Source organism: Agelaius phoeniceus, chromosome 2 (assembly GCF_051311805.1).
Source record: "Agelaius phoeniceus isolate bAgePho1 chromosome 2, bAgePho1.hap1, whole genome shotgun sequence".
In the NCBI taxonomy this organism is placed as follows: domain Eukaryota; kingdom Metazoa; phylum Chordata; class Aves; order Passeriformes; family Icteridae; genus Agelaius; species Agelaius phoeniceus.
The window spans coordinates 30,203,420-30,347,598 of NC_135266.1; the positions used below are offsets into that span (position 1 = coordinate 30,203,420).

The window sequence follows — 144,179 nt, forward strand, 5'->3', positions numbered from 1 at the left end:
TTCTAATATGTAATATAAATTTCCCATGTTCTAATTAGTCACATTTCCTTTTTTTTCTCCCATTTCTGGGCTCATTTGAGAAGAGTCTGGTTCCATCCATTCTCTCTCTGCCTTTTCATTAGATTATTGTGGGTAGAAACAGGGACACTTGTCCTCTCCCTGTATGATCTGTGCTCTTGGTGATCTTCCCCTGGACTTCAATATGTCAGTACCTACTCACTTGTGCTGAGGAGCCCAAGCCTTGACATAGTGCCCTAGAGATGATCCCACAAATGCTGCATTCAGGGGAATAATCGCTTTCCACAACTACATTTTCAATAGTAAGGTGCAGACTGCTGTTGGTCACCTTGGTCACAAGGTCACACTGCTGAATTGTGTTCACTTTAATGTCAACCAGCACATCCAGTCCATTTCTGCAAAGCTAATTTGCAGTAGGTTGACCTCCAGGCTGCGTTGCTGATTGGGTTTGTTCCATCTCAGCACTTTGCACATGCCTTGGGTTGAACTCTGTGGGTTTCCCATCAGTCCATTTCTTCAGCCTCTTGCTGTCTAGAAGAGCAGCCCTGTGCTCCAGTGGGTCAGCTATCCCTCCCCAGTTTGATTTTCTGTCTGAAAATTCATTGGTTGTGCATTCTGTCCCATCATCAAGGTAACCAATAAGGATGCTAAACATTCCTGGTGCTGATATCTCTCTCTGAGGGACACCTCTAGTGATTAGCTGTGAGCTGGTTTGTATGCTGGTCACAACCAGGTCCCACAGGTCCCACTGTTTTTCTGATCACTTTTGTGGATCTGTTTGTCTAGCAGAGATTGTGTCAAGGACCTTGCTCACTACAAGATATACAGTATCCAGTGTCTTCCCAAGGTCTGAAACACATCTGGATATGCATGATTTCTGTCTAAAACAACAGCTGTAGTTTTTCAACCCTTTAAAGAGTAAGGAACATACAGTTGTACATTCAATTTAATATACTATCAATTTTACACATCATCTTCCAAACAGGTTTTGTCCAATGGTCTATTAATATTGCATAACAAACAATGGCTTGCTAAGAAAACTCTTGAAAACTTCTAAAACCTTCCTTTAAGTGGGAAGTCTCTCGGGCTTCACAACCATGTGAGCTGCAGGAACATCAAATTTCAACCCCATTGGATTTCCAGCTGGTCAGAATCTCTGGGTGCCTGTTCACCCACGAGAGGGCAGGATGACTCTGCTCTATTAAGAAGTGAAAGTAAATCTGCTCTCCAGAGTCCCTTGAGGTGCCAAAACCACAGAAGTGCAGGGTAGAAACCAAAGAACATTAAAACTCTTTGTGGACAATATAATTCAGCAACTAAATTGCCTTGGTGCTGTTTAATCTAAGCTTAAGGCATCCAAACTGAATCTTCTATAAGCTTTCTATGTTTATTCCTATGTTATTATTTCTATGTTTATTTATTCCTATGTTGAAAGAATACTTCTTCTTTTTTTTTTTTTTTTTCGGGGGGGAGGGGGTAGAGGGGACAGGGCAGACTGTCATTCTGTTATTCCATGAAGGCAGACTTCTTAGTGTAAAAAAAGCCAATTTTAATCAAAAAACAGTTTTTGAAAATCTAGGTTGTTTTTAAGTTGCATATCATAGAATGATTGAGGATGGAAGACACCTCTGGAAGTTATCTAGTCAACCCCCATGCTTAAGATTGTCCAAAATCAAGTTCTGGAGATTTTTTAGTATCTCCAAGGTTGGAGACTCACAACTTCCCTTGGTAACTTGTACCAGTGCTGGGTCACTCTCACCATAAAAAAAAAAAAAAAAAAAAAAAACAAAAAAAAAAAAACAAAAAAACAAAAAAAAAAAAAAAAAACAAACTTTGCAAACCTTTCTGATGTTCAGAGGGAGCCTCCTGTTTTTAGGTTTTCACCCATTGAAAAGTATTCCACAGTTCTTTTTGTGCTTTCTCTCTAACATTACAAATATGATAACATCTGCAGAATATACCCATTTTAATGCATATCTCATATTTCTTTACTAAACACTAAGGAATAACAAAACAAAACCTGTGACAACTGCAGTATTTTTTAGTCATAATTATGGTCACATACTCATGCCCTGGTACTGTGAATGTTCTTTGCCACACTCTGAATTTGCTCCTTTTCTTCACTGCTGGCAAACCACTATAAGAATTATTTTTCTCTTTTTTTTTTTTTTCTGTGCTGACCGTGAGACTTGAAAAAATGTAGCATCACCACAAGAGCCATGTAGTGAGTTTGTTTTTCACCACCATAACTACCTGCCTGGCTAACAGAAGTCAATGACATGTCAGTATATTTCAGAGTAATTTGGTTCATTTCTCATCCTCTGCAATTCCTCATTGTACTTGCTCCACATCTCTCTCCAGCTTCAAAAGTCATCCTAGACTTTTCACTTCAAAGATGTCTGCTTATCGTCCTTTCTTGTTCATTACAAGCCCAGGACTCAAACTGTATTAAAAACTTATCCCATGATAATCTTGGAAGTGAATATTTTGTCTTGCTAAGTCACTTATGTGTAAAAATCTTCATAGTTTATAGCAACAGGCTTTCCTGTTTTTACATAGCATACCTTAGTGTTGGTATGCTCTCTGTGGGAAGAAATGGTACTGTAGGAACAAACCAAGTCTCACACTGGCATGAATCCATCTTGTGGGGCCTCCATAGAGACAGTAAGGCTTATCCAGAGGTATCTTTAGGAACAGGACCCAGCACTGCACACAGTCCAATGAGGTAATTACGAAATGCAACATTTGATGCTTTATAGTTGCGGTGAAGTGAGCAATGAGTGAATGAACTCTTGAAAATACAACTCATTAGTGAAAAACTGGACTTGGACTTGGTAGCAATGAGTGTTTTGCATCTAATTTTCACTTTTTAAATCTGTTCTGTAGCAAGTTTAAAGCTGAAAACTAAGCCTTCTCTGACAGTAAGAATTTCCTGAGCTTAAAAATAAAAAAAGATTAAAATTTGCAGGGATACCTGTACTAGGATACATCTTGTTCCTGTTCCCCTGAACTAGGAGATTTGGCTCTGACCTTTGCATTTAAGGTTATTTCCTATCAAAAATAAGAAAGTATAACTACACATGAGTATAACTACACTACATCTGATTTCCTATCAGAAATATAAGAATGTATAACTACATGAGGCCAAAGCATGGAAAAAAGTGTGTAATTCTTATTATAAAAAAAAGTCTATTTTTTTTCAGTAGCTTAAAGGAATGCTCTCAGTGTATCAAAAGAACATCCTAAATTTTAACATGTTATTTCTATCTGGAGATAATAATTATAATATCAGCATGATAATTGTACCAGAAAGACTTAAATTTCCCATTTGTGTGAGATTCATTTTAATAGAAATATAAAATATTTTAAAGTGCATATAAAATATGCACTTATATGTATCAGTGCATTCATTTCCCTTACCAATGCATGTAATATATTTATATATAGATATGTGTATATATCAGTGCATTTCTTTCCCTTAACACTGTATTCACATCAGTCTCAAAAGACCCTTTAGTGAGGCATCCATCCTAAGGAAAAATAAAATTTCATCTTGTGAGTATCACTATTGAATCAAAAACGAGTAAGTGTCAGAAAATAAAAGTTAACAAAAGCATAACATTATACTTTCTAATTGCAAAATACACAGTATACTTTGTGATCAAATAATACAGAAGGCATTTATCAACTGCATTAGAAAGATGAAGTAAACCTGGAAGGCATTCAGTTATTCACAATCATAACTTTCTGTTATGTATACAACTATATATAGAAAGAGTATAGGTACATTTGGTTTTCTGTGACATGCAAAATTCTCCACAAAATCTAGAATTATTTATTTTGACCTCTCATGCCTGTAAAATATCCCCTCAGTTTCCTAGACCTCTTCCATCAATTACCCCATCGTCACTCAGTAGAAGGACGGAAAAAAAGTTCAAAAAACACAGCCAGACTTGCAGCCTGTACAGTCATGTACCTTCTGAAAGGAAAAACAGCTGTGGGCTTGTAGCCCATCCTGATGGTACAGCTCTGTTCTCCAAGACTGTTCACCTGGTGCCAGCCAAGTGTGAGGGCCTGCGTGCCAGTGGCATGTGGTACCTCACCTGTTTCCAGAACTTGGAATTGGGTGACTGTGGGTGCACCGTGTGCTCCTCTTTCCATTTGATGGTGCCTTGCTGCTTAATAATAAACCTAAGAGATTCCTGAAGCTTCCCATAAGTCCCAATTGTCTCCATTTCCAGAAGGATCACCTTGGTGTCATTTTGAATGAGGGCATTGTATAGAGCAATGTGTTGATCATAAGCATCTTCTTTAGAATTAACCAGCTGGTGTGTCAGCAGCATGATCAGCCTCCTGCTCTTCTGCATCCTCGTCTCAATTGCACTGGCTGCATCTAGCAATGTACAAGAAAATGATGAGACACCGATATTCCTTTTTTAATTCCTTTGAGATTGGAAACTCCATTTTCATTGCTTTGTAACCAGAAATAATTTCTATCTCACTTCAGTCTGACACAGTTTGTTTATTTATTAGAGAAAGACTTTATTCCCTAAACCACTCAAAAAGACAAAAAAACAACAACCAACTAAAGGCAATTGCACAGGGGGAGAGAAAAGCAAGAAGCCCAAACCAAAAAGTTTTCATTTCAAATGGGTTTTTTAGTTGAAACATTAATATAGTCACTGCTTTTAAGTATTGTTAGGAATTTCTATTCCAGTGATCTAGGATCAAATTCAGTAGATCTGACTGTAACAAAATAGTGTTTGATCAGCAGTCTTCATGTAAGGAATTGTGTTGTACCAAGTTTAATGCCTTAGAGATGATCTTGCAATCCTTGAAAACTGGTCATCAGGGGACTTTTGGGTGACTTTTGTCTAAGAGGCTTATTTCCAGGTGTGGTTAGCCTAAATTACAGTGAATTGTCCTGAGTTATTGTGTGCTAATTTATACACTAATCTGTGCATTTTGTTGGCATTCACCCTCCAGGGGTAAATCCAGACTTTCAGGACATGTGTGTCAGCACAACAGAAGGTATTTGAATTTCCCACTGCCATGTTAGGGAGAGCTGATCAGTGCTACTGTCACTGTGATGCTGGGCCAAAAGAGGAGTGGGAACCCACCTGAGGAAGTTCAACGCACCAATTATTTAACAAACCATCTTTGCAGATGCATCAGCCAGCTCCATATATACCTTCTTTTCCTTTACTGGGGGCTGCCAGACCACTGCAAGTGCTGTAAGTTTTTGCCTTTGACAGTTTTGTGAGCTACTGTAGCTCCTTGTGCTGGATCTGGGAATGGTCTGGGTCAACAACTTTTGCAGCTTTTCTTTACCTTCATTTTTCCCAAGACCAGGCAGCCCTTTCACAACTTTCCAGAAGAGGAGGACATCAAAGATTTCAGCCTTAGCTCAGGGCAGATGAATGACACCTGGCCCAGTGCAGATGATTTCAGAAATGTGAAATAGAAAATGCACCAGCTTAGGCTTCATGCCTGCTCACTGACAGAGAAAGGAGATCCAGTCTACAGAAGAACCAGGGCACAAGATAAACAGAGAAGTCAGCTCTGGTAGAAGAAGCTAGCACCTAGGTCACAGCAATCATATATTGTGGAGGGTGTCTATATGGAAATTAGCACAGATTATTTAACATTATTTCATCCTGAAAGACAAGAAAGCAGAAATAAAGCGTACCAATTCTCTCCTGAACTAATACTGGGCATTGTGTGAAGGGAAAATAGAGCATGTCCGTGAAAAGAAGCTGAACTACTTATGATTCTAACACCCTCATAAAAGGTTGAAAACTCCTGAGGGATAACAGCAAAGGTGTTTCCTTAGCTGAGTTTGTGGGTTTGGCTGAGCTTATGGGTTTCTCCTGTTCCCTGTCTTGTAGTCAGCCAAGCCAGCTCATGCAAGGTTTGGTTGTGGCTTTGCCCAGATAACGCCTGCACAGAGTTAGATTTTCCAAGGAGCAGGAGTATTTTTAAAAGAGTCACACTCAGGGTCATGTTTCCTGTGCATTCCAAGATGATAAGAACTTAAAAGCACAGAGTGCCCTTGTGACACCTGGCCTGAAAGAGCAGACAGATGGCTGCTGAGGAGATGAGCTTCAAGGTCAGGAATGTAGAGTGACCTCCTACACACCTAAAAGGGACTTGAATCACAATTTGCTCAAGCTTGACAAGTACTTCAGTGCATTACCAATCTGAAACTTACCTTCTCCAGGATATATATCTCTCCCATAAATACACAATGTATATCCGCATTTTTTTTCCAGAATTTCTGGCATGATTTGGTAAACAAAATATTCCACAAAATTAGCTTCACTGGTGTGGTTTTTGGGGTAGATAACATATGCATCATATATCTTCCCATCTGTAAGGCAAAACAAGAGGAAGGAGTACTGTGTTAACATCAATTAGAGCTGTCTATTGCAAAAAGTAGAAGAGAAATAAAAATATCAGTCACTGAAATAGATCTAAGAAGCAGTTCCAGCCAATCTGAATAATGTATATCAACTGGTGCATGTTTGGAAATTAAAGGCCATGCATATTTGGTGTTCTCCATGCTCAATTGTTTTGTCCTGTGTGTTTGTAGCTTTGGAGAACCTGGCCCTTGTATTGTGAAAACTGCATTCCAAAGTATATGCAGTAATACTTCAACTGATTGATTCATATTAGCATGATATAGCCATGAAGTATTTGTTTTTTCAGTGATACAATTCGCTACCAATAGGCTTTGTCTCTCAGCACAAGATATTCCATTTAAATTCTTCCATCTTGAGGACTTTATTCATCATTCCCATAACAAATCATAGTCTTGAGTGAAAATCCCATTTCTTAGGAAAGAGTCCTACAATCAGAACCAAATACAAAGTCAAGTATTTATTTCATTCCTTACTTCATTTCTCTAAATTAAGTTTTCCATTATAGCATTTTTATTCTAATCCCAAATATTTCTTTCTTTCTGGTGGAAATTACTGTATCCTTTCTTTTGTTGCTGAGGTTCTTGCTGAAACCATTCTAACAATAGATCCTATGAGAAGCAGCTGAGGGAGCTGGGGTTATTTAGTCTGGAGAAGAGAAGGCTCAGGTTTGACCCTGTTGCTCTCCGTAATGACCCATAAGGAGATTGTAGCCAGGTGTGGGGGTCAGCCTCTTCTCCCTGGCAAGTAGTGACAGGACAAGAAGACACAGTGCTAATCTGGAGCAGGGGAGGCTTAGGTTGGACATTAGGAAGAATTTCTTCATAGAAAAGATAATTAGGCATTAGGAAGGGGCTGTCCAGGCTGGTGTTGGAGTCACCATCCCTGGAGGTGTTTAAGGAAAGGCTGGAAATGGCACTGAGTGCCACGGTCTAGCTGACAATGTGGTGTTTGGTCATGATTGGACTCGATGATCGCAGAGGTCCTCACTGATTCTGTGAATCTGTGATTCTGTTATTCTGTAATAATAATGAAATGTCCATTTCCAGAATCTGATTAATTTCATCATAAAATATACTTCCATGGAAACTGTCCAAAAAAGCATACTTCTTTCCTCTTTAATGAGAACTAGATCAGCTGTAGACATCTACCATGCATACATCTGTGGTAAGAGTCAGCTTCAGATTTAAAATTTGTCCATTTAGCTGGATTTGGTCTCTTAAAAACATGTACTTCATCGTCATTAGGCACTGCCTGCCCTTCAGCTGCCCTCTGCAGAGGGGTTCAGTCTCACTGAAGCCCTAAGGCAGCCCCAACAGCACCAACTGCTCATGGTTAGACAGTGGGATCCAACCACAGATCTCCAGGTTTCATGTCTAAGATGGAAACTTTCATGTGTGCACTTTCATTTCATACATCTAAATGCAGACGTCTGAATCCCGAGCTGAAAGCAGCCAATAAAGTTAGGTGGGGTGTATTCCTCCAGAAATGTCTTCCAGACTATTGGTATCTTTCTTTTTGGCCTACGAAAACTGTGTTGGTCTAACATATGCTTTTATCACATTGGTTATCAGTTGGTTTCATATGCTTTTATCACGTTGGTTTATCACATTGGTAATGCTTTTATCATGTTTGTTCCTTTGCATTAGAGAGCACATTACAAGCACATTACAAGTACAGTTAATAGCACTGTAAATCAGGTTTTCAACATCATTCAGTAATTATGGCAGAAACTTTCAATAAAAACCTACAAAACCAGGACTGAATCTCTCTTTTATGTAATTCAGTCCTACAAAACCCAGGAAAAAAGGGAATGTAAAGCACTTGCAGAGCTATGTATTACTTCTCTTTACTGAAGGTGTAAGAAAGAGAAGAATCAGGCTCAGGTGTCATGGGTTAGCAACTATCAAATAAATTACTTTGTCTATGATTTGCCATTTTCCTTTTTTTAAACTTTCTTTCACAAATCTTACTTACCATCCTTGACTGAGTAGGGCTGGAATATCTCCCGATACAGCAGGACAATATCCACCCGGAAGGACTGGTACAGGATCACTGAGAGTGCTATTGCACCCAGCAGAACTAGAGATCCAATGATCAGGAGGACATTAGGAAGAACCTCTGCAAAGTAGAGGAATATATTGTTAGCCACAGAGAAGGTAACCAGTGTGCTGAAGCTTTAGCCTCATATCCTTACTTCTGTTACAGCTTTCAGGAGCTCAAAACAGAGATGAGAAAGCTTCTTCCTTCCCCAGCTGGCATAGCCAACACATAGACCCCTGAACTAGAAGCATATTATGCAGTATATAATTAATATTCACTTTGTTGAATCCAGACCTACTTATGCTAAAAACCACAGCTGACAATTATGTTTAAGTACTTTGTGACTTTTAAAAACTGGTAATGACACAACCATTTTGTGAGACATCTAAGCCTACGCATGAAAATCCACAAAAGGACAAATGGAAGCTTCTGGAATGATTGCACTAATAGGATACAAAGAGCATGTGCAAGTAATGAAATCTGCAAGATAAGAACTAAGATAGCACTAGACAAGCAGGAAAACAGAACACATCCTGGTCACAGAAATAAAATAAACAATGCTAAGTCAGATGATGTCCTCTCCTGCCTTTTCCTTTCAAGAGGGTCAAGGAGCATGTAATAGCAATGATGAGTAAGAGAAATTGAGATACAAAGGAACTACCCACTTTAGTTCCAATTTCCTTCATGGAAGAGCTCTAGAATCTGTCCATCTTTACCTCAGAGATGAAAACTTATCAAGGATAGATTAAGTCTAGATATATGGAAAACATTTTTTACATTGAAGGCAGTAAAACAGTGGAACAGATTGCCCAGAAAAACTGTGGGTGCCCCATCCCTGGAAGTGTTCCAGAATAACTTGGATGGGGTGCTGAGAGATTTGGTCTAGTGGAGGGTGTGCCTGAGAAATTCTGCTGAAAAGGTATATAAATGAAGAGTTTACATTTTCCCTTTCCTCTGGTAGGTTGTGAGGGAAATTTAACAAGATTTTCACACTCTTTACATTTATTTCTTTGGTGTTTAAAGGGAAAAAGAAATGCTAGGCTTGTGAGGAAGCTTACCTCACCAGAACTAGATCAGGAGGAAACACCTTTCAATAAGATTGGGCAAGAGAACAATCAGTTCCTTCTAAAGTGAAATTCGACCATATTTTTAACAATATCACATGATGCCTATGAAGGAGCTTCATCTTTGTTGACCCCTTCAAATCTTAGTACTTTATCAATTTTCCTGCTCAATACACACAGACAAAGTAAGGAAACCCCTTTCACTACCTGGAGGGGCTGACCCAAGCAGCAGAGTGTGATGTTGTTTCTTACTGATGCATTTGTTGACAGCATGCTCATCATAACATTACAATTACTGGTGCATTGCATTAAGTCTCTAAAATATGGAGAAGAAACAGGTTCCAGCATCAACTTTTGCAATTACAAACCTAAACAATGCTATTTATATTTGCACTGATTAGATCAAGGCTGGAAAAGAAGCGATGTGCCCATGCAGTTTGGAATGTGTCTTCACAGAGGTGTCTTCCTGGAAGAGCAGGTTCAATTCCCAGTAATGCTGGCTTAGCCCCTAATTTCTCTGGAATTAACTAATGAACATTCACTAATTTTATTCACTAGTGAACATTCAGCACAGTGGGGGCAAGTGCCACAAGCCCCTGAACAAGGCTGAATAGATCCTGCTGTTCCTTTTGACTTTACTACATCATTTAGCAGCTGACCTCATGCATAAGCCACGTTCTATTTATATTCAAGAGCAATGGGAATACAGAACTATCAGCTCACAAGGACTAATATTGGAAAGGCCAGAGAAAACATGTCAGAAAACAACTTTTGAAGGAGTTCCAGACAAACTCCAGAAGAGCAGCAGTTTTTTCTATCTTCTCTGGCATCTAAGGTGGATGCGCTTCCAGACAGTGAAAGCAGAGATCTGTGTCTAGAGTTCCTGTCCACATCAGTCTACAAAACATGAGTCAGAAGGTTAGCTTTAACATTAAACATCTTTGAGGAAGAACAGAGATGATGCTTTGGGCTGAACTTTATCTCTGCTTTGAATGACCGTGCAAAAAAAATCATTAACGGGGTAGCAGCTAGCAGACACAAGATGTGCTGTGAGAAACACTAAGGAGCAATCATATATTTGGAATTTTTTCCCTGTTAAATACAAACATACAAACTAAACAGAAAAAAAAAGGAGTGTGCATATCTTTATTACAAGATGAGAGGCACAAGCAAATCCTATAGCATTTTTATTATTCAGAGAAAAAAAAAGACATTGCTTTAATATAAATATTGCTGAGCTGTGAGAGAGCTGAGTGAAGAAAACTAAAGCAGAGCATAGCCACTTCTGCACATAGCATTGCTGACACCAACAGTGCTGAGGAGCAGAGGCAGACACCTTATCAACAGCAGCAGCAAGGACAAGGGCACAGATATCCACACAAAAAAGGTAGCAGTGAAAGCAGGATCACAGCCAAGAGCTTTCATGAACATTAACTGAAGACCTATGAATAAAAAACAAAATAAGATTTGTCTTTAACAGAAATTAGACTCAATGATTCATGGGATGAATACAGAATATGCTATATGTTCTCCTTCATCTAGTCTGTAATATGGGGCCAACAAGAGACTTGTGTGAATAAACTAGTGAGCAGAAACTGTTACTCAGTTTCCTTCCCTCTCATTGCAAGTACACTCCCACACTCAGGTACTTCAGTGCAAAGCTGGTGTACTGCCAGCTTCCTGAGTGATGCTGCACTCAAACTCGCCTATCCAGCCAAAACATTTCCTGCCATCTTCCTGATGGGTGCTATTCTGCTGTTACAATTCACCTACATCTCCTCTAGTCTAGGCTAGCAAGGAAACTTGTCCAGGCTTTGAAGCCATGATCCTGTAGAAAGTCATGAGCAATCAAGGATACAGTGGGACATGGGTCTGTGCACACCCTGTGATCACAGTACACTGCATTTTACTCTTCCCAACACTCTCTTACAGAAAACTGTTAAGGTCTTGACATTTACTTTCAAAATCCTTGAGAAAAGAGAGTAGTTTTAAATTACATATTAGGAAGAAATTCTTTCCTATGAGGGTGGTGAGGCACTGGAACAGGTTGCCCAGAGAAGCTGTGGATGCTCCATCCCTGTGTTCAAGGCCAGGCTGCATGGAGCTCTGAGCAACTTAGTCTAGTGAAAGGTGTCCCTGCAAGGGCAGGGGGTTTGGAACTAAATGATCTTTAAGGTTCCTTCCAACCCAAGCCATTCTATGATGCCATAATTCTTGGTGGTTTAGCATGTCTGAAGGGATGAAAAGGGAAACAATTGATCACAGCTGCTTCTTGAGCCCTCACAGACAAAATAGCATTTTCTGCCATAGGAATCTGATTAAGATGTGTTGGCAACAGTGCTTAGGGATTTGGCTATCCCTATTAAAAAATAAAATTCCCATATGAGCTAAGGATTATCTCTGTCCCCACCATTTACTGCCCTGGATTTCCTTTCTCTTTCAGGTACAACTAGAACCAGGAATTTAAAAACAAAGCCAAGGGATAGCCTTTGAAGTGCTACTCACCCCTCTGTGTGGCACAGAGGGAACACAGTGGCACTCAAAGATAAAGAGTGATTTTGAAGACGTGATTCTCACAACACTCAGTCCAAAAAGGGAACTACAGTGGATGCAGTATAGTAAGGAAGGCAAACTGGCAAACCAGCAGCTGAAACCCTTATATTTAAAGTTTGCCTATTTTCTGCCACACTTTTACACTAGAGACAATAGTTTTATTTGTCACAGTGGAGAAATATCCTAGAAACGGGATATTCTTATCACAGAGCTGATACAGTCACGCTCTGTGTATTTCATCTCTTGCTGACCCTGTTTGAATAATGTCCCCCTCTCTCCCCAATGCCAAGGACAAGGACTCAGCCAAGAGAATTTTGCAACTGGCTGGAACATGCAGGGAAGAAGCAGGCTGGTTTCATTTCTTAGTAACTGAAACTTTTTTACTATCTGAAACAAATAATAAAATAAACTCACCAGCATATGTCAAACTAAGTGCAAATTGTAAAGAATCAAAATGAAAAAATCCTACCCTTAGATTGCACTTTGAGTCGTAATGTCACTGTGACTCTTGTGTTGTACATTGTGTTCAATGCTATACATGTGAAATTTGACTGCAGATCCTCCTTTTTTACTTCAGTAATATTCAAAGTTGTCTCTTCATAGTATACTTGCTCATGATCATTAAAACTAATAGAAAGAGAAAGAGAAAGAGATAGTACCATTGGTTTCAATGGCTAGTCACAGTTTGTGTTGAAGAAAGATTATTCTGTTTTATGTAGACTTACAAATGAGTTTCTTCATGAAATCTTGAAAAAACAAGGCTTTCCACTGGGATGTTATCCACATCCCATCTGACAGCAGCCAGTGGCTGTTTCTTAATCCCAAGGCGGGCCTGACATTTCAGAGACAAAGCAGCACCTAATCAAGATACAGAGATGTAAATATTCCTTGATGAAAAACATGGAAATTCTATTTTCCTCCTAACATCTTTCCCTACAAATCTTCATACAACTTGTGAGTTTTGTCATAACAATTTTGACATATTTTTCTGAACTACTGCTGACAAAATGATACATAGAAGAGACAAAAAGAAATAACACGAATTTTTCAGCAAATGATCTAATAGCCTTCCAAGGATTACAAAAGGAATTATTTATATTTATTATGATGAAGACAATATACCCTTAACTTGTGATGCTTGACACATATAATCAGCTGTATTATATGTGGAGGAACATAGGATAGATATGGTAGTTAACACACAAATGTACACATAAATAATCTAATTAAATTTCAGTATTATTTTGCGACTTGTGTGCAGCCTTATTTTGGATTTTATTCAAGCTGGACAAAAGTAAAGTAAGCCAGTCCAAGCAAAACTAAAACAGGAAATTACTTATTAAATATTCCCCATCAGGAAATATTTATTCCAAAGTAAGGGTCACCATTGCACCAAAAGAAAGTATAAATTAAACATGTTAAATTGTTTCCATGTAAGTCTGCATCTAAGCAGGTCTTAGATAAGAATATTAAATCTTATGGTTAGATCATGAATAGGTAATAGGGAGCATGGGGAAATGCCTTCATTTTTTGCAAACAGGAGACAATAGAACCAGTACAGCAATTGGGTTTCAAATGTAAAGTGAATTTTCTCTGTGTAAGCACTATCAGAGTGACAGGCAGAGCCCACAGAGCACTGGGCACTGACCATCTTACTAGAGAGAGCTTGTCCTCGAGCAGAGACCATCTAATTTCTAAACAACAAAATAGCTGGGAGAAAGAGGAATTAAATTATGGGAATGTGAGTCAACTGACAAGTCTCTGAGCCCCAGCACATGGCACAGAGGGGGCTGTGGACCCCTGCAGTATCTGCTGCCTGAGCAGTCTTGCTGTAGAATAGAAGCAGAGGAGTGGTAGGTACAATTCCTTCTCCCACTGGCCCAGCTTCACCACACTTGCCCTGGCAGACAGGCATCCTAGATTGCCTATTTAGATTTCTGATGGGGTTAGTCTCTTGCTGGAGAGCTCCACCTTTCTCACTGACTGCAGCCAAACCCCAGACAACTCTCACTCCTACCAGGAGCACCTTGTCCTGATGGTGCAAGCTAACCAGGATGAATGTGAATCCCTGAGAACATCAATAGCCCTGATCAGCAGGGAGCCAGGAGCAAGCCCTACATCATGGGCTGTCCAACTGCTCTGCCTAAATCCTCTGCTGGGTCCTGTCCTTCTGCCCTCCCAGTATCTTCCAAGCAGGCTGACCTGATCACTGCTACCCAAAAACTTGGGTATGAGACAGGCAGTGCTCCTCAGCCTCAGAGCCAGCAACCAGCTCCTTGCTCTCCTTCATTCCTCAGCAGAGACACAGGCACTGTCTCCACGTGGGGACTGAAGGTAGCAAGGAGCAGCTCTAGCCACAAGAATAGTCCATCCTTCCCTCTTAGGGCTACCATCAAGAAATTTTGAGGGATTTAACCACAGCCCTCTTTGAAGTGGATGGAAGCTGTCACCTTTCAGCTGAGATGTAATGATTCGCTCTGTGAATAATCCAAGTGTATCCCAGTGAGAGTAGAACAAGTTAGTTAAATCTTCCTAAACTTCACTCAATGCCTAAATAACACATCAGTTATATCTAACTTCACACCTCTGCGCCTGGAGGGAATTAAATATGGTAAATATTATGGTACAAAACTGTGAGGAGAAGTTCCATCATTACGTCTTCTTGAAGATACACGTCTTCTAGACCATTACAAATTGTTAATTTAAAAACAAATTAAAATTTGTACTCACCAAGCTCTGCTTCTATTACATCTTCATTCTTTGGAAATATGATTTGAGGTGGTAGAGGTGAGTATTTTACTTTAGAAATTAAAGAGGAAAAGAAAGTATGCATTAACAAGTTGTGAAAATGCATTTTGTAAGATAAGATTTGTAATCTGTACAATTAATATTTTATGATCACAAAACAGAATTGCAAACTAACAGTGTTTCACATACCTGTTGGGATCATCTGGTTTTATTCCTACAACCAAATATCTCTGGGGAGTATGTACATGTTAGTATCTTCAGTATTTATTCCCCATCTATGTACCTTTGTACATAGAAAATAAGAAAAAAATTAGGTTTTGAAGTACTGTATTAGCTGCTGAGTGGGGGAAAAAAGCAAATGCTGTTATAGGCTTGTATGATTTCTCAGCTGTTTTGGGGTTTCTCAACTGTTTTGGAGTTTTACTAAGAGACATTTGAGAAATTACTCATATCCATTATATGAAATAGCTAATACATAATTTTATGCAGTGTCTGAACTCCAAACATATTGCTTTCTAACCCTTTCTTCATTAAGCTTTTCCAACTCAAGGCACCTCTGTGAAACACGTATTTCCCAAAAAATTCTGTGGGAACACATTTCAGTCCCTGCTTCCCAAACTGACTGGATATGATAAAATAGAAGTCAGGAGAGAGCCAGTAACTTCCCAGCTGTCTGACTATGCTAAGTTCTTAGCTGCCAGCATTCAGAGGCAGAAACTCCTCTGGATCAGCATGGATCTGCAAGGTAACAGGAATGTATATCATAACTCTCTAATATTAACAAAACAGAACAGTTCCACTCATCAGGATACATATTTTAAGGTCTGATAAAAACTCAAAGTTGTCATTAACTACTTTGAGTTTAGAAAAACCTGGAGCAGACATGCCAGACTCAGCCCAGATTTAACATGTTATGTTGTGATCTCTTCTTTCTGCAATGATTTCAAAAGAAAGTTAGATGAACTTCAAGGTCTGTCTGGATGTAACAAAGGCCTTTATAAATTTGAATGTCTTTGGGGCCAAATAAAACCCAGAAATTTTTGTTGCTACCCAGGAAGAACAGTATTCCAGAACAGTTAGAGAAGTTTTGATGGAAGTACATTCAAACAAAAATTGTTAGGCAGAGAAGTGTCATGGAAAGCCTGATTGTGATCTTGTAGAGCAGCAGGTAGAAAAGGAGGAAAAGCACAACATTTCCCAGCTACTGAACTAGGTCTCTGCTCAAGCTGTCTGCTGTCCAGCTCAGAATAGTCAGAATGAACTCTGCTACTGAGATCTGGGCACAGCAGCAAAAGCTGCATCCAAGGCTGCCACGCTCCAGCTCTGCATTCTGCCCACAAGCTGTGTGCCTCCCCAGAGCAAAAAGGCCTGATGCTCAGTCTACAAATGAACATTACCGTTTTATAAAAAAAACCAACTAAACAGCAACAAAATAACTACATGAGTCAAACTAAAGCCCTCCACCACCCCCAAGGAAAGGATTTTCTGACTGTTTTTCTACGGATCTGATTACAGAACTGAAGAAGCATTTTGAAGTTTTGCAAGTTGATGCAATCTGAAACTATAAATTTCTGTGTGCCATTTCCTGAACACCATCCAAATACAAAGCCTTCCTGAGGAGACTGCATGCTAGAGGCAACCCAAAGTCCACACATCTCAGTCATATTGGCTATGTTCAAAATCACAGAGACATAGTAATCACTGAGATCCATCCATTTTCTATTTCTATATATATCTTGTTCATTTTGTCTCATTAAAGACAAATTTAAAAGTTTTTTCAGTTCTACTACCAAATAAATGTTAGATGGTTGAGACAGACCATGAGGCATTAAGCTGTAGGCCATCAACACATGACTGATCTAGTGACCACCAGACAGTCTTCACTAGCCACAGATTCTGCTGCCCTCAATAAATAGAAAGCAGAGCATAGTGGCATTCCACTGAGGAGATCCTTCATTTCAGAAATGTGCTACCAGAGAACTCTATCAACCACAGCATGTAACCAGAGTCATCAGAATCTTTTAAACAAAAATCTGAATGACACCAGGTCTGACTTTACCCCATCTTGCTCTATGTGGGTGACCATCCACAAAATTCATCTAATAAAGCTGATGTAAATCTTAAATAAGATGATAAAACAAATCAAACCAAAATGCTTTCTCTTTATAATGTACAAAAGGAGTTTCCTTTGCTCTAAAATGACATTAGTCTTTTAATCTTAGCAAGCTACAGAATTATTGTCTTACCCCCACTTATGAAAATTCTTGTTGCTGATACATTAAATACATTTCCTTTATGGGTATAAATAAATTGACAAGTATAATAACCATCATCCTCCCTTCTTGGATTCTCAATATAAATATATTTCTCTTTCTTGAAGTATCTCTGTCCCTGAAGAGGTTTGCAGTCCTGGAAAAGAAAAACAGTTTTGGTTGCAAAGAGCTTCTCAGTATTTTGACCTACATTGGCATTATCAGGGTTTTGTTTACCTTATACCACTGGACAATAGTAGCATTCTTATAGTTATCAATGGTAGGACAAACAATTTTTCCTCTCCGAGTGTCATTTGGGTAACGAATCCGACTTGGGAAACATTCTCCTGGCTTGTATGAATGCACTTGCACACTCACGTTGTATGACTTTGTGCGATTACTTGAACTTCAAAAATGGAATAAGGTATGTCAGTGACTTCATTTTTACATGGAATATATCAATGTTTATAACAAATGTGTGTTATTCTATAAACATGTGGATGATTATTGTATTTCAGTCACAGCTTGGTTTTAATGATCTGCCATAAAAATAGCAGTTGCAGGGTGAAAACTTATTAAAAAAGTCATCATGTCCAAAAGCTTAATTAGAATATATTATCAAAACATATATTCTTGCCAGTCTTACACCTTCCACTTTCCATGTGGCACTTACAAATGTGTTACACAAGTGTAGTTTCCAGAATCCTCTCTAGAAGTTGGCAGAAACCAAAGAAATCGTTCTATGGAAAACACTCGTGATCCCTCCTCTTCCGCAGGAATTTTTTTGTGAATATCCGTGCGATACCAGGTGATGTTCACTGATGAAATCCATTTGGGACCTTTTATAACTAAGGCCTCACCTTCCATAGGATCAACTGCAATTGAGCAAAAGATTAAAATCTCAGATAAATTAAACCTTTGTCCGCTGAGACAGAGAACTTGGTTGGCATTCTTGGATCAGTGGGCCAGTCATGTCCCTCTACCCTCCTTGAGCTTTCGGAGATGATACACAGGAAGCTTATTTTCACTAGATGGTTTTTCAACAAAAATTTTGTTTACCTTGAGTTATGGAGCCATTTGTTTTCAAAAACAGTAACTAATGTGGGAGGCACAAATAAACAAACAGATCCCTAGGTTCTAAGTGGAGACGCAGTAAAAAACAAGAGGATTTAACTGAAAAAATAGTGATTTCTTACAATGAGCTTATTATGTAAATCTTTGCCTAAAATATCATTTCTATTCAAAAACTGAATTAAAACAAAGAAAAATATGGCTTTAATGTAGTTATCTTTCCTTACTTCAGTATAATGAATATTTATTTATGCAATGGATGAGTGCTTTTTTGTCCTGCCTTTTTAATACAGAGGAATAGAGTTGATTTTTTTTTTTTTCTGGAAGAAAAAAATCATAGAAGGAAGTCTATAGATTGGATCCTTAGGAAAAATAAAATAAAATAAAATAAAATAAAATAAAATAAAATAACATAAAATAAAATAAAATAAAATAAAATAAAATAAAATAAAATAAAATAAAATAAAACAAAATAAAATATAAAAAAAAAGTGCCCCTCTCTGAAGTTCATGAAAATAGGGTGGGAAAAAATGAAAGCAATGTGATAGGCTGAAAGGAAGAATCTGATGAGAAAGTGGGAAGGTGAAAAGATACAGAAAAAACCGAGACAAACAAGAAGCTTAAAAAAATAAACCACATATGATCACACATAAGAAAATCTGGGAGCAAGACACTAATATTTTGGGGTTTTTTTAGCTGAGTATACTTCTACTTTTGAACACTCAAATTGGTCCAGAGAAACTAGATTCAAGCAATTGTGATAAATACTTAAGTGCTCAGGTACCTGAATAGTGTACTGGCCACTGAAAACAAACAATCTGAAAGTTAAATTGCATTCTAAGAAGCAAAAGATGGGGGTATGAGCAAGGATGGTGACAGAACAAAGATTGAGATTGGCAGAGGGGCTGCAGTGGATAAAGGAGCATGAAAATGAGAGTAGATAACCAAACAGCTAACCAAAATAGACAGTGTCTACCAAAAATGACACTTTGCAGTTGTGGCTTTAGACATGTAGGTGCACAAATCAGGAGGTGAGAGTCTCCACATGATGGACACTTCTGCTCTCGTTCTTTCTAAAGAAGTGGTCCATCTCCATGGATATTGTCATCTCACTTACTAATTTGGGGCTCCTAAATTAGCCCGCTATGAGTATGAGTAACCCCAACCCCATAATTTTAACAGTCTTCCCACCCACAAGCCTTGCAAAGTCACTGGGATATATCAGGGGGGTCAGAAAATGCAACATTGCCCTGCCAAAGGTGGAACACATTGGAAATACAGATTTCTTTGAGGAAAAATAGTGTGGAGAGGGAAGACATTGAAAAAGAAAGGACTCATCTAAACTCAATGACATTCATGAAAATCATTTTGGCAAATTCTTCAGCAGAATCTGACACCTTAATAAATATACTTTGCTTGAATCTTAGCATTCCTATTGTAAAATTGACTATATGGAGAAATATTTAGAGATCATATCTTATAGAACTTCTCAGATAAATGAGCATCTCAGCTCAAGAATAGAAGTACATGAGTACTGTACAACATTGTGTCCTTGGCCAGCATTATATAGCTGAGTCAGTAGAGCTGACCCATCATAAATAGTTTACTGCTCTGGACATTCCCCCTGTGCAGGGAAATATTATTGTTACACTGCATTTTTCAATTAACACCCCCAAATTTAGGACATTAAAGAGCATTTCTGTGGAGAACAGCACCCATTTCCACCCCTGATTCAGCAGGGTGCATATGCTTACATGTTGCTCAGTGCAATTAAAGCATGTTCTTGCAATTTGTGCCCAGCTGGGAACTTGAGCACCAGCTACTCTCAAATTCTTTCAAGACCCTTTTCTTTCTGCTTGCAGAGGTGTCAGGTGGCAGAAGTTGAACCTAGACTTGCTGTCATAGAAATGGACAGTGTTTGGTGCATTTTAATATACTTTAAAAGCTAGATTTTAAGTTGTGATTTCTGGCTTGAGGTGAACTCACTAGGCTTAAAAATAAAACCACCAATTTGGAAACAGCCTACGCATTTGTACAGAACAAACTTTATCAGAAAGTATTTTTAAAATGTGACTTACATGTTTCAGATGTCATGGAAACCAAGAGGAAGGTAGATAGGAGGATCAAATCTATAAGCCCCATCATATTTCTAAACTAGGAAGAAAAAACACTGATATCTTAGAATATACTCTGGCTGTATCAGTAATGCTGTATCGATGTACATCAGAAAATTGAACAGAAAATGATATCATGCACTGATGAACTGCATCATGTGAGCTACTCTGTACAGTGTGTGCAGCAGTTTGGCAGCTTTGAGGTGATGTTATTTCTTCTATCACAATTGAAACTACAGATATGACTTAGTTTAGTGGGAGTCAGTGAATTGCTTTGTCATGGTGCTCCTCAGATAGAAGCCTCTTTTAACTTACTTGCTTTTTTTAAAAGGAAGATAAATGTACATTGCATTTTCTTCACAGTCAAGTGCAGAGAAACTGTACCCCAGCTTAGAAAAGGACAGATCCTGGGTTTGAAAATGTAAACCCTGGTTTTGAATTAAGGTTACATCCAACCAATTTCTTAGGTGCACCATACTTTTTTGTCTTTTTATGAAAGGGGACTTATCTTCAGTGACAGCTTCTCTAGGTAAGTGTTGAGCAGTAGGATCAAAACCAAGTGAGTGTCATGAACAATGCTAAACTGAAGGGGAACTGAGGAAATGGACTGGAAAGGAAGGTAAAGGAGCATAATATTGTACTTAGCTAACAGCAGCAGGGCAGATCCTGTATCTCACTGATGTTTGCATTTGTCTAACTGATACACACCAGCTGGAGTTCATGGTGTGGCTCAAGAACTCTCCAGAAAACCCCTTTATTTATAAAACCTGACCATTTGATCATGGGCATTAAGCTGATCCTAATTCCTGACCTAATCCAGGAATATCTCAGGAGACAGAAGGCATGCAACCCAGCTATACTGGGTAATTATAAGCATTCTACTTACCATGAAAAAGCTTTGAATGCAGTTCTTCACTGCAGATCACAGAGCAGTGGGTTCGACTGTCATGTATGAGTGAGCAGCAGCCACTGGGTCCTACAGACAGTAGACAAGTTATTTTCAAGAGAAATCAAGTCAGAAAGAAAATATAATTTATCTCACAGATAGTGAGCATAAGGGGAGTAGTAAAAAACAGGGAAGAAATGTTAAGTACTGTCGTCACATTTACTGCAAGGAATTTTTATTTCAGTGCCAAAAACCTCCAGACTAAATAAACATGGACAAGACTTATCAAGCCCTATGTTTTTGCCAAGTCTAAAATTCAGAGCAAACTCAGTTTTGAGCTTTCAGAAATATCGTCAGCTTTGACATGGAAAGTTTCTTCTTTTAGAAGGTTTAATAATATCCAGAGGGTTATTCTTAACCTCTGAAAAAACAATAACAAAACTTAGTGTTCAAAGAGAAAAGTGTGAGAATTTCATTGCAGGTATTGTGCAGGGATATTCACAGGGATATTCACAAAGATGAGGTTTAGACCAAAAAGTGCAGCATCTCAGCATTAATGTCACAGCAAAGCTGATGCCATGCCTTTTACAGGAAGTGAGTGACCAGTCAGAAGAATTACTGTGTGTGAGGATCTACTTGCTTTCATTTTTGCTGGAGAAAAGCACCACTACAAGTGCAAATCTACTGACTTCTTTAATTTTAAGGAAACCTTCGGCCCGGTGAACAGATTTTTCGAGGGTACTTTTCAACACTGACATCAAGAGTTTTGCCCTGGAAGGAATGAACAAGGTGGCCCAGAACAGGGCTCAGGAGGGACCTGGGACTGGACAGACCCTTGGGAGAAAAAGACACATCAAAAAATGGCTCAATGAAATCGACAGCATCAGCATAGCAAAGCATTCATCTTTGTTCATCATTCAGAGCATGAGGCTTGTTCCTAGAAGTTGTTTCTAACACTAGCAGGGAGCAAAAATATCCAGAATATTCCTTTTCTACTGGAAGCCTTTTCTAACCAAGTGTTTGGTTTTGTTTCAGCAACTTATTTGCCCCCAACAAGGTATACCAGCAGTTATATTAACTGCCCTTCTATCTTTTAGAGCTGTCTTAAGTGAGTGATACCTCAGCAAGATGACAAAAACTAAACTGGTTGATTTTTAAAAAAAAATTGTTTCATAGACTAAGTTTGGAGTCTTTCTGAAATGAGGGGTTTTGTCTCATTTGATATTTTATTTGTAAGTGTTTATTAGGAATTTAGCCACAAGTAATACCACTGTTGGAGACACTGGCAAGTCCCTTATTGCCAGTGCTATTGCAGCCCTAGAAATGGAAGGCTGGTGATTACCAGAAAGCTGCAAGGAGATGTGCTTTCACCATTTTTAAGATGCAGCTTTGTCTAGGAAGGGAGACAGCCAGTTACTTGCTCTCACCAACTTTTCTACCAAGCGCCAGAATGTTTCAGGAGTAAGAAATTCATCATTTCCTATCTCCATACTTGCCAGCTGTTGCAGTTAGCCTTCTGTTTACTGAAAAAAATATGTCTTTGAGAGACCTTACACATACTGGGCTACCAGCCTGCACCAAAAGAATGCAAAATATTTGAGCTGAGATGCTCCCCACCAAATATGATGATTGCTTTATTGAATTTCCCTCCATTTTTAAGTTGCTGTGTACCAGCAGCAGTTTAAGTAGCTTATGGGGGTTGTATGTTTAAATATGTAAAATATAGAGGGCTCTAATAAAAGAGGAATGTTTCCTCTTTTATTAAATCCAAAGAGCTCATGCAACAGAAAAAGCAGCGTGATTTGCATTCTGTTTGCATTTTCCAAAGCAAGCAGTCAACCCCAAATTACCTCAATATGGACTGAAACAGAGTTTGCAGGTCTAGACAGAAAGCAGCAAGAGAAGGATTGGTTCTGCAGTGCCTTACAGCTCCTTCCTACAGCTTCAGATGACTGTGTGGTGGGAGTGTAAACCTAAGCTCTGCAAACAAAAACTTCAGTGTGGTGCTGGAAAAGCACTAGACCCAAAATTTGGGATAACTGTCTGAGTGGGTCAAAGCCAAGTTCCTAATGAACCATACCAAAGGAAGGGGAGAGAAGGGGGAACCCACTGTGTGTATTGCAGAAGCAGTGGTCTGGGGGGCTTAACTCAGTAGTTTTCTGAAGGCGGCTGTGTTAGTAACATATTTCTGCTTTTCTTTCCAAAATTCTATTTTCCAACAAAATGTTTATAATACTGTTTATAGAAATGACAAAATTAGTACGCTAGCATACTAACAAAACCTGGAAATAGTATCTCAATTTCTACCCAAAAAAAGTAACAAACTTTACAATGTAAAAATACCATGAAAGAACAGTTCTGTGGAATTATTTTACAGATATATACATCCATACACCTTTTGGAAGTGATATTCATTCTTCTATCAAACCAGAAAATCCATTCTGACTGAAAATATCCTATTAAAATCGCAACATTAAAACTGAACTTATTCCAAAACTAGCATTCTCAAGAGTTAACAATTACACTAGTTACAGGTGTAGGTGTAAAATGTAGGAATTTCAGCATTAAAGCATAGAATTTCTAGAATTGATATACACATTATTCTTAAAAAAATATTTTTAAGCACAAAATACATAAATATGCTAAAATCTGAAAAATCATTTGGGGAATAAAGATTTTCTGTGTCTTTGACTAATTAGTAATATAGGCCAGGAAAATGATGGTAAAATCCATTTCTAAATACACTTCACAACAAGGTAAATTTTAGTCCCAACACTAGTTGTCTATCATGGAAGCATACCCACTATTTTAATCTAATTTTATTTCTCGAGATAAAGAAGCACATAAGTGAACTGAAATAAACTTTCTTATCAAATACTTCTATTATTTCTGGTTAAACGACAATATAAAAATTTGACCTACCATTTGGAAAATTCAGAAAGCAGAGAAGTGGCTTGTTCTCTGTGGATGGGTCTTTCGCAAAGATTTCTCTGCTAATCTGGTACCTGATATTACTGTGAGCTCTTTTTATCTGGCTGGGGTAGCTCCTCTCTGCAGCAGCAAGGCACACAGCTCCATTCTGAGACACCTCCCACTGAACAGAGCAGAACATAGAACAGATTACTGTAGCAATTTACTTTAAGTACCTATAAGAGATAGCATCTCATAGTTCCAATTAATCGGATATCTTTAACCACTACCATGGGGGTTTTTTATTACTTTTAGCACAATTATAGTGCAATAAATCTGCTGGCTGGGGAGCACTGGGAGAGAGGGGACAATCAGATGGCAGAAGGCATTTGAAACAGATTTTGCTTGAAAACAAGTAACAGCTTTGCATGGTCTAGTCAAGCAGCAGCTCCCTGAGAACAGCTTGAAAAGTCTCTGGAGAATCAGGAACAGTTTTTCACGAAGTGAAGGAAACTGTTTCACTGAAGCTAAGCTGATCAAAGAAGGTGCTGAAAAAACAATTATCTGCACCAACAGCTAAATCAAGTCTGTGAGGGAAAGATTTTACCCTATGGTCATTCAAACTTTGTTTCCCTTCCCTGGCAGACTTGCGAATTCCTTCTGTTCCTTCCAGCGTTCCTGAGACTCTACTGTCAGCATGTAACAACTCCACATCAATACACAAAGATGTAGCAAAAACCTTACCTATGTCACACCCATGGTCTCCCCAGTTCTTGGTGTAGCATTTCCTTTGAAGTGGTCTGGGGGTTGCACCTCCCATATGACAAAAAAAAAAAAAAAAAAATCTAAAGAACTAAAAAAGAAGCCAACCAACCTGCAACAATGAAATCTCACAATGTTTTGTTCAAGCAGCTCAGATTCCTACCTTCAAAAGCTCACAAATTACTCCCTGCTCAAGTTTGTGAGGTTTCATCAGAATCAAGGTCTTTCTCATTTCCTGGCGTAAGAGACTTTGGTGAAAATTCTGGAGTAACCATCTGCATTCAGTGGTGGGTTCAATATCCTCCAACCACAACATTTCGTTTTCATCTAGGGAAAGGTTAAATATATTCGGGTAAAGCTAACCTCAATTTTCTGGGCATAAAGGTTATTCTAAAGGTTAAAAGGTTATTCTATCACAAATTCCACTGAAACTTGGATCAGAGGTGCTTATATTGCTGCTCATACCTCAGAAGAGCCCTCAACCCTGTAGTCGGTTCCCCATGCCCAGCTTGCTCCCAGATCATGGTGCAGATGGGAAACTGAGCTCCTGGCTAAAGAGGACAGTTGCCAGCTGAGCAAAAGCCATTCTGTAACTTTCACAAGAAACTAAAATCAATGCTGAATGCCTTGTAACTTAGGGCTCATCTTCTAAAAATCCTACTGACAAGTTTATGGAAAAAAGAGCTCACAGAAATACCTTGAGATTTCTTTAAGGGGTAAATTGCTCCCTTGGCAGCCTGTATGCATAGCACTACAGCAAGCAAGGAAATCATCTGCTCTCAAAGCAAAGAGATAAGTAATGGCTTTGAACAGAAACAGGGGATAGTTAAGCACAACTGGAGAAAAATATTTTAAAAGGTAACATAGTGAAGCACTGGAAATTTGTTGGGAACTTAGTGGAGCTGCCACTCAGTGTTAAAGAACAATTTAGTACTGGTATCAAATGAATGTAGCTGGCCCCACAGGTCCTTGACACTAGGAGTCAATGATCCAGAGATTAAAGCATCAGTCATCCAATGACTGTTTTGCCACAGCATGAGTGTATGAACTTAACTCAAATGTGTTGGCAAAATTACTCCTGTGAAAAATATGCAAGCTAAAGCCACACAAGAAACAAAAACTGGAAACCCAGACTGAGTGAAGTTACTGACATCTTAATAGTTAGGAGTTCAAGTATGCAAGAGGAAAAACAATGAGATTGAAAAAGATAAAGTCCTGAGATAAAAAGCAGAGATAGGGAAACAGAAATTCAGCACTATCAGAGTTCACTTTGCTCCAAGAAGCAGTTCTTAGCCTAGCAGCACATTAGCCTTGCTTGCCTAATACCTGACTCTGTTAGCCAGGAACATTTTCTGGGTACAGTTTTTGCACCCTGCTTGCAGACTGTCAGTGGACACAGTAGGGAAACATTCAGGCACAAGTGACCCTATCAGGAAAGGTTTCACTATTTCCATTTATTGAGGCCACCCCAGGGGGCTCTGATGGAATTGGCAAATGGTGGGATGGCAGGGTGTTGGGTTGTGCCCACACCTGTGTCAGGTCTAGTGTTTTTTTGGCTGGTGGGGATCCACCCTGCTGAGGTTTCAGAGTTCTTCCTGTTCATCTGTGTCATGGTGCCCTCCTTGTAGGTAGCAAAGGCATCTCATGTTTTGTGTAAAAGGGAAATTAGAAAGACTTTTCAAGGTTTATAGTATTCTAATAGAGATGGACTGTTTCCAAGGAAAAGGTTTCCCCCAGCCTTTATCATGCAGCCCTAATACCACCCATATTGTGGGTGATGGAGGGGCTGGTCCCCAAATAGCTCTGATGGTTCCTGTCATTGAGAAGTGTGAGACATTTACCCGAACAAGACACTGTTGGTGGATACATTCCTAACCAGGGTGTATTGGGTTTGGCAAAACCTGGGAGGGTACAGAGGTGACTTCTGTGAGGAGACACCCAGAGCTGCCCCCATGCTGAGCAGAGCCAGTTCCAGCCAGCTCCCAAAGAGACCCACGCTGGCCACACCCCAGCTCGTCTGCAGCAGTGGTAAGTACTCCGTGGGAGCACATTTGAGAAAAGGTAAAATCTGCTTCACAGCAACTGTGAGTGAGAGCTGAGACAGCCCTGCAGTGAACAAGGAGGGGGAGGAGGTGCTCCAGGTGCTGGAGCCAAGATTCCCTTTCAGACCATGGGGAAAGTCACGATGACACAGTTTGACCTCCTGCCACCATGGAGGATGCCACACTGGAGCAGGTGCATGTGACCTGAAGGAAGCTGTAGTCCATAGAGAGTCCATGCTGGAGCAGGTTCCTGCCAGGAACACAGGCCACAGGGGAGCCCCTGTAAGACCAGGTTTTCTGGAAGGTGACCCTCACTGGAGGATTCTGTTCCTGAGGGCTGCAGAACATGTAAAGACCCACACCAGAGCTGTTTCTGAAGAACTCTAGCCCATGGGAAGCCCCACACTGGAGAAGTTTGTGAAGTGTCTCCTAAGAGAGGGACACCTCCTTTGCAGTAGGGGAGTAGTGTGAGGAGGGCGTTCAAAATGTTATGAACTGACCACAACCACTGTTCTCCATCCCCCTGTGTTACTTGGGGGAAGGAGGTAAGAGACTTGGAAGTGAAATTGAGCCTGGGGAGAAGGGAGGGGGTGGGAGAGGATGGGATTAGTCTGGGATTTTTCTCACTATCTTACTCTGTTAATAATTGGCAAATTAAAATAATTTTCCCAAGCTGAGTCTGATTTGCCTTTGGTGGTAATTGGTAAGTCATCCACCTGTCCTTTTCTGAACCCATGGACTTTTTGCAGTGTTTCCTTCCCCTGTCCTATTGAGAGGGTAATAGAGCAGCATGGTGGGGCCATGGTGGCCAGGCAAGGCCAACTGGCATTGCAGGCCCCCACACAGCAGTAAGTGAGGGCATGCATGTAGACAGCAAAGGATTTACAAGAATTTAAGTGTTACAAAACCATCAGTAATTTCACCCTACTCATCTCACTCCTTCATCCCACCAAGCCAGAAATATAAAGTATCTTATAAGGTTTTCAAATCCACTGTAGTTGCCAGATAGGGTATTAAAGTTCAGAGGATGTAAAATAGAGGTGACTATCTTGGCGGAAGTAATTGGATAAAGTAACCAGAATCACATCTACTTTTTTGTGTGGATGGCAAGTATTTCCTTTGGCTCACACGTTGATACATTACTTGGTATTCTTTTTGATCACCAGCAGTTTATAAAAGATCTAACAGTGATAGTTATGCTTGTCAGGCCAACCTGACAAGCAAAAACCATAATATCACTAACAAAGCCTTTATCTTAAAATTGGTTTCCTTTTCTAAAGAAATTCTAAATTTCTCTGCTTTGTGCCTTGCCCCAAAACAAAAGCAGCTGCACTGTCATCCCATAGGGTCTGGATACAGACAGCCAGAATGAAAAATAACAGCAGCTGTTCTGAATGTCTGAATGTCACCAGGCCACCAGCAGGATTCCCATGGGAAGACCACAAACCCTACCACAGAAAGGATCTGTGCAGCACATCTGTTGCTCTTATGGAAATTAAAACACTTTGCTGAGGCTCCAGAATCTTCCATTCCCACAGGTGGTCCTGTCCTTAGATGCCAGAGTGCCTTACAGTACAGAGGTGATGATGAGTCTGAACAGGCAATTATCTTTGGGCAAGAAGCCTATCCTAAGTTTATACACAAAAGCCTATCCAAAGTTTATACACAACTCTGAAGTAACTATCACTCTGTGTCCAAATAACTTCAGGGCAGAAACAAGATGTCCATAAGTGAAAGATTCCAAATTTTAAGTTAAAGAGGCCAGTTCTTGGTGCAGCATCATAGACACATTCCAGACCTCCCAGGTCCTTAGAGCCAACGCTCCCCTCAGAGTGCATGGGAAGCTAACTTCCTGCCACGCAGCACCCACTCCATTTTTCTTTGCTGTGGAAACAAATATTTAGCATATCATTGTTGCTCTCATCTGACCTCATCCCTGAGAACAAAGAGGTTTTTTCCATACAATTTCTTAGGAAGACATATCTACAAATACGTGACATTCTGGAAATTGTGACTTGGATTCATAAGACATGATAATTATTGATTTACACAACTAAAATGAATTTCAATTCTCTGGAAAGTAATTGAAGATAATTTCTTGACAAATTATATTGTTTATAAAGACATCTTACTAAATAGTCTTGTTTGCTCCTTAATGTATATGAATTACTGGAAGTTAATGTCTTACTGAGAGAAGAGGGTCATGACGTACTGACAGCATGCAAAAGCAGAGTTTCGGTCGTAAAAAAAAATTTACAATACCACTACTTAGGAAAATATCTTTTTTTTCTCTAGGTTATGGACTGGGTCTTTGGAAGAACTGTTTGTCTCTTTAATATTATCTAATTACGTTGATCAGATGTGGCTGCAACTTGGAGTTTGCATTCCCTGAAAGTTTAAAGTATTTTGGAAAGAAAAACAAGGCTTCTCATAAAAATGAAATATCACCCAAGTAATTTTTTTCTATAATTAAAAAGTCATCGTATTTGTTATTTTTTGTATAGTTGAAACATTAGGCATCCAAACACCAAGGACTTCTCTGCTAGAGTTCAGAAATTCTTGGAGCACTTAATTCCTAGACCTTAGAGCACCTGTGAAAACAAGGAGGGCTGTGAACTTGAAACCTTTCTCTGGGCCTGGCTTTTGGCAGCTATTCACAGGGAAATTAGAATGGACTATGTCAGAAAAGGGGCTGTTAATTGTACTCTATGCTCCCAGTTTGGCCAGCTCTAAGAAATTCTGAGATTATAGACTGTTGCCTACTTCTGTAAACTGTAGAGGTACCAAAGAGTGCCTTTTAGCACCTATTACCCCAGACTTCAGTCTTGTTTCTCCACCATGAAAATAGAAAATCAATATAATCTGTTTTGCATTCCCTCACTAACCAAGAATCCTTTCTTTATCAAAAACCTTCTTACAGTTTTCCACATGATTTCCTGCAAGGTTTCCTGGCAGATGAGCTGTTCCAGGAGCTAATCTTCTTTTCCCATCAATATAAAATGAGCTATTTATTCTTATCCTTAGTGACCATGCCAACTACCACCACATAACATGGTCTTGGTGTATCAATTACTCACTTTCCCATTATCAACCAGGCCAAAATCCTAATTTCTGTAGGATTCCACATAGAAAAGAAGCTATGTGTAACTATGGCCTGTTGCAAACACAGGCAGGTCTTCACCAGGAGTTCTTCACAGCTCTGTGAATCTTTGTTCAAAAATTTGTCCTGCAAGGTGCCAGTAAGAAGCACACATTGCAGTCAAGACACAGTAGAAACTCTACCCCATGTGCTTTCCCCATAGGATGTAGGCATTGCAATTTAAGCAATCCACGGTTCTACAGGAAAACAATGCTGAATGATGGAATCAACATAAGTTAAACATTGTTTAAAGTAATTTATTCTTCATATTTTGGGTCCATGACTTCGTTGGGGCAATTATCTGAGGCAGTGGAGCCCAAGCTCCTGCCTCCTCCCTGGGGAGGTTAACCCACAGCTAATCAATGCCTGCACTAGAAATACGAGTCCTCAGTGTGCGTTCAGCCAGATGTGGAGGTCAGTTCTTGGCTGTTTCCAAAAATGTCAGTTGTAAGCATCTGTGTTCCACCTCATCTCCATAGCCAGCAGCAGAGCTTGCAGGCTGCTTGCAGCTCCTGAGGACCTCAGTGCTTTCAAGGAGCTGAAGGTTCCAAGCACTCCTGCCCAACTGCTCTCAGGGTCTCCATGACCACGGGCCAAACTTCCTGAAGTTATCCTCAGCAGCTGACAGCCTGCAGAAACAGGCTGGTCTGGACCTCCCATGTCAGCAGTGAAGAGTGTGCTCTGCACATGAGCAGGTGCACCTCTCTGTCCTCTTGCACCACCTCTCTGTCCTCCTGCACCACATCTCTGTCCTTCTGCACCACCTCTCTGTCCTCCTGCACCACCTCTCAGCCTCACATGCCAGAACCCAACAGCCATGCTCTCCACCTGCCCCTTCCAAACACACCAGTCCAGGACTGAGGCTTCAGGATGAGGCCCAAACACTGGAATTTTCCTAGATCCTGTGAAACTAACTGAAATGCCAGTCAGTTCTGTAGCAGAATGATTCCTTTGGAACAGTAGATAAATTTCATGGGAAATGCCATAAGATCAGGTGTCCTCCAGCTTTATTTGGTTTCTTTTCAGCTGTTGAAATAAACAAAGTCCTATTCTTAGGGAAATAATCCTACAAACACATACAAAGTGATCATTTTTCACTACATGGAAAGGACATCCTGAGGTAATTTTGGATTTTCTCTGAAAAAAAAACCTGATGTTCAGAAGCTACCAAGAGGGCAAAGAGATTGTGAAGAGTTACTAGCAAAAGAACAGAGAACAAAACAGGAAATGTTATTATACTGATGCAACACATCCTTATCTTGAGCACTGGGTGTGATTCTGGTCTTCACTGACAAAAAAGATATTGTAGCATGAAAATAAGTTATTAAAAAGAGCTGTAAGGGTATCAGAGGCAAAGAGGGCTTTTGCTATAAGAATAAACCAAATTGTCTGGCACTCTTTGGCTGAGAAAGGGGAGGACTTTCAGCACCAGGAAAAATTACACTGGAAACTATTTTTCAGTACCTCTCATGAGAAAGGAAACAAGGAAATTATCAGATATACAGTTAAAGCAGAAAACACCACTCTTTCACATACATAAAACCCAAAATTAATTGCCATGTGAATTTTTTAGTAAATGCACAGTTGGTTTCAAGAGGCCTGACTCAAGGAGAGGCACACTGATTACCATGTAGGATGCTGTTGGAAAAGCTGCTTTAAACTGAGGCTGTCCATCCCCTGTGGTTGACACTGGCAGAGTTTATCATGCTCTTCTTCACCCATTATTGATGGCTTGTGCTTTTGGTTGGCAATAGGATAAAGACCTGGGGGTGGTGGGTGGGGGAGGCTGTGCAAGCTGGTATGAAAATAATTACAGAAACGGGGAAAGAGAAGAAATGCAAAATTCACTCATTTGAATTTATATTCCTTTTTTTGGTTTTTCAGTTATTTAATTTCATCTCACAAGAACTGTGATTAATAATAATTCTGCTATGAGCCAAAAGAGATTTTTTTTTTCCATTTCCATGGATTTTTTCCATTTCCATGGAATTCCTGCACTCTGGAGATCTGTTCCTGTAAGGTCTCAAGTTGTGCTTTTGGGAAAGTTTGCTCATTTCCTCCCCTTTGTTCTTAGTTTGGAGTAGAAAAACCTTCTAGGGAAGAAAAAAAAAGAAAAAAAAAGGCTCACAACAACAAATTTTCATTCTTTGTGGCTCAGAAATACAGAGTAATGCAGATATATGCAAAAAAATGCTTCTCCAAAGAGGGAACAATTAAACAGATGAATTTTGAGCACTGAGAACAAATGTAAAGTAGCAAAACTTTGCATTTCTAAGCAAAGAAACCTAATATTTTATACCAACAGACATTTCCCCATTCCAAATCCCAGTTCTAGTGCTGAGTCAAAGCCCTTTTGGGAAACAGGCTTTCTGGCAGTCTCTTCCTTGGTGTTTCTCACTAGCCACTTCAGTCCCACAGCACCACACAGCTCTGTTGAAAGCTCAGGTCACTCACCTAGGCTGGGCATTAGGGCCTGTGGGCACCCTGCTCAAGCAGCCCTTCTCTGGAGCCATGGTCTTCTCTCACTGCCTCGCTGCTCATGGCTTCACCTTCTGGGCTCTGCTAACTGCTCACTCTGCACCCTGAGAGTGCAAAAGGAAATTAAACCTGCCTTGTGCTCAAATTGCCAGTGAGAGATGAAGGAGCTCTTGTTCCACAGAGGCAAGGTCTAGACTGCAGATACATTCCACAGCTTGGCAGGTCACTGCCTCAACTGCAGGCTCCGTTTGCATTAAAGCGGAGAATTTGGGGAAAAAACGTGCACACAAAAGCAGCAGATTTGGGCACTTCTGGATCCTTCTACTGCTATGGAAACTATTCCTCAGCGTGAAGGAGAAACCATATTTCACCTCCTTTCTATTTTCAAAAGAGCAGCTGAAGCAAGTAAGCGTAAAAGAAGGAAAATTCAAGTACACTTTGTTTTATCACCAAATGTGGACATGTTGGTATCTCTCAGGGTACATCAACATCCCTAATGTAGAAGTAAGTAATAGAAATTATGAAGGAAATGGAAAAAATGCATGAGTTCAGTGAATATTCATCCTGCAAAGACTGACAAATCACAGCAGGTAAGCCCTCACATACTCTTGATTCCAGAGTAAGCGTGCACTGTGTACTGGACTCCCAGGCAAGTGCAGGCGGCCCTGAATGTTTGGTCAGATAACTGCACAAGTGAGGGTCACAGCCTCTGTCCAGAGCACTGACTAGCTCACTGAGGATCTTGAGGCTCTTATATCTTAAAAAATTGCCTGACATCCTCAGGGAACATTACAGAGTTGCACAGCAGGTAACACATGGATCATAGGCCAGGCCAAGCCAAGGATGCTCCATATCGCCTCAGCAGCCTCAGTGCAGACATTCCCACACTGCTGCAGATGTCACAGGACAGGTGGGTGACATGGACTTAGTTGGGTCAGACACTGCACTCCCAGACAGTACCAAGACTTATAAAAGAAAAGTGATTTACAACTCAGACTGAGAACAATCCACAATGCCCAGACAAGGCTTTCAGTCAGAAAATTAACCAGAAACCAGAAGCCCCAACTTCTAAGGTCTGTAAGGGCTTCTACATCTGAGGAAGAGCACTCCATCCTGTATCCTGAAACTGGGATGCTACTTGTTTGGAATTTATAAGTCATGAGGAAAACAGAGAACAGCCAAGAGTGAATTTGGCTCTAGCCATTTAGGGGATGGAAATTAATAAGAAATTTATATTCTGAGGCTCTGACTCCGTTTAAGTGGGTTGAGCTCTCATACATTTGCTTTCAAGAAGCAGTTCTGTACCACCAGGTACAAGTTCAGCCAGGTACCTCAGAAGAAGCAGAAAGTGTCCTAGGAGAAGGTGGGGGAGCACATACTTCTTCAGGGCAAGGGAGGTCACCAGTTTCCTAATGACTGCTCTAACCACAAGGCCAGTATGAGAATGAAAAACTGAGCAGGGGTGCAGCATGCAATCAGATTTTTTGTATCATCAGAGCTGTTTCTGCTCTGTTAACATCTATTCTCAGAAGACAGATGGCCAGCTTATATCATTACTGGGGATGGAATTAAGTATTTCCCATTAATTACCTCTAAATTCAACAATAAGGACTAATCAAGAGTAGCCAAATAAGAAAGTAGAATTCTTCTGGGTTTCTTAGAGGCTCTCAGCTTCTGCCACTAACCAGACTGGATCATCCCTCTCCCTTTGGGAGCTGTGAGTGTGCTCAAACTCTGAATGATAATGCATGTGTGGAGAATCTTTCCACAGACCCTCCTCCTGCTGTTATCACAAAGCTTATCAATACTGGTAAATCAGCAAAATGTTTCTGTCAAGCTGGTTCTCTGCCCCAGCAAAACCTCAGGTGTCAGATCTGACCTTTGGATAGCCATGGTTTGAATTTTAAAAGCTCAGCAGAAAAGGCAGTCTCTCATAAAAATATAACCAGAAAATTGATTTTATCTCTCTATATCACTAGCACTCTTTTTCTATGAATTCATATGCTAAAGCCTGGAAAGCCACAATATAAATTAGTCATAAGTAGAACAGCAACCCCCCGGCTGACAAACAAACGAAGAAAACATATCTATAAATCAATTGCTACATTATATAATCTTACAAAAATAGGTGGGAGATACTGAAGTCTTTGAGTTAGTCTTCTTATTAAAAATATTCTACCTATTTCTTCTGGTTTGATCATTTGAGTTGAGCAATGTCTGGAAAGAAGAAGTTAACTTCTAGTGACTGAAATTCTGGGTAATTAATGACAAGGATGAAGAACCCAGAAATTTAGGTCAAAATGTGAAGTTCAACAGGAAGGAGTATCATTTGCATCAAGACAAAATAAATATTTATGTTCCAAAGACTAAGACAATAGAATAGTGATGACAGAAATAGAACCTGCCCTTGCAAAAGATTTCAAGGTGATTTTCACTAAGTCCCTTCAGATGGTCCATTAAATCTTGAAAAGACAAATAAATTTATGGTAATAAACAATGGAAATACCAGATCTTGAAACAACAAACGTCTAGTTGGAATTACTGAAATCATGTCAAAATATCAAATTTATAGAAGGATAAAAAGCAACTGTGGAGTTTCTTGAGGCAACATAATGGACAATGACAACAAATGTTGTTGATACAAAGAAACAGGCAGTGATAGACAAAAGTAGACAATGCTGAATTTTGATGAGTTTAAAATTCAGACAAAATTTCTCCTTCCAATACTTGCCATTTATAAAATAAGCTATCAATAAATGACACATGAAAAAAAAATAGACAAAAAAGAATGCTTGCCAAGAGTGACAGCAAACTTTGATGGAATAGCTCCATCCTTGTATTGCTTTCATAGTTCAGGTCATAGAAATATGACAGCAGCTGTGCTGCTTCGGACCATCTAACTCAGTACTTCTGAGGTAAGGACTATTAAGAAAAACAAAGAGTAAAATCATATCCAACACATACTGTAACCCTACTTCAGTACTGCCCTAGCCTTCAAGAATGTCCTGAGCCTGCTAATGTTTTGTCTATTTATTCCCATTCAAAGCCTGGTCTCTGCAGGAACCCATGTGGACTTCCTGTGTTTGCAGTGTCCTCTGTCAGTGGAGCTTCAAATGTGAGAGCCAGCCCAGCAGCTTGGGGCAGCTGGTGAGATGCCAGTCTGATTTTCAGGAACTCCTTTCACCATGGCTGGAGGCAGAATGCCTGGCTGGGTTAGCTGGGCCTGACTCTGCAGAGCATTTCTCATGCTTTCCTCCAGTGTTTGTTGTTCCTGGTTTTCCCATCAGCCCTTGGAAGTAAACTGTGTCCCTTGGCTGTGAGACAGCTCTTGGCCAGAGGAATCAGTCAGCTGGAGCTATTGCAGCTGGCACATCTCCCTCCAGCCCGTACATACCCCTAGCTGGAGGAACGTGGGGACTCACAGCACCTGTAACTAAACTTCATTACACAACAAAAGCCTTGGTTTCCTCACTTAGGATTTATGGTCACCTGCAGGTTAGTATACCCTCCACTCCTTATATACGGGTGCATCTCTTCACTGTAGGTCAAAAATAACTCCTACTACAGCTCACCTCAAAAGGCCCACCTCCATACTCACAGCTGGAAAATACTTTGCCTACACCAAACCAGGAGCTTTTAGTAGAAGAAAAAAATCCATTCCCCATCTAAGGCAAGGGAATTTCCGCTACACTGGGGCTTGTAAAGGAACATGGTGATCCAGAAGGTGGCCCCACTCAGGAAATCTAAAGATCATCAGGCTCATTTGAGTTATCTTCAAAGAAAAAAGCCAAGAGCAATGAATATGTCCATATTCAGTACATTTGTGGTTAGAGAGGTGTAGGTACAAAGAAAAAATGGCACTTTCCTACTTCACGTGTCTCACAAGTAGCTCAAAATGCAACATATGATCATAATCGGTAATTATGTACAGTGCTGCTGTCTTCATTCTTCCTCACCTCCTCCCTGCTTTGCCAGGCCAGGTCACAAAGACTTCATAATGCTGCCAAGTCCAGGTCAAATTTTTGCAAAGCATTACAAGAATTTTGGGTTTTTTCCAATTAGCATCTTACTCAGTTGAGATGGTATTTAGCTACCAAAGAAGTCATATGGCTATTTTTTAAAATGACATGTTTTCTTTTGCAAAATGCATACTTTGACTTAACTCCCATTATGATGCAGCCAAGAATTCTCATTTCATTTCCTATGGAAGGCCATCTCATACTGTCCACCTACTCTAGAAATGGAAATAGCCTGTATTATTCACATCCTTGAGAGAAATGTCTCAAGTACTCTAGGCCAAACCCAGCTAGGAGCTGTTGTAATTTACAAGTGCAAATATATGAGTAAAGGGGTTAGTTTTTTGAGAGACACAGCTGTGTGATGCTGAGTATGAGGCCATCTTTTTTGCTGGGTTTCAAGGAAAAGAGATAAAATGAAGAACAGAAACAAATGCACGGCCTGACTTGCAGATTCCTGAAGCCTCACTAAGCGCTTCTCTTCCATAACTCTTAGCCTGTCCAAAGATATCAGCAACTGCTCACAGCCTCCCATAGCTGGGAGAGAAAAATTCAGTCATGGCAGTTCTGCATTTTTGAGGGTGAATGTGCACATTTTTGAGGGTGCATGTGCACACAAGGAGCATGGCTGGGGCTGCTCTGGGTCCCCTCAGTCATCAGGGGACCTTCATGTATGTTAATGCATATACTACTACAAAGCTTTAAGAATGACCATCTGAGTGCTCACTACAAAATCCATTACCACTGAGAGCTATTGAATTATGAACCACACTGCCCCAGCCTCCTTGAGCTAATTGCTTTCATCACTTTCTGTAGTCTCATCTTCACCATTAGTTCTGAAACTCAGAAACATTTTGCCTGAGCCATAGCCATGGCAGGATTTTTTATCTGGCTGCACTTATTATTGATATCAATATTAAAAACAACAATAATAATATTTTAACAGACAAAGGTCCTGGATAGACTTTGAAACCTCCTGATCACTTTCATTTTGCAAATTCTCTTCAATTTACAAACCCTGTGGCTATAAATTATTAACTAGAGGGTAAAAAACAAAAAGCACTACACATCATTCGGAAAAAGAGCTTGCAAGCCCCTTGGGATCTGAGCACACTATCCAAGGTAAGGATTGGGAACTGAGGATTGGTCATTTCAGGCAGCCAGTGCTTTCTGCTCCTGAGAATGCTGTGACATTTCATTTCAAATGATCTTCATGATGCACTGACTGCTCCTCTCTGATGGCAGCCTTGAGTTCTTCATGGACTCCAGGGGCCTACTGTCTGTTTGCTGTCTGGTTTCTTATAAACAATTCAGCACCTAAGACTCCAAGATTTTCTCACCATGTAACTATTGGATCCATTTATTCCCAGCCCAGGGGACTAGATCATTAAATTAGGCACAAATTCCTCATCTATCACTATGTCAAGTAAATTCTAGGACTCACAGTTGCCTGGGCCAGTAATGATCCTCCAGCCATTATGCACAGCAGATCTGCTGAATGCAGATGCCAGATGAAGCAGTTTCCAATCATAGTCTTCTTCTTGGTATAACCAAGGCAAGAGTGCTTGATTAGATCTAATTGACATATGCTGGAGGCCAGTCAAGAAACACAGCTCTACAGAGCTCTACTACTCCCATATCCCAATCAGCTCTGAGGCTCTGGATTGACAGTTGCACAGACTCAAAACTCTCCTTTTCCACTAAATTCCCTGCTAGTTCTTACAAAGGACATAAAAAGCATTAAAATAATTACAGTATAATTCAGAACAGCAGTTGTCAAAGTATCTTCCTTTTTTTGCTCCCTCTTGGGTGTGCTTTTGTTTTTAATGCTGTGGCTTGGCATTTTTAGCAGCAGAAATTCATTATGATCTCATGTAAACAGAGTGGCTTTTATTGGAAGGGGAGAGCTTCAGTTTCAGGCATCACTAGGTGGAGGCACTGCACAGCACAATGCTGGTGTGGCTCACAGCTCCCGGGGTTTCAGCAACCCTACAGCCAGCTTCTATGGCTCACCCTGGAACACTCAATCTTTTCCCATCCTCAGCTGTCTGCTCTCTTGGATGTGATCCTTTCCTTAATAATAAGCCAATTCATCTTCTAATTTAGGTACCCAACAAACTTTATGGTCCAACCCTCCAAAAATGTCAAACATGCCAAAGTTAGCAGCTTTTTAAAAGTGACAGCAGACGGTGCTGGCACATCTTTGGCTCATTTAAATGCATATGTGTATCAAGCCATTCAGATCTAGGATGAGGAAACATATTTTTATGAAAAACTTGGCTTTTCTTTTAAAAGTCAGCATGTGGTCTATTCTCTTCAGTCTCTGAGGAAAATTAAGTTCCATTTACTTTAAAAATACAGGAATCAGAGCCAGATATCAAGCAGAACCAGATGTCACGACCCAGAAGAGAGCATACACAGATGGAAAGGGGACATATGGCACACAAGTTTTTTCCCACTGTGAGTGTCCCTGTCCAGACAGCTCTTTAGCTTTTTCCCTGTTTGTTCCTGGAGGCAATATGTAGGGGAGTTAACTGCCAAGGTTTTTTTCTGTTTTAAAGGGACAGATGAATGTTATTTTTTGTAACTCCCAAATACTCTGCTTATTCACCATTTCAGGATTTAAAAACTTTACCTCTCAGTAGGGTCTTTAAACAGAATCATGGAATATTCTGAGTTGGACGAGACCCCCAAGCATCACCAAGTCCAACTCTAAAGTGAATGGCCCATATGGGGATAAAATATGCAGCCTTGACTTTATTAGCGCCATCCTCTGACCAACTGAGCTGATCTCAGGGTCCTAAAGATGCATTTGTCCTGCCATTTCTGCTATGTTCCATTTGAAATTATGTAGTTGTTTCACACCTCAACTAAAAAGCACAGATCTAGTTGATACAGTCTGAGTGTGCTTCCCTAGGAGCAAGAGGTCAGAAAAGAGTAGATAGCTTGAATTTCTTTCCAAATCCAGTGCTTGTCCAAGTCCCCTAGTTCCACGGCACAGAAGAAATAGTAACATTATGCATATTTGTAAAGGAAAAAAAAACAGAAAACAAACAAATAAACAAACAGTGTGGATATTAGAAACAATGTGTTCAAAGAGAGAAAAAAATGCCTTCTTAAGGACTTTTCTCTTTACATCTTGCAGGGGACATTAGATAAACAGAGAAAGAAAGTGCAAAAGATCAGGTCTCGAGAAGTGATGAAGCAGCACTGGGGTGTGTTACTATAGAAAGTGCAGGAAAAGGAAGCACTCCACTGATGCATATAGCCAGTGAGATAAGGGAAAGAGAGAACATGGATTTTAATAATTGCCAACAGAAATAAACCCATCAGGGAAAGTATTTATTCAAAAAGAAAGAAAAGAAACAATGAGACAGCATTCAAAATTTCCCTCTGACTACAGCCACTTCTATGCTCAAGGAAAAAAAATCAAACTGGGGCAAAGACCAAATAAGAAGCTGACAGCAGAAATGAACCAGAAATATTTACACATCTAAGTCACTTGGTCTGGAGCAGCAATTCAAAATCAACTTTTTGGAGCAAAAAATTCACCTTAATGACTTGGTGACCTTTCTACCTTTCTTCAGGATGAGATAGTAACCCCTGATAGAGCCCTGCTTGGCAGTGTTTAACTCCAGCTGCAATGCCACAGTGTCCAGGTGCTCTCTCAGAGGAGTCACACAAGCTGTACATTTTAACTGTGCCTCTTGATCCCAACAGACATCAAACTCCTTTTTTTCAATCAATTTTAACGTGGGAAGCAACCTTAGAGTGGGCTGAGGAAGCAAATATCTCTACTACTATTTTCTAGCTCCCTTTTAGTGACTAATGTTCAGTTTGTCTCAACAAACACATTGAGTGCTAGTTAATATTATCCTAAATTAAAAGAGAATAAACATGCACATCAAATGGTGTGCTTTGCTTTTACTCTTGAGAATAACGAGTGTAAAGATGAGAGGAGGAAATGCTATTGCTCCTGTGTTCATGAGTTGTAGCATCTCTGACTAAGCCTGAGACCTGGAAATACCCTGAAGGAAAGCTGCTAGCCACTGATTTTATTTACATGTGTTCCAAAGCTCTATAACATAATACTTCCTTGGTACTTCTAGGGAAAAGGTCTCTCCTTAGCACAGATGTCATAAATATTAACTGTATCCTGCCTGCTTCATCTTCAAACTAACTGCAGCTGTGAAAGGAAGCAGAGCCACTGAGCTACCATAGTGTCTGAAAAAAAGGCAGGATGGGCTTACTTCTCAACCAGAAGCTCAAGGCACCAAGATAAAGGGAAAATGTAAGATTGAAAATTGCTCTTGCACTGTTCTACATTCTAGGGTGCAATATAGAGGTAAATTTAAAGGAAAAGGAAAAAAAAAAACAACAATAAACCTCAAAGTCAGTCAGGGCTGTCCTGTCTGAGGCTATTGCATTAAATCTACCAGATCCTAAAATCTTAAAAATTCATTCTGAGCTCAGAGCACATTCCTCCCAGTCACATAAATCTCTATCCATGAATTAATACATCACAGGTGCTGTGCTGGTTTTGTGTGGGAGGGTGGGAGGAGACACAGCTGGGAGAGGTGACCTAAACCAACCAAAGGGGTATTCCAGATCAGATGACATTGTGCTCAGTATATAAAGTAGGGGGAAGAAGGAAGAATAAGGGGATGTTTGGGGTGATGGTGCTTGTCTTCCCAAGTAACCATTGCACATGATGGGGTCAGGCTGTCCTGGAAATGGTTGAAAACCTGCCTGACCATGGGAAGCAATTAATTAATTCCTTGTTTTTCTTTACTCATGTGTGTGGCTTTTGCTTTCCCTATTAAACTGCCTTCATTTCAACCCAGAAGTTTTCTTTTACCCTTCTGAGTGTCTCCCTGATCCCACTGGTGGGGAAGTGAATGTCTGTGTGGGGCTTGGCTGCTAGCTGGGATGTGTACATTGGAACATGAAACAGGCCACATCTCAGTGCTATTTAACATAGACATAAGAAAGCAGGATATGATCACAGAAAAATCATGAAAGAAGTCTCACAGAAAGCACCAGCATCACGATATGGATGGAAAGATGTAATGGAATTAGCAAATTCAGACAAGTTCATCACAAGGGAAGGAAAGGACAATGCAATCCAGAGTACCAAATAAATAGACAGGAGCAAGCCAACAGAATAAATATGTAGCTATGGTTGAAAAGCTAAAAATGGTGCAGAGAATCCTTTCAATGTATCTTACACCACATACCATTTAGACTTTGCTCTCTGTCAGCATAAACAATAAATATATCTACTACAAAGTGATTAACAAATACCCTTCCATTGATTACACTGCATTTGCCTTTTTCTTCTGAATCTGCCAAGTTTTCAGGGGCAAATCTCTTGCCAACTAATCATTTGTGGACTTGTTGGGATTTGAATACTTTTTTTTAATAAAGAGCAACCAGCACATCTGTCTCTATGGGGCTTCTTTTGTTGTACAACAAAAAAAAAAAAAAAAAAACAAAAAAAAAACCCCCCAAAAAAAAAAACTTGCATTTTCTAATGTGACTTGCAAAAAACATTCTCCAAGGAGAGAAAACTCACTTTTATACAAGGACACAAAATAATCATACTAAATATTGTTTGAAAGAAAGTATCAGGTAAATCAATGCTGACTCACAATCGTCCTTCTTCACTTATGAGTCATTAAGAGTCTCATTTAGTAGAGAAATGGGAAAATTATTATCTTGAATAATGTGACAAACCTCCGAAAAGAACTATGAAAAAAAGCAGCCAGATATGATAACAGCACATTCACAGAAGAAAAAAAATACCAGCACAAATTGCAAATCAGTTTACTTCTATATAGTACTCCAAGTCCTAGTCATTAGTTTGTTTGGGTTTTTTTTATTTCAAAGCACATGAAATAAGGAAGCTGAAAAAATCTACCACAGTTTCAACACCATTTCCTTATTATTTTTCTCCTTCTACACGGATAATAAGAAGGTTCCGTTTTTAAACACAAATTTTAAAAAGGAAAGAAGGAAACTAATTTTAAACACTTTTTTGAGCAAGCTAAGGTTAAACACAATGTAAAAATTTGACAATAATGTTTATCTGAGTTATCTAAGACCCTAAATTTATTTTTTAAATGTCCCAGCCTAAATATCATGCATTTCCAAAGAACATGGATTCAACATCTACTAGGACAATAGTGCCTCATCTGATGGATCTACCGTGTTCTTAGTTTTCCTGGTGACACCTTGGAACAAGTCTCTAGTCAGTGAATGCTGTGGAAAATTACACAGTTGTGAACCCCACATCCAGGAGAATGAGACACTGCTCCTAAGGAGTATTTACTACACCTTTACAAAGAAAAAAAGTACCATGAAATGCTATTGGAAATCTTTCCCTTTGATTATATATTTCCACTCCTAGATTTTGCTCTCTCTCCCATCAATACAGCCCAATGAAGAATATATTCTAGATACACATACCTCTGAGAGCCAACTGAAAGGAATTCCATGACAGATGCTATTCTGGCAATAAACACGATGTTAGAACATATATAACTTCAGAAAATAATTTTTAAAAAGCAAGCAAAATTCATATTTGCATTTAGATGATGTTCTTCAAAGCTAGAGCATGAAAAGTCCTTGAAAAGGAAGCAGCATGTCATTTTCTCACAGTGATGCACAACAAAATTGGATTGGGATCCAGAAATACGAAACTACTCTCAAGAAGTTTGATGTAGCCACATGCCTTTAACTTTTTCTTTCACAAGTAGATGAGATACCATTTCTTGCCATTAGAATTTGGTCATGTTTCAGAACTGGCCATTTCCCACTCTCCAGGATACCCAGCCCAAGCATAGCTCTTTGGTAGATTCTCAGAGAATTTCTGTGCATGCAGTTAGCACAGCTGAGACACACCATGAGAACATCTGGTTTCCAGAGTAGCAGCACAGTCTAGAAAGCTTCCCATTCTCAAAAAGTACAAACCATTTTCAGTTTCCCAAGCATTACAAGAGACTAAGTTTCAAAAGTAAACATACACCAGATATTACAGAATTGTTCAGCACTCTAAAAATCCACAGATTTCATTCCCTTCCATTTGCTGAACACATTTAGTACCAACTGTTCAGCAGAAACACATTTAGTGTTGTGATGAGTTTTAATATATGCTATGTCATGTATTTCCCCAACCCTTTCAAGAAGCAAGGGTAAGGTCTGTTGCTCAGGAGACAAAGCTTGCACAGAGCAGATTCTTGCAGCAATAAGGAAATCAGACAATCATGGAGAGGCAACAAGAATTGGAACAGAATGACAAAGAGAATCCTGATGATAGAAATAGACTTTTAATTTTATCAACTGCAGTTTTGATTTTTAAAAAATGGACTTCACAGCTGTTTATTCATACAAATTTATGTGGACCACGGCTACTTAATAACCTATCATCATCATCCTGTTTACTTATAATATTTAATGGAGACTAAGACAATGAATTGTGGCACTATCCAAAACCCAGAAGTAACAAAGTTGCACAGAGTTTTTTCCTTTAGGGTGTAATTTATGGAAGAGATGAGCAGTTTCTACTCCTCAAAGAAAACATCCACTTTGTAGTATAAAGAATATGCAAGAAACATCCCAATTCAGAATTACCTTCTTAGTATTATTTAAATAAGTGCTTCTTAACTTTCCTTTGCTGCAGAACTGTTTGACGTTAGGGGCAAGGAATACACTTCAGAATAAGATCCCTTTTTCCTGGGTGGCATTTGATAACGCACATTTTTCCAGAATCTTGTGTTTGCTGAACAAGATTTCTCTGAGAAGTCCCCTTTCCATTGAATAGCTCCATGTTTTTGCTTAATGTATCTGATTGATTCTGGCATGCTGGTATAGTCCCGTATTTCACCCATTTCTATAAGAATCACTTGGATCCCATCACGGATGAGAGCATTATACATAGCTAGTTGTTGCTCAGAGGTGTCTTCCAACAGGCAGCACCTGGATGTTTCTGATCCCAAAATAATCATCAGTCTTCTGCTTTGCTTAAGAGTTTCATCAGCAACACTGACCACAGCTGTAAGTGATGAAGGAACAATCAAAGCTTGCATAGAAACTTTACAACTGGTGTAAAATAGTTCTTTATTTTAAAATTGCAAACATGTGAAGCTGTGGCTAGCTCAGAGCAGTGATTGCTTTAAGATCTTCACACTGACAGTCATGATTCATGATCCATTGCATGACATAACTTCTAAAAAAATTGTTTTCTTCGTCCCTCAGGAGAATTTATCATTCAAAAAAACTCAACTGTATTATTAATGCTATCAAGTCCTCATTTGTTCATCACTAAGAAAGTGCAGACCCTCATAACATCAGAACAGAATTTTCTGTTATGAAAAAAGTTATGAAAAAAAAAGGAAAAAGAAAAAATTTTAATTGGGCAAATTGTCCATTAAAACTAAATAAATACAGTTTTCTTTTCCAAAAATGCGTGTTTCAATTGCATAGATAAACTTATAACCTGAGAACAATGTTTCAAAAGGCAACCTGTTAACTCTGCTAATTAAAGCATACCTTCTCCTGGTAAATCATCCCTTCCTAATATGAAAAGGTGATATCCACATTGTTTTTCTAAAACATCTGGGAGCATCCTATGAACAAAAGTTTCCAGACAACATATACTTCTGCCTTCACTGCTTTTTGTGTACAGGACATATGCATCGTAGATTTTCCCATCTAAAAGAAACACAAACATTTCTATTAAAAAACTAAAAGTCAGAAAAATGCCTTTATTGCAAAGTTCCATTTTTGGACTGTTTAGAAATAGTAATGTGGGGCTGATTTCACCTTTCTGACAGAATCACCTCACAGAAGTAAAATGATCTATGAATCAAAATAAAGATGACCAGCCAGAGCATCTGACTTCCTTTCCCGTCCTGGGGATGAAAATCACCGAATGAGCTGGGTGCAGGACCTGCAGGAAGGAGCTCCCAGTCCTAGAGGTGCCAGGACATTGAGGAAGTACCCTCTCCTCTACTGAAGGACTTTCTTCACCACCTCTCCTGAAGGAAACTTAACCAGCAGTCATCTCCACTTCTGACTAACCACAAGAGAAGGTGGGAAAATGGCAATTCTTTCTTGTAATAATCCTGAGAGGGCTTTTCTCAGGTAGAAGAAAAGCCCAGAAGGCTTCTGAAGGTTTGCTTAGCAAGCTGGACTGAAAGAACCAAGCCAAAATCAGATCTAGCTCAACAAGTTAAAAACTTTGATCTTTTTTTTTTCTTTTAATTAAAACTCTATTATGATATTATAGTAAAACTGAATTTTTTACCAGGAGTTGAAATTATTTTCCTGTGAAAACATTTAGCACAGCCATGAGTAAACATTAACTACCTTAATGTATGTAATCCCTTCACTTTCAAGCCATGGGGAACTTCAGACAGTCTGATGCTGAGAACTGACATGAAATGTATCTGTGATGTTGTGCTTATTTCAAATTTTTCACACCTGTCCAATATATCTGCCTACAGTGCATTAAACTAAAACACATTAGAAGAATCCCAGAACACAGAACTAGCAGCAAATTTTTTCTTTGATATGTCAACACCATAATTGACAGGATTTAGAAGGAAAGTGAAGGTAACAGACAAATTGGAAAATGGAAAAAAAAAAGACCAATAAAATTAATATCTGACAAATGAGTCTGATTTTCAAAATAAATATTTTAGGCACGTCTTTAAACATCCAGTTTACAGGATGTAGCTCTGCTGACACCTATTGTTCATCATCAGAGTGACCATAAATCTACATGTAAAGAAACTACAGAAAAGCAAAAAACAATATGCTCATTTTGGAAAAACCTACAGTTCTTTTGGCCTATCTCACTATGATTGCCTTCAATATTACACAGTTTTTATTAATTTAAGCAAAATTATATATTTTACCCATATAACTGAAAAAATCCTGCACAAAATGTCTTTGTGCATATCTGAAAATTCCTTATGGAAGTTCTACATATATTGTTCTAAATAATCCCATTATTCCCCAGAAGTAAAGGCAAGAGAAAAAAATCAATAGGCTAATTACACTTACATGCCTGGTCACACTCACATACCTTCCTTACTTGTAAGAGCACAGACAGAAGTACGGTACCAAAGTACCAAATCAATCTTGAAAATCTTGTAGATTATTAAAGTAATAAATGTTAAAATTAACAAAGAGACAAGCCCTCCAGTCAGCCATCGTCGTAGGTCAGGAACTGCACAAAAATATAAGAAATTTGTTTTAAATGTTGAATTTGTTCAAATCTGATCTTCCATATAAATTCAATACAAATTTGAATATTACATTTTTCATTCCTATTCACCTTGTTTTTTAAATAATGATAAATACAATGCTATAGTGATTTCTTCCCTATGCACAGGCACATGCATACTGGAAACTAATACATCTGTTTTCTTTCAAGGAGAATTTGGTATCAAAACACCTTCTGGGGAAGTATAGATAATCACAGGCCTCAAAATAATAGTATTTTTACCTCTGTGTTTTAATATAATATAGGATGCAACTTGCCCAAAGGCATTTGAAGCTTGACAGACAAAAGGCTGTTCATAGTCCTCACTGCTTACTTCTGAAATTATCAGCTTCACAGAATGCATAGGGCGCCCGTCGTTAGAAGTTTCTCCCCTGTCCAAAAAGTGACAAATGGAACCATAAAACCACAGCCCATTCAGGAATGGCTTCATCTCTAACATCTGCAGCACAACAGTGGTTATTTCCTTCTGCAAATGTCAACCACACTTCCCAACAGATGAACAATTACATCATATGAAAGAAACCCAAGCAGTCAGACCTCTCCTGGTACTGACATTAAGCATGTGCATTGGAAAGCATCAAGACATCAAGACATTATCTTATCTGCAGCTGTGTTTCCCCAAAGGAACATAAGGTTTCTATAGTTGGAAGCTCAAAAATATGCCTTACAAATCTAAATAAACTCTTGCTATGGGCTTGCCAATCCCTGTGAGGGTAGATGGACATAGATATTTCACAATGGGATATGACATTCAGGGAATGAATGAATCAACATCACTAATGCAAGTGACCAAAGATAACCATGTAAGTGTTAGGAAGTACAAAAAATAACAATGCTTTTGCAGTATCAATTAAGAGACCATGTGTCACTGCTTTATGGCCCAATTGTTTATGGCACTATAATTCTTTATGACAGTATAATATATTACTTTTGCATAGTGTTTTCTCTTGGTGAGCACTCAAATAAGTCAGCATTTTGTTTCTCCCTTTGTTTTATGATGAAAACTTATTTCTTGCAACTATATTCTTACTTTGCTGACATCATTCTCTTTTTTTCATTGGTTTTTTAGTCCTAGATAGTGCTCCAGAATTTACAAAAATTATCACTTTTTTTTTTTACAGTGCCACCGTAAGAGCTGACAAAAAAACCTGAAATCTTTAGTTCAAAACCTGTAATGTCTAAGAAAATTTCAGATTGCCTCTTGCTCCAATTTGAGTTGGTTTTTCCAGTCAGGTATAATTTCTCTTCTAATTCCATTTGACCTGCTTTTCACCATGACCTTATCTCCCACTTGCCCTTCATATGCTTTACTCAGTCCAAGTCCTCCCAAAACCCAGCTCATCACTGGAATTCTGTCTCCCTTTTCTCCTCTAACCCCTAAGCTTCAGTACAAATGCTCTCAATAAAGTCTTCCATTATCTCTTCAGTTTATCTCAGTTAAATTTCTCTAACTTAATGCCCTTAAACCCAGAAATCTTGATTTTTCCTGTATAGCACAGATTTGTCCTCTTGAAACCTTTCAGGGAGGCAGATGTGGAACACAGAAGAAAGAGACAGTGTGAAGATCATGCACCTGAACATGCCTGATTTGACCAAAAGAGGTCTCTGCCAGGCCAGAGCTTGCTCAAAAGAAACTGTATTACAATTATGGCACTGTCACAAAACACGTTTTCCCAACACTGGAAATTCAGACTGATTTTTTATAATGAGCAAGAAACATACAATCACATGTGAAGTTCATGTGTCTACTGTGTTTAAAGTTTCTATTTCAAAGCAAGAAGTAAATTAGAGAAGGCAAGCATTAGAGTTTTTAAGAAGAATGCTGTTTAAAGCAAGGGAAAAATGTTGCTAAATATTTTAATGTCAAAGGGAGAAAGTTCCACTTTGGTTGCCAACACATATATTTTCTAATCTGAAAATATACTTACTCATAGGGACTTGCAAAAATTCTGCTCATGTGAAATACATCAATATACACACCGTGTCCTGTCCAGTACACCTCATACCCATCAGCACCTGTGGTGTTGCAATCCACAGTAACCTGTGAGCCTATAAAATTAAGTTACAAAGTAAAGAGCTAATTTCCATGACCTAATTAAAGTCTATACAATCCTGTTCTCAGATTCACACACGCACACCAGCTAAGGATGATACCACACCCTTTCAACAAAGTTACTCTAACAGAGGGTCTGTACTCTCAGTGATCTGCAGGTCCAGAAAGAGAATGGTAGGATGGAAGAATCCAGGAAGGAGATGCTCCTCCTTGGGGCATCACTTTGCCTGCAGATTTGAGATAGACCTGTTCTTAGAATCATTTCCAGAGTGATGGAAAGCAACAGATGTGACAGATAATCACTTGAGTTCCTACAATTTTCCTTGCAGGTGAGAAATTTCTTTAGGACTTTGCAAGCAACATGCCTCGTTTATTTCCCTCTCACCCCTCATTCCTCCTTTGGGAGATATACAGAGAGAAACTGACGACTGAAGTAGTTTTTTTCATAAAATAAAAACAAGAAAGCACAGAATAGGACACTCCTTGAGAATGCATTTTAACTAGGATACATATTCATATTTTCTCTAGAGAAAAGTACTTACCAAGTTCCACTTCAATGGAGTTGTTTCTTGGGTAAGTAATTTCTGGAGGCTTTTTTGGTGGGGTCACTATGCAAAAGAAAGAAAGTGCTTTTCAGAAAACCAGGGGCAGTTGCAGTCTGCTTTATGCTCTATAATGCAAGCACAACCTAAAAACACCCCTTGTATTAAAGACAAGGTTGTCGACCATTTTATAACAAAATATCACTCAGTACCAAAAGTACCATATCTCAGGTAGTCATTACTGCACATTTAGGAGAAAAACAGAAGTCCTAAGCATGTCCATCCACAAATTAGGTCTTTCCACTTTAGTTGAGCACAAACACAGTGAAATTATTTACTTACCTTCTACAACCAGACTGATGTCTCGTGAAATATTATATTGTTTCCCATTGTAGGTATATGTTGTTTCACACGTATAGTTCCCTCCATCATGTACAGTTACATTGAAAATTATAAGGTCACTGTTTGAAAGGACAAACCTTTTTCCTTTCAGCAGCTGGCAATCCTAAAAGTGTGTAGAGAACTCTGTTAACTCACATCTCTGTATACTTCTATGGTTTGTCTCTTTATGATACAATCTGAAGTTTCAATGGACCACAGCATAAGGATGGTTATGCAGAGGCTGAGGAAGAGTGAGGGCAGCAGAATATGAAGAAATGCATACTTCACTTCAGCTGAGATTTTAATTTAAAGATACCCCAGTTCATTCCCTTTGGAAAACAACTTTTTATATTAGAGAAATAATAAATTAAAATGTGGGTTGTTAGTATTTGCAAAAGTATTCATCAATGAAGCATCACCCAATAATTAGACTTTATTTTTTAAGGAGCCTCAATGCTACTGGTACCACATGGACTGCATGAGCCAGAGGCAGGAATCTGGCAGAAGGCACTACATTCTTGCAACAGAAAGAGCCTTTAAAAGAGCATGAACAACAAGAACTAGAATAATGGAATAGAACAGTATTGAGCACTTAATGGAAATGCCATAGTAAATCTGTTTCCACCCAAGGCCGTGTTTCCCTGGCAGGTGAACAGATGCCACCTGGTGGGTAGCGGGTCAGCATCACTCCCACACCTCAGCTGAAATTCTGCCCTGATAATCAAGAACACCTTTAAAAGACAGAAAGTCTTAATCTTCTTCCAATTTGTTTTAAAAGTATTTTTCTCCAACTTACAGTAAATCTTTAGTTCTTCTGTTCCAGTTCTCAAAGATCACTGATTTTTATTATAAATAATGGACAGCTATAAGAGAATAAAATACTATATTCTCACCTTATACCAATGAACAGGATGAATATTCTTGTCTTTCCTGAAATAATCCAAGTGGGGACAAACAACTTTTGCAGAAGATGATGTGAATATCACCTCCTCTACAGCAAATTTTTCATTTAAGCATAAACCATCAATCCTCTCAAAAACTGTTACTTTTGTACACATTTTTTTGCAGCTTGTCAAATCCCTGCAATTAATAGAACACAATTAAATTAACCCATTTGACACATTTTGCAGGTCCAAAATGTATGGCATTCTGTTTGGAGAAGAAAAAATGTTTACAGATTCTTTAATAGATTTACTTTTGCTTACAAGGAAAAAAATGCAAAACCAGATTTAATTTCCCCAAACTAAAGTTATTTTTTGTAGATGCATTCCCTCTTCTTCATTACAATTTATCTTACCCACAAAATTTTACTTGCTTTTTAAAAGTTACTCACTTTGTAACTCATTTCTGTAAAAATATAATTTTTTCTAATTTTCACCTTATGACACATTCGTAATCTCCAGAATCTTCTAATGTGGCAGGAAGAAACCAAATTAGATTCTTCTGCTGATGAACTCTAGACAGTTTGTCTCTAGACACAGCTCTCTTGTTACCAACTTTATACCATGTTAAATTGTAGTCTCCACTTTTCAAACTCTTTTCCAGTGAACACTTAATAGCAAGAGGCTGCCCATCAGGCACAAGACTCTGCTTCAACATCACATCATAGGCTTCACATTTCTCTAAAGGAAAGAGATAAGCATTAAAGAAAAACTCAAACACTCTACAAAAATATACTGAACTCATTTCCTGATTATAAATTACAAACCTCATTGGAGTTTTCACCTCCATTCTCAGGTCAACTACTAAAAATATAATTTTAATCCCTTATCTTTACAGCTGAGAGTACTACTCAGTAGTTTACAGATATAGTTATGCCACTAAAATGAAATGCTGTTTTTTGAATGCAATCTTTACACTCAGTAGAAAGCCTTTGTAGCAGAGTTGTCATTTGCATGTTTTATTTCAGATGCAAATTGCTAAAGTACTTGTGTTTCTCCAGTCTGTTCTGTGGGCATGTACACAAACACGTGCACAAATGTCACATTTAATGTCTTTATTTTTTAACTTCACTTAACTGTAGTTAAGACAGACTATGCTTTTGATATTTAAATGTCCTAAGAGGACACAGAAGTTAAAGATTGTGTTGTAAAAATATTAGGTTTGCCATGGGAATTTCAACTGACCCTTCATTTTATGAGCATTTAGAGAGGAGTCATTACAATCACCAATGAGCTCATTTTCTTTACTTCTGACACAGACTCATGCAGAAAAGGAGCAAACCAAGAGTTTTGTTTGGGCTTTTTTTTTTTCTTTTTTGCCATATGACAAAAAAGGCACCAGCTCTGGATACCATGGTCATGTTCCTAAGTCAGTAATACATTTATTGAAACTTCCTCACTTTGTTATTTTATGAGAATTGCCACAGAGAGTCATGCAGGTGTCTGTTTAGCCCAAAATCCTGTCTCTGATAACCACCAGTGGCAAAGGTGCAGACCAGAAGGGGACATAATAAATAAAATACTGCTCTGATTTCAGTCCCTTTACGTTCTGCATGCAAAACCATTCACTGGATTTTATAAATTCTCTGAGTATCATGCATTTCTTGTTAAGAGAAATGGTAAAATTCCTCTCATCTGCCTATTCTATGATATTTACATTTTTATAGACCTTCATCCCATCTTGCTTCTGTCTCTTTACCTCAGAATCCTCCTTCACTTGGAGACTTCTCATATGGAAGCCATCCCATATCAGACAACACTGTCTCTCATCTCTCCACCTCTTCTGATACCATCTTTCTGAGATGTAACGACCAGAACTGCAGAGTTCAACTGGCACACATTCACTGTGGGGTTAAAGTGTAGCATAATGAGGCTTTCTGTTCTCTGCTCTGCTGCTTTCCAAAAATTCTGGTTTTCTGGTCACCACTGATGACAGAGTTAATGATTCCAGAGAGCATCCAGAGATATCAAAGCAGCATTTTCCCAAGTGGCTATTAATTAACTTGATGCTCACATCACATACATACAGCATACTTACTTCTGCTATACATGCACGACCCTTTCATGCCCCTTCACATCCACTAGATTTTACTGACTGACATTCTATCACTAAATTCTTTGATATCCAGGCACCCTCTGCATAGCAAGCCATCAGTGTTAACCACCAAAGAATAATTTTGTGTCATCCACAGTTCTCATCACCTCACCACAGATCTTTTCCAAATTACTTATCCAAACACTGAATTACTCAGGTATCTGAGTTGAATGCCCCATAATAACTGTGGTGATTATGATATGCTGTGGCCACAGGAACTGAAAATGTTTTTCTGCCACTTAATGCTAATATTCTGCATCAGTGTAAGAGACACCAGCACATGCTAAAGACAACTCAGCTGGAAAGCAGATCTGCAGAGAACATTGGGGTCCTGGTAGACCACAAGCTGATCATGAGCCACCAATGCTCCCTCACGGCAAAAGGCTATCAGTGTCCTGGGACACTAGGACACATGGACACATGGACATCAGGACATGCCAGATTTGAATTTACTGGAGAGAGTCCAGCACATAGCTACAAACATGACTAAGGGAGTGGAGCACCTCTCACTTGAGTAGAGGATGAAAGAGCAGGAACTGCTCAGCGTAGAGAAGATCTGAGGAGTGGGTGGGTGGATCTTATCACTGTGTGTAAATACCTGAGGGGAGGGAAGGAAGAACAAAGAGACAGACTTTTGCCAGCCTTGCTCACTGCCACAACAAGAGGTAATGAGCACAAATTGAAACATAAAACATTCCATCTGAACACAAAAAAACCACCCTTTTTTATTGTAAGGGTGATCAAACAGTGGAACAAGATGCCCAATGAAGTTGTGGAGTTTCCATTTGCAGAGGTTTTCAAAATCTTGACCCTGTAAAGTTAGATGTCAAGAGCTCCTTTCCAACCTAAATTATTGTTATAAGATAGAACTTATAACTTATTAAATACCACATATTATGTTTTATAGGTTCCTGCTCTAGGCACAATTTAAAAGAACTAATTGGCATGCATGTAAATTTCACTATTATGGCCACTTCCACAGAAAGTTAGTATTACTTGTGTGAAAAAAAGTTCCACTAAAAGTTCAGAACAAGACTTTCCATAGCCACTAACAGACTTACTTGCAATAATTAAGGACAGAAATGCTGTTGCAATGTTATATGAAAACAGTGTTTTTGCTGTCATGTTTCCCTGCTGAAATGGAAAGAAAACTTTCAGTTAGTGGTTTCCAATATGAACTTCCACAATTTAAAGTAAACATCTGCATTACATAATTAATATAGGAATTACACAGTTTAAAGAAGACACATGAAATACAGGAATTGTCTTTAACTCGTTTTGAGCCTGTTACCTGCTTGTTTTACCTGACAGCTCCTAAAAAAGAGTGAACATCTCCTATTTCAGCTTGTCAAGCACTTGGGTTTTTTTACACCTCTAGCACACACCTCCCCTTAGTGCTTAGGAAAGCAAGAAGTGCTTTCCTAAGCTACAGTCATAGATTCTCTAACTCTCACTTAGATGGAATCTGATTTCATAAGTCTGACTTTTTTGCCACCCACTTCTGTACTGCATCCAGTTATGCTATAGCCTGTCTGAGATGGGGAGGACAGGACATAACTTGCATACAGTCTTCAAAACATAAGTGCACTATGGATTTATGAACATAGACAATTATTGATTTATTTTTCCGGATTTTTTTCCTAATGATTTCTAACCCTATCTTTGTTCTTTGAGTACTACTGAGTATTGATCTGATATTTCCATAGGCCTATAGTAAAATTTCAAGATCTCATCACTGGGTACTAAGAATCAGGCAAACTCAGTCAGCTGTTGAGCACATGATGTTAGGATTTTGGCCATATGTTTTAATTTTAAATTTTTCTTATATTTCTCTACAACAATTTTCTTCTGCTATTATTAACCAGTCATTTACTATTGTGACATCTTTGTGCCATTCTTTGCAATTTACACCTCCATGTTCCAGCCTGAATAGCTTTGTATTGTTGGCAAATTCTGCCACAGAAACAGATTCCCTCTGTCTAGATCATCAAAATACATGCTGAAGAGTTGTTTGGGACTCTAGTAGTGATGTTTCTTCACCTAAAATCTAGGCATTTATCTTTTACATGTTTATTTATATATTTGAGAATGATTGTCAGGACTCTTTAGCAGTCCTCTGATCCCTAACACATTTGGAGAAGGATCTCTTAGCTGCATGCCTCTGGCAAGCTGCTGCTTAACCTGACCTGCTTTACTGTTTTTGTTTCTAAGCAGCCTACCACAGAGCTTCACAGCACAGTGAGAGGACAAATGCAACGATTCCAACTGAAGTATGAGCAGGAGCACCCAATCCTGTCGTGACAAACATTTTTCTCATCATCACTTTCTATAAGAGTCAAAGATGACGCTTCTGGCTGCTGCGTCCCACTTCAGCAGACTGACTCACAAGTGTGCCATCTATTGAGTCATCCACACTGCTTCTTGCACTGCCTGCTTCCCTTCTTCCCTTTCTCTTTCCTCCTCCCTCTTACCAAATCTCCACTCAAATTACCAGGCAGGTCTTTTCTTGCCTAGCTCTAAGATGGGATGAGTCCCTGAAAGAATCCTGACACAAAACATTAAAATCTCAGGAGGCAGGTTATATGAGTTCGTACAAAAGCTACAACTTTTACTATTATTCATGATGCACAGAATCTCTTAAAAATTTATCATTTTTAATTTTAAAGAAGAGGAAAATATTGTAACATATAATTTAAAGATAAAACAGGATTGAATAGACTCCACTTATGAGCAGGTGTTTTCTTTATTTTTCTTTATGACTTCTCTGAATCACTGCTTTTTCACAAACTCTGCTCTCTTACAAAATTACCTTGCTCTTGTTCTAGTGGTCTGTCTCACAAGAGCTCTCTCAAAAAGTTTTTTGCCCCACCAGTAGATTTAGCAGATGCAGAAGTAGTATTTTACCAAATCCTGAAAGAAAGTCTTCCACAATCCTGCTTGTCTATAATTTCAATGTTCTTTCTATTTAAATTTATAATTTGCCCTTTTGTCAACACAGAAGACTTGCAAACATATATACAGCGTTGTGCAAGACCATACACACTACTTTGAGGAGATTCCCTCACCTCTCACTTTCCCCGATAAAAAATTTCCATTTCTATGGAAAGTAGACACGATAGCAAAATTAGGCTCTTCTCTGTGCATGCATTCACATAAATAAGGATGAAAATAAAATACACACAACTGCAGAACCAATTGCAAATGTTTTTCCTACCCCATTCTGCCATGATAAACAGTTAAATTTCTCCCTTTCCCCAGCCATTCTGTCCACATCTTGAGCACTCAATCGACCTGTGGAGCTTTTCATTCACAACAGACTTCAGCCCAGATTTCCCAAAGGGGAAAAAATTTCAGGTATGCAAAGCCATGTCCATAAAGTTTCACTCTGAAAGGAAATATTTTTATCAATTGCAGTTTAAAAAAAGTCATTACAACCACTCCCCCCCCCAAAAAACCCATCAATTGTCTTCAATGATATGTACACCTGAATTACAATCACAGCATAGATGATGGCCTGTAGGCATAATTTTCATTAAAATTTCTCATTAAATTGGCATAACCACCTTTGAATCTGCTTTTTAGTCCTTTCAAAGTTGATCTACTTAATTGAAAAAAGAAGTCTCCCTAAAACTTCAAAGGATCACAGGTTTCAGTGATTCTGGCAAACTTGCGGCAGGTTTATTTGAATCTCATTCAAAAGCACAAACTGATTCAAACATGTCACAGTCCTCAGAACTGAGAGAACCAACCAAAAGTCAGAGTATCACACTATTTCTGGTATATAAACCTAGGAACATTTTAAATCATAAAAAAATAGTATGAACTACCTTAAATGCGCCTATTAACTGCAAGGTACACCATGCCTCTTCTAAAGAGATGAATCAAGTCTCTCACTTTTGATCACGAAAGAAATGATGACAGCAAACACATGCATTTCTTCACTGGACGTACCCAGTCAAAGTGGAAGAGCTGCGTTAGCCCCGTCAGGATGTAGTGACAGCACTGCGACTATGGTGCTTCTGTGAAACGCTGGCATCCCTCAGCGAGTACAGCAGGAAATCATTCTCTAATACGCTTCATTTAAATTGCGACGTGTTTCTGGAAGCTTCACAGCTTGGAAGGGGCTGTGGCTGCTGGGCGGTGCGGGGAGGCCGGCCCGGGCCGAGGGCTGCGGAGAACAGGCGCTCGCTCGCTTTGGGTCAGGATCCGAGCCGCGGTCAGGGCTGACCCTTTAAAGAGGTCTCACCCCTACTCCCAAAGTGTCCCCAGCCCCAGCTTCCCCAGCAGACAATACCTCGCTCCGAGCCACCTCCCAGCCCCAAAAGCGAGGCGTGGGACCAAAGTGCGACCCCGGGCGCAGCAGTTCCATGGATGTGCTGCTCGGATCACCCCGGCCCGGCTGAGGCCGCCCGCCCCGTTACCGGAGCCACGGAGCGCAGCGCTCCCGGCCGCACCTCCCCGGCCTCGCCGCCCGGACCCGCGGCCGCCCCCGGCTCTCGGGGCCGGGCGAGACCCTGGGCCCCGTTACACCGAGGGCTCGCTGGGGCCGGGCCAGGGCCCGGGGAGTCCCCTACCTGGTCCTCGGGAGCGGGGCAGCCCCGCTGCCGCCTCCCAGAGAGCCCCGGCAGCCGAGGGAGCGCGGCGGCGCTGCCCCGGCACGGGCGGCTCCTCCCAGCGACGCCTCACCTTCCCCGCCCGCAAACCTGGCTGTCCCCAAAGCGGTGGGGTGGCCCTGGGACAGGGCAGGGCAGGGCCAGCCCCCGTCCCCTCCCTGCTCCGGGGCAGGTAAGCGGTGCTGGTTAAACGCAAGCTCCGAAAAACAAAGCGTTTGAGCAGCCACCCCAGCCCCTCGCTGCTGCGGGATGGGCTCAGCCTCCGCCGCAGGAAATCCTCCAAGACTGCAAGATCTGAGGTGACTGACTTTTGTTTGTTTGTTTGTTTTCAAAGTACGAACAGGTGCAAATCTCCCTAGTTGAAGAGACCGTGTCACTGGAAGAGGAAGAGCCCTTCAGGACTCCGTGGAGGTTGTTGGCAGGAGCATCTCGGGGACATCGGCTGATTTATTTGCTTATTCAGTAGGCGGTTTTGGCTGCTTGGTCTGACCTGCCCAGACTGACACTGAGATATTTGGAAGTTGAACCTACAGGTTAGTTTCATATAGTCCCTAAGTTTTTATCTACAAACTTAACAGCTACTAAGTAGTCCTGGTATTTTACAGAGATCACTTAACTTCTGGCTGTTCTGGGAACAGTATGTTCTCTAGGTTCTGGCGATTCTTAGTTCTCTGTTTCACAACACAGCTAGAGCCAGAGTTTTTCTAAGCAGAAGTTCCTCAAACTATTTTGTTAATGTGGGCTATTTTAACCCTGCACTGCCACTTACTTGTTGACTAACTACTAAACTAGATATTAAGGTAGGAGAAAGCTCTTTCTTATGTTCTTCACAAAGCAGGCAACAATCATGGACTACAGAGCTATCAAAGTAGATGTTCTCACTGTTGTTAAAAATACATAATAACATTTGCGAAGCAAATTACAAGTATTCTACAAAAACTGTGGAGAATAATCCAGACATGTCCTGTCCCTTCCACCCCTTTTCATCCTGCTTTGGTACTTCTTTCATTTAATGTTCTGGTACTATTTTATTATTTATTATATTTATCAAATGGAAACGTTCAAACATCCTGCCCACTAGCTGCAGATAAGTGAAGGTGAAAGCTTATGCCCTGCCGTGGCTGCATAAACTGTCTCCTATCAATCCAATGTATGTAGTGCGAGCTGGAGGCACATTGTAACACTTCCAAAGCTGTTGGGAGGTATACAGAAAATTAATTCATTCCTGACTCAGCAAACACAGGAGGATTTATACAGTCAGCTTGTTCCTCTTTGGTCACTACTTCTACCCATATTTAATATTGGAAATGTTTCTCATTAATTCTCAAACAGTGCAAGATTATGCAAGATTTTTAGTTTTTGTATTATTTTGCATGACCAGAAAACATCTGTGACCTATCAACAGTACTTGACAGCAGTTAGTCTGAAATTATGTCTTTTCAAGCATGCCTTGTGTGGTCATCAGGTCCTCCACACCAACTGACTTGAACTGCAAAAATCAGGGCAATACTTGCCCCGAGTTTTTTAGGACAAGTGCCAATGACAAACAAATGTAGTTGTTAGGCTTTTTTAAAGCAGTTATAAAATCCAGTAATCTCATGTTTTACCTGCACCTGGTAAATCATCCCTTCTATATGAGAAGAGTCATACCATGTCTCTAAGACAACTACAAGTATATTTAGGGCAAAACTGTGGTTTATAGCAACCATCATATTTTTTTTAGTTTGGCTGACATAGGAATTCATCCTATATCTTTCTGATCTGAAACTGAGCAGGGCAAATAAAAACTTAACAGAGTTTTAAAGTACTTTATGTAATTTTTTATACCATTTATACTTTAAGCTTTGTTGCACAAGGTAACTTTGATGAAGACATAAGGATTACCATTGTATGTACAAATCTTTTAAAGCTACAGGAATAAAAATATCAAGAAATGTAATTGCAGGTAATTATTTACATAAGTTAAAGGTATCTATTTACATAAGTGTACACTTAAATCTGCATAAAACATATGTAATACATGATTTCAGAACAGAAAATCTTCTATTGAGGAAGAAATATTCAAGAACAGTATAATCTGCAGGGTATGCAAATATTTTGATTTAGAGGCATTAAGCTAGGACAGGAAAACTGGAAATTAGAAATATAAAAGTAATGTTGCAATGTTTGGTTGCATCACATTATTCTGTTGTTTTGTTTCAATATTCTTATTGCCTTCATTGTGGTAACCAGTTGTCATGGTGAGCAAAGAAAGTTGAACTTCATTGCAAAGCCAGAGCTGCAGGGCTGACTGGGAAGCCACCTAGCAAAAGATGGCAGCAGATGCTTGAAAAGGGAGAAGCCAAGGTGTGGCAGTAGTTACTGCCGTGGAGGGAACTTGCCAGAGGATTAGCCACGGCCTTCATATCAATGTTTTCATTAGTCCTGGCCATACAAAAAAACAGAAATTTTCCTATGTAATTTACTAATGGCACAGTAGTTAGAAAAGAAGCATGTGACCCTGCAGCTTGGCTCATACTGATTTTTACCTGTTTACTCCTCCTGCACTCAGAAATTACATCACTATTTTATTTTCTTTAATTTTAAACACAAAAATAACCATTTGTCATCCAGAATCACAGATAAAGGAGAATTGTGGTCAAGATTCCTATGATTCACCAGTACATTATATCTTTTAAATAAAATTTTAAAAAAATATACTAAATGCTGCCTTAAATCAGGTGAACTGTTTCCAGTAGAGTTAGAGAAGTAAAGGCACCTGCAATGCACTGATGCAAGTCATTATTATAGAGTCCAGTGAGAAAAGTGCTCAGAATCCCTGAGATATTGGTTAAAATTGGGATTATTGGAGATAATCTGAGAAGGTAAAAGGAGATGATAGCACAGATAATCTCATGTCTCTTCCAATGCTGGGAACCCAGAGCTGTGCAGCCTCAGGCAGAGCTCTCATCAGCACATGCCGCATCATGCAAATCCTATCTGTGAGGACATTTGCCAGCACTGAAGGCTTTAGCGTTTTAAAAGGTGTCCTCAGAAGTAGAAAACTCTATTCATCACCTTCACTGGCACGAAAAAGGACAGTGTATGAAAACAGGCTGTTTCGCTTCAAGTTAAGCTGAGACACAAGGTGGAGCCATCACCAGGTGCAAAGTGCGAGCTGCCTAAAGCTCCCCCACAGAGCTGGCTCCACCTGTACCTGCAGCACGGGATACATCCAGCACAGCCCAGGACCTGCACCCACTTGCATCAGCTCTCATGGATCAGTAACTTCTGCATGCCCACACATCCCTGACCACACTCTTGGGGTACTGGCCCACTTTCAGATGAAATGCTGCGCTCTGTCCCGTTAATACGTTCACAAATCCCAAGAGACTTCACTGAACTGTGGTTATACTAGGGGAAATAAGAAGCTTACATCTCAGGAAAGTTTTAAGTTAATTTGGCTTATCTAGGTTAAATTGAAGACAGATTACAACTTCTGCCTATAAAAAATACATCCAGTATATACCAATGAACAACTCCTTTGCTATAACAAAGCATGGTAACTCACAGAGAGAACAATATAACTGGATACCTGAGATAGGACTGAGCTAGCCAAAGGGCAGGGGCAGCCCCTTCCTATCCTGTGTTTCCTAAGCTCAGGCCTTCCAGGTGCTATATATACACATTGCACAGGTATCTACTACCAATTTTTTGGTCACAGACAAGGAAAAAAAATATATTTATAATCAAATACATGTGACACTCACTGTCATAAAATTGTACCTAGGAGGTTTGAGATTAAGTCCTCTAAAAACTGGAAGGCAGCATTTGGCCTTACAGTTTAAATGATAAAAAGATTACATGGAAATTACCAAACAAAATTCTCCATGAGGTTGCCACCTGCAAGTCTTCACAATGAATTAGCTAAAATGTTCTCAGCAGACCTAGGATTGCACTTTATCTGTACATACTGCACTTTATCTGTGCAATTACACAACCATAACCCCTTTCTGCAGGCAGAGGACAGGGTTTAATGCCATCTTGTAACATTTAAAAATGCTGGTACAAGGAGTCCTACAACCAACTAACAAGAACTTTGAGCTAAATGAGAAACAGGAAAGAAGTTCATAATGAAAGTATTGCATCAATCACCGCAACTTTCAAGAAAATGCAAAACAAAATATAGGTCTCTAACTTCCTAAAAGGGTTTCTTTTAGGCAATTCAGGGCAATTCAGAGACTGTCAAATCTCCCCCTTGCAGTGGGTTCTTTTATTATTTAAAACTAGTCAAGAAATTACTCCAGCATCTTTGTAAGAACTTCACTGTAGATCATTAAAACAAGTTTCTACCAGATGCCAGATTTCTAACAGAAATCTTTTTGCATATTCCCCATCAGACATGTCTCCTCTCTGGCATTTCCCCCTTAAGCTCCACTGTAGTTACCAAGTTTAATTTCAATATGATTTCTTGGAAAAAGAAGTTCATTTTCCTCCTGAAGATGCAAATACAAAATGTTATCTGAGAAAAAAATCACTAGCCTAAAAATATGTACCAAAACAAGTGGGACAGCACTAGCCTAGAAATTTCACTAGCAGATAATAGAGTGACATTGTCTTTTGCTAATGAACAGAAAAAAACAAACAAACAAACAAAAAAAAACAGGTGTGCAGATGAATTCTTATTATTTGTTATTATATTTGTGTCTGGTATAGCTATTTTTAAAATATCATTCCATTTGTTTGGGCTGTTATGTTTGAATATAGCATTAAACCAAAAAATCCCTAGGAGATCTAGCAAAATTATAATGGACAAGGGAAGAAAAGGAGGATGTTGTAACTCCTTTTGTTGTAACTAGAAATACCTGAACAATATTATTTAATATTAAGATACAGCTTTCTTGTGAAATACCTTACCTATGTAGTAGACAAACATTAAAATTATTCATTTAATAAAAAAAGAAAAAAGAAAAGTAGTCTTTTGACTGTACCTCATCTGCTGATTAGTTTATCATCTCAATCCAGCTACCAAGCTTCCATTATTTTCTTTTTAAGCCAGAAACAAACAAGCTCCAACACTATCACCTTTCACTGTTTGAATAATTACCTATTCTAAGGACCAACATGGTACTGATATGGCATCAAGACTTCTGTAACTCCCTGGTGCCTTTTTCAGTTGCATGAAAAAAAAGCCAACTGAAAACATTTCTGTAACATTAGGGAAGATTTTTACAAACAGCTGTTTTCTGTTATTAATTGCTCAGTTTGTAGTCATAGCAGTGGTTGGCTGGAAAAAGTCGGTAACACTGAAACTGTAACAATATTTTTATTTACACTGGTAGTCTAGGCAGAACAGATTGCTCAGGAAAGGAGCAACATTGAGGGTTCCTGAGTGAATCAAGCAAAAGTTGAAAAGAGGGACTGAAAAACAAAGTAGGAGCCTCTGACAGATTGGGTCTTTGTGAAATGGGAATTGAAGGCTGTCAATCTTAATTCTGTGTTAATCAAGGGTTTGCACTGGAAATTCTCATAATATTTCAGCCTCTCAAAGCACTGACCATTTGCATGCTGGGGCTCTGCTACAGAGCATGCTCATGACCACCTTCTGGCTGCAGACTGGGTTTTCTTCCATGAAAAGCCAAAGAGGTGGTTTGAATCCACATGGCATCCCAGTGTGGAGTCAGGATACAGCTGTGCTGGGCAGCTAGGCTGAAGAGCACCGAAGAACTAAAACACTCTGTAATACTGGAGTCACAGACAGCTCTCAAAAGTTTTATTTATGGTTCTGCTCATCCCCAGAAGACTTGGCTGCCTGAACCTGCTTTCCTTCCAGCCCTGAGGCAATGAAGGTGTGATGCAGTGCTAGGAGGGCACCTAAACTGCCCACATTCACAGCCTTATGAACCACCACATACTGCGACCTGCTTGCTACTCACCAGACTTGCCATCCAAGAACTGATAAGTGTTGATTAAGTTCTGGGATGGTGATTTTCACCTCACATTGTCACTTTCCATTCATAAACAACATCATTTGACTAGAAAAGAATAACTGGTGGCAAGAGCACTGTTGGATAATGCAAAGCTCAGTAGTCAGAGGAGCCACAATGTAATCACGGAAACTAAAAGGACGTGTGATTTGTCATGGGCGACAAACATGGACTAAGCTGGAAGCCACAGGATCTCATCCTCCTACCTGATACCCTGGAGTATTTTGTAGAAACCAAGTACACCTCCTATGGAAAAATATTATGTACAATGCAACAACAAAGAATGCAAGGTTTGACTGCAGCCCCACTTGGAGCACTTTGCAAAATAGTGGTTAGTAAGATATGAAACTGGGGTATATTTTATACCTAAGTGGGGGGATGAGAATTTGACACAAAATTGCAGGGACAGGTTTGATGGGTTTGTCCTCCTTGCCCTCCCCAGAAGGGATACTTTCTGGTAAATCTTGTGTCCTCAGCTATGGTGAGTGTTGATCCATGATATTCAGCTTGTGATTGCAATCATATTGTTAGTGCTATGTACAGCTATTCTTCAGCTATTAATGCCTTTATCACTGGCAATCCAAAAGAACCAAAGATGTTGCAGCCAATAAATCCTGTTATTTATTAGTCCAGCTGTCTCTTCTGAATTCAACCAGACCTATAGTCCATAGACTATTTGTGAACTCAGCATCAGGTCCATAGTTACATGTCTGCAAGAAGCACCAGCTAAAGAGCAGCTGAGTAATGTCTGGGTTCCTGGGCTCTGAATTTGAATGTGCTTCTAAACACAAGAGTATTAAAAAAGTGTTAGTAATTCTATTACAACTTTATATTTTAGAAAGGATTACTATAATTGAAGAAAACCATTTTCTTGGGTGTTTCAATTCAATATTCCTCATGAATACAGAGAATCATCACATCAAACTTTTGGATTTAGATAAAGAAATTACAGAAAAAATCCATGGAATTGTATCACGTTTTTACACGAGACTGAAGATTGACTAGTAACTTTTATGTAAATAACATTTTCCCAAGCAACCATATGTGATTTTCATTAAGCAATTCCTTCCACTCATTTTTCAGTCATATCAGTGTGAGATACTGGAAACCTGAACGAGTTAATTTCTCAAACATTTGGCAGAAGGTAAAAGGAATGTTACCATGCCATCTAGATAAGGTGCAGTTAAAAAAAGGTGGGTCTTGTGGAGGCAGAAGAGTGCTTTTCTGGGGTCAACTTGCTTATTTTGGGAAACTATTTCTAAAAACAAGTCTTAGACAGCAGTGCACTTGTATCTGTCAGGGGAAGGGATTTGAAACCATGAGACCCCCCCAGTCTCCTTCCAAAAAGTTCAAGAATAACAAAATGCACATGGGCAAGGACTGGTTTATAAGTAGCAAAACAGAGAGGGGCAAGGTGTGAACCCTGCACTCACCATCCACAGGAACCGGACCAGAGACAGTGCTGGAACTCTGGGTTGTGACCCAGATATTTTCTTCTCTATTTCCCCATCTTTCCTTCTTCTTCTTCCTAAAAGTTTAATTTGTTGTTGCCACTTGTTGCCACCAGAAAAGCTTAATCCACAAGCTGTTCAAAAACCACTGCTGCTACATGTTGTTCAAAAATGGGGAAGTTGCTGCTACAGACCGTCCAGCCTACCATGAAGTTTAAATCATTGTTGCCTGTACATGAGCCTGAAGGCTAATTGATTGCCTTTCTTTCACCACAATCTAGCACAAGGGTATCCCAAGCATCAGCTACCTCAGAGTAGGTGGTCCAGAACTGCCCTCCAGGGACCCACAATTATTCAGAACAAGATCCCCTCAGAAACTATGAAACCCTTTGTCTTCAGGCTGACTATTTTTTAAATGCAACTAAATTTCTAAATGCAACAACAATTAATCATTAAAACATAGACAATAGAAATAACAATTCAAAACCTATAACACTCCTTCAGGAATGCAGAAAGTAATTTTGATGGTAACAATAGCAATTTTCACATTAGCCTTTTCACATTAAAACATCTCTGAAAACTGGGGTTTTTTCCCACTTTGTGTATCATAGTTAACTGCTGGTTTTGCCCACTAGCTGCTGAGAAGCCTGCTACAACCCCTGCAGAGCTGGAGGAGTCTATCAAGACAAGGTGTGTGGGAAAGTTTCTGGGGCTCAGCGATGCTCTTCAGATGCACTGAGCCACCTTTGTTTCTAGAGCCATTCTAGCCAAGACAACTATCACTCTATCACCTACATTTGTGTGTTTATATGGACAAAAAATTAAGGTATCCTTTTTAAATGCAATTTAAAATTTGAAGAAGGGCAGAGAAAATAACCTAGCATATTTAAACAACCAAGAAATACAAATGCTTGATAAAAAAGTCACTCTTACTTAAACAACACCTTTGCTTTTTTACAGTAGGATGCATTTACTATTTAAGTAGAAGCTGAAAAGAAAATTGATATGTGTGCTGCCACAATATAGTTTCACCTTAATCATAATTCATTTAGATGACTAAAAATATTTCAATTATGCTATAAAAAAAGATCATATGACTATTAATTTCCCCTTTTGTCTAAACATAATAAAATAAATCCCATAATTAAAAATTACGTAGAGTCAGTCAGATTAATGTCTTACACCCTGTATCAGTGAATGGGCAGTGTATTCTTTCTCATCTCTGAAACACTACTGATAAGGACACACAATATTCAAGATTGTCAGTCAAAATAATAAATAATATGGTAATAAAAGTCAGCAGTATTTCTAAGTGCTAATACATTTAAACATATTTTGTTACAGCTTTGTCACGTAATGAAGACAAAACCATTACTAAGCATTTTGGTGTGTCACATTTACATTATTTCATCCTTATTTCCTAAATACTATTTCATCATTAACTTCTAGCGAAATCAGTGCACAAGGTTAGGGAAGTGCATTGCATTTAAAATCAAATTCCCTGCTGTCTGATGTACTAACACAAAACAAGCAATCTTCTAAAAAGGAAGATTGCCATTGCCTCCATCCTCCCCTCTTCATTTTTCTGGTTTCATTACTTTTTTTTTCTATCATGTAAGAAACTTCAGACATAAGGGAAAAAAAAAAAAGATTATACCTTGGATAAAAAAAAGATTATCCCAAGTTATACCTTGGGACAAATCACTCATACCTGCTGAAAACCTGAATCCAGCAGTGAAACCACTCTGCAGAAGAGACAGGCGCAGGAGCACAGCATTCCCCTCTTCACTGCCCCATATCTATGCCCTGGAGCCACTGCAATCAGCACGAGCCTGTGTGAGACTCAGGTTGGGAGGCAAGGACAAGTCAGCCAGACTACTCAGACTCACAAAATCATAGAGATGGTTTGGGTTGCAAGGGATCTTGAAGATTGTCTAGTTCCAAAGCCCCTGCCACAGGCAGGGATACCATCAACTACACCAGGTTGCTCAAAGCTCTATCTAAGCTGGCCTTGAACACCTCCAGGGATGGAGCACCCACAGCTTCCCCAGGAAATCTGTTCCAGTCCCTCACCACCCTCATTCCTGATATCTGATCTAAACCTACACTCTTTCACTTTGAAGCCACTCCCCCTCGTCCTGTCAGTACATGTTCTTGTAAAGTCTTGCCCCATCTTTTGTGTAAGTTCCTTTCAGGCCCTGGAAGACTTTTATTTGTCCTCCCCAAAGTTTTCTTTTTTCCAGGCTGAACAATCCCAACTCTCTCAACCTTTCCTTACAGGAGAAGTGCTCCATCTCTCTGACCAACTTGGTGGCCTTCTCTGGACTTGCTCCAGGTCAATGTTGGAGACCCCAGAGGTGGATGCAGCACTCCAGGTCAGGCTGCACCAGAGCAGAGGGGCAGAATCACCTCCCTCACCCTGCTGGCCATGCTGCTTTTGATGCAGCTCAGGACACAATTGGTTTCTGGGCTACCCCAACCCATACAACACAAGGGTCTGGCTTTCTTGAGCAGGTGAGAGAGTAAGCATTTGCCCCAGGGGCAGAGCAGAGAAGGCTGCCTCCCCACTGCTGCTGAGAAGCAATTGATATTTCCCCCATTTGAGGCTTCCTGCATTTCCCCAGCTCCTGAGGAGCTGCGGCAAAAGGCTGCTCAGTGTGGCACTGTTGAGGACCATGCCAGTCCCAGAGAGCAATGCAGCAGCCTTGGGGCTGCTGTAGCTTCACCTTGCTGCAAGGAGAGTACCAGAGAGAGCAGAGCCAAGCTCACAGCCTCTCTTTGCCCAGGCAGGGTGAGGTGGTTTGTGCTAGTGTTGTACCACAGCCAGATTGACTGGTAGCAGCCTGAATGAAGATCTATCATAGCTGTCTTGTTAAGCCACTGAGTCACAGCTGCTGCTTGCCATTGTCCATTCTCAGTCTGCTTTAGTGGAGAAAGAGGGCAAAAGAAACAGCAGTGTGTATGAAAAAAATATGTAGTGCCTTTATTAAATTTTAAAATGAACTCTTCCTCAAAGTGCCTTTACATAACACACATGAAAACTTTAGCATTATTTATATAAATATATCAAAATGAACAAGTAGTTTTTAAAAACCATTATTTTGGCTCAGTAAAATAACCTTCCATTCCTAAAGTTAGGGATAACAAGTAGCAGTTCTCCTTTCAATCTGTTCCAGTCAGCAGAAGTAATTAGGAGGATTGAGGTCGCTGGAACTCTGTTGGCTGGCCTGCATGACTGTGAGCTGTCAAGGTGAAAGCACAAAGTCAGTGTTACACCCTAGTTCTCAGAGTACAAATACCATAACGTCAGTGTCTGGTCCTCACATTTGATACAGGGATCTTCTTAAAGAAGAGTTTTGTGACCAAACCATAGTTTCTGTCCTGTTTGATTCTTCTATCAGTGTGAACCATAACAATTAGACTTGTTCAGATGGTTTTCAGTAACTTCAGGTGGATCTCAAAGCTCTTTTACCCTACAACAGGCTGCCACAGAACACACACCATATATAAAGGCAGACTGCATGAACAGCTAAGTAAATACAGCACTTCATGACTAGGACTGATCATCCCTTGACACTTCTCTTGTGACTAAAACACAGAATGGGAAAAGACTATGAGCATCTGCATATGTCTGTACATACATGACATTCATCAATAAAACACCTCAGTACCATAACAGTGTGAATTAGTCTGACATTTCAAATGCACTTTCCCCCCTTCCTCTAGAAATTAAGAGATTCTTATTCTATTTTGCCAAACACACACAACTCACAAAGCTCAGAAGGCACTGTCTCTCAAAAGCACTGTTTCTAGTTTCCAGCACACACTTAATTTAGTTGGGAAAAGAACTTACTTTCACTGGCTTTGTCACTTATCACCCAGAACAGTTTTGTTTGGTTGAGTATGGAGGCATAAGAAAATTGCTTGAGCCATGAAAGAAGAAAAGCCAACACTGCAGTGTGTAAATTAATAGATGAATTCTGAAGGTTGCAGAACATAATTTTTTTCAGACAAAAAAATGGAGATACCAGAGGGAAAATTTCTGCCTAATACTGTATTAGTAAGAGCCTTCTGTCAGAGCTTGGAAAGTGATGGAGGTTGACACAAAAGCAAGTTGCTTGTTTCAAGATAAAGGAGCTGCAAGAGAAAATATAGGTTGGAGTTTGAATGGGAGGAGAGCAAAAGTGCTGCAAGAAAAAAAGCTAATAGGACACAAAAATTCAGAGTTGCAAGCAGCAGTAACAGTCAGTTCCTGAGGCTTCCCTATACAACAAGATCTCACAACCTAAAAGCGTAACATTCAAGGACAGACTGAAATTACAGGGGGAATTTGGCTCTCATCTCCTGTTTCTATAAAAATAATAGCTATAAACATAGCATTAAAGAGGTCTGATGATTTTTTCTAATAATACAAATTAATTCCCTTCCCAAAAAAAAGAACTGATCATTGCAAACTACCTCACTGCCTCAAGTCAAACATAACTTTAGAGTTAACACTTCGGGCATACAAAATACTATTAAAAATATTTTAATATGAAAGATAAAGGATTCAACATTTTACACAACTTCCTTTCCCTTTTGTTTGGAAAGTCATGATTGCAGCCCTCAGCTCCTTACATATCAGAGCAGAGGGAAAGGAGAAAAGCAAGCAGCTGCAGGGGGTAACACAGGGGCATCTCTCTCTCTCTCTGCCCCTTGACATGGTCCTCAAGATAAGGTGGATGAAGTCAACCATCCTGTACCTCCCATGACAGACTCTGTGTCATTAACCAATTGTTCCACTTGGGTAAATAAATTTATTAAACTATTTAACTGGAAAGAAAAAGTTTTCTGGAGATTAATTTTTTTACTCGATACAGATTACAAAGGTATTTTTACAATATCTGCATGTGCCAAGTGACTCAAAATGGCACTGATCTATGACATGTAAAAGAGATCAAGTAAGAGTATTTAAGCTTTGTCAGGTTCAACAGCACTTTTAGAGGGCTGGAATTCTCTTACCTTTTCTCCTGGATGTGAATTCTGTGAATTCTCCTGGATGACAACACACTGATGCAGTAACATGGGGATTTATCTTTCCACAAACTGAACAAGGCAAATAACAAACTTGTAACAAAGAAAATGTTTGTGTCATTTCATTAAAAAAAAAGAAACAAACATTTACTGGCACCAGCCATGCACCTTATCTAATATCACAACAATAATTAGTGTAATTCCCTTCATATTGAAACTTTAATTGCAGAAAAAAAAAATCAAATTTTCTTCATTGGCTTCAAGTTTTTGACAATTTTTTGTTCATACAAGGGAATTTCACAGGATCATTCTTGGAAAAGTACTTGTGTGCTTCCTACATGTGCTACTGATATTTCTCAGTGTTCTGTTGATCCAGCCAGAAGTAAAAAAGATTCACATCTGTAGATGAAACTGTAGTACCTTCACGCCAGTAAATCTGGATGAGATTGCACAAAACAGATACATGGGACCTTCAGTCAATCCATCACCAACTGTGTGAACTGAATCAGTCATTACATTTCTCATTTGTTATTTAAGGCAAATTCAAGTCTTTTGGTAACAAATGCAGCTGTGATAAAGAGCCACTTTTTCTGGATGGCATCTGGTAGCACACTTTCTTCCAAAACCTGGTTCTTGCTGAGTGGGACCTTTCTGAAAAGTCCCCTTTCCATCGGATAACCCCATGCTTTTGCTTAATATATCTGATGGATTCTGGCATGGTTGCGTAATCTTGTATTTTTTCAAGTTCAATGAGAATTACTTGAATGCCATCTTGGATAAGAGCACTATGCATGGCTAGCTGCTTTTCAGACTCATCTTCCAGAATGCTGTAACAGGAGGGCTCTGGTACTAAAACAATTATCACTCTCCTACTTTGACGGATTTTTTCATCAGCAATGCTGATCACAGCTGTAGAGAAAAAGGTTGTGCAAAATTAAGGTTTTACATTTCTATTTTCTGTTACCAATATTCTGCAGCTGATTCATCAACTGTTTGATATTCAAGCCAACACACTTTACATCAAAACAGGATGTGAACATGCAAGCATTTACCTTGGGTTAGCCTACCATAGAAATCTGGCCGATGCAACACAATCTGACCCCATCAGAGTCTATATGTCTATATCCTTGTTTTGCAGGAACAGAGAAGAGCTACCAACTATCTACTACTTATCTTGCTAATGCCATTTTATTACCATCATAGGTACAAATGCAAAAAAAACCCCAAGTTCCAGAACTGCAGGAGCTTTTTACCTTAAACAGTCTGTTTCTGATGTGCTCAACTGGTTTTGTTCCAGTAAGTGAAAGAGGAAAAAAAGATTCCCCCCATCAATGGCATTCCAGTCAGTTAAGTCACAAACAGTGAAATATGGTAAATACCATACAAAAACCCATGGCTAAACCCTGAGAACAGACTATTGCATTTTTTTCAAGCTGAAAAATTTAAGCAGCACTTTAGATTCTACTTCTCTGGGAACCCTTCCTTCTCAAACCACTACCAAAATCCTTCAACTGTAAAAAAAAAAAAAAAAAAGGTTCATTTGATATTTGATGATGAGAGAGATTTAGATTCCCATCTGACTGCTTGTTTCTCAGGTCAACAAGAAAACTCAAGTCAAATTTGTCTTCAGCTACCTTACCTTCTCCTGGTAAATCATCTCTCCCAAGTATGAAGAGCTTATATCCACACTGCCTTTCTAAGACCTCTGGCAGAATCTTCAGGGCAAAAATATCTGATGAATACAAGCAGCTTTCTCTGTTCTTTGGATACAGAACATAAGCATCATAGATCTTCTCATCTGAAACTAAGGAGTGAACAATAGAACTTCCATAAAAATAAATTCTAAAGATACAAGAGCAAGCAAGCAAACAAGGGAAATCTCTAAACTCTGGGGGGTTTTCCCTTACTTGAATCATTGTTTTAGGTCCTAATCCTCCTATATTAGCTAAGCATGTAGGATTATACAAAGCCTGAAATTTTTGTAGGATCAGGCCTTCTAGAATTCAGGATGCTGAATCTGAATAGGCAAAAGAGACCTGAAAAATTAAGTTGAAACTTTCTCTTTTGAACAAAAAACAAAAAAGTCATCACTGAAATATTTGAAAAACAGTGAACCTAGTGGTACAACTGATACTTAAAATTCTATTTGCCATCATACTCAAGGTGGTGTTGCAACCTGGAGTTTCAACCACAGCGACCACTTAGACATGACAACAAAAACAAATTAAGTGTCAAATTTCAAGATCTTAATTGTTTTGGTTATTTTTGATCAAACTTTTCAGAAAGACATAATTTAAAGGACTTTGAAGAAAATCTAAGAGAATATCAATACCTCCACAAGATACATGGCTAGAGAAACAGAAAGTATCTCCTCTCAGATGGCTGGAAATCACCCATACTTCAGCATACTCTCATAGACAACACCCTTTCAACATTATTTTGAATGCCAGGAAAGCAAAATTTCCAGAAAGTAAAATAATCAGAAGTGCCTTTAAATAGAAAACTACACCAAGTTATATTTTCCCTGTTTCATCTATAGAAAATAAAAAACACATAATACTTCTAATGTGTTATTGCTTTCTGTAACAACAGTAATTAAAAGTGATCTGAAAAACTGCTGTCAGAGCAGTATTCAAACCACTAGGGTGGGTCTTCAGTAAAAGAAATGATAGTTCTGGATTCCTGGGAAGTTGCTCATTTTTTTTCCCAGCTTTCTTCATCTGAATTAATTCTAAACATCCTGAAAACAATATTATCCTTTCAAAAACCCCAAGGAAGACCAATCATGATCCATGAGAGTAACTCACTGCTTTGCAAGTAAAGGTGGGAGCTCAGAACAACACTCAGCACTGTTACATAAACATACCTTTTTTCCCCAGGAAAGGATGGCAGGAGTCCCGATACCAAAGCACAATATCAATTTTGAAGATCTTGTAGATAAAGAGAGTAAAAAACACTAAAAATACCAAGGAAATTCCTCCTCCAATTAAGTACCCCTGAATGTTTCGAGCTGCAGCAGCACAGAATAGGAAAGAAAACAAATAAAGTACAACTATAAGCTAGAACCGGGGAAAGACAAGGATTGTACAAAATTGTTTAATCATTAAAATACTTTTGTTTTAAAAAGAGTGAAAAACAGGACAAGCTGTTTAATTTATGCTTTCTGACATTACTGTTATTTGATAAGCCTACTTTTATCTTTCAGAGAAAAAAATACTTCAACAATATGATAAATGAGGCTCCTCTTCAGCTGAAACACCAAAATAAAATATTGACACATAACCCAGCACAGCAGTAGAATGAGAATTCTTGTACAAAATTCTATCAGTCGGAAATCAAGGAAGTCTGAAAGGTGGGGAGGTGATTTCCTGACCTAATCTCCCCAGACCAACTAGCATTCCATTGTCTCTGCCTTCAATGACCTGTCAGTGAACCTACTCATTTACTGTCATTAAAACACCCCCCACAGACTGCATGTTTTAGTCAATGCATTAAAGAATTTCTGAAGTTAAATCCTACCCTGACAATCTTTATGAAGAAATTATAGTCATGTAAGAAGTTAGAGTTCATATTCACTTTCAGTCCCAAAATACTGAATGAGAGAAGACAAAGCAAATCAAAAGCATTGTTTTCTTTCATTTTGCTAAGAACATGAGAAAAAAAATTCACAAAGAAAGGTACTGAGATGCACTGCCCATTTTACATAAAAGCATATCACACAGCTATAATTCTAATAGGGCATAGTCAAACTAACTGACAAGTAAGTCAATGATCACCATTTTATCAAGAAGAGATCTCTTACCTGGGTATTCTAATTTGATGTAGGCTGTAAATTGTTGAGAACCATATATGAAGTGGCAGAAGAACTTATGAGCATAGTCCTTTACTGTCACTTTTGAAATGTTAAATTTTGTTCCAGATACAGCAAGTCCATGAGGCAACCCCTCTCTGTCATAAGAAAAGGTACAAGGAAAACATCTGTACATAACTGCATATCTATGCTGAATATGAGACAGATTCATCTATCCACAAATACAAAGATATTAATTTTTTTATCCCTATAAACCTAAGAAGCTAGTGAAGCACAATAAATATACCTCTGTAACTAACAATTTCATGAACTAAAAACATACTGGGATTAATTGTTTCAGGTTTTTTTGGGGTTGAGTTTGTTGAGTTTCCCCCCCCCAAGTTGGACAGAGTGCACCATTAGCAGTGTTGCAGGTGACACAAAACTCAGAGGGATGTCTGATACAACAGCCAGCATCCAGAGGTACCTTGACAGGATGGACAAATGAAAAAAAACCTCATGAAGTTCAAAGCAAAATGCAAATCCTTCATATGAGTAGGAATAACCAGATCCCAGGCATCCTGGACTGCATTAGAAAATACGCTGCCAGCAGGGTAAGGGAAATGATCCTTCAGTGATTTTCAGCACTGGTGAGGTCACACCTGGAGTGTAGGGCCAGTTTTGGGCTGCCTAGTACAAGAGATGGATGGATTTGCTGGAGCAAGTCATGTGCAGTGATGTGACAGAGAAGGAATTGGACATCTGTCATACAAGAGAGCAGGGACTGCTCAGCCTGGAGAAGAGAAGGTTTGGGGGCAGGGGGTGGATCTCATCAATGTGAGTTAATGCCTGATGGGGGAAGGCATGGAGAAGGAGGAGCCAGGCTCCTTTCAGTAGTATCCACTGACTGGACATGAGGCTATGAACACAAATTGAATGACTTTCCCATCTGAAATTCCACCTGAACACTTTTTTACTTCAGGTTAGTCAAACATTGGAACCTAAATGTCCTGCAACAAGAGTTTCTGCCTTATGTTCTTGAGGATTAGCAGCTGTGTCTGTACTTTAAAAAGGACCATTTTCACAAATAAAAGTACGTTGGGTGACATTTTATTTTGGAACAATATATCCTTCCCATATTAATGATAGAGGACAGGCTTTAACGTACTATTAAAAAAAAAAAAATCACATAAGGAAAAAATACATAAGTATTACAAAATTGTATTTCACAATAGTATTATAAGAATCTACATGATTGCTTCATTCTATTTGTATCAGACACATTATTTATAATAAAATGTTATTATTTTAAAACCAAGCAATAAGAACATACTTGTGTTTGATACAGACTTCTAATCAGCCTTTCAATGACTAGTGGCAAAGTAGTCTACTTTATAATGAATTCTCTGCACATTACTGCAGACTACTTCACCTACATATGCACTACAAATTCAATGTATAAGGATACTTACTCATAAAACTGTTCCATGTAGGTTTCATCAAAGATATCAACATCCTCATCATTAACTTGCCAGAATGGAATCAAGCCATTTATGCCACTTGATATGTTACACTCCATAACTACATGAGAGCCTACAAAAAAACAAATGTAAACACAGAAACTGAAGGTCCTGTAATAGGAGCAGAATCAAGTGATGAGGGAATAGCTGGGAAAAGGAGTGATATAAAAGCAATCTACTTACTTTATGAAAAGCAAAGTCCTTAAAACTCATCCATTTGTAATTCATATTTGGATGTCTACAATCTGGGTATAAATTCCATCCTAAATATAAGTGTCTAAATGTTCACATCTACATACAAGCTAGGTGTCTAAGCTAGTAACAGCGTTCATCTCTGCTGAAGTCCACTCACATTAAAGTAGATACCTTAACTGAATGACTCTCCAGACTCCACTGAAAGATCTCCAGGGCTTGAATCAGTTGCATGTACACCTATGGTGACATCTGAGATGCTCTCAAGCATCCAAGGTATCCATATGGAGTTGTCAGACAGGACTCCAGATCTTCAAGAAAACCGCACTGCTAGAGTAGCCAGACCACCCAAAACAGCACTCTTTGTGTAGGCACTGAATTGAGCTCCTGCTGATACTGGCCTGAGTTAAGGACCTCAGATCATATGCACATACCCATGCGCAGACAACCTGGGAGCTGAATCCCATTCTTAGTGACCTTGCATATCTTTATACCAAATCAGGATCTTTTGGCCAGCACTGTCCACTGGGTTGGTTTCTGAATATTATCACACTTTACCTCCAGAGCAAGCTCACCTGTCACTCAGCTCCTTTGCCACCAAGAGTCCAGATCTTACAGAACACCTCAGTATTAAGCAAGCCAATTTGCAAAATGTATTTATTGCCAATGTACCTCAGTGAGCTCCATGTACAGGAAGGTAAGCAGCTTTCTTGGATTCCTTTCCTTCTGTATTTTACCCATGGAAGTTAGGATTTGATAGCAGAAGGTGGGCTCTCTCAGCTGGCCTATGTAAAGATCTTAGTCTTTCATTTCCTAGAACCGCATCAGATCTAGATGCTTCCACCAAGGGATGGTCTCTAACAAAAGTATGGAATAAACCTTTAGCTCACATGGAAAGCACTTACTTGAACAAGAGTTCGCACAGAAATCAGAGATGCTCCCCAATCTCTTCTTTCATGTCCTTCTACCACAACAGTTAATTTTTTTTAAGATGTGGTTTAGTGCATTGCACAATTATTCAATAAAACCCCCTCAAGCATTCCATGCCCACACATTCATGAATGCACTGTTAAGTTTCTACACCACCTTCTGCCACTTCTCATTGAAAAAACATATATAGCTGTTTCCATACAAGTGTTCATGCAGCTGCTTAGAGATTCTGCCCCACAGCCAGACATGCAGTAGGAGGTTTTATTTTTTTCCCCCAGTACCCCATTGAAGGTACTGGACAGAGAATATTGAATATTTGAATGGCAACGTCATTTTAAAACAAACAAAACTAAATCTCAAATTCCTTTAAGAAGTGTCCCCCCTACGTGTTCCTGTAATAGGGAATCATTTGTAGATCTCAGTTGTCACAACAAACCCACTTTGTGGCTGGAGTCTCCTTTTAGTCTCACCTGTGGCTATTACTCTAATGTCTGTAAAACAATCAAGGTTTGCTCATCCTAGGTGGTCCAAAGCACCTAACAATACACCAGCACAACTTTTAATTAATGCTGTGTCCAAGCTGTAACAAATATGGACCAAATTCTACAATAAGGAGTCTAAACAAGTTGTCCCATAACACAGTCTTAATGACTCAGGCTGAGAGTCACAGCCAGTCCCTGGACTAATAAATTGCTCAGAAAATACTATCAAGCATTGAAAAAAACCCCTGACACTGCCTTCAGTAAATTTAAAAGCCTGCAGATCAGACTCCTCCTAAGTAGAGGCTGCATCAGTAAGAACTTTTCTGAATTAAATGAGATAACTACCATCCAAAACTGGGGATGAGATTTACATGATACTTTCATGGGTGGGAGATACAGTACAGAGAAGTCCGGCTGTAACATTACTTCATTTCTTCCATAGTTACAGTTACAAACAAAAAGTCAAGTTTTCACACAAAAATTAGGGTTACGTGAGGTAACATAAGGAAAGTCTCCCTGTATTATCGAAAATCTGGTGAACAAATTTCCTTAACAGTGAAAGAACTGAAAGTTTTTCAGGCATGTATTTTTTGTAATGAAGACAGAGAAGATACAATTACCAGAAAAGAATGGGCTGCTGAGTGATTCTAGATTACTTCAACAGAATTAAATAACCATCTGAAGATCACGGGACTGTAAGTTTTTAAAATAATAGTTTTTGTATCAGATCCTAAATATTCTCACTGTTTTAAAAAAAAGCCTTCTGGACTTTGGAAGATCATAATTTCTGTTAAAGCACAATCACAGTTCTGGTCAAAATCTACCAATCCTCACCAAAACCTGGCAACTTCAGAATAAGTCTTTATCTTTCACAAGCCATTGAGGCCAAAAAGAAAAGAACAGAACAAAAAACCACTAAAACCCCAAAACAACCCTAAACACACACACACACACAACCCACTAGTGTTTCAGTGCTGTCCAATTTAACAACATTCATACTGAAAGTTAGAATTGGGACAGACAAAAATGTTTCACATGATACAAAAAGAAACATGAAGCTTTAATAGGAGAAAACAACACTAGCTGCACACAATTTACAAGCTTAATGTCAGAAAAAGCAACAGCAAAAGTAGATGTGTTATGTGAGAGATTCCACGAGGGTGATGCACGTAAATTAATCCACAATGCTCTGGCCTGACCTCCCATGTGGTGTTAAGAGTCCAAATGCAACCTTTGCTCAGAGCTTCTCTAATGATCTAATTCCTCAAAAGATTACAAAACTGTTTCCTGTACTAAGAAATTCTAGTAAATAGCCAATTACGCTTCTCCAAAATCAGTTAATGCCCTTTTAAGTCAAATATTTTGTTTGAAACCACCCCCTTTGATACAAAATGATTTTTAAAAGTGCAGTTTAAGCAGCTCCAATCTCATTCTCCTGGACTTTGTCAGTAGAACACAACTGTCTGATATGTGGTGCACTTTAAACACGTGTAACTTTACTTGGGAAAAGACTGCAACACCATATACTTGGCCCAGAGAATTACAAAACAATTGAGGTTCTCTTCTGAAAGCGAGGTCTTCAATCTAATTTCCTGCTCAAGGTATGGCCTGATTCTGAGGTCAGATGAGGCTGCTCAGAGACTTATTCAGTCAGGTTCTAAAACCTTTAAAGACAGACATCACAACTTTTCTGGGCAGCCTGCTGCACTGCCCAGCTGTCCTCTCTGTGAAGAAGTTATTCTTTATACCCAGAATCTCTTATTTAATAAATTTCCAAGATAAACAGTACCTGGGATATGCATCAACTAGCAGCTCACTGTTTCACAAAACATCAGTATTCAAAATCTGTATTACCCTAAAACAAGGAATAAAATCCAGGTTGTGGAGAGGGAAGGGAGACAGGAAACATACAGGAAGAAAAAGAGCTACTGAACAGGTCAACTGCCAACAATCCTAATGCGCTACATGTACATAAGCCATATTTCCACAGATACTGAGGATACATCAAGACACAAACACTGAGAAATGGTAAAAAGGATAGATGGAAATAACAGAAAATAAATAAATGCATCCTGCACAACATTGCTGGTCAAGAGACTCCAATCTTAGGCAAAGTTACCTCCCCCCAGAAATTATTTGCGGGAATCACATTCTATTATCTATCCTCTGTCTTCCAGATATTCTCAATCCACATTCTTATCCCCCAGTCTTGCTGAACTCTGTGGAACTGTTCACATATCTTTTTAAAAAGACCAGGAGCTTATTTGTTTCATTAAAGTTAATGATCTCTTAAATAGTCACTACTTACCGAGTTCTACTTCAATAGTATTGTTCCTTGGATAAATAAACTCTGGTTGCATCTGCAGTGGTTTTTCTAACCAAAACAAAGAAAAATAAAACCTTCAGGCAGGAAAAGATCCACATCTAAGTTCAACTGACAATAGTTTTGGTTTTACAGTGGGTTTGGTTTTATTGTTTGGTATTATTGTAGTGCCATACTTACTACAAGTTTCAAATTTACAACAGAAATGTCTCATAAGATATTTGCTCTACTCTCTCCAAGTTATTCTATTTTAGCTTCCAAGGTAACAGAAAAAAAAAAAACAACTTTAAAATGCTTTAAAAAAATCTCAAATTTACTGGCAGCAGACATGAAAGTAGCACAAAACCAACAAACAAAGACAAAACCAAAAAATGCAGTTAACTTCTTTGGAGATGGATAAGGAAGAGGAAAAGGGTTGTATCAATGACTTCCTAGATAAGATGAATATTTTTTTAAATAAAAGTTTAAAAAAACACATACTTAAACTGGGCTGGAATCGTATCATTCTGCACGATATACAGATTTGTTGCAAACAACCCACTGTTCTTATATCTCCTATATAAAGTCAGAATTTTGGTTTAACCTAAAAAGATGGACCTGCTTTCTCCAGACAACTATTCTGATAGGACTTTTATCATGTTACTAGTCAGGTCACCAGCAACATTGCCCACGAAGACATAATCACAATGGTAAGTGCAATAAATTACACTACTGGCAGAGTGACAGCAGAAAAGCACAACCAAGTGCCAACAGAAGCCAACCCCTTCCAGAGGAAGATTTATTAACTTTTTTATTATTTATACAGCTTATCACATCTCCTTTCCCATCAATGGAGAAGCAAGTTCACCAACAGGGCTTCAAGCAGGTCATTTGCTGTGATAGTCTCAGGAAAAAAAATCATCTATTTTTAAGTTTATTTACTTTAATGGTGCACTATTTGTTTTGACAAAAGCAATACCTCCACACCAGGAACCACTGCTTTCTTCTAATTCTCATTCCTAACCCTGCATTACTCATTTCCCCATGACAATTCTTCCTCAAAAGGAATGCTCAAGGGTAGCAACATACCACACTGTCTTTCAATTTTATGTTCAGGAATAAATTAAAGACTTACAACTCTAATTTCACAGAGCTGAAAAGTAGCTTGCCAAATATCTTATGCCTGCATACAGATGTTTACAGCAGAACCAAAAAGAGAATAACCTCATGCTCTCACCTTTAACTTCCAGACTTATGGTTCTTGAAACATTAAATTGTCTTCCCATATATTTGTACACCATCTGGCATGTGTAGTTTCCTCTGTCTTGCACAGTTACATTACGAATCAAGACAGCATTTTCACCCTCTGCCAAAAGAAGTCGCTTGTCTTCAAGAAATCCAGGTTTACACTCCTAAACACACCAAAGGTACCTGTGACTTAAAGGGAACTAAAAAAATCTGACAAACCAGTTACTGTACTCTACTGATGATTAAAATATTTGGCAAACACTGAGTTCTTCGAAAGCCATGATGTGGATTCTTTTCCAAGCATTACTACAGTCTAACAAAGTCTGATAACACCTTGCTCATTTGCATTTTAAAAAAAAATCACTGCAGCCAACCCTTTTCAGACGCTGTGCTTTAGTTCACAGCTTGACAGTTTTCTATCTCAGGTGTAGTAGAAGTTATTACACATGTAGCAGAGTTTATGAGAACACATTCCTCCATCCCTACTTCTCTATGATGAAAGAGCTGCTGTAGCAGTGCCTCTTGCTGTTTGGGTGTATCCCAATTTCTGTGGCAATGCAAACTCTGGGAAAAAAAGCTTCCTTCTCCTCCTTGACCTGCAAGCAGTGGAGAATCTCTTCACCTCAAAAGATGTATAGGTGCTGCACATAGGTTATTTAACATGTATAGGCCCATGTAGCTGCTTTAATACCAGCATCAGAATTAGGAGTTGAACTGTTTAGATTTTTACCTTAAAACAGATAAAATACATGTTTTCAAGCTTGCACAGTTCTACAGAGCACTTTCATAGAACCAAAGTAAGCAGCATAAGAATACCACAGCATGATCAACAATGCCTAATATTCTGAGAAACTGAAATAATTATGCAAAGCCTTCTACTTACAGAAACATACAAGTTTTAAAACGTATTATCTACATAAAATCATCAAAGGATAAACCAGAATTGCACAAATCTTATTCGCACTCATGCCACACTCAAACTGTAGAGAAAATAAACATTCCCTTCCAAAAGCTGCTTTTCACAGTTACTTCATAAGACATTTTAAATAACACATTTTCTATCTTGTATATATGAAATATACATGCTCAGTACCTTATACCAATGTACTTCAGGCTGATTATTGTCTTCATTTTTAAATTGTTCTAGATCAGGACATATAACCTTTCCAGTATTCGCGCTTGTCACTTTTTGTTCAAACTTCATTTTTCCATTAAAACACAATCCATTATCGTTCTTAAAAACTGTTAAGTTTATAGTTTTTTTATTAGAGTGGTTAAGGCTCCTGTAATTAGAACAGCAGACAAGTCATGCAATTAACAGTGCATTATTTCTAGCAAGTCAGGGAGAGAGACTTCAGCATCTCTACCAGCCTTTCCTCTATAACACCCCTGCTATATTCCCTTAGTTTGTAAACACCATCCTCAGCCTCTCAGCTGCTGTTCCAGGTGAAGAGATGGGAATAAGCTCTGAGTTTGTGTTGTGAGCAGAAATGGAATTTGCTTTGGACACATGAGAAGGGACATCAGGACTTCTCAGAACTGCAGTTAAGGCTTAAGTGTCTGATGCACAAAATGTTGCTTACAGTTAATATGACTGAACCTTAGCAAGTTTTTTGTTCTGCTGATATTATATAAGCCAAGGATGTGAGGTGCCCACAGGAACACATCTCATATCTCAAGTAACTAAAACCATAGCAGGAAAGGCTAAATTAAAATTATGTAGCTGGGTAGCTTTGAATGGATTACATGTATTCTGACTTCCAATTTTGGTTTCATGGTAAACTCCAGTGAAAGAATGTGCCTGCGACATTGGAAGTTTTTGCTGATCATTCACAGCCCAAACTCCTCCAGCACAACTCTATGCACACCAGAACATGTAACTACACACTCCTAAATCAAATTTAGGGCCACCTGAAAAGCTTTTATTGGCTATTCTCAGTGTGTTGTGGCAACAGTATGAAGAAAGGAACATTTTATGTATGTCTTCCCAAACTTAATTTCCTGTTCAGCACACACTGAATTTCAACCATTGTAAAAAAGATTTGACAACATAAGTAGTGAAGTCCAGTGCTTGGCTAGATTAATCTAGCCAGAGCTTAAAGTACTAAAAAAGCTAGATATAGATACTTTTTAAATAATCTATTCCTTCTTAGTTCTCTGTGCACTCAGATTATTTGAGTAGTAGTAGAGACACATTATTTTCAGTCTCTAAAGCTGTCTAGCACACTTCTTTGCCCTTTTAATGTATTCTCATTTTTGACCAGTAATGAAAATATTTTAAAATAAATCATAAAAACTGTTTTCAGCCTTTTAACTTTTGGATTTCTAGTAAGACTTCCAAAAAGTTGCTAAGGTCTCCAGAAAGTCTGTGTGGTGATAAAATGCACTGTTTGCTCCTCTTAGAACTTTCCTACATTTAGCCTTGTCCTACAAAGAAACCAGTGTTCTTCTGATCTGTCAGTATCAAACAACAGTTTGAACACAGGAAAAGCCAAAGAGGTTAAGGCATTTTCCTGTGACCTTACACTTCATCCAAAACAAAGCAACCAACCAGCCCCACAGACCATTTTTAGTACTGTCATGCTTTAAGATAAAGAGAGTCTTCTGTATGAACCACTTTTGTAGTACTAAATGCATGGAATAGCAGAGAAACACAGGCAGCATGCAGAAACTAAAGGCATGGTGAAAACAGCACTTTCAACTGATCCAAGCATTTTACCTAAAACAAGAAGTTTTGTACACTCAAGTTTCACAAATTAATTATCACACTTGCAAATTATCATACTAGCAATCCATTGTTTCCTTCCTTACCTTACATTGCATTCATAAAGTCCAGAATCTTCCAGCATAGCAGGAATAAACCAAAGCAAGCCCTCTCGCTGGTGGATCCTGGCATCTCTCTCTGTGGTCACTGCTGTAGCACTACCATTTTTATACCATGTCAAATTGTAATCAGAGTGAAGCACTGGCAATGTAATTATTGGGCAAGTAATAGCTATAGGCTCTCCAACAAGCACAAAGTAATCACAAATAACGCACCCTTCTGTTAAAAAAAAAAAAGAAAAAAATGAAAAAATAGCAGTACTTTTAATTTCTATACTTTTATGTTTAGGAAGTATTAATGCCCATTCCAAGTTACACAGAATTAGAAAAACTTTCTGTAACAATTTACCATTAAAACATCACAAGGCTATTATTTTTTGTTTGTTACCACCTTCCAGTTGAGAACATGATCACATATTTTACAAACTTAAGGCACAACTTCCCTCTTTGTAGTAGCCAGCAACAAGCACATGCAAGTCAAACAGCCTCACTGCAAAACAGAGTGTAAGATGATCCACGGGATTCATCAGGCAACTCCAAACTTCCCAACTTACCTGTCATGTCCTTATTATTTAACCATGCTAGTACTTTTGCAGAATTGCCAGATTCTTAAAGTAAATACTATCTATGTAAAGCACAGTGCAAACAGCAGCAGTGCAGAATTCCTGACAGTATTCTGCCACTAGGACTGTGGGGACAAAAACAAATCAGGGAAAAAATTTGGAGAGAAAAAATATTTAGATTAGTAAGTCTTGGCTATAATGTATTATTTCCTTCCTACATTTATGCCTTTAACCAGAAGGCCCATTATTCAGAACATCACAGAAAAGGCCAATGTAAACATAGTTTTAATAACTATGCCTGTGTAACAAGCTGACAGGACACAATCATGCAGCTTAGCAAGCATCTCTCTTAACACCAGCCAAAAAAAAAAAAAAAAATCAGAGAAAAAGGACAGATATTGCAAGAAGTTATCAAGAGCCCAAACATGCAAACAAAAACTTAATGGAGAATATTACTGTAGCACAAACTGAGCTGACCATTTGGCTATAAAGCAGATTGTAAAACTGTCAAGCTTCTGCATGCATTTGTCTAGAGAATCTGTGGATGCCCCATCCCTGGAAATGTTCAAGGCCAGGCTGAATGGGACTTTGAGCAATCTGGTCTAGTGAAAGGTGTCCCTGCTCATGGCAGGGGGGTTGGACTGGTGACTGATCATCTTTAAGGACCCTTCCAATCCAAAGCATTCAGTGATTTTATGTCCAACACTGAATGTTTATGAAACTGCAAAACATCTGGTTGAACTGATTTTACAAATCTTGCTGAATGGCTGTACAAATACAAAGTAAACATATTCAATTTCAAAATAAATAAAATCTTCACTAATCTTTCTAATATCACTGCCTTCCCATTTAAAGACTTCCAAGTAAGTCTCCATATAGTTCAATCTAATTCAGACATTAGTATTAGACTGCTTATACCAAGAGTAGCAAGACAAGCATAATTAACTTATGTAGTTTTAAACTTTACTGAAATACTAGACCTATCATTACAAATATTACTAATTTAATTGTAAAGAAAACTCAGCCTTACTGCTTTCAGAACTAGACATACAGAATGTCTCATGAAGAAGGCACTCTATAGTTAACCTTAGGTCAAGGAAGTTTATCACTTTGGGATTTCGGCATAAGAAACGTGGAGAGGCTAATCAAAGCCTCAGAGCCCTAAATTAAAAAAAAAATTATCTCCATTTTTCCATGACATCCCCAGTGAAATTTGAACCCAGCAGAAGCATCCAGCTATTGTCAATATGCTAAAGCAAAAACAAACCCCAAACTCACTACTTGTTCTCAGTAACTCTTTCCTACTAAATACACACAACTCATCTCATGCAAATTTTCTTTTTTAAAATGGCAATTTCAACAGAGCATTTAACCTACCAGCACTGAAAAGAGGTATCAGTACAATGAGATGACCAATGAGCAAAAATATTGATGTCATTTTTTGCTGCAAAGCAGAAGTTTTTTCCATTGGTGTGGTAAGAGTGCTCAAGCTGCACTGCCCTCTGCACCATGCATTACTCCTTAAGAAAAAAAAATCAGAAGAAGCATTAGTCATCTTGGGGAGGGAAAACATGGATTTGGTAATTTAGCCCCAGTTACTGAAGATTTCAACTACAGCAACTCTTGGCCTTCACAAACAGCTGCTCAGTTTTCAGCTTTCTACTAGAACTTTTCCTGGAACTAGAACTATCCCAATAGAATAACTCTTGCATAAGTGTAATAGTCTTTTACCAGCATAGTTAAACAAAAAAAAAAAAAAAAAAAAAAACACAACAAAAAAAAAAAACCCTCAAGCAAAGAAAAATTATGCTAGCATAGTGATTTAAGCTATACTGCATAATTTAAAAACAAGCTTGATTAATTTACTCTTCTTTCCAAATGCTTTCAGGAGTCACAATCACAGAGATGTACAAGGTTTCCTTCTTTGAACTGCTCTTACACAGCTGAGGCAGCTTTTAAGAACAGTAACTTGCAGTTCTTTGCAGAAGGACAAGCATACTCTAACTTCATTTTCATCTGCCACTTGAAACTGGCATCTAAAGCCAAATATCTGTGGAAACCACAGCTAATATGAATTGCCGCAGTCAGACACAAAAAAAAATGTCCATAAATTGTAGTTTCAATTCACACCTCAGGTCTTTTTTTCAGTTTTCTCCAACAAAGACATGACTGAACACACAACCACTGCCCTCATAGCCCACAAGTGAATTCTATGAAACTCTGAACCTTAATCAAGCCCTGCTTCCCTCTCAGATACACCAGCATTTTTTTGGTAAGGTGTCATCAGAGATCTCCCCAAGCTTTCTACTGTCAACCTAGTGGCAAACAATTAAATCCTTCCCCTTCTGGCAGTCATTGTAGGCTAAGATCTGCATTCAGTAGCCTTGCCTTTCCTCAGCTTTTGATTGTTTTGCATGCTGCTGCCTCTCACTCTAAAGCAAGCTGGTTTCACATGTAGCATTCCATTGCAAAACATTTATTGCACAGGTCCTAGTTAATATTTGCCTTCTACCCAGCCACAAATGGCAGGAAGCAGATAAGTTATTCCATGAAAAAGTAAGCTGTGACTAACTTTTATATCCAATGTAATTCACTTCAGTCACAAATGAGCCAAAGCAGTTCCTTCTTTTGAAGCATTTCATATGCAGAAGTGTTGGAGTATTAGTGAGGGTCACACAGTGCAGAGCTCAGTAATTTAATATAACAGCCTCCATGTAAATAGCTCTTTTGGACAGTTTATCTGACTAAATCCTCATACCACAGTGCTTATTTAGTTGTCTTGCTTTTCCTGTAACTTGCCAATGAGCAGGTCATCATTTTTGGAGTTTCAGTTTACCTGTAAAAAGCAGAGAAAGGGAAAAAACATTTTACAAAACATGTAGTTTGGACAGCAGCATACACATACAAAACTAGATTTTCTACAGACATCATAAATGTAAAAGCAAGAGCATGCCCCTGTACATTAGAGTGATGACTTAAAAGAGCAACAAAACTTGCAGTAGAGAGTGACCAAGAATTCCAAGTATCTTCCAGAGAAGGAGTTTCTGCCAAAAACAACACAATGTTACACATCTGTCAAGCAATCTTGTAAGAAAGGTTCAACAACTAAAAGGAAATAAATACTTAAATTTAGGGCAAGATAATAATTAGCATTATAATAAGGGTATTGGGACATTGACACAATGACCACAAACTTTAGTTCTTGTGTCTCCTTTCCAGACAATCTTGCAAACTGCAGAAAAGTTGTATCTTTAAGACAAACCCATTGTCCAGGGCATTCTGGTGAAGCTACATCAAAATGCAGTCAAAGAAGCCTGCAATAGTTAGGTCTTTGCAAGCTAAATTCCAGTTCAACTTTGAGACAGTATAAACTGTTCTAAATCTGAAGTGTACTTGTTCAAACTGGAGACGAGTGTATCCAAACCCCAGAGAAAAAGGCAGCCTTATCAATATTCAAATAAATTGAAAACAGTACCTTCTTTCAGTATCAAGTGTAAGGCGTTAATTTCACAGTCCATACTTTGAATATTTTTCTATGTCATTTTAACTCCTGATACCTGTCAATATGAAGTAATGAGAATTTTAATGTGACACATTTTTTATTTAAATCCAAATTAAGTTATTAAGTATCCAGTAACATTCTCCATGTGCTGTTAGGAGGCATTTAAAAGAACCTGAATAGCTCATACAGACAAGATTATATTTATCAAAAACAGTGACGTAAAGTATTAAAAAAATAATGTCTTAATCTCAGGAGGAGAGGAGAAACCAGTAATACCAAGAAATAAGTAACAGGCGTCTCATTTGTCATAAAATATGTGAATTAAAATATCTGAATTAAGGATTCTGCATTCTAAAATACTTTTCTGCAACTTTTGTACAAGACCTTTTAGCCTGTTTTTTAAGGATCTAAACATGTGCAAATGGTCCAAGTCAATTAAGTGGACGGTGCTGCATTTCTGAAAAAGAAAAACAAACACATCCTGCACCTTCCTCGAGTCCCTGAAGAAAATCCTATAAACCTAAGAGCTGCTGCTGGAAGCACACTAGAGCCTTGATTCAGCTGGGTAACTTTTAATGCATCTCTCCTCCCAAGCTGTGGCTCCCCAGGCTGCTGCCAAGCACCATCAAGGCTGTGACCAGCACAGGTCCGGGACTGTCAGAGCAGCAGCTCCTTCCTGGGTTGGACACAGCCATCTCTTTCACCCAAAATCTTGCTCTTGTCACTCAAGCAGTTAATAAAGAGCCCCCGTCTGATCACCGTTATGCAATAAATAAATAGAGAAATAGTTTTTGTAGGGTTTTAGCAGGTCAAGAGGATTTGCGGCAAGCATTATCCCGCTTCCTGTTACAAGTACTTTAAAAAATGTGGCAGCGTTAGCACTCCTACAGCCTTCGTTTGTCCATCGTACTTCCTACCTGAGCTTGTACAATGTGACACACAACGAGGAAGCAGACACACAAGCAAAATAAAAAATTACTTCCACGGAAGATATTTGGGGCTATAAAAGCTGAGAAACCAGCAGCCACAGAGATTGGGAGACTGCGCCAACACACCCCGCAGAAATATACACGGCCTCAAAACACAGCTGAAAGCAACAAACCCAGGGGCTCGGTGCTGGTTTTCAGGAAGCCATCAGCACTGCACCTCACCTGGCCAGGGCACCCCGACCGCCCTGGGGGCGCCGGCCCGGGGGAGCCCCCCAGCCCCGCTCTCCACACAACCAAGGAAGGCAAACGGGCCCCGGCGCGGCAGGACACACGCGGGGAAGGAAAAGCCCGGCCGGCCTCAGCCTGCACCCCTCAGCCCACTCAGCCTCCCTCCCCTCCCCTCTCCTCCCCTCCCCGCCACGCAGGCGGCACTGGAAGCCGAGCCCAGCCCAGCTCAGGGACTGAGCGAGGCGCTGTCCCCACAGCGCCCACCGCCCTTCCTCACCTCCCTGCGCTCTCCGCCGGCTGCCCCTGCCCGCTCCACTAGCGGGGCTGGCGGGCAGGCAGCACTCCCCACCTCGCCCGGGAGCCACGGCCACCGCCCCCGGACCGGCCCCAGACCGCCCGTGGACCGCCCCCGGACCGGCCCCAGACCGCCCGTGGACCGCCCCCGGACCGGCCCCAGACCGCCCGTGGACCGCCCCCGGACCGGCCCCAGACCGCCCGTGGACCGCCCCTGGACCGCCTCCGGACCGGCCTCAGACCGCCCGTGGACCGCCCCTGGACCGCCCTCGGACCGACCCCACACCGCCCCTGGACCGCCTCCGGACCGGCTCCACACCGCCCCTGGACCGCCCCCGGACAATTCCCCGACCGGCCCGGCCGGGCTCGGCGGAAAGGGTCACAGGCGGTGAATGGCAGCTGGGAGCCGGCCAGCCGTGCGGAGCCCCGCCGAGTGCCGAGGGTGTGCGGCACCTGACACAGGGCGAGCTGGCCGTCACGGCGGCCTCCTGTGTGGCCTCCTGCGAGGCATCTCCCCGCAGCTTGGCTAAGCCCGTTTTCTCGGGCATCAGCCCGCTTCCTTTGGCCGTCACTCCAGGGTTTAGCTGCCCTTCAGGCTGTGATTCCCTGGGCTGACGAGCTGACTTCAGCGTTGTTTTCGCTCAGGCTGCCCTGGGGGCTCATGGCAAACCTTGCCTGGGCTGACCTTGGAAAGAAAGCGCCCGGCTTTGCTGCAGAGCAGAACTGATGCCCATTCGGCAGCCTGGTGGAAACGGAGGCATTTCATGCATTCAACGAAACAGATTGTACCTGTGCACCCCATTGCACCCAGGGCATGCCAGGTTCTATCATGCCTGCTCTGGGAAACTGTCACACAAGAGAAACCAGTCCCTGGCAGTCCATCACCCCACTCATGAAGTGAGTCCAGGCACTGTCACATCTGTCTGGTACTCACCAGAATAGGCAACGTGAGTGTCTGCTGCCACCATTCCTGTGTTCCATCACCTGAAGTTGCTCACCTTCTCTTTTTAGAGCAGAGCTCTATTTGCACTTCACCATGTAAGCTGAACCTGGAAACAGATGATCTTTAAGATTTCTTCCAAGCCAAACCATTCTTTGATTCTATGATTCTAAGTGTTTACTTTTTTTCTGGTCTGATCAGCTATCCCTTCCACTGTGGCAGGATATCACTTTTTTGGTTCAAACAATAGTTTCTTCCTTCAGGTTTGTGTAGAAACCCTATACAGTTCTCACTGTTTAGTCTGGTGTTAAAGCTAAACTTATTCAATCAGAAATTGAATTTTCCAGGGTGAAGTTTCCCTGGAATTGTTTCCTTGTCCATAGTTTTCAGAACTTTTCCCCCTGTGCTTGCCTTCATCTCCTACATTTTGGTTCCCATAAGCTTGCTTTTATTCACTCCTCAATACAGTAGGGTATTCAGTGATTGCTTATCCCTGCATCTGCTTTTGTTCAAGATCCACATTCATTAACTTTATTTACATTCTAGTTGAAGTAAACATACATTTTAATAGGAATAATAAAAATGCAATGTAACAAGAAGCTTCAACTTGAGGTTTGAACAATTTCCAAATGAGTGTGAAAGGACTGTCCACTTGATTATGAGTTTAAAAAAATGTGGGAAAGCATGTTTTAACTTCTTAAATGGTAAACAAGAGCTGTGATCCAGACTCACAGAACCATTACTCTTTTCCCAGTGGAAAGCTTGGACTTTTTTGTAGTAGATGGGTTAGCTTTCCTCCCTCTTGGTTTCAACACTAATTTGAGGAAAGAAAGCATTCTCATACTGCTTCTTCCCTGTTTTCAGTATCAGGATGAAGGGCTGGCTTGAGCAATGGAGCTCTCAGGGAGGAAAGCTGTGAAATGTTTACCAGCTCATCCGATAATATAAATGGGGAGAAAACCTTTTATGAGCTAAAGGAGTAAACTTCTGTTCGTATTACTGTGTGTTTGTAAGCCTTTGCAAACTCTATTTTAGCTGCACAAAATACTTTTTAATCTGCTTTTGCCTTCACTGGTTTTGATGTTAAGGTGACTGGCTCTATCAGGGAAACTTCATAGGCCATAGAAATTTAAAAACAAAGATTTTTCTAAGTGTTTATCTGCCCAATATGTTTCTTCACAATATCTAACTAGAGGATAACAGCAGTGCTTCAAATTAAGCTGCAGGAAAGCTCTCCACCATGTAGCAAGAGAACAGGGAGCATGCCAGAAACCCATCAGTCTCAAGGAAGTGTAACAACTTATATAGTGGGTGTCTGGAATATTTGATAAATAGTAGATGAAATGGTTATTTGCAGAATGTGGCACACATCACTATCTCCATATTCTGATATGTGTCATGACCACGCTTTTAAAGTAATTCCCCAAAGTACTCTCTGGCACTCATTTTAGGGAAACTAATCACTATGAACTGAAAGTACATTTCTGAAAGAACGCCCGTAACAATCAGTACTGCCAAATTGTGATTCAGGAGCAAAGTATGCCTTTTTCACAGAGCAGAGGATCTTTCCTAGACTTTTTTAAGAATGATGTGAATGAATCAATCATGAAACATTAGTAAGATTCCAGTCAGAAAGCAGTAATTTTTGCAAAAACAGCTCTTCTTCCACTGTAGAGCTGTTTTTCTCAGTAGTTTTACAACCCAACCCATTGCCTCAAGTGCTGCATCAGTTGTCTGAGTGTACTGTGTACTGAACATGTGTACATGTTCACATATAATTGGGAAAAAGCGTGTCATTGCATCCAGCTGAAGGCTTCCGACGTCTCAATGCCTGTGCTACTATCAAGACCTCATTGCTGAGAAATCAGTCAGCACCAAGAGGCCAGACAGAGGTTTGTGTCATTCAATATTCAGGAGAAACTGTCCAGGGTGAACTTCAGAACAACACAGTAAGATGTTTCAGTTGGCCCTGAAAGGTGCAGCTCCTCTCCCAACACATCAATCACTGATGTTGTACACTGTGACTGTGTCACAGGAGTTAATTCAAAGACTGTTTGGTAATTCCACCAAAGTTCTCCATGGGGTTCTTTTGACTTCTAGTCTAATATAGGTTAATGTGGAAAGCAAGCAAGAAACACAAATTTATGTCAGAAAGACTATTTATACTTAGTTAAATCTTGCTACAACTTGCTGCATCACCAAAAGCTAGAAATCATTGGAAACACAAACCAGTTCTGAGTCTCCTACAGTCTGAACACACCTACTTTACCACAACAACAGAAGTCGTGGCCACCAAGATCCTTATTCTGGAAAATCTTAAATCTGGGGGTGGTTGATTTGCTTATTATCCAAGTTTAAAGTCCAAATCAAAACTGGCTATATATCCCAGTAAATCCCATCCATTAATGCCCTCTTGTACAAAGCTCTCTCTTCTTAGAGACGACAAGGTAGCAACAGAAGCATAAGGAGAGACATTCATAACAGTGCTTTTAGCATTACTCCAGCAAAGACACATCAGACCTATTTTTGGACACATGGCAGTAACCTAAAACAGATTCTCATGTACTGAGATTTGTTTGTTTAGCATTTCCACATGAAAGAGAACAAGAGTTCATATTTGATCAGATGCATCCATCTGCACTTACAGCAAATTCATACTGGATAGAGCAATAGGTCTCAAACTGACATTTTAAGTAAGTGAAAAGCATGAACATACCAGTTCTCTCAAGAGACAGCTTTTGCAACTGGTTTAAAATAAAAAATTCAAGGTTTAGTTTTTCTTTTTTAAAACAGCTAGAAAATCTTCCACCAATTCCACATCATAATCACTTCACATCTTTGCAAGTGCAACTGCTGCTTAAGCAGATGCAGAGGAGGTCGTGGCAGTTATGTGACTGTCACTGCCACACCTAAGCAGGAATGCATGCTAGGAGCTCCCTTCTCCTTCTGTGCCACCCAAGCTCACTGTGGATTTCTTTGCAAAATGTTTCTCTTCTATCCATTCTGTGACCCTTTTCCATGACTTCTGAGAAAATTGTGGGGAAATTTTCATTTTTGTCTTCAGCACACAGAAGCTCTATAGCTTTGTTCATTTCCACTGTAACTAAATAGGCCCAAAGTTTTACCACATTACTCCTTCAGTAAATCAGCCATCCTTGTATTACTGACATTACCTGAAGAGTTCTAGTTTGAACCAAAGCTGTTCTCAAGGCAGATCCTGGAATGGCTTCAAGATTCTCCTTAAAACTTCCTTGAGGTGGAGGCAGTTTTTGGCACTAACAAAACTCATCAGAGCCAAAGCAAGTAATGCCTTCACTGAGTCATTGAAATGAAAATCAAGTTTCACAAGTTCGTATCTCTGCCCAACACATCCACCTCAAGATCTTATCCTGTTTTGTGGGTTAGAGCTCTTGGAGTCAGCAGAAGTGCAACTAAACAGGCTGTAATTAATTTGCAGTGAGGTCTGTAAGATGAATGCTGTGGTTTATCCCTCATGTATAAGTGTATATATACACACATAGTGAGTTTAAAATGTCCTCATCTGTTAACAACCAAGTCTGTCTAAGTCTGTCTGCTGTTATCATGGAGCAGCTCTCTAACTTCTGCTTTCACAATTTGCTCATTAGTTTGTACCATGTGTGCTCAGAAATTACTCTTAAATATTGTACAGTAAGGGCCAAAGTGCAGAAAAGAAACCCAGAACTGTGAGCAGAGGATTTCAAGATTTAGCCTTCTCACCCAGCCAGAAAAGTACAGCACACAATAAAACTCTGGACAAACTGTACAGTGGCTGCATGTCTCATCCTCAGATTCCCTGGGCAACAGTAAAGAATTTTTCCTAATTTTTTAAAGAATTTTTCCTAATATCTAATCTAAACCTACTTTCTTTTCAGTTTGAGTCCGTTCCCACTTGTCCTGTCATTACACAAACAAAAGCAACAAGTAAAATGGAGTAACAAAATGGCCCAAGGAAAGCCATACAAGACTGTTCATCTTTAAATTATTAGAAGAGCACAAAAAGGACATCCACAATTACAGAAGACCCTGAAATATGGTAGCTGAAACAGAAAGAATATTTAAAAGCAGTAACTTTTGAGCTTTGAAAAGTAAAACTCTTATCTCAGCAGACACTAGGGTGTGTTGGTGATTTCACTCTAGGAAGGGTTACTTCCCTAGAAGTATGTAGAAATTATTGTACTGCTGCTTTCTTCTACCACTGCAAAAGCTCAGAACTGTATGAGACAAAGGAAACCAAATTCAAAGCTACTTTTGCCTGAGCTTTCACATTCCTTTCAGCTGAAAGGCAAGAAAATCAAAGTAGCAGCTGTTTGGAAGATAATACTTGTGATAAAAGAATTCATTATCTGTATCAATTGATTTCTCATGACTGCAGCATAAACCCTTTGCCTCTGGAGAGTAATCTGCTGTCTTTCTAAGGCTGAACATGAATCCCTGCACTAAGTGCTGCCTCAAATGTTTCCAGAGACTGGGCAAAATAGTTTGATTAATACTTTTTAAGAAGTCAATTTTTTTTGTCTGCCAGACATGTGTTTTGGAGTTTGTGCTGGCATTGCCACTGTGCTCTTGCAGATGCCTTGTTTTTGCTAAAGTGAAGTGCTGTAACAAATAAATAGCATGGCCACTGTTAGTCATTTTTAATTGATTAGTCATCAGAAGCTTTGTGCACAAGCTAAAGAGGCCTCTGATGTTAAACTAATTGCAAGGAAGTCTTAGGAAAAGCCTAAGTAATTTGGAATGCTAAACACAGCTGGAACTACAACATGCTCATTGACTCAATAATAAGTTATGCTTCCTAGGTTTTTTATTTCTCTATTAATAACACTTATCCATTATTCTTTAGTACATGATCTTTAAGGTCCCTTCCAACTCAAAACATTCTATGATTCTCTGACTATATGTTGTAAAGTTTAAAATACATTTCTTGGCACAGCACATTGTCTTTGCAACCACTCTGTACCAAAACTACCATAAGCCTAGGGTGCAAAAGTAGGAGCCACAGACAAACAGGAAGGACAACAGAAAGAGTCTGATGAGAAATAAGAAGTAGAAATTGGTTTGCAGTGATCTAATTAGCAATACATGTGGAAGAAGATGAACAAAATCAAATCACTTTAAACAGAAAATGCTGTGGCTGTGTCATGACAGCTTTTTCTCAGTGCCACTATATCAGGCCTAATTAAGATTGATCTGCCTTTAAAATGGAAATATTTAAAGCCTATCAGACAGATTTTAATTTCCATTCCTGCATTTAAACAAAAAAACCTAATGGCATTCCTGTAATTCATTGTAAGACATTGATCAGAAACAACTGTTTTCTCAGTAGGCTTTTAGTGATCAGCAGCATTCACAACATATAACACTACCATACAATATGGTTTTGTTTCTTCCCTTTTCCTTACATTTGCTTGAAACAGTAACATTAGCTCAAACTTCATAAGAGTAATTTGCAATCCTCTCATCTTACCCAAAGGAGACCAACTCCTTTCAGCACAACAGCTTCTCCTACACCCAGTCTTGTCCTGCAGCCCTCAGCAGGACAAAACAGTCTCCAGCTTTCTTTCTGTCAAGAGTGCTCCCTGCCAACTTATCCTAAGATCTTCCTTCTTCCAATTCCCCAGATGCACATGTCACATTCCTCCCTTCCTTTCAGGGCAAGCTCTTCAGACCTCTCAGCTCCCAGGTCTCTCATACTTTCACAAATCCTGACTTAAGCACTTTGAGTTCATCTCATCAGACAATCCATCTGTGGCCAGCAAGAATTGTGGGGAGCAGTTCTCTAAACTGCTCCTCTCTGTCTGCTTCAAAATTATCTCAGCCACAGAAATGTATCTGTACTCTGAATCCGTATGCTGGGGAAGATGAACCCAGACCTCAGACTTTCCTGAACAGCCCACAGGATCTCAAATTCTATGGATTTATTTTAATAATTTGTTTTATGATAATTCCTTTTATTGGGGCATGTTACAGAAGAGAAGGAAAACAATTTCCCTTGTGTGTTGCATTATGTTTTGAGATAGTAATTTCTTGTTGCTCCCAGAATAACTTGTGAGAACTTTTTCTGTTCTCCTAGGAAACTTTCCATTGCCTGAAGACCTGGCAATTCTCCTCAGCCAAAGGAAAGCAAACAGTAATGTGGAATACAGAAGCAATTCATGAGCTGGTTCTCTGTGAGTGCAACCTTTAAAAATGAGTTGGCAAATGCTGATAGTGGTGTTAAGCAATCCCAGCTGCCACTAATAATATGTTTTCTCCTTTGGAGACGTTCACTATGTGTGTTTTCATTGCTATAGAACACAACTGGACCACAGCTATAAACTGGTTTTTGAAGATAAGGGGGGGGCAAGAAAAAGATTAAAGAACGTTCAAACAAACTTCAATACTGTTCTTTTCAAGAGCCTCAGGAGCTTTTCTCCTCACTTTCATTAAAATTTCTTCATTTTTCCTGTTGGCAGTCACTCAGGGACTGTCTTGCTATGGGAGCAAAGAACCTTGTGTGTATGCTTTTGTCCAGCTAGTCACATTTTTTCCCATGATCCTTGATTAATTGTGTTAGCAACTGACTTGTGATATGAAAGTTACAGTAAAATACTGATGCTCTGTTTATTGAGTTATTTGGCATGGATAATATTTTGCCTGGATTTTGGTCATCAAAGTTAGGCCTCCACTCACAGTAAATACAGCTGCAGATGGCACAGTAAGCTGCTACATTCCAAAATACATGAAGTTCATTTTGAAATTCTTTGAATTCAAATATTTTTCTTTTCTGGATTTCCATGTACTCTTTTTGTCCTCTATCTTTTCTCTAGATTTGGTGTGAGTACCTGCAGAGATGGGCATTGCAGCAATTCCTGCCTTTGGGGGTTACCTGACTCATGGGTGTGTAAAGATGGTGACTGTGGCATTCTCAGGATTCAGCAGTAAACAAGGGCACAGAAGTCAGGGGTTCTGTGAATTTCTTTGTTACAAATTACAAGAAAACTTTTACTAATAGTAGTAAAAACAAATATAAATATATGCTAGAAGTCACTACAAAATTACTATGAAAACAAGTATATATATTACAAGAATAAAGCAAATATAGTTATATTAGAAGCTATTGCAGAATTCCAATGAGTAAAACAAGTCCATACTCACAAACTTTTGCCTGTGTGCATGCCTGTAAATATATTATGCAAGGTGCTACCAGTATGGTGGTCACCAAACCACTCTGAAGAGTGGTTCTAATTGACAATAGAGAAGAAGTTTTACTTCAAAGATCATCCATGCGCACCCCCAGTCTGGGAAATCAAATGCAGAATAAGACTTGCAGAGAAGTTCATTTTGGGTAGGCAGTAAGTTACTTTTTATACCTTTATGGCGTAGGTATCTGTGTGTATGATGTCAGTTCCTACAACAGTTGTTACTAACTCCTATTTTCATGGAAGGTCAGTTTGTTTGTTCTGCACCCATCAGGGATTTGTTGTTCTGCTGACTGCTCCCCATCAAGGAAGTTTGGACTGAGTTTGTCAGGGTCTGAGTTTATCAGGGATGTCTTGGAGCTCTCACTAACCTTTCTTTGTTGGTGTGTTTGCTGGGTTGTCTTTGTGGGGGCTGCACTCAATGCACTCTGACCGTTGAGGTACCTCAATGGTCAGAACTTCCATTCTGCTGTGCAGTGAAGTGGAGGAGAGAAAGGAGCACACAAAGGCAAAAGGTGCAAGGTGTGAGTGTGAGGGATACCCCACTCTCACTGGGTAAAAACTATTTTGGTTCAGGCATCACCAACAGGTGGGCCTGGCTGAAATCTGCCTTGTTCTGCAAGCCAGGAGAACTGTGCAAAGCTATGTCTCCTCAAAGACTGAGGAGTCTAGGCCGTGTCTTATCAGGAATTAACAGGACTAGCCTAAGCAGGGTCTAGACAAAACTAAAACAACTAACCAGTGTAATGTTTAATGCTGGTGAACTTAGAGGATTAAGATTAAACTTAAGAACATATTTTATATTCAAGTATTTTCTTCACCTCTTCCCAGTGTATCAAGTTACTTCATGCCCCAAGTAAAGTACCAGGTTCCAATATTGTACAAGTTTTAGAAATAAAAGTGAACATATGTCCCATATGCAGCCTGGATTAAAATATTTCATAGTGAAAATAGATGAAAATCATTTAAATAATTTGACTTGTCTCCACAGGAGCTGAAGCCTTTCTTTCTTGAGATGTCAAGGCAAAACAGAGGGTGATAGTAGGTGATAGGAAGGTTGAAATCTTCCTGCCTCCAAGCATCCTACCAAAGAAACAGCTTCCTCTGAAGCACCCAGACCTTCCTGCAGCAAAGTGCAGAGCTTAAATTAATACTGTAGAAAGCAAAAGAAATTCAAGTGCTGGAATCCCTTAATTATACACCTTTCTGACTCTAGTGTCTCTTGCCTTTTTAACTGAGCGTAACCATTATATGCATTATTTATAATCATTCTTTTTATAATATTGCATCTCAGTCACGTCTTGTCCCATTATGCAAAGTAGGGCACAAACATCTGTGATGTACACTTTTGCCCTAAAGGGCATGAAATACATGTAAAATTAAATTATATTACCACGAGATTTATATGAGAGGACAGCCTTGGTAATAACAATAAATAAGGACTCTTGCTATAGTCTCCCAAGGGAGACAATGCAGTGTTTTCCAAATCCCCTGTTCTGAGATAAACCTCCTTATATTTTGATAATTTTAATTTTATAGGAAGTATTACTGTCTCAACCTTTGTCTTAGACCTTCAAAGCTTATCAGACCAGCCAGACTTATATAAAGAAGAGAAAAAGGTGAGCAGGACCTACACAGACTGTCAGAGACAGCCTTCTCAAAATTTTAGTGTTATCATGCTGAGTGAATGGCAAGAAGAGAGTTTGTATTAGTAGGAAGAAAGGAGGGTGAGTCAGATTTCTGAGACTACATCTAAAAGCAAGTTTTAAAAAAGTGAAGTGAAATATTATTACAAAGTATGGTAAGGCTTGCTTGCAAGGAGAGAAAGGTTTCTTCATGATTTCCTGCAATCAAGAGTTTAGAGAATGTGTTTGAGGCAAATATTTGAACTGGAATCCTTATTCAAATCCGTCATTCAGTGTTCATCATGCTGCTGTGGTGAGGGGGTGGAGCAGCATGAACAGCCACAGCTTTGACTGAGAGGTTAACCGCTGTTTTACCAGTGTAGCTGGAGAGAGAAACGTGTCACTCTTTCCATTTTCGTTCATTTCAACTGAACTCTCTGGATTTGGAGGCCAGGGAGTTATTATATGTCTACATGAAGCATCAAAAAGTTGTTAAATAATCACGAGGACCAAGTGGGAGCAAATATTGTTTGAGGAATCCTGACCTTATCTATAGGATTCAAAGCAATCAAAAAGAGATCATCATTGATGTGGATTTTTGGGGGGCTTCTTGTCTATCCTTTTGCAAAGAAATCTTGTGACAGTAACTTCATAACCTCCAGTCAACTAGCTGCTTTCTTTCATGCCATATAATTGCCTTATTTTACTGTTTTTATGAAATCTATTTTTGCTGATTTGTTTGTTGGTTTGGTTTTTTTTGCAGTACTGAATGGAATTAATTCAATGTAATGAATTCAGACCCATCTCATTCACCACTGCTCACAGAAGCCTTGATGTTTGTCCTGCTCAACGTGAGCACACTGAAATGGTGAAGGTCAATGCCTGTGAAATTGAGCAATATAATCAGTTTAAGAGAACATTCTGGTCACATCAAAGATTCCTCCTTTGGGGCATTCCCTAAAACTGGTACTAAACTCTCTGAGTAGCTGTTAACTTGACCAGAGTATGATGTAAGAAGAGACAAAAACCTGGACCAGGGTCTAGCATTTAACTGGAGTCAAACTTGTAGTTTGAGCTGATGGTAGTGTAAGCTATTAAGCTGGTAATATAAGCCTCTCATGAGTATAAAACATAGAGCTTGATAGTGAATTCAAATGGACAAAGCAGATGCACTTTTTCAATGCTTTCTTAAAATGTATTAAAAAGTTTAACTTACTGTAATGACCAGCTCCATCCACACATCTAGAGTGGCCTCTTCAGGTAAAAGAGTGGCCACTCTTTGCAGAACTGGGAAGGTGATGCCATGCAAGGAAGCATCTCTTCCATCCTTGGAGCAAACAGGAGCAGCAGTTCTGAGCTCTGAATGCTCCCAGCCTCCTTATGGCCTCCCTTATGCCACCAAGTGATGACTGAACTTCACATCCTCCTGATTTCAGTTTCCTGAGCTTCAGCCTGAAGTGGAAGAGGAGTCAGATCACAGCACATTGTTGGGGCTTTTTTCTTAAACAGGGACAGACCAAGGGTGGAATTTCATATACTGGAAACATTTCATACTGGAAACAGTAATTTTTGTTCACATGATTCAACTGTAAGTGCTCTCTTTATTTCCCCAGCCTTTGTCTCTGCGTTGTTGTTGCTGTGTTGCTCAGAAGCATTGCAGGGAACAGTTGTAGGATGATGGTATACTTGGGTGGAGGAACAAAAAAGGCAAAGGATAAAAAGAATGGCAAGGGAAAGAACAGAGCTAAAGGAGAGAAGCCAAATCTGTGCTTTAGATAAGCTGTCTCCAACATAGCTCTTATTGTAGAACAGACTTTATCTCCATTTTCAGAAAGTTAAGCACACAGATTCAACAAGTTACAAAACTTGTGTTTTCCCTTGTTCTTTTAGCAGAAGCTTCTCAAAGCTTTTTTTGCTCTGTTCAAGAGCAGCTCTTCAAGGACATGTTTCAGTTTGCTGAAAACTTTATAAATCTGACATACTTTTGTGCCGACCAGGTGAAGTTGTTTATCCAACATTCAAATGCATCAGGTGGGGAAGGGAAGGAGCATGATTTGCAGACTGTGTCCCAGTCAGAGGAGGTCTCCTGGCCTTCCAGAAGATTCTGTGCCCAGTACATTCCTCCCTGGACCTCCCCATGACCTTTGCTATCCGTTCCAGCTGTTAACCTTAGAGATCTAATCACTAGGAAAGACACAGCAGAGAAGGGAAAAGAAACAGTGTAAGCAAGGCAGAGTTGTATGGTGGCATTGATAGACTGCTGTGAAGGAGCCACTCTTTGGGGAAGCTTTCAGAAGGTTACACAAAGGCAATCATGTCTGTCACATCAAATATAGGACACAGTAGAAAGCAGTGCAGCACTAAGGCAGTTTAGACTGGAAAGTTTGTCAAAAGGGGCCAGTGCACTGTGCTTGGTCCTCTGTGGTTTGCCAGGCTTCCTGCCTCTCCCTGTAACACTCAGTAAAGGAAGAACTGTCGTGGTCATAAACAGTAAAAGTACCATCAACACTTGCACATGTTGCAAATTTGATTTTTGTTAAAGAAGTGCTTTAACATTATCCATTTTTTTCAGTTCAACATTTTCAGATATTTTATAGTTTTGTCAAGCTGAGTCAAACAGGATGCTAATTTCCTGGTTGTCTACAATAGATACAAGTTAGTTCACAGCTATGCTCGACTGCATATGGGGGGCCCACATATGCAATATGAATGTGACCCATGTGCAGACTAGCAGCTGGGACCCATGGGCAGATGCTGCTTTTCATTCCTAAAGTCATATTTCTCAAGCATCCCCCATTCTGAAGAGATGGCAGCCACTTGTACTCTGTGAATTTCATGTATCTCATCTTTGCTTGGCCTTTTGTAATTTTTATTGTTTAGTTGATATTAAGTTTCTTGATGTTAAGACATATGAGATAGGTAAGATCTACTGGCAGGTTTATGGTGTGCCCTTCCTTTTTTTTTTTTTTTTGTCAGTGTTGTCAGTAGTTACAAAGATTCATTTAGCACATTAGACCACAATTTCTTTATTGAATTGTAAGTGCCAGTTTTACATTCAGAATTGTGTAGATGTGGGCTAGATTATTTTTATCTGTATCCATTATGTTACATCTATCCACGTGACATTTATCTGACCTTTTTTTGCCTACTCTCTCAGTCTTGGGAGATGGAGTTTATTATCATAGTCTCTGTTTTCTTTGATTTCTAACTCCAATCATAGTCTTCTTTTATGTGCAGTCAAATTCTCTCCTACTCCAAAGGAGGTGTCTCCAGCCTCCCTGTTTCTGGATGCTCCCACAGTACAGCTGTCCATGAGCTCCTTCCTCCCCAGTGACTATCATTCCAAATATATTTACCTCCTCCTTCAAACAATACCTTCACCACACCCTCTCTATATTCTCACCAGTTCACAGTTTCCTCTTCTCTAATTCCTACACACATTTATTCGTCTCCCAATCCCTGTACACCTGTCTCCTGTCAAATTCTCCCCATGTTGCTCTGTCTACCTACAAAAGTGGCTAATACCAGTCTCCCTGGCTAGACAATCTTCACCTGTTTCAAAAATTCCTTCTCTTTATCAGGTTCACTTTCCTACCCACCCTTTTTTTTGTTCCTTCAAACTCCTCACCAGAATATGAACTACTTGCTCCTAATCCATCTTTAATGGGAGTTAGTTCTCTTCTCAGTCTTAGGCTTCATATTCAGTTTTCCCAGATCTCCTACTGTGCAGGCACACCCCTCAACCTCTTCTTTGAGATTCATCATGTATTTCTTTCTTTCACTCCTTTCTCTCTGGCCCAGGTGTAGGCCCCTGTGCACTCAGGGAGATTAATTCCCGCTGCCCACTTTCCAGCTGTGGAATTAGCACCAACATCTGAGGAGAGACCATGTTTACTTCTCTTAATAGTAGTTTTCAGCTTGATTGTCATGTAGTAAATACAAGGAGATGTCCACGTTTCTTCTTAGACTGGAGAGTCCTATTGCTCTTCAGACTTGTTCTATCTCTCAGCACTAAGAGTCACAAAGCAATGGAGCATGTTCATTAAAGCTGAAATCTTTAGAACTGTAGGTTGCTAAACCTCAAAACTCTCTTGAAAACCATATTGGGCAATTTTCCATTTTGTATAAAAGCAGCAATTTGACATTTAACATCTGACATCATCTCACCCTATTTCTCAAATACATTTCATACTTGAGCTAACAGCACTGATATTTTGTGGTTTTTTAGGTTCAAAGTTCCTAATTTCTCATATAGATGAAATCAAGATTAAACAAATCAGAGAAGAATGGGAAGGCAAACCTGAGGCAGAAAAGAAGAGGAGAAAGTATTTTGAACTTGTAAATAATTGAGGATATAAGTGGAGAAATTGCCATGTGTGCCTGGTTTTATCAGAGAAGCAATATAAAACACAGAGAAATAAGAATTGATAAAACCAAAAAATTGTTTAAAAAAGTTACAGAAAAAGTTGTTATTATAAGAAAAAAATCCCAAAACATTCAAAATTTCATAGCTGAACATATTAAAGATGAAAAAGTGGAATTTTATTTTACAATTATAAAAATAAAAGGGGGTTAAAGTAGAAAAAAAACAGATAAGAGGGAAAGTGATAACTGCAAAAGGAACATTGATGATGTTTCTGAAGTGTTTCAAAGTATTGCCAGAAAGCTGCAACTTTCTGAGAAGCCACCAAAGGACATGCTTGAAGAGGAAGTGAGGCATGTGCCTTTGTGGTTAGCTGACCCAATTAGTGATGGAAATTTTCCTGATTTAGTAATCAGGATATATACCTTTATAAATCACTGTCTTAAATATAATCAGCAGTTTACCCATTTTAACAACAGAGTTGTGATTCTTTGATGCTTGGTTGTCCTTTCTGTTGAAGACAGCTTGTTGGGGCTTCATTTTTCTCATACACAGTGCTAAGCAAGCTAGTATTTTTGTATAAGTGCTCACTTTACAACATCTTTACTAAAAATGATATAGACTGTTTTCACCAGGTGAAATGCTTTGTGATGTCTTACAGATCAGATTCATTGCTCATTTTGAGCAGGTCAGTAGTGAATAAACAGCTGAGCCGTCTTCAAATGCAAATGGTTTCTTACCTTAATTTTACAAGAAAATGTGGTGCATTATGGCATCATCTAGTCTGAACTCAAGAGGATAGCCAAGGTCTGCTCAAAGGATTAAAAAGTTCTTCCTTTGTTTACCAATGAGCATAAGGTCAAAGTTCCATAATTAAAACAGAAACCAGACAGTCATTTTAATCTAGAATTTCTTTACAGAATTACACAAAATCACATTAGACAATATTTTTTGGCAAAGAAATGAGATCATTTTTGTATAATATAAAATGCAGCTGTTCAACAGGGAGGGATTTTGTCCAGGTCATAATAGGCACTACTTAAATCATGCTGTGACATTGCCAGCATTCAAACTAGTTTTGGCTAAACCTTGAGACCTGTGCCTGAAATGATTGCCATCATCCCAACCCTTATATAACCTTTTCCTTTCCCACCTAATCCTTTTTCTCTCTCTTTCATGCCTTACAGGTTATAAACCCATGCATAACTTAGAAATACTTATAAATCCATTAGAAGTTGGAAACTGTCATTTTCACTGTGTGAATGTGTCACATTATGAGCAGCTAAAGTTGTTTTGATGTTTCTGGAGATAGCGTTGGCTTTACCCCTTCACATTTCTCTCCCTCATTTCCAGGCAATTGGAAAAATATATAACAATGAAGGGATGTGCTGAGATTCCTGTTTTATCTTCTTCTGTGTGTGGCTGGGAAGAGGAGAAGATGCTGCCAAACCATCTTCCTCCATTGTCATGTTCTGCATATTTTTAAATTAGAACAATAGCATTCAACTTCAGAGCAATTCTCTAGCTGCCAAAAAATTTCCAGTGTGCCTAAATATTTCCCTAATTCTCACAATATTTACATCCTTTGCAGGTAATTTTTTAGTTCTCTTACAGCTTCAGAATTGGAAAAGTGACTCAGTGCTCCTTGTCTTCTCACACTGTGCATCTCTGCCCTAATGCAGGGGCCCTGGAGGTGTCCCCAAGCTGCCAAGTGAGTGGCACTCCCAGGCTGATGATTCTTCCCAGTGTGCATCAGCTCACTCTTCCCTATAACCTGCTTCAGCCCTGTGAGGGAAACAGGGGCTTCCTAAGAAATTCTGCCTCTAACTGGGGAGAATATTTGCACCTCCTAGCAGCTTATGTATACACACTTTACAAAGCTGAGTGAAAAACTCTGCTGTGCCCAATCCTGACAGAACTGACCATACCTAGACTGGCTAGGGGTGGAATGTGTTTGGTTTACATGGCCTGTTTTTGGGGGTGGGAGTGCACACAGAGGTGGCTTCTGTGAGAAGCTGCTGGGAGCTTCCACCATGTGCAGCAAAGCCAGTCCCTAGCAAAGATGGACATGCTGCTGGCCAAGGCTGGGCCAGTTAGAAATGGTGGCAATGCCTTTGTGATAACATATTTAAGAAAAAATCAAAACAAACATTGTGATGCAATTTTAATTGGGACTTGAGAAGAGTGGCGTGAGAACATGTGAGGAGAGCAATCCTGCAGACACCAAGGTCAGTGGAGAAGGAGGGGCAGGAAGTGTTCCAGGTGCTGGAACTGAGATTCCTCTGCAAGTTGTGGTGAGACCATGGTGAAGCAGCTGTGCCCCTGCCGCCCATGGGGATCCACAGGGGATGCAGAGACCCACCTGCAGCCTCTGAGGGAGGTGCCCATGTGGAGCGGGTGGATGCCTGCAGGAGGCTGTGATCCTGTGGGAGTCCCAGTGGAGAGAGGGGGCCCTTGCTCCCGTGTTGGAGAAGCCTATCCTTGGAGGACTTCCACTCCATGGAAGAGTGACTATGCTGCAGCAGTTTTGGGAGGACTGTTGCCCATGGGACAAACTCACATTGCAGCAGTTTGCAGAGAACTGCTGCTCATGAGATGGAGCCCCATCTAGAAGTTCATGGAAAACTGTCTCCTGTGGAAGGGACCCCACAGTGCAGCAGGAGAAAGACTCCTCTCCCTGAGCAGCAGGAGAAGCCTTGGGTGATGAACTTACCCTAATGCCCATTGCCTGTCTCCTTGTGCTGCTGGGGTAGGAGGTAGAGATGGAAGGAGGAAGTAGGGGGGAAAGGTGTTTTTAAGGGCTTATTTCACTTCTCATTATCCTGGTCTGATTTTTTTACTAATATATTCACTTCATATCTCTAAGTTGAGCCCATTTTGCCTGTGATGGTATTTGATGAGCGATCTCTCCCAGTCCTTATCTCAACCCATGAACCCTCAGTTACATTTTAAGCACTTTTAAAAAAAATATCTGCTCCATTATCCTGGTTTTGGCTGGGATAGAGTTAATCTTCTTCTTACTAGCTGGTACAGTGCTTTGATTCAGTGTGAGAACAGCATTGATAAGTCCCTGATGTCTCAGTTGTTGCTGAGCTTACCTCAAGTCAAGGACTTTTCAGTGTCTCCTGCTCCACCAGTGAGCAGATGCACCAAAAGCTGGGGGAGTCTATGGCCAGGAAAGCTGCCCCAAACTGGCCAAAAGGATTTCCCTTCCACAGAACATCATTTCCAGTACATAAACTGGGGGGAGTTTGCTTGGAGGGGCTGACAGCTGCTTAGGAATGGGCTGGACATTGGTCAGCAAGCAATGAACAATTGTATTGTGCATCACTTGTGCATCTTGGGGTCTATTCCTCTCCCCTTTCCAGTACTATTGTTTTTATCACTATCATTAAAAGGATTGGATTTATATTAGTATTATTATATTAGTAGTAGTAGATCTCTCCTTTTCAGCACTGCTATCTTCATCATCATCATCCTTTTTTTAAATTATTAAACTGCTGTGATATCAAACCACAAGATTTTCTTTTTTCCGATTCTCCTCCACATCCCACTGGGGGTGGAGTGGAGGAGCCAGCTATTGGCTGCTTGGCACTCAGTTGCAGACTGGGGTTAAACCACAGCACCCATTTATTCCATTTCCTGTTACACCAAGTTTCAACTTATTTAGGAGTTTTCTTGCTAAATGTTAAAAATAACTCAAAGTGATGACTCCCTTTGATTACACAAGGGAGAGAGGGAGAGAGTATGGACAAGCAGGCAGCATTCTGACACTCAGTTATCTCAAAGAGTAATCTCAAGGAGTGGAAGCGCAAAGCATGCAGTCACTTCAAGATTTGCAGGGTGTGTACCTTCTGTGAATCCACATGAACTGAAGAACTCACAAAACTCTGTTGAAACACCATTGAAAATTAGCAGAGCATTCCATGGGGCACTTCACTTTTCATTTTTCAACATTCCATATAATTTCTCTGCTTTCCTATCTTAAGTGCACTTAGTGCTTTATCTGATCTATTCTGATTTTATCCAAACATTCATGGTTTTCCTTCTGAAAACATCATTCAGCAAAAATAAGCCCTTGATGCTCTGGCTTGCCATTGATTCTCCAGAGCCTGTGCATGTGGGTTTTGCTCACAGAAGCCCCCACTGAAGAAGAGGGTGAAGGACTGCTTAAATGCTATATTCAGCTTTTTTTGCCCTTTTATATTTGACCTTTGAACATGTTTTTCTATTCTTCTAGCTAAAAAACTCCTGGTTTTAGTCTCTCTCTTCCCCAGACCTTGTGCAGGACACAGACAGGATATTTCCTGCTGAACAGCATGTGCTTAAAATTCTCTGATTATTCATCCTTGGAGCTCTTCCATGGTCTTTCACAGCCCTGGTTCTGCAGTGTATGAACCACACAGAAAAATACATTCCCAGTCCATATGGTGAGGAGAGCTTGGTCCTTAAGGAGTCCATAAGAGCTCTCATCCATTTTGACTCCAGTTCCATCAGGACCATCCCATGTTTTGTTAACACCTCATGCTCTCAAACCCATGCCGGCTGACCCTCCTGGAGGTCAGAATGTCTCTGATCCCTGCCAGCTGTCCACCTGGAAGCCCAACTGAAAAGAGCACTCTGGAACTCAGCCTTGACCCTTTTTGTAGCTGTTGTATTTTACTCACTTCCTGCTGTCCCACAGTTCTGTGTCCTTCATCAGAAGAGAGAGTTGGAGCAGAGAGCTTTAGCAGAGCCCTTAGCAGAGCTTTGCAGGACAATGATGACTTTCAATTCTATGGTTATATGCCACACACTATGTAGAAACTGTCATATAAGCAACAAGGCATAGAATTAGTGGAGCTCAAACTATCCAGAAGGAATCACAAAAGCCCTGCAGGTAACAAGGTAGCAACAAAGCCTCTGTGGAAAGGTCAGTCATCAGCCTTAGGAGGAATTTATGTCTTCAGGACACTACATAGATTTTCTTAGACAAACAGATTGTTTTTATTATATAATAATATATTATTATTATTATTATATAATAAGTATCCCTTCTCTATCTCCCTGCTAGTGTCAGCTCTATAAAAACAGAAAATAGGAAGCCAGGTCAACACTGCAGCCTGAAGCCATCAGCTCCTGCAATCGATACCCTCTCTGTCACTTGCAGGAAATATCTATAGCTCTTGGGATGCCAAGTCATACTGGGTAAAGCAAGATTTGTCATACTGGTTTGTTCTGCCTTTTCTTTGTTTTGCAGCCAATTGCTGGTGACTCCAGCAACAGTTTCAGTGCTGCAGGCATTCTACTTTTCTGATTTTTGCTAAGCAAAATACTGCTAGATGATCACTTATGCTTTTGTTCATGTTGTTTCACAACACAGCATTGTATAGCAGTCTCACTCCACAGCCTTGCAGAAGATGCTTTCCTGTTTTGAAACAATTTTCTGTGAGCCAGCTGGGTCAAAATAATGACCAGTAGTAACCAGTTTGTAGCTCTGCTTTTCTGCAAACTGTTCAAACACAGCAACCATCAAACTAAAGCTTGTTAAGAAGTTATATAGCAGATATGCAGCATATAAAAACAAGAATGCACAGTCACAACTAATCTATAGTTCAAAAATAAATCTCATAAACTATCAAATAAAACTCACATAAAGAGTATTTGGAGCTGTGAGTAAAAACAGTTTCCTACACAAAGCACTCTGTGGTGAAGAAATAAGACTTTATTTGCAAAACAAGAAGTGCATCAAAGATATCTGAGTCCATCATCAACCTCTCCTCGAGACAGAGACAACCCACAGGATGCTGAATTTTGGTTAACCAAGTAGGTCAGAAAAGCAACACAAGTGGGAGATTTTACAGAACATTTGGAGTTTCAAGAGATAAAGAAATCTTATGTCCCTTCAAACTGAAAAGGGAAATGGAAACAGTAACCCCATGAGGTGGCTTAGACACTACTATCACTCTGTGCTGTCTGTTCCCAAGGGGATGGGATGCTTTTCCTCCTGCAAATAGCTTTTGTAAGTATCATTCTATAAGGTAATCACATTACAGAAATGAGACCACATAAGCCACAGGGAAAAAAAAAGTTTTGTTGAAACAGAAATTATTTTGTGTAACATGGCAACTGAGAGCACATTATAGCCCTAAGCATTTGAAGTTTTCTGAGCAATGTGGGCTGATTATTTTGGAGAAAACCACAATTTCTGAAAATTATTTTAAACCTACATTCTAACCATGTTTGTCTTCCCCCTGCTTCCCATTATCATTTCACATTGGTTTTATGAAGACACCCATAGCTTAACTTGCCTCTAGTGCTGAGGTCTCAGTACCCTAGAACTAGGTCCAGCTACAGGCTTCAGCCATGCTAAAACCATCTTTGGGGAGGCACCTCAGTACATGGTAAGGACCCCTTATCCCTTGTTTTCTATGCAAAATAAACCTCACTTTGAGGGCTGAAGTGATACTCTTCCTTTATTCAAATTCACAGTATAAATATGTATAAACTCAGAATTAAAGGGGATGACACAGCACAAGCTTCCTTTGAGTCTAGAGGCTGAAAATGTTAGTTAATTAAGAGTTCAAGTAGTTGGTTAAACTGTGATTATTATACTGTATGAAGTAGTTCACACTTTCACCGTTAGACTGAATATCTTGATGGAGACTGAGCACCAGGATAAAAAGTTTTAATTGCTTGTGAGATTGAACTCATGTTGGCAATATCAGGGGATTGTTCAGTGCATTTTAATAACACAGCTGTAAGGTTATCCTATATTGACAACTTAAACATAGTAAGGAGTATATAATAAAAGGAAAGAAGAGAGTAAATCTCAGCTAACAAGAGGTGACCTATGTGTGAGCCATGCAGATCTAAAGGTCTGGACTACAACACAACTTGGGATTTAAAATGATGCACAACTTGGGATTTAAAATGATGCAGTTAATGTTAGATTTTTCCAATTACACGGTTTGTGCAACACCCTTGTGTGGGCCTATCCAGCATCTCTGAAAATCTGTAAATCTCCTGCATCCTTTACTCACTAGGGTGCCGCTTCTAATTTTAGAAAGATGAGTTGAGTCATGTCATTTGGTTTTCACTGGCCGGATGTACAAAAACCCCATTAACAGCTTCCATGTGTTTGGAGCAACGATCCAAGCAAAGGACCTGGTCAGCAGCTGTCATTACTTGGAGGAGACAGTTTCACTCCAGAAAATATTATGGGTATATCTGGTATAATTCTCACTGTTCTTGTATTTATCAGTTTTTCCTATCTCAGTATGCTGAACTATTGTTAATCTGCCTTTCCCCATCCACAGGTAACAAAATTAATTTAACCCAACTAGCTGTATATTCCTGTTATAATGCCTTCAGTGATGAGAAATCACTGGAGAATATAAATTCAACTGTGTATCTATATTTACACCTCGGAGATCTCATCCTAAATTTGTGGTGTGGAAGAGAAATCTACTGTCTTCCACCATCTTAGAAAGATGAGTTGAGTCATGTCATTTGAGTTTCACTGGCCAGATGTACAAAAACCACATTAAAAACCCCCACTCTGGTTTAGCTCCGAGCCAAGATCCAGAGGACATCCTGTCAGCTTAAAAACACTTACAAAAATGTCAAATATCTGACTAACATTACCTAATCCAAAGACTGGTTTGTCACAAGCAGAGCAGGATCCACATCTTTGCTTCATTGTTTCTTTCTTGCATGAAAGGCGTAACTTCTGGAAAATAATCACGATCTGTGGCCAGATAAAATAAATTAATGGCAGAATTCATGACAAAAGTCCTTTCATTAAAATATCCTGTGTACAAACTTGTGCACTTAGATATTGAAGCACATGGGCAGCATGATATCCCACTTTTGTGGCTCCTAAAAATTATTGCTATGTTTCAGGAGGAGCCAAAAAAGAAGAAAAGCACTGTCTGAATGATAATCCCTTCATTATGATTCATCATTTACTACTTGTGTCTTTTAGGGAATCCAAACAGGAAACTAAGTAAGCAGCGTCCCCAAGGAGCCCCAGAAGGTGTCAGAACATTAGGTTTCGATGACCAGGAAGCTGCACATTGTGTTGTCTAAACCCCATTCTCTTATTTTTCCACCAGATAACTCAGTTAGAGCCTGGTTTTGGCACAGACTTATGTCATTAATAATTCATGTCCATTTGAAACCTTTTCATATTTACCTCCACTGCATTGCCTTCCCACTTTTCTTATTATTCATATGTACAAATAGAGCATTATCTGATCTCATGCTGATGCGGTATCAGTTTATATTAAAAATAATTTTTATTTTCCAGAAGCCACTGGAAAAGAAAATACAGTCCCTACATTTGGTCAACATAGTAACTTGTGGGCTCACAAAACCATTTCAAATTTGCCACTTGTTAGAGGCAATGTGGCAGAAGAACAGACAGATATATAAGGCCAAATTTGGAGGCCATACAACCCTTGAAACAATCTCATGTCTCACACTATGGCCAGCTGCAGGTACTTGTAAAAACAGCACTTGAACAAGGCTAATGCGGGTTTTGTTTGTGTTTGCTATACTCTCCTGTTTTCCAGTAATAAAATTTCAGGCATCCTGTCAGCAAAAGGTCATGTCCCTGTTCAGTAGCTACAAATTAACTTTCCCTTCATAGCTCTCTCTAGTCTCTATTTAAACTTCTTATCTTTCTTGCCCTCACATCCCATGGAAATGACTTGCACTTTAATCATTCAACGCTAGACACACACTATGATTAAAAAGGAACACTGCTGCTTTTTCTTCCTCTGCCCCTCAGTAATAGCTGGGCAGCCTTCACTCTGATTATGTGAGAAAGCATGAACACCTCTTCTCTTGCTCACTTTCTCCATCACCATTTGTGATTCAGAGGATCCTCTTTGTGTTTCCAAGCTGAAGAGCCTTCTGGCAAAGCCATCCCACACCACCAATCATCTGTGACTCTCCTCTGTGCTGTATTTTGTTAGTGGTTGGAGGACTAGGATTCTGTGCTCTTTCCAAGGCACTGGTGTGCTTGCTTTGGTGCAGCCACTTGTTCTATGTACCTAAACCTACGCTGAGTCTGGATCCTTTTAGTGCCATTCTCCATTCCTTTCCTAACAACACCAGAGAGCCGATCTCACAGACTGCTGCTCATCACTGAGCTGTTGCTTTCAGAGAGCTAGTCACAGTGACATCCATGTGAGAACATAGCTAATGAAGACCCAGCTGTTTGGACAGTGATCACTGTCTTTCCAGTACAGCTAATACTGGTTTTTCACAGGATTTCTATTTTTCTACACTAAATTTAAACCTCTCATTTTATCAGATGGTTCTGCAAGATTTAATAAGATCCTTTCACAGCCTTTACAGTATGTTTTAATGTATTTGAGTTGCCTAAGTAATTCTGGAATACATGCAAAGTCTGTCACCTTGCCTTTTTTGAGAAAAACAAACCTCAAGTACCAGCACAGAGGTCAGATCCCTCTGAGATCTCTCCTTATAGGTCAGCAGCATCAGTGACCTGAATCTGCATAAGGCAGTATGAAATACCATCATTTTTTACTTAATAGCACTCAAATAAAACTGCAGACTAAAATATCCCTAACAGTGAGTGAAAAAGCAGATGCTGCTCCCTTCTCTCCCTTGTAGATGGAGAAGGAGAAGGAGAAGGAGAAGGAGAAGGAGAAGGAGAAGGAGAAGGAGAAGGAGAAGGAGAAGGAGAAGGAGGAGAGGGGAGAAGGATTGATGCTTTCTCATGTGAATTGCATTTGTCCTGCAGCTGACTTGTATAAACGAGATGGTCTGATGTTGCAAAAGCTCCAGTTTCTCACAGTGCCACTCTGAAGCTGTTCCTGGTCTCTGCCAGTGATGATCAAACTATTGCAGTTTATGAATGAGGAGACCAAGTGAGTTGTGAAAATATTGTTCTTTCTTCTTGTCTTATCAGTACAGATTGAGAGGAAATCCAAAAAGATCTGTGGCAAGCCACACGCTCCAACAGTATCTTGAATTTGGATATGAATGGGAAGAGTAACTACCAGAGTAATATGTAAATTAGTTCAAAAAGCCTGTGGAATCTCATTCCAAAATCTAAAGGATTTATAAGGAAACAAAAAATCCTTTTGGTGAAGAGATCAAAGCAATGGATTTTTTTTTCTTAGCACATTGGTTTGAAGAATAATTCTTTCTAAGTTTTTCACCAGAAACCTTAATAACATCCTAGTACCTGAAGAAAAGCCAAAAATGCAAGGGTGAGAAAGATTTAATCTCATGCTTCACTCACTTTGGGGCAAAGAATTCAGCCCAGCTCTCTCATTTCCCATAAAAAAAAGATTCTTCACAGAAATTACTTTGGCCAAAATTAATTAATTTTTAAGATAAGTTTAGGTTTTAATAAATCAGTATTTTCCAGTAACTAAAGTTTTAATCAAGAAAACTGTTCTCAGTGAAGGAAAACTTTCTATCTTGTTTTAGGAGGTTGTCTAATTAAGTAAATTCCTGTTTCTTTTTTATTTTTAAAACACTTTCAGTCAGAACAACTTTAATTTGAGCCCAACTATACCAATTTACTCATTGCATTACACAGCCAAAAAGTATCTTAACTGCTTAAGCAGTGAGACCAGCTGCTTCTGTCTTTTGCAGAGCATGTTAAAACCAAAAAGACCTCTCTGTGTTTTTATAATTTATTTCATTTGACAGTGACATACAAAAGATAAAACCACTTCTTCCAATGTTATTTGGATTACTGGGACCTTAAATGAGCCACAACAAAACCAAAGCTCTGGTTGGCAATACATAAACCCATGTTATGGCAAGTAAAGCCTACCTGGAACAGTAATCACATCTCCTCAAGGCAAAAAGCTTTTATTCTCTTGCTAAGCTTCAGTCTTCATGTAGTGGGAACTTAACAGTTAAATATTTCAAGGATTGGTAAGGAAAAGTGGGAAGCTTCTAAGCCTACGTTTATAAGAGTACAAGTCAAGCGAAATCTTGCTTTTCTGCAATCATATTGTCACATATCTCACTCATACTCAAAATGTGCCAACAGGGCAATTCTCACTGTGCATGCAGAACAGGAGCTTTGATGTTTGTGGAAGCCCTGCCCTTAATCTGAGTGAGAAGAGGATTGCACCCCACTGTATGCCTCAAGTATCACTCATCCCTTTAAATCACATGCTCCATTCAGTTTCATTGCAGCATCTACTCCTGTGTCATGCCAGTGACTGGGAGCAAGCTGTGCTCTCTGGTAGCCAACTGCGTGTGCTAATTATTGGAACAAACCTTTAAACCCCTACTATGCAAGAACTGCATCTGCATGCTGTTTCCAGCATGAGTCCTGTTCGTTGTGAGCCCTTTGTGCAAGAGTTTTGGGCAAATGGATTAACTGGAAAAGGCATCTGCAAGGCTCCCTTATCTCTCTTAAACAGTCATTTAAAGGAAGAGCTGTCACAACCAAATGCTCTTAAGGAAAATCTCCGCCCCTGTCCCCCGAAGTGTTTCTTGCTTTTTTACTTCACTTTTGAAAGCCAGTCTCATTGCACATCTTCTCTTTGCACAGGAAAGTGCTATGTATCCCAGTGAAGCATGTATGTGTTTCATGCAGCTTCTGCTTACACACCTGATCTGCTTCTGAATAAACTTATTGGAGAGGGTTGGTTACTTTCAGGGTGATGTTAATGGAAACTTGGAGAAAAAAAATGGAGTTTTAAATAAGTTTGAAGAGAAACAGATATATGCATATCTGTATAAAGGCAAATCAGTTTCTCTTTTGCTTCATATTCTGAAGTACAGAATATGTAGTCCAGAAGACAGCCCTGATTCTGCTTGGGATACTAATATAGCAGAAATAATGACTAACTACCAGACTAGACTGCTTGACTGCAATTACTGATGTATTGTATTTCGTGCAAACTTCAGCCCACAAAAACGATTCACAACTGCCCTTGGGAATCTCAGTCTCAGCTGGAAAGGGGTGCTACAGTTTCTGCTAAAAATGTTTCCACTAATTTTCAGGAAGCTGCAGCTCTCACTCCTTACAGTGAATGCTTTTCCTGACCTAACTTTTATAAGGCCATTTCACTTTTGGGTTCAAGTTATCCACTGAGCTCATAAACCCACTGAGCCCTTAATATGAAGAGGAGCAGCAATGAAGCTAGGACAGTACTAAGAAAAAAAATGCTGAGGGTTAATCAAACAAACATGGGTACCTATACACTGATCATGCTGCTCCCAACCTGTCTGCCTTTTTCCAGGCATTGCCTCTTTCCAGAATCACAGCTTTGAACCTAAACTTTCAGAATCATAGACTGTCTCAAGTTGGCAGGAAACCATAAGGATCACTGAGTCAACTCCTTGCTCCTTCCAGGATTATCTAAACCTAAATCATAGAACTAAGCATATGCACACTAAATTCTGTTTTGCTTTTGCACAGGGCTGGTTTTGTTCTGTCTGCCTCACCACATCTAGCACAGTTTGCTCTCACAGGTACTTAATTAGCTAGTACTACCAAAGCTGTCAGGGTGGTATGTCCCTGTCTCAGCACCTTCAAAAAGCATGCAGCTTCTTCAAAGCAGCATCCCAAGAGTCTTCTGAGATGGGCTGGGAAGGGATTTGTGCTTGAATGATAGGCACATTTTGGTCACCAGCAACTGGCAGACTAGGTATGAACTGAAAGGACAGCTGTCTGTAATTAGGAATATAGGCAAGCTGTACAAAATGAAGAAAGAGCCAATTAATCTCAGGCCTAACACTTAGCTTTTAGCCAAATTATTACTGAACAATCTCTCTGAGTGATATCTTATGTCACAGTTCTATTTTTTGAAGAGAAAACTTGATGAAAACTCTAGGATCTTCCCCAGCACACTTCACTGCCATCTGCATTGCTGAATTAAAAGCTGCTCTGTGCTCTCAGACCTTGTTTTTTCCATGGCTGCTGGTGAGGACATCATCACAATACATTTGCCAATAACTGCAAATTTCACCCAGCCTTTGACTAATCCTTACAGGAATTTCAGCCCAGAGTAACACAACATGGATGGTTGCCAACTTTGGCTGGGTGCCAAGCCATGTACTCTCAGCTGACACAGTTATGGTATGTTCAGCAAGGATGTGCAGGTAAAATGTGTGTGGAATGGGAGTGGGTTTTACTCTTTGTGGAGGATCCATCTCCTTGCAGCCTTGCAGAGCCTTCTTGCAGCCTCCCAGTCCAATGGGCCAATTGCCACATGCAGGCAGGAGCTCATGGTTTGTACCATCTCCAGCTTTAAAACCACAGGCCAACCTCCATCAATTGACCCCCTTGGAAGTGTGCAGGGAAGGCAAGGAAAAGATCTTCTTCCTTATCATATTATAATTGATATTATCCCTAGAATATAACTTGAGTTGCTTCCACCTGATCTTCAACTTTGGCATGTAAAAATCCCATAAACCAACCAAATGTGGAAGAAAAAAAGTGACGGGAATAATTTTTGTTAAAGGAATTTGCTTTACAATTAATTTTATTCAGCAACAATCTGAGTAGCAATTATATTTTTATGGTGAATAACCATTAGAAAGCTGCACAGTGGCTATGACCTTGTATTTCTGAACTATAAATTTCAGACCTACTTTTTGGAAGACATTTTTATTTCCTTTTTAATTTCTTCCAAGGTGTATCAGTGTTTTACAGTACCTGCTACTGTTTTCAGTACCTGAAAATGGAAATGTGCTTATTTGAGATTGGTTACAAAACTACCAGAGGACAAGCAGAACCCTAATTCAATAGAAAAGCCTTGAGCAACTTTCACAGGCTGCATGATCAATATGGGTGTCAATGTGAATAACCCAACCTGTTTGCTAACCAGCTGCTGACGTCCAGATTCCTGAAGACAAAACAGCTGCTTGTAAATCACCCAGAAATCAAACAGTGAAGTAAAGAAAGAAGCAGTGTTTCCCTGGTTAAAACAAATAACATAGGTCAGAAGCTTAGAAAGAAAAAAATAAAATGCTTAATAAAGGTCCTTAGGTTCTTTTGGAAATGCAAAATCACAAAGTTTGTTATAGAGCTAATTGTTATTTGATCTGTGGATCTGAGCTAAAATTGAAATGTATGTTTATGCAAAATGTGTTTTGGTGTACACAGACTTAGAAAGGCAGCATGAGGAAGAGGTGTTAAGGTGAATTTTGCATCCTCCTATTCATGGAAGTCACTTGAGGCTTCCAGAGAAAACCTCCTGGATTTTATGGCATACTGAGCTCAAACATTCAACAATGAAGCTCAGCCTCAGAGAATAAAAAGCAGACCTTTTATTTCTGTCAAGAGGTTAAACTACATCTCTTCCTCAAAAGAAGCAAAAGGAAAATTTGGTCCACTGGAAGGGACTTAGCTCTCACTTGCAGATTGAGTCTGGTTTCTGCTCACTTAAATTTTTCTGGTTAAGGAATGTTTCCAGCCTGCTCCAGGAAAAGGTCTGATGGATTACTGAGGGGAAAAAAACAAACAAAATTTTCTCTGCTCCAAGGCACACAAAGAAAAGGTTGATTCTGAAGTAGTCCATAAGACTCTGATAAAGCTGTTTGAACCACAGAGAGAAGCCTGATACATTAAACTGATGCATGTGTACATTTCTGCTTGCATGAAGGGGCAGTGACTCCATAAACTCTTGCACAGGACCCTGAAGGTAAAAGCTGGGATGTAGCTTGGAAGAATGTCACAAGGGCATCTAATCTGTGCTTTTGTCATGAAGTACAGCTGGTAGATCATAATATTCAGATTGATATTTAACATACTCATAAAGAATTCTTAGTGCCCTTGTCATGGTTTAAATACCACCTGGCAACTCAGCCCCACACAGCCACTCATTTCCCCAGGTCCATTGAGATGCAGAAGAAAATTGGAAGACTCAAAGTGAGAAAACCTGTGGGCTGAGATAAAGACAGTTAAACAGGTAAAGCATGCTAACAAAGCAGAACAAGAAATCCATTCCCCACTTCCACTGGCACAGAGGTGCCCAGCAATCTGCAGGAAAACCAGGCTACTTCACGGGTAGTGGTGACTTGGGAAGACAAATGCCATCATCCCAAACATGTCCACCACTTCCTTCTTTTTTCACCAGCTTTTACATGTTGAGTATGATGCCATGTGGTATGGGATATCTCTCTGGACAGCCGGGATCAGCTGTCCTGGCTCCCATCTCCTTATGTATCTCCAGTTCCCCCCTCTTGGGGTGTGATGAGGGGCAGAAAAGGCCTTGATGCTGCATAAGCAATAGCTAAAACATCCCTGTATTCACAGCACTGTTGTGCTCACAAATCCAAAGCACAGCCCCATACTAGCTACTATGAAGAAAATTAACTCCACCCCAGCCAAAACAGTGCACAATCCCTCCCATCATAGTCTACTTTTGCCCTTAAACTAGAAAAACTTCCTGTAGAGTTTCCCTAATATAGAATATAAATATTTATTTTCCCACGCAAAACTGAAGAGATTACTCTTTGTCTTAATCCAGTTAACATAGAAAATTACTGTTTGCTACCTTCTTGCCATTTTGGAAGTCTGCTATCATTTAAGCAATATTCCCTGAGTCTTTTCTTATATAAACAAACTCAGTTGTTTAAATTTGTTCCAAATAAATAATATTTTCCAAAAATCTTCTTCCTGGATATCTGTTCTGGATTGTCTCCAATTTATGTGCATCTTTCTCAAAATGTGATTTTGAAACTCAATGAATTTTCAGTGCCAGATAAAGTCTTCCCAATAAGGATACAGTTGAATAAGTACCTCTCATGTTATATGAACAAGAAGCCTGTTACTATATGCAATGCAAATTGTCTTAGTTGCAACTGCTTTGCATTATTTGCCAACTCCATTTCTGGGTGATTTTGTTTTCCATATGCCTGGCAGAGCTGCTATTGCCTAATCAGTTCCCTAATTGACACTAATTTTTTTCCTGGTATTTTCTTTCTTGGATTTATAGTCACATATCATCACCCCAACATACCAAACCCACTTTGACCTTTGTGGTTTGTCTCCAGTGCTTCCACCCTTTTCTAATACAATTTGAAGTATAAATTTATTAATCTATTCCTTAGTCCATTACGTACATTGTTAACCTAAATTACTGGATTTGGTAAAGTCAAGCCATTTACAGGAACTAAATTTGCAACATTCCCTTGAAATATCCCTCATTTCACAGAAATCCATTTTTGACTCCTCCATGAGCAGAATTTGCTGTCTGAGCATCAGCCTTTACATTCCCATCATCTCCATCATGTTTTCCAAGCTTACTTGTGGCATTCCTCAAAACCCTTACTAAAGCTGAGATAATCAACTACTGCCTCCTCTTTAAGCTGTTATCCTGCAAAAGAGGAAACAGAACTGAAGAGGCATGTTATGCTCTTGGCAAATGCACCTTGTTTTTAATCAGCTTTTTGTCTCCTACTTGTGTTCTTGTTCCATAGATACTCTTTGAAATGCCTTCTAAAGATATCCTCCTACATCTCTGCTTTAATTTGATTAAGCACTTCCTTCCTTTATTTGGAACACTATTGTTTTGTAGTCGCCTGTAATTCACATTACTATGTGACTTCTGTCTGAATTTAATTTCAAAGAGATACAATTACTGTCACTTATCTATTAACTTCCTTTGCCTTTGCAATAAGAAGTTGCCACTAACACATTCCCAGAACTTGCTGAATCACCCATGTCCTTCTCTCTTTCTTTCCCAACAGATATTTGAATAGTTCAGGTCTCCAGTTCTGGCAAATCCTTAACTCTGTCTTGACCACGAGAATGATCATATACCATTTTTTACCTGAAAGCATCAAAGTAGTCTGTCTACCATCTTTTTCTGGACTTCAGAAGAATCATATACAATCAAACTGTGCAGCCAAAAACCTCTCATGTGCCTCGCCCACACCCTTATAAATCAGCATGCTTATGATATTAACTGGCCAGATTGTAATGAAATATCCCACACTATATTGTAAAAAAGAAATAACATTAAGGATTATAAGAAACTTCAGAATATTTGTGGTGGATTTATAGCATGCATAAATATATATATATTGTAATAAATTCAGAGAAAATATATTCTATTTGAAGTAATGGAACATCAAATCTTTGTTTTAAAGGGGATATGAACTACTACAGACTTTTTTTATGCTTATGTTAAAAGACTTTTCTCATGTGGAACATATTTATCTCTCTGACACAACCTGTGAGCAGGAAATTAGCTAACACAAAGTATTTCTCACATTTCTTCCATTTTCTCTAATGGTGTTATTAGTATCAGGAATAACATAAGTAAATCTGTACCACAAGTTGCATGAGACCAGAAAAATCTTTGATCCAAAAGAATGCAATTAGCCTACTACCCATTTGGAAGGAAATCTGAGGCTTTGCTATGGAATAAAAAGGAATATGGAAGAGCCAGCAGCTGCAGTCAGAACTGCCAAAACCGTCAGTCTCAGTGCATAGGGAGTTCTTACGGTAAGCAAGGACCAACAGATTTGCATAACATGCTCTCTAAAGAGTTTCAAATACAAAAGGAATTGGATCAACAATCCAAGTGGATCAACAGCCATGGCTATAAATAAATAGGTCTCTGAATTCATAAAACACAAAACGCTAGCAGACAGAACTAGGTGCAACTAGTTTATTTCTTCATGGGAAGGACTGCGGAAGGAGATGTAAGAAGGAAGGGCTAACCCTTCTTCATCCTTCCCAAATCCTCCCACTTCCAGAGAGGCAGAGCCTCTCTGCCTCAATGCATTCCAGGAAATAGACAAAAATGGGCCAGGGGAAAGGAGACAGGCAAGGCTGGGGAGCTGCACTCCCTGCTTGCTGGGATGAACTGTCTCCTACAATTGCCATTCATCAAAAGCAGCAAACCGTGCCAGTCACTGGAGCAGACACTCACACCCTGTCCTTTCCCCTGGCTGTTTCAGGCAGGAGCAGCCTGGCACACTGCACCACTTTTCTGGGACAAAACATCAGTTTTCTCACTCTAAAATGACATCTTAGATCTGGTCTTTCCCTTTCCCAGGGGTCCTATGTCTATGTCAAATCCCAGATTTTCAGGCTGACCTCAGTGCCAGATGTGTCTCTGTAGAAGTCAGCAGACAATTGGCACAGATTTAACAGCACATCTTTCTGTAACAGGTGCTTCTGTGCACATATCAGCATCCAACTGTAGACACTTAGGAAATTTTCAGACCATATTGAATTAGACTTAGAGGGTTAGAAATGCTAGAAATTAGGAGGTGGAGTTATTGTCATTGTCTTAGATCTAGAGACCAAGGTGCAGGATGTGCAGAATTTAGACATGCTGCAAGATCAGTGAGACAGTGTTCACATTTAAAGAAAATTATGGTGCTTCAGCCTGTAGGTCTGGTTGGGCTAGTTCAAGTCAAAATGGAGACGGGGCAGATGATCTCTGTATTGAGAGGTGCATGAAAAAACATATTTCAAAGCAGAACACAATCTCTCCACTTTGTAAGTGCAGAGACATGCTGTGTGGAAGGATGCAAGCTAAGATGCAAAGTTCTTAATAGTTTCTGAAAAAGAAACAGCTCAAAAGCCCAATGACCTTCAACATTAGCTTATGTCTTTCCAGAAAAAGTGTAGGTTTGTTCCCAGACATGAAAGGAAAAGTATTTCTCTATGGAAACCAAGGAGCTAATTTTCAGTTTAAGCAGTCATCAGCTGGCAGATGTTTGTGGAAAAGCTTTCCTTCACAACTGGAGCCAGGGAAGCAGTACAGAGTTACTGACTGGGAACATATGACACAATTTCACAGTCTATCTTCTCATAGCTGAATTGCAAAAGACAGTGTGCCCAAAGACAGGAAGGAGAGATGCAAAGAATATCAGGATGGAGGCTGAGACTCAATGCAGTCAGAAGTGGACCAAGGCAAGTGGTTGAAGGGTCAGGATTGGTGGAAGAAGTAGGGACTCAAGAGACAAACAGTAGAAATAACACCATAATCCCTAGTTTTGAATAGCAGTATTTTTCTGTGTCCACTCACAACAAACATGTCATTCACTACAGTACTATTTCTCTAACTCACATCCTCCATCTCTTTGACATACAAGATACTTAATTGGTTTTTTCCACCTTGGAGAGCACAGAATGCCCCAACCATGGAAAATAATCAGGCCTGTACTACACAGGAGGTTGTTCATGGGATGATTCCTTTCTTATTCACTGTAAAAGCTGGAAGCTAATAAGGGATGAAGCAGAGTTTGGAGTAAAAGAAGGATTTTTTTTAAGGATGTGAACATTTCCCTTGAGAATAAGATTTCATCCTTAGCTCTGCCACAAAGCTCCTGTGGAATGACAAGAAGTCACTTAAACCATACTTGGGTGATTAGTCCATTCTTTGACAACCAGCTGGATCATTAAATTATTTATTACAAATGTTACAGCAAAGAATCTTTGAATTTACTGGCCAAACAAGATAAGCTGCATGTATTACTGAGTTATTAATGGTTGTTAATGTCCCTGATAAACTCAAAGATATGGCAGATAAGCAGTAGTTTAGAATACCTTAGGAAAGCTTTCTTAAGGGGTTTTTCTTTCTTCTTCTGCAGTAGTACTAATCAGAGTCATCCTGTTGACAAAAAAACTCAAAACACAAAAAAATTTCATAAATTTCATCTAGGTTTCATCAAAATTAGGAGAACTGTTGGACACTTTGTTTCTTTCCTTCCATCCTGCTTGTGTGTGTATTCAGTCTGAGTTATAGGAGCACAGTGCCCATAGAGCCCAAACTTAGCTTTGAAAAACAGCATTTGAGACCCTGCCTTTAAACTATGGAGAGCCACAAGTTCCAGGCAGTGGATACAGGAGATCCAAGCTTTTGTAGTGTTCTGAAATGCTCTCTGGAGCTTGTAAGAGAGCAACAAATAGCTCAAGTTCATTATAATTTTATTTTCAAGAATGTATTAAGCTATTTAATAATAAGTTGTAAAAGTCTATAATACCTCAGAGTGATGCATATGTCCCTCAGCCTAATGGCATGCCAAGCTAAAATATCCATGGCATGCCAAGCTCTTCTGTTTGGTTTAGTCTAATTTTGCTATGTCCATGAATAAAAATGTAGGCAAAGTCAACAACTTCTGAATGCAAGAGGTCAACAGGTGAGCAAGCAAATCACATGCAACAAAAATTAATTGTGCTAACTTCAAAACTGCCCCTTTCTTCAAACAAAATATACACATGTTAACTAGTTGTCCTAAAAGCACAAGCTCAGACCAAGTGAAAAAAGCTGCAGCCATGTTAGTCACTACTTACCACCCTACTGTGTGTCATTAGGAGTCTGGCATTTATTTTCATGATCTAAATTTAGCTGTCTTACATGAATCCATACGTGAATCTGAATCACTCTTACAGAGCTTTAATGACATGAGAAATGTAGGAGATTGAAAATACACTTTTATCAACATCTGCATTTAAAATTAATCCATTACAAATGCCTTGGCGCACATTATTTTATTGTAATATACAAATACTTTTTGAACTCTGAGCTTATCTATTAGAACTTTACTCAGCTCACATGGAAAGGCTGAATGACAGCATAAGACCACGAGCATCCATGGGCTGGTGATATATTTCTGTGGGTGTCAAAAAAAAAAAATTGTATGTCCAGTTTTAAGTTAGATATATAGCAAGGAGCCAAAGGCTCCCATTTCATGAGCTAATTTGAAGTGGTCCAGCTTCAAGGAAAACATGCCAGGAACTAAACTCAAAGCTGCTGCACCTAAACACTCACACAGGAACAAGAACAACCAGGCCTGAAGCACTCGGCTGGACATCAACTGGGACTTTGCTGGCCAAAGAAAATAGCCTGAAATTGAGTACAGTGCCACAGAGGTAGAGATGTGCCACTGGTATAACTGAGACAGGGTCTGGAGGGCAGGCAAGGTGCCCTGAGGAAGAGAGGAAGCAAAAGCACTACTGCTCACAGGTGACCTGCACCAAGAGTCATCTCTTTCCTCTCCCTCCCACCCCACCATGCTGAGGGGGCTCATTGTACAGTCGGCCCTCTTGCACCTATTTTGCCCAAATATATGCTACCAACATAATAAATGAAAGAGATGGGGAAAAAGAAATGTTGAAACTGAACCTAGAGAAATCTAGGAACAAGGATATTCTCTGAAAATTAACTTCTGCTTGTGCAAACAAGCTGTGGCATGCTCAGACCTCCTCAAAGTATTGCATCATAATAATTTGTTTTCAAGAATAATAAGATTTAAGTCATGATCCGCTTTTAAAAGTCATTGTAAAAGAAGGATTTAATTAGTTTGCTTAATAAAAAAGAAACAGAATGAAAGCAAATGCTAAATATCACAAGCACTAAATCAAAAAGACAAATTTGGTGATTGGCATATACAGTCTCGGACTGCCTTTGCACAATCACTGTGTCCCATACTGGGTAGACAATGAAAAACTTGAGTTACTGATGTAAGAGAGATTAGGGAATTGCATTTGGGTAAACCACTATTCTGCTTTTATAATGAAGGTTTTAAAAAACCATTGTGCAGGAACAGGCAAAAATCCTGACATGTAATCCCATAAACTATACAATACCTCTGTCAAGCTTCCAGCAGTCATGGTTTGACAGCTGGTTTCTGTGCTCTAAAGCACTCTTCCAGGGATGGAAGTTGGATGCCACTGCCATGTATCATTACTGCACTCTTTTCTCCCTGCCTCCAGTGACCTGACATCCACAGCAGAGACATCTCTCCTTCTGCTTGCTTGCAGTCTGTGAGATCTGCTGGCCTGAGCCAGGAAGCTCCTGGGGTCCTCACAGGAGTGGCATTGCTCCATCTTGGCTCCCACTGCATGGCCAAGAGTGAATGCCACAGAAGCAGCCATTAAACAGTAAAATAAAATAAACAAACAGAAAATGACATTTAAGAGAATAAGTGGAAAACAACATAGTAGCATTTAAGGACTTCCTTCTCCTCCTCTGTGCATAACAGAAGCACTTGGGCCATATGAAGAGCTAAATTATCTCTTACATCATGATTTTGTTTAGAGACTGGATCATTCCACCATTAAAGCCAACTCTCATTAAGGGCTATTTTCCACAGGCAACTGGGATCTCCTTTAAAAGACTAGAACTTTTGGACATGTCTACAAAGACATATCCAGCAATTGTGTTTAGTGTTTAATTCTTCCAGCCCTTACAAGCTAGTGAGGTCTGTAAATATGAGCAAGGAAGATTTAACTGAAGAAATAATAATAACACAGTAATTAAACTCTTAGATGGCATTTTTTATCTTCAGCAGTCCAGCCTTTTCCAATGGAGGTAAAGAACACAAAGCCAGAGGACATGATTCAGCCTTGCAGGAAGACCCCCTGCTGCCACACGTCAAATCCTATTCATAGCTGTACCCAGCTCTAGGTTTGAAGTAATTTCTTTTCCTCCCATTACTCCTGCTGAGATGCTTTCTCAGGACCTCACTGCTGCAGTGACTAGAGGCATCTAAATTTTGGTTATGCATTTCTTATGCCAGTCTTATTATGCAGTCTCCTTCATTAGCAGAAATAATTACATGCCCTTACTTTTTTACTCTCCCTTTGGATGAAATTATGGGCAATTATCATGGCCTGATATATCACTGCCCTTCCAGTCAGAAGATGAGCTCATATTGCTTATTCTCACAAGTTCTCCATTCCCCCACACTCTCCCACCCATATTTATGTTCTCCTATGCAATTCATATCTCCTAAATGGCACCACTCAATATGGTGGTGCCATTTAGGCATCAACGAGACAGTAGTAATCATCATCATCTTATATGTTCTTTCCTATTAAAAATCAATCAGTCACAGAGTTCTGCCACTCCTAGGTGGAGAAATGAATCTCAGTTCTTTCTCTACCATGCTTCTTCCTGCATTTTACTGGCTTAGATTCATCTGAAAAACTACCTATCAACTGTGATCAAAGAAAGGGCACTTCTTTCTTCTCTGAGCTGATAGATCTTGTCTACTCACAAGAAGGAGACCTGTAAGAAAGCTGGAGAGGGACTGTTTACAAGACCATGTAGTGACAGGACAAGGGACAATGGCTTTAAACAGAAAGAGTGTAGGGTTAGATTAGATAGTAGGAAGAAATTTGTCGCTGTGAGGGTTGTGAGGCACTGTAACAGGTTGCCCAGAGAAACTGTGGGTGCCCCATCCCTGAAAGAGTTCAAAGCTAGGTTGGATGGGGCTTTGAGTAATCTTCTAGTGGAAAGTGTCCCTGCCCATGGCAGGGGGATTGGAACTAAATGATCTTTGAGGTCCCTTCCAATCAAAATCATTCTACAATTTAATGATAAGAAGGAGGACCAAGTCTCCAGCATTCACAGGCTAGCAGAGTAACGATGGTGAGACCAAAGAAACCACTGTGTCTTGCCCACACTCTCCTCTGGAATTTTCTCAAACCAGTTGAAAGATCAGCCATGGTAAGGCCCAGTCAAAGCAAAAATAGGGGTAGTAACATACTGAGGGTACATGCAATCACACCCTTTAATTACTTTGTTCAGCAGTGTCTCCAACTTGAAAGCCACAAGTCACTTGAGAGTCTTTTTTTGCAAGTAAACAAACAGTATCAACTACTTCCAGTCATAGCCTAGCCCCCTCAGCATTTATGACGAAGGACATTTGGGAGCCAAAGCAAGCAAACATTATGATTCATTTATCCCACAGCTTAGCAGATGGATAAATGAACCCTTTATAACCAAGGCAGAACAGGACCTCTACAGCTTTAAATGAATAGCACCATTTAAGCTTCATGAGACAGAAGCACTGGCAATGCCTCATTATCCACAAAGGAATCAAGATGTGCATTTCCATGAAATTTATGTACGTATAAGGGCACAACCCAAAAGATGACAAACTAGTAAAAACAGTGAGCGAGAACCTTCACTTCTTATCAGGACTGAGATACTGACCTTTTCAACATGTTACAAAGGAGTTTGCTGCTTACACCTGAAGTCATTGTCAGGTCCTGGGACAATTTAGACTGGGGCAAAAACTTAAAATGGGTAGAAGGGACACACAACTATAAGAGCCAAACTACATTTGCAGTTAAAGATTCAAAAATGGATGAATTTCCCAAGCTCTAACAAGTGAGCTTGGTTCCGCATGAGTTTTCAGAAGTTTCCTCATTATTATTACTATTATTATTATTAGTGCCTGGCTGAAGAATTTCAGGAAGATAATATGCTCTTCTTGAAAACCAACTGGAGTTATATTTCAGTTGCTTTATTAAGCTCTTTACATTGTGTATACTAGGTAATGTATAGACTGATAGAGACTGTGGTTTCCAGTGCAATGAGCACACTAAAACAGAATATATATATACATAAAAGTGGTTTTCTTATCAATGACATGAGTTTGTCCACTGGAAGCAAGCGAGTTTATGATATTTCCTTTCCTATGTAACTGTTTTTTCCAGTTTTCTGCTGTAGCCCAGCAGAGCCAGGAAGGAGCAGGCAGACACTGTCAGCCATGGGAGCTGATCTGGCTGAGTGCTGGGGAAAGGGTGACAGGCCCCAGCTCACCTGCAGTCACTCAGCAGACTTCCTCCTGGTCCCAGCAGGGCTCTTGGACTTCAGCCATGCACACAGGACAGCTCGTTCTTTTCTTCCTCTAATAGCTGTGGCACTTCATGACCACACAACCTGTGAGCCACAAATGTTTTTCCAAGGCACCAGCTAGATATTTTCAGCCTCTCTCTTATGTTGGATTCCACAATATGTACCTTTGGGCCTGCCTCTCAACCTCTTATAGTATTTTCATTCAGTGCAAGCCTGTGCTTGCTCTGCACAGAGCTGCCAGCATTAAAGTCATTCCCCAAGAAAGCCCAGCAGCTTTGACTACATGACAAGGTGTCTCTGGGCTTTAGACTGATTCTTTTTGTAATCTCTCTGATAACCCGAAATCCAATGATCCACAACCAGTCATTCCTTTATCCATGAATCCATGCAGAATAGATTAATCTCACTTTGTCTTAAACTGGTGGAAAAAGACAGACACCTCTGAGATGCAACTTATCCCATTTATTTTAGGGACCAGTGAGAAGTCTTTCTCCACTGAGTGGAGAGGAAACATCAGTGGCTATCTTGGATTATCTATATTGCTTTAGGGTTTGTGAAGGCTGGATGAGAGGTACCCCACTCTAGGCTATACTTGGCAGCTGCAAGGTTATGGATAGGAAGTTCTCAGCTCCAAAACGTAAGAACTATTTTTTGCTTTTTTTTTTGCCCTGCTGGACCTGTTGCTTTAGAGACTTGAGGCAGAATAATCATAAAATCTTTAATTAGCTGTTCATACCTAAACCACTATTCCTGGCATATTTCAACAAGGACGTCCTCATCCTCCTGCATGCATGCCTTCCCTCCCTAGCTACTAGAATTAAAAATGTAACTTTCTTGTCTTGATCAGTGAAGATCAACTCTGTGTGCAGGTCAGCCCTTGTTTTCACTTGCTCCCACATTTATTTAAGGGTTTTGTTTGGGAACCAGTGGATGAAATTATTTGGTGCTCTTCACATTATATTTAGGTTCAGTCTGGGTGCTACTATGATCAAACATCAGTTATGCCACCTATTTAGATGGATAAATGACATCAAGATCACACACATTGAAAACTAGAAAATAGTTGTTAACTTAATTCGTGTTTCCTGAAAATAACTTTTGCACAAGAAGCCTCTATACTGGATGCTAACTCATGCCAAGACCACGGTACACCAGTTTTTTCCTCTCTGTAGGTGTGCCTCTGAAGTTGTTGCAGACAGACTAGCTCTCTGGAAAATGCTATAAACCCACACAGTCCCAGGAACGAGGTGACCTTGTCCTCATTACATCCATAATTTTTCCAAAGAGAAACTTTGTTGTGCAGAGCTCTGAATCCTTGATGTTCCCTAATACTGTACTTCTTTTCAGGTTTGGGAAAGAGCTGCCATCCTCAAAGAGACATCTCATATCTCACATCTCTCTTCCCATTCAACTCACACACCAGCATTTTGGTTTATTTGTTTACCAGTTTTCCACGTAACATTTTCAAAACCTAGATAAACCATGTTGCCTTTGTGTATAAAGATGCAAATCAGTGTAAAGCATTTACATTATGTAGGTCACTTGTTCAAATCTATCTGTAAAATATTTACATTGTGTAGTTCACCTGAAGACATCTACTTATGAGGAAAGCCGTCAGAATATTATACTAGTAGTCAGAGAATCAAATATCACTTCATAAAAGAAAAGCCTACTCTTCTCCACACTTGCATCCACCTTTTTCCCATCTGCCCATAAAACACTGGTGGTCCTTATCATCTTTCATATTCTACACTTGGAAGCAGTGAGTCCTGTGGTGTTCTCTGGATGCCCTTGACCTAGACTGCGTCAGAACTCTAATCTTCTGTGCCTGTATCTTCACAACAAGCATTTAGAGTATTTAAAGGGAGGCTTTGGTCGGAATCTCATTACATATGAATGTTCTTGCTAATAGAGTGAAGATTTCTTAACTCAAGCCACATCCTACTCTTCAAAATCCTTCCAGATATTTATTGGGCCAAATTTAGAGCCAACTACAAGTCGTAATCCAAAGGAATAAGGTCATGGTCTGTCCCAGATGGCTGTGAGCCATTCACTTCTCTAGTGTGTTAAAATTTGGTTTTTGGAGTCAAAGTTTTTCCTGATTTTTTTTTTTTTCTACAGAGTTTGAAAATCCTCTGGGATGATTTACATGAACAAAAAGCTTTATCTTTGGTGCCTGTGAGAGATGTTGGTATTATTTTAGTATTGGTAGAGGGAGAGGTGTTGATGCAGTTATGGATCTGTACTAATCTAGGCCTTAATGCAGGTTCTCTTCCCTCCAATATAGATGAAGATAATGCACATTATGTATCATGTAACAATTTCTCAGCTGTCATGAGTGGTATCTCTTTGAAGAGAATGAGAGGAAGTAACCAAATAATTTTACTCATTCTGACCCTCAAAGTACAACATGGTCACTGATTATTTATTGCTCCCTTTTGATTTATGTCAAGACTAGAATCCAGTTAGGTTAACATAACAGGCAGTGTTTTGCATCCTCTGTAACCAACTTGCATACTGCAATTTAAAGGACACAATCTGAAACTACACCAGACTGGTCACAAAAGGGCTGGAGGAACAAAAGTGTGAGACTGTTCATTATTACTGGCAATCTGTCCAGACACTTCCAGGAATAAAACTTTTTATTAGCCAAATCACTCCCAAAACATTTAAACGTCCCTCCAATTCTTTCCTTGGCAAAGATGACAACATGTTACAGCCGCTTATGAATCTCTAGCTACAACATATTGGTAGATAAAATAGAACTGAATTCCTCTGTGTACAGTTATCTTTTATATAGATAGAGTTATCTCTGGGGGAGGGATATTCTGACAGTCTATTTAAGCAATGTGTAATCCAAATGGTGAACAAATTTAGTTTTTCTGTGGAGAAGTTCATAGATATACAGTTGCCATGACAACTGCATTTGGCTCTGAAAAGGGAAAACAAATGTCTCTTTTTAGACTCAAGTGAAATAAATTTAGTCTGGTTGCATATAAAAATTGCTTTTTCCCTCTAGTGTCAAATAGTCCTTCTGCAGCAAGCTTCCTTAGCTTCCCTTTTTAGATTTTAGGGGTTTCTTTTCCTTTTTTTAAAAAAAAAAAAAAAAAAAAAAAAAAAAAAAAAAAAAAAAGAACAGTACATCTGTTGGAATTACAAAGGGTGAGAGCACCTCCCTCTCCCTACCCTTCCCATATCCACAACATGATTTTGTGTTCCAAAATTCTACAGATGGCACCCTAGTTACAAATAGAACCAAATTTCCTGCATCTATGCAGCATAAAAATGCAAACTTATATTCTTAACTTCATCAGATCACAGAAGACTGGGAAAAGTGGGAAAGAGCTGTTATTATTGGTCTGTTGGGAATGAAGTATATTAGGTCTGAAATGCTCGCTGTGTCTGATGTAAAGATAGCCAGGGTGATTTTTTGGTTCTGTTGGTAGTTGGAGAACCCAAGTGGATTTTAAACCTTTGGTATTGTATATCCTTTATCAGATCTACTCTTCCAGCACTTGTGCATGCATATCCCTCCCACGATCAAACAGGCGAGAGCAACAGGAATCATTGCAATGTACCAGGACAGACCAACAGCTGGAAAAGTAAACAAATTAAATATTAGAAAACCAGAAAAAAAACAATGAACTCCCAGGAACACAGCTCTCTAAGCTCAAGTTGGAAGAGGAGAAATGACGGTAGAAAGGATGTCTGCAAGTTAACCTTCCAGCAGGGCTTATGACCTTTGAAAGGAAGAGATCTATTGATTGAGCACTCTGGGAAATGTGTTCATGAAGATAGGAGGAAGGATTGGAAAACAACAGAGAGTGAGAATTTAAAGTTCAATCTTTTGCATACACCCCATTTTCTGAACCCCTGATCAGGAGCAGCTGTGTGCTTTCTATCTTGGTTTATTTAAAGCAGAGACATTCCAAGCAGGAAATCCAAGCACCTTGTGGAGCATGAATACTCAACAATTAGTCCACCCTCAAGTTGCGTGAATAATTTTTTCCTACAGAGCAGCTTATAAATTAGTAACAATCGACCCAAGACTCAGAACTTCTTCCTAAATCTGGCTAATTTCCAAGGCAAGTGTCTGTCCAGACCATTCTGGATTATTCCAATGCATATTGCTTCCTGGTGCAGCTCATGGAAGACAAGGGCAGCCCATGATCCAGCAAAATGAGTACAAATCCCTCATCATAGGGTGCTGGAGTGAGTCATAACTGATAATGAAGTCTGAAAGAGTTCATGTGCCTTTCTAAGACAGTGTGAGCAAGCTTTGGTGATTCACCAACGTCATACAAAGAAACAATTAGCATTGCTTCACATTGTTTGTACAGCTGGCTCTTGGCCAATGGTTTTCCACACTGCAACATTAATTGCACCGAGTTTAGGTCTTCTCTTCCCATTACCAGAAGCCAAAGTAACAACACCCATCATAATTTACACTTCTTGTTGTTTTGGCAGCAGTCTGTGCATGAGGAAAAGTAACACTCTAATAATTCATTCTGTTGTTGTCTTTTTTTCTTCCCTACTTGTTGAGGAACTGGAGGAGATTTGGCTCTACTGCAAAGAGAGTTTGCCACTAGTCTCACTGGAGCACTTATTTCACAAAGTGTACCTAAATTGGAGTCTTATTCAATAAAGAGATATCCCAGCACAGACAGATCCTTATCCCTGCATAAAATGTCAGTAAATGACCTACAGAAGGTGAATTTTGTGAACGGGCTGTATCAAAGACTACAGGTGAAAGAGGCAACCAGATTTTCCGCAGGCAGTAATTTATCCCAACACTAGCTCTTACAGTACAAACAGATCAGATGCTAATTTAGCATTAGAATAATAATAAAAATTATCAAAAATAAGCAGTAAAAATAACTACCTTCCTGCTTGACCCTTGTTGGCAGTTCTTGGTATCCATATCTGTTCTGGGCCAGACAGGTAAAGTCTGTGTAAAAGTCCACTTCTTCAACAGAATCAAAAATCAGTGGTACTTCAATGAAGTTTTCACCATTTTCTACAATTTCTCTGGAAGAATAATAAAGATTAAGTGTTAATTATTTTAATAAGATGGTTTTTCTCTATTTGATATGTTCATTCTAACAGCACATTGCAAGAAAATGCATTGGATATTGCTTCATTTCTGAACCAGCCTCTCAGCATTCAAGGATGCCTGTTGTCTTCAGCCCAGTTGTGCTACTTGAGTCCCAGTGGGCAGTACCTATCTTGCAGCTTTTGGAGTCTAGAGGGAAAAAAATACCTGGATTTGTCTTGCAAAAATAAAGAAAGGGGAGGGGGAAAAGGCAAGTGGAATTCTGTGTATCTTTGATACATTAGCATTGGGCAAGGACCTAGTTCCTTCTCTCTGACTACCTAAAGTTAATTCTTACAATCAGCAAAGGACATATGAAAAACATAACCCTGTAAATGTTCTCTGAGAAAACTGAACCACCATTCCTGTCTATCATGTGCTCAATGCAAGAAACTGTCCAAGAAGTTTCCAGCTAATTTCAACATGATTATTTTAGGAGTCCCACTATTTTAAAGTGGTTTTTTAGCTGGAGTCAAACATTGCCCCTTGATACCTTTTAGCCATTACCAGAGCAGTTGTCCATTATAAGCCTGCAATGCACAGCAGCAATGGAATTCCCTGGGTGCTCCTTCCAGGAGCTCTTTGACAGAGATTTCTGCAGGGAATTTGTTTTCCCAGGGGCATTTGAGCTATTTTGTCATGCTGCCATAATGAGGGCTTCCAACAGAACTGGGGTATCTCACACACCATGGGTCCTGCAGGAACCTTATCTGTCACTGTCAGTGTCCTTGTGCAATTGCATTATAATATACAACAGCAATAATGATAGTGGTAAGCATAACAAAAATAATTTTTTTGTTTGTCCAAGTAAGAAAGTTCTGCTCTATTCTAAAGCCTGCAGAGACTATAGCTGCAGCACATTTTTATGGTTCCTGGCCACAGGTTCAATGCATTTTCACTTATCCATATAAACAAGATTATAAATTAATATCCCCAGTCATGCTGTGGGGAATGGGAAAACCCCTAAAGGCTTGGGCATACAATTGAGTTCCTATGTTACCTCTGGCTGCAGCATGGCCAGGCTGTTATCTGGCACTGGTGGCCACAAACTGCCAAAACCATCTCACATCCATAACAGTTAAACATTCTTGTCCATCAAAATACAGATGCCACATCCCCAAACTCTGCTGGAAATGGCCCCTAGCCCATGCTAAACCCTAATCAATAACCAGAAACCCTTTGGGAGGATGCTAGCTGGTGTGTGACCAGTTTAGCAAGTAACAGCAGAGGCAATGGCATCCCAGATCCAAGGAACCTTCTGGGCTCTGTCCACCAGTACGGGCAGAGCCACTAGGCAAGGGTAATGATCTTTTTGGACACTCTAAGCTACATGAAACAATAAACAAAACAAGCTGATATGGTCCTTAGTGAAGAGATTTCAGTCAGAAAGTTCAGCTCACATTTACAAAACCACTAGAGGTGTGCCTGGATGTAGTGAGTTACTCAGGTAACACATCACAGGTACAGAAAGCAGGTGTCCTTCCCTTTCCTAGTGGTAAAAGCCTTGAGGTATGTAGCTATGAGGCAGCTGAAAGACAGCTCCTCAAGACTGGGAGACACAATGAATCAGGGCAAGAGGATGTGGAACATCCTGTTTCTCCCTCCCACCAATATTCCCTTCAGTGCTACCCTAGCACCTGTTCTAGCACTCAGCGGGTTCTGAGTGAGTCAGTTTAACTCACTAATGTGGAAAAGAACAAGATTAGGGGGGAAATAGTGCTATTTAGGGAAAAAAAAAACCAAACAAACAAAAACCATCAAACCACTAGGTAATTTTCTGTTGTCTTAGTGTATTCTGAGAACCTCATGAATGTGAGGGAGAGAATGTTGCCACTTTGCTGGCATGGGGTAAGGAGAGAGGTAAGAGAAGCCCTGGGAAGGATCAAGTCTCCTTGCTTTCCACTGCAGTCAGCCCTCACAACAGCTCAGTTGCTCATGAAAATGTGCTTAAGGTTTGTCTCAAAATTGCCTCATTTGCAAAATACCATGTCACAAAAAACAGAGATAAAGCATTTATTTCACTGACTGGGTTGGGCTTGGGGGTTTTTTGCTTGTCTGCCTTTTTTTTCCCTCAGCTCTCACCTTCACTTCAGATCTGTCCATTTCCCATTTCATTACCTGGCATTCAGCTGCACTGAGAGCCCCTGTAGCACTGCAGGTTAGAACAATAAGCACAAGGAAGCACTTTCAGCCAGACTTACTGTCGTTCCCCCTCTGTAACTCTGCTTTGTTTATAAACCACGTCAACGCTGCTGTCATTTGCCAGCCATTCCACATCAGTTTGGAAATGGCTGCCCAGCCCAACAAACACTTTGCATGGGAGAGTCATCTTAGAGCCTGTCAAAAAAAAAAAAAAAAAAGAAAAAGATTGAAAAACAATTTAGACACATATGAAGAACTACTCTTTCTTTTGGTGAAAGCCAACAACTCCAGGGGGAGATCCCATACAAGTCAAGAACCACTACTTTCAAAACTGAAGTTAATCTCCAGATTGCTTTTGATCCCCTGCTCCTTGGCAGCAAGACCCTTCAGTGCAGCAGTCCTTTCTGCTGCTAACCAAATAATTTCCCTATTGCAACACTTACCAACTCTGGCACTAAACACATTCCCCAGAGGCAAGGCTGTGTCCCTGTGGCCTTGCCCTTTCTGACACAGTGCAAAGGGCACTGTGTGATTTACCCCTCTGGAGCAGCTGCATTAACCAGCAGCACAGCTTCACTCACACATGCTCTGAGTGAGGACATTTAGCTGAAGGTTGGACCTCCAGGGATAAAGTGATTTTGCAGAAGTTCTGAATTTTTTAATTGTTATAATTACTGTAACTCAAGGATAAAGAGATTTCAGACTGATGTGTTTCTATATTTTACAGAAGTATAGCTATATACCCAGAAGACAGCACATGGTTGTAGATGTTAAAAAGCAAAGAATACTCTAGAACCAACCTTCAACTAATATAATTGAAATCAAAAACCTACAGCAATTTATGCCAACAAATTACACCATAAGAGGACCTGCTCTAGTTTTTCTCTGACTAAACGTTTCCAAATATGATGTTGGGCCTTACCAAGAGCAGCTGATGTTGTCTTTTGGGCTGGATACACAATTATCGGGGTAATTCTCTTCTCTTGTTCTTGGCAGAAAAAGAGAACAGAGTCAGTGCTAAGACAAGAGAAAATGCAGGCATGGCCCTAGAACCAGAAACATGCCACTTCAGCCAATATCTGTCGTCTCCTAGGAAAGGATTTGATTGCTAAAGCCGCTGGCAAGCAGCGATATTGCCGCTCCGAGCTGGGGCCCCGCGGCTGCCGGGCCGGGCAGGGTCCCCCAGCGCCTCGGGGACGGCGTGAGGCCTGCGCGGCACGGGCGCCCCCTGCCGGCCGCTCTGCACAGCAGCGCGCCGGGCCCCGCCGCCGTCCCCGCCCTGTGGCACAGCGGCCTGTCCTCGTCTGTGACACACGGCCTGTCCCCTCGCTGTTACACAGCGGCCTGTCCCCACGCTGTGGCACAGCGGCCTGTCCTCGTCTGTGACACACGGCCTGTCCCCTCGCTGTGGCACAGCGGCCTGTCCCCGCGCTGGGACGCCGCCAAATGGCTGATCTCCGAGCTCCCCCGAAGGCCTCGGCAGTGACACGGCCCCTCCTGCCCCCAAGAGATCAATTATTCCGTTTAACAAACACGGGCACTTGCAGGAGAGATCCCCACCCTGCCGGGAGTGCTGTGGGAGCCCCTTCAGGGCCAGGACAAGCACTCCCTTGGCACGGCTGAAAGGCTGAGCATGAGCTCCTCTCAAGAGTTTCATTAGCAAAGAAGAGGTTTTCTTATGTGTTGTAATGGTTTCATATGGCCATCATTGAATCATAGAGCCACAGAATCTTTTAGGTTGGAAGGAACCTTAAATGTCCCTAAAACCTTTCTTAAAAGTTTCCTAGGACCACTAGTTCCAACCCTCCTGCCATGGGCATGGACACTTTCCTCAAGACCAGGTTGCTGAAATCCCCATCCAACCTGGCCTTGAACACTTCCAGGGAGCAGGGATGGGGGCATCCACAACTTCTCTGGGCAACCTGTGCCAGTGCTCCACTACCCTCACAGTAAAAACTTCCTCCTAATAGCTAATCTCAACCTGCCCTTTCAGTTTGGAGCCATTTGTCCTTGTCTTGTCACCTCATGCTCTTGTAAGAAGTCTATCCCCATTTTTCTTACAAGTCCCCTTCAGGTACTGGTAGACCACAATTCAGTCACACGGAAGTCTTCTCTTTTCCAGGCTGAATAAACCAAATTCTCTCAGCCTTTCCTTGTAGGAGAGGAAATCCATCCCTCAGATCATCTGATAATATTCTTACCAACAGTCTCCAGTTGAATTGTCCTGGTGATTTCATACTCCACACCTTCAAATGGAAATGACATCTTGCAGGTGTAATACCCTCCATCTGTTGGTAGCACAGATGTCATGATCAGAGACGCTGAACCGTTCAGAATGATGAATCTTTCATTGTCCTCTTCCAAAGGCTGAGCATCCTGGAGAAAGGACAGTAACTGGTGTTATGACTCAGATAGCTACACCCTAATTATCTATTGAGAGAGACAAATTATCTCTGTCTCTCTGTTATTAGAAGTTCACTTATTGCTGCGAAATCTGAGCAGTTCTGCTTTCCCACCAAAGCACGAGTTCTTTTAGTGTGTATCCATCTCTAAAATGTCTTGTGGCACTATATGTGTGAAGTGTGAAGAATTGCTATTTTAATCTATCTATAATGTGTGTGCATAGTTCTTCCATAGTGCACATTTTAAGATGGAAAACATATAATAGGCTCATCCTTGAGTCATCTTAGAGCAATCACACAAGATTTTAGTACCCATGGAGTTTTTCACAATGTTATCCATATGTATCCATGTGTATGTATCCATGTGTATGTATCCATACTTCCCATACATGACCACAGAAGAGTAATATTCTAAGGCATTCTTTGAAGACAAATACTTGTAATCATGCAGGATTTCACATAACTGTTACTTGCCCCATAAATTATTAGAAATTCCTGCTCTGTATCCCTAAGGCTCTGTTCATACACAGTCTGGAGACCTGCTAGGAGAAATTATGTTCTCCCTCATGAAGGCAGGGTAGCTCTTTCTTACATTTGTAACAAAATCCCTATTGAGGAGGGCAGCCTCTCACTTAGATTAAGTGGGTTATATTCCACTTCTGAAGGGAGTCCTGAGCAGCAACATTTTGCTGGTATAGTACAGATCATAACCTAGGCACTGCAAGCCAGCCTGTATATTGCATCCTATGGTAAGGCTACAGCTGCACAAGGCAGAGCGTGTGATCACAGTGGGAGTGTAAATAAAAGCTAAACTGAGGTATTGTGGAAATGCAAGAAGAATCCCCTGCTCTCCAGTGTGAAATTGAACAGCCAAGGATGTATTTGGTCTTAGTGGCAAAACCAGGCTTGCCTACTTGAAAAGCAGCAAACTGGGCAGTTAGGCAAGAGAACACTCCAGGCATTATGTAATTCCGCCACTATTTCCAAATGGTGTATTCCAGTTGATTCATGAAAACTACCCCACCTGAACACGGAGGCAGTATCCCTGGTAGGTCCTACTTTATGGGATTCACTAGAGGGGCCATGAAAAGATGCACAGTGCCAAAGAGAAGGGCCTGATATGAGGTGGCAAACCCTGGAGTTGGGTAAATAATCTAGCCTTATAAACAGTTGCACTGCTTGTGAGAGCATGAAACATGTGAAACACTTCACCCTGTGCTGAGTGTGCCCCAGAAAACTTTTCTTAAAATGTATACATCTGCCCCAAAATTCCCAGTATATTACACTATGCTAGTGACTTAAGCAACATGATATTCAAGAGAAACCTTAAGTGAATATTTATGTGCCAAGCTGGGATGAGGCTATGCACAAAGAGGAAGTAAATGTTCTACCTTGTACCACTTGAGCTCCAGGCTTGTCCTATTTGGTGTAAAATCCCACAGATCAGGACAAACAATCTTTCCAGCGGTGAAAGTGAAGAGGACCTGGGGATAGGCAATCTCCCAAGCAGCTGTTTTCTCCACAACTGTGAGGTGGATTGAGACCTCAGCACAGTACGAGTTGTTCCTGGTGACAAAGCAGGGAGAGGTGAGCCCCCAAGAGAACTCAAATGACACCCTTGGTTTCCTCCTGGCTCCATTTCCCTCCTTAACAGAGGCCAAGACTGAGATCACACCAGGCTGGATGTTGGAAAATCACTGGTACTGTTCTTTTGGCACAATCAAAACATGTTGCTGACACATATCTGCCTTAGACCTTCAGTCTTTTCTTTTTATAGTACAAGTTTCCTGTGCACCTTTAGGCTGAAGCATGATTTTAACTGTGTGAGGAGGGGGAGCATGTTAACCTGAACAGTAGCAGATGTGTCATGAACCCTCCCCCATTTCCTTGGAAGAGGTTTTGACTGTGAAAACCCTAATGATTAAATAAAAAGCTTAAAGCATGTACTATGATACATCTGCAGTTACTATTGCACAACCATAGACATTTCTGCAAGTACATATAATTTTCTGTAGCAAATAAGGCGTTCTGGCTTTGAAAGTTTTGCAATATTCAATTTTCTTTCTGGCCCCAACTGACAATCACTTCCAGTCCTAAGGAAGACCATTCTGGGAAAGACAGATGCTTAAATTCCACTCTTTACAACCTCTGGAAGCCTGCTTCAGAGATGCCTTTACTCAGGGCAGTGCATGATCCTGGAAGGGGCCAGTGAAGCCAAGGAGGCTGGGCTGCCACTTCCAGGAGAGCAGCTGTGGGCTGCAAGCAGACAGACTGACACTGTTGCCAGGGCACTGTGGCCATCTGTCATATACAGGCCGGATGCCCAAATCCAAAATATTTGCTCCACAGAACACAGAAGCAGAGATCTGTGATAGTTTGCTGCTACCTTCAAATATAAAAAGATCTGCTGACTTCCCTGCAGGATAATTTGTAAAGGAAATGTAACTTGCTTGTGCTTTATTAATCCTGTAATAATGTTAGCAATGAATTTACCTATTTGGGTCTTACATGTCTTTTTCAAACAAACTTCACAGCATTTTGTTTGATCTCTCAGGAACACTGCTATAGTGCTATATATTGACAAAGTGAGGCAGAATAGTCCAAAAAGGGGATTTAAAAGCACTCTTGAATATCTCAGGCAACTACTCTGTTCTAGAACAGTATTTGCAACCTTTTGCTGTTTGGGCTTCACTATCAGTGTCTTCTCTTCTGCTCCACAACTGAAATTGCTGCTGAGATATGGGAAAATGCCAACGTAACATGCTGAGCATGATTTCTCAACTTGTCCATCTCTTCTACTGCTGACTTGCATTCCTCACAAGGTGTGCTGTGCAAGCAAGGAGACCATGCTATCCACAAGCAGCTCCAGGAATGTAGAGATATGTTCTCCAGTATAAACCCCAGAGCCAAGTGCCAGAGGTTTATGAGAGGCTGGCTGGCAGCCGGAGATGTCAGGAGACAGGGACCTGGAACATCTTCAGAAGTTCAGGCTCTAAGGGTGATGGGATTTTTTGCCTTCCTTGGTCCTCAACAAATCCAGACCCTGGCACCTCTTTTGACATAGTACAGTGTGCTGTCAGATTGAAAACACTCAGAAAAAAAATTACCAATAGGGCTGAAAAGAGCCATGGCTAAAGTCTCAACTCACTGCAATACCACAAGTCTGGTACTAGCCTAGTAAACACACACTGGGTCTCATGAAAATTCTTGCAACAATATCAAGTCAATCAAATTCTGGCTTAAAACATGACTCGGAAAAAAAGTGAAGACCAGAAATATGGAAGTGGGAAGAGGAAAGCCACTGCAGAGCTACAATGCCTTATATACGCTTCATAAGGCAATCTGCGGTGCAACAAGGGTATTTGTGCTCAGCAAACCCGCTGCCTGCAGCATGTCCCACTTGTCATAGCACTGACTGGCTCAGAGCTAATTAGGAAAAACTCTCTATACAATATTCTCCTATGAGATTGTAGTCAAAGTGGCAAGCCTGTGTCACCATTTTTCCAGATTTCAGTACTGGTAACTATAGGAGACACACAATGCACTCTAAGGGTCCTGACTTCCCATATTTTTTCTCTCTAATAAAGTCAGCAAGGAAATTATCCAGAAATGCTCTGAATATAGCTGGAGTTTACAATCAAGGTTAGAAGACATAGCCACTTTTTAGTGAACTAGATTATCTTTTAAATACCTACCTTCTTGTGCAGATATATACTCCTGAGTCTTCTAGCCTCACTGGTAAAAACCAGAGTGCATTTCCTTTTGCCCAGATTCTTGAATCTTCATCTCTTCCTGATATCATGGTGTTTGAACCATTTTTATACCATGTGATATTAGGGGTCAAGGCAGAGAAATCCAAATGTTTGTATCTGGGGGAAGGGCATTTCAGAACCACAGGTTCTCCATGAAGTTCATAGTAGTGTTTGAAAAACACGGTGTGATCTGGGCAGTTTTCTATACAAATCAGAGATATTTTTGCATTACTGTCAGAGAGGAACATTTAAAAGAATGGTGAGGAAAACAGAAGGAAAAAGACAAATGTACACTTACCTGTGTTCTTGACTTGCTGGAGTCTGAAAGCAGATGCACCTACTGTGCACGTCACCAGGACAAGGAAGAGCCCATGCATTTTTTTCCACAAGAAATCAGAAGAAGAGGGCAGAAGGAAAATATTTTGAAATCTACAAGGAAGTTTATTACAAGACAGATTATATAATCAAAATACTCAACATTATCTGAAGAATTAACTGCTATTTTTCTCACTCCAGACCTGGGGAGCTTTGGTCCATCCTCAGTGAGCAGAAAGGTGTCTCCATCCCTAGTTTATGGAGGCTGAACTGTGGAACCAGAACATCTGGCTGGCACACACATATCACTTTTGGCCCTTCCCTTTCACTCCAGAAGGTGAAAACAGCATACCACAAGATGCTGCTGTCCCCCCAGCTTTTCAGAGTGACAACTGTGGGTGGAAAAATTTAGCTCTGCTTATTTTGCAGTAAGATGTGACTGAGGCACAGGTCAGCTGCTTTGAGTGAACTGTAGTGTAGTAGCTTGGGGTGGACACAGGGGCAAAGTAGGCCAGCTAGTGTGAAACAGGCTGCAGGAAGACTTCCTGCTACAAGCAGTGCCAAGCTTTCTTGTCTCCAACAAATATTTCTGTTGGGACAGAAAACATTGACTCCATGGCATGTATACCCATCTTGCTGGTGCTGCACAAGTTTTCAGCATGGACACTATTACCATCTGTTCTAAAAAAAAAAGATAAAGAAAACCCTGAACAAGCTGTTCTGAAAATCAGACAGGGTGGCTGCTAAGGGAAAACAAAATTCTCCTCTGCCAGTCATTCATCAAGTGTCATCTGTATGGACATGAAATGGGCATGGCACTGAATGCTTCTGCTCTGCCACGAGACCACAGCTCCTGCTACTTTCTTGATTGATTATGCTTTACCTTGGTGTGCCATGGGCAAAAATATATAAAACATGCTGGATAGAGGCACTAGTTTATGCTCTGTATAAGGAATTTATGAGAAACACGGTACACATATCCACATGATACGTAATACTATTTCCATTTTATATACAGAAATGGAAATTGCATGCATTTAACATTACCTTAAAACTATGATGAATATTAAATGACTATACAACTATTTCAAATCAAAATAAAAAGAAATATTTCTACCAATATAACAAAGACATAGGTATACACCTTTGGACATCTTTTTGTATCCCTTCATGCTCATACTTCCATAGTTTTAATCCAAATTTCTTCCTGTTCTAGTAGTTGTACTTACCTGACATCTGATTGTTTGACTACAATAAACTATTTCCAGATTATTGTCATCTGTACAACACCACAAAACCAACCTCTTGCTCAATAACACTCTTTCATAACCATGGGTCATACTCTTAGGTCTGCCTGGGTTTCCAGGGAATTGGTATGGAGCTCTAGCCTCTCAGCTACACCTGAACCAGGTGCTAGAGGCATTAACAAGCCCCATGGTTCACATCAATACCCTGTAGCAGGTGAGTCTCTCTCTTCAGATCCTGACAAAAATACTTGGTTATTCTGTTCAGAGCCTTCTGGTCCCTTTGGTTTAGTAACTAACAATCTCCATAAGCCATTTGAGGATTTAGGGAAGGTTTTCATTCCCAGATTTCAATCAGATTCACTTACCTGTGTTTCTGTAGTCTTTCAGCCATAAGCATCTCACAAAAAGAAACTATCAGACTGAAAATTCCTGGTGAGGATCTTATATAGGGTTGAGCTCAACACACAGCGGAAATTTGTCTCTCATTGCCCAATCAGATTTGTGTCAAAACCAAGTAACGTTTTAGACCCAACTTTCTTTCCTTCCGTAGAGTGAGGATAAGAGAAACAGAGGCACAGGCAGAGAGAAAATATGTGTTTGGATTTCCCAAAAAAAGGGGAAATGACTGCTAAATATATGACTAATTTTCCCCTTTTCTGACGAATGGTAGCTTGCATACACTCATGTCTTCACATGACTATTTCACACACTACCTCAAGTAAAAAATTTCATGGGTAACAAAAGGTGCACTGCAGCATAGTCAGCAGCTAAATAATTGCAGTTTTCATATTTTGTGGTTTATCAAACTGTTCATAAATCTTCTGTGATTTCCCAGATCCCTGGTGAATCACAAATGTGCTGATTCCCCTTTCTTCTCATAACATCCATTTTAGTGTGACAGCCTGTATTAAGGCTCTCTTGCAATGCGGTATAAAGAAGTAACAGCTAGAAGCAAATTATGGTTTCCAGGCTCATGGGGAGGAGTAAGAAAAGCACTGTGAATTGTGGCAATTTTGGCCTTTTAGAAGAGGGTAATCAATTGAGGGACTGCAGTTCCCAGATAGACTAATATCCTCGGGTACATCTAAGAAGGATCAACAATTTTCAACAGCTTTCTTCAGAAGGTTTCTGCCCTGGCTTTCTTTTTATCCATAAAATATCTTGATCTCATGCAGCAGTGTAAGGACTGCTCAAGCTTCAGTTGTTCTTCAAGTTTCAGTTGTTTATTTGGAGGTGCAAAAGTTTGGTTTAGAATAACTCAGGAAGAAAGGAAAGAGAGCAATAAATTTATATTTTTTTAGTAGATGTCTGCTGAGAAGGCCACGTCATTTTGCGGTTAGCTATCACTGAGTATTTATAAACAGAAATGTGCAAGTCTAGCAGCTATATATATAGAGAAACTCTCTTAGGGAAGCTGGTGTCGTTCTGTGGTTTCGCTCTGCTGATGATTCATTGATACAGCTCAAGATGCTGGAGCGTAGCTGTGAAATTCCTGACTTGAGGACCAGACTATTCCCCATACGTCTCACTCATTGCTCATCTCACTAGATAGATATTTCCCACACCAGGGCTACATGCAGTTCCTTGCCACAGTTGGGTGGATTTTGCTGTCCTTGGACATGCCAATAAAATAATCAAAATATCAAGAAATATCTAGTCTTCTGGAAGTTCCTTGCCACAGAAACTTTCAAAAGGCCTCTACAAGCAAGGTGTGTCTGTTATCCCTGGTCAATGGAAGGGGAAATGAAAATTCAGGCATCAATGGATGGATTCCACCATTTCTACAAGGGGCAGTTAATGTGCCAGCTTCTTGTAGCAGCTCCCAGATTTTGCTGCTTCTCCTGGAGGAATTTACTCTGTTATAGTGGCTCTGTGGCTGATAATTTTTTGCAT

At 39.8% G+C, this 144,179-nt stretch overlaps 4 protein-coding genes across 12 annotated transcripts; all 4 read right to left on the reverse strand.

The window, feature by feature from the left end:
- Positions 1–3,616: 3,616 nt before the first annotated feature.
- LOC129117206 (interleukin-1 receptor-like 1) lies at positions 3,617–24,138 on the reverse strand. The gene is made up of 12 exons (XM_054627750.2): positions 24,091–24,138; positions 21,169–21,258; positions 20,247–20,322; positions 17,771–17,972; positions 17,335–17,503; positions 17,092–17,254; positions 14,828–14,896; positions 12,823–12,955; positions 12,567–12,724; positions 8,415–8,558; positions 6,230–6,388; positions 3,617–4,411 (listed from the first exon to the last, which is right to left on the reverse strand). The coding sequence occupies exons 2-12, from the start codon at positions 21,169–21,171 to the stop codon at positions 4,065–4,067; spliced, it is 1,623 nt and encodes a 540-aa protein (XP_054483725.2). The 5' UTR covers positions 21,172–21,258; positions 24,091–24,138; the 3' UTR covers positions 3,617–4,064.
- An 18,493-nt stretch (positions 24,139–42,631) lies between these two features.
- Positions 42,632–57,691, reverse strand: LOC129134679 (interleukin-1 receptor-like 2). Of its 4 annotated transcripts, none has more exons than XM_077173397.1 (13): positions 57,393–57,691; positions 56,770–56,986; positions 56,033–56,203; positions 53,880–53,952; positions 51,161–51,404; positions 50,676–50,862; positions 49,744–49,906; positions 49,402–49,467; positions 48,735–48,855; positions 47,029–47,177; positions 46,606–46,749; positions 45,066–45,227; positions 42,632–44,568 (listed from the first exon to the last, which is right to left on the reverse strand). In XM_077173397.1, the coding sequence occupies exons 3-13, from the start codon at positions 56,123–56,125 to the stop codon at positions 44,177–44,179; spliced, it is 1,794 nt and encodes a 597-aa protein (XP_077029512.1). In that variant the 5' UTR covers positions 56,126–56,203; positions 56,770–56,986; positions 57,393–57,691; the 3' UTR covers positions 42,632–44,176. The 4 variants fall into 4 exon arrangements, with proteins under 4 accessions (XP_077029512.1, XP_077029513.1, XP_054510317.2 ...); XM_077173398.1 differs by having other exon boundaries at positions 56,646–56,986; XM_054654342.2 differs by lacking the exon at positions 57,393–57,691 and having other exon boundaries at positions 56,770–57,379.
- A 10,113-nt stretch (positions 57,692–67,804) lies between these two features.
- LOC129135075 (interleukin-1 receptor type 1-like) lies at positions 67,805–88,779 on the reverse strand. Of its 6 annotated transcripts, none has more exons than XM_054654959.2 (15): positions 88,648–88,779; positions 87,187–87,268; positions 86,284–86,547; positions 85,089–85,231; positions 83,137–83,368; positions 81,419–81,608; positions 80,315–80,489; positions 79,084–79,149; positions 75,124–75,244; positions 73,664–73,809; positions 72,728–72,871; positions 71,501–71,665; positions 69,850–70,770; positions 68,702–68,985; positions 67,805–68,090 (listed from the first exon to the last, which is right to left on the reverse strand). In XM_054654959.2, the coding sequence occupies exons 4-13, from the start codon at positions 85,177–85,179 to the stop codon at positions 70,394–70,396; spliced, it is 1,707 nt and encodes a 568-aa protein (XP_054510934.2). In that variant the 5' UTR covers positions 85,180–85,231; positions 86,284–86,547; positions 87,187–87,268; positions 88,648–88,779; the 3' UTR covers positions 67,805–68,090; positions 68,702–68,985; positions 69,850–70,393. The 6 variants fall into 6 exon arrangements, with proteins under 6 accessions (XP_054510934.2, XP_077029519.1, XP_077029518.1 ...); XM_077173404.1 differs by adding an exon at positions 86,722–86,755 and having other exon boundaries at positions 67,805–68,985; XM_077173403.1 differs by having other exon boundaries at positions 67,805–68,985; positions 86,470–86,547.
- A 39,266-nt stretch (positions 88,780–128,045) lies between these two features.
- On the reverse strand, positions 128,046–142,718 carry IL1R2 (interleukin 1 receptor type 2). The gene is made up of 9 exons (XM_054628096.2): positions 142,652–142,718; positions 141,023–141,153; positions 140,668–140,926; positions 138,364–138,538; positions 136,772–136,946; positions 135,493–135,558; positions 134,630–134,765; positions 132,219–132,364; positions 128,046–130,930 (listed from the first exon to the last, which is right to left on the reverse strand). The coding sequence occupies exons 1-9, from the start codon at positions 142,681–142,683 to the stop codon at positions 130,803–130,805; spliced, it is 1,248 nt and encodes a 415-aa protein (XP_054484071.2). The 5' UTR covers positions 142,684–142,718; the 3' UTR covers positions 128,046–130,802.
- Between the last annotated feature and the right edge of the window lie 1,461 nt (positions 142,719–144,179).

What these genes read in the sequence shown, in the direction of transcription:
- LOC129134679 (XM_077173397.1), bottom strand. Translation starts at nt 56,125, where the DNA reads ATGAAAAGCTCCACAGGTCGATTGAGTGCTCAAGATGTGGACAGAATG. An exon ending in GATTACGAATGTGTCATAAG is followed by an intron (nt 50,863 to 51,160) that starts GTGAAAATTAGA and finishes TATTAATTGCAG; the next exon opens with GGATTTGACAAGCTGCAAAA. An exon ending in GGATGATTTACCAGGAGAAG is followed by an intron (nt 44,569 to 45,065) that starts GTATGCTTTAAT and finishes CATCACTTACAG; the next exon opens with CTGTGGTCAGTGTTGCTGAT.
- LOC129135075 (XM_077173403.1), bottom strand. Translation starts at nt 85,179, where the DNA reads ATGGAAAAAACTTCTGCTTTGCAGCAAAAAATGACATCAATATTTTTG. An exon ending in GATACCTCTTTTCAGTGCTG is followed by an intron (nt 83,369 to 85,088) that starts GTAGGTTAAATG and finishes TTTTTTTAACAG; the next exon opens with AAGGGTGCGTTATTTGTGAT. An exon ending in TACTATTGAAGTAGAACTCG is followed by an intron (nt 75,245 to 79,083) that starts GTAAGTAGTGAC and finishes GTTTTTTTGTAG; the next exon opens with GCTCTCATGTAGTTATGGAG.
- LOC129117206 (XM_054627750.2), bottom strand. An exon ending in TTTCATGAAGAAACTCATTT is followed by an intron (nt 12,725 to 12,822) that starts GTAAGTCTACAT and finishes TCTTTCTATTAG; the next exon opens with TTTTAATGATCATGAGCAAG. An exon ending in ACTCAAAGTGCAATCTAAGG is followed by an intron (nt 8,559 to 12,566) that starts GTAGGATTTTTT and finishes TCTACTTTGCAG; the next exon opens with AGGTTCTTCCTAATGTCCTC.
- IL1R2 (XM_054628096.2), bottom strand. Translation starts at nt 142,683, where the DNA reads ATGCTTATGGCTGAAAGACTACAGAAACACAG. An exon ending in TGGAGCTCAAGTGGTACAAG is followed by an intron (nt 136,947 to 138,363) that starts GTAGAACATTTA and finishes TCCTTTCTCCAG; the next exon opens with GATGCTCAGCCTTTGGAAGA. An exon ending in GACAACATCAGCTGCTCTTG is followed by an intron (nt 134,766 to 135,492) that starts GTAAGGCCCAAC and finishes TTTTTTTGACAG; the next exon opens with GCTCTAAGATGACTCTCCCA.